General features: G+C 44.7%; 4 protein-coding genes and 2 long non-coding RNA genes across 12 annotated transcripts in view; 3 read left to right on the top strand and 3 right to left on the bottom strand.

The window, feature by feature from the left end:
- The first annotated feature begins 13,907 nt into the window (after positions 1-13,907).
- LOC118375636 (uncharacterized) lies at positions 13,908-17,350 on the top strand. Its single transcript, XM_035762219.2, has 3 exons — positions 13,908-14,911; positions 15,130-15,237; positions 15,333-17,350. Exons 1-3 carry the CDS (start codon positions 14,101-14,103, stop codon positions 15,455-15,457), a joined length of 1,044 nt encoding a protein of 347 aa, XP_035618112.1. The 5' UTR covers positions 13,908-14,100; the 3' UTR covers positions 15,458-17,350.
- Positions 17,351-45,145: 27,795 nt separating this feature from the next.
- On the top strand, positions 45,146-108,045 carry LOC118401571 (26S proteasome non-ATPase regulatory subunit 1). 2 transcript variants are annotated; one of them, XM_035799197.2, is made up of 25 exons: positions 45,146-45,326; positions 46,209-46,252; positions 46,513-46,586; positions 46,963-47,132; positions 47,394-47,602; positions 47,851-47,994; positions 48,524-48,750; positions 48,926-48,986; positions 49,101-49,226; positions 49,354-49,442; positions 50,013-50,091; positions 50,205-50,378; positions 52,011-52,122; positions 53,139-53,335; positions 56,133-56,228; positions 56,657-56,721; positions 85,283-85,397; positions 90,332-90,448; positions 92,734-92,836; positions 99,184-99,353; positions 99,644-99,736; positions 100,102-100,194; positions 102,136-102,381; positions 106,467-106,632; positions 107,861-108,045. In XM_035799197.2, the coding sequence occupies exons 1-24, from the start codon at positions 45,311-45,313 to the stop codon at positions 106,611-106,613; spliced, it is 2,967 nt and encodes a 988-aa protein (XP_035655090.1). In that variant the 5' UTR covers positions 45,146-45,310; the 3' UTR covers positions 106,614-106,632; positions 107,861-108,045. The 2 variants fall into 2 exon arrangements, with proteins under 2 accessions (XP_035655090.1, XP_035655089.1); XM_035799196.2 differs by having other exon boundaries at positions 49,098-49,226.
- On the bottom strand, positions 61,545-78,238 carry LOC118401572 (5-hydroxytryptamine receptor 2B-like). The gene is made up of 4 exons (XM_035799198.2): positions 77,898-78,238; positions 76,401-77,023; positions 65,358-65,558; positions 61,545-63,589 (listed from the first exon to the last, which is right to left on the bottom strand). The coding sequence occupies exons 2-4, from the start codon at positions 76,660-76,662 to the stop codon at positions 62,667-62,669; spliced, it is 1,386 nt and encodes a 461-aa protein (XP_035655091.1). The 5' UTR covers positions 76,663-77,023; positions 77,898-78,238; the 3' UTR covers positions 61,545-62,666.
- Positions 78,886-79,716, top strand: LOC127910685 (uncharacterized). Its single transcript, XR_008075738.1, has 3 exons — positions 78,886-79,061; positions 79,180-79,271; positions 79,358-79,716. It is a non-coding gene; the product is annotated as an uncharacterized LOC127910685 (long non-coding RNA).
- Positions 102,393-103,247, bottom strand: LOC127910686 (uncharacterized). 3 transcript variants are annotated; one of them, XR_008075740.1, is made up of 4 exons: positions 103,156-103,234; positions 103,074-103,114; positions 102,951-103,032; positions 102,393-102,860 (listed from the first exon to the last, which is right to left on the bottom strand). It is a non-coding gene; the product is annotated as an uncharacterized LOC127910686 (long non-coding RNA). The 3 variants fall into 3 exon arrangements; XR_008075739.1 differs by having other exon boundaries at positions 103,074-103,247; XR_008075741.1 differs by having other exon boundaries at positions 102,393-102,819; positions 103,074-103,247.
- An 11,453-nt stretch (positions 108,046-119,498) lies between the features above and the next one.
- Positions 119,499-144,179, bottom strand: part of LOC118400692 (arf-GAP with coiled-coil, ANK repeat and PH domain-containing protein 2-like) — a 76,152-nt gene continuing 51,471 nt past the window's right edge. The window contains exons 10-24 of one of the 4 annotated variants that reach the window (XM_052475354.1): positions 142,494-142,606; positions 141,087-141,138; positions 140,231-140,331; positions 137,803-137,908; positions 137,256-137,464; positions 135,578-135,647; positions 135,244-135,338; positions 130,808-131,010; positions 129,904-130,005; positions 129,502-129,582; positions 129,058-129,293; positions 128,826-128,935; positions 127,942-128,052; positions 125,737-125,798; positions 119,499-121,567 (exon numbers count right to left, since the gene is read on the bottom strand). In XM_052475354.1, the coding sequence (XP_052331314.1) occupies positions 121,461-121,567; positions 125,737-125,798; positions 127,942-128,052; positions 128,826-128,935; positions 129,058-129,293; positions 129,502-129,582; positions 129,904-130,005; positions 130,808-131,010; positions 135,244-135,338; positions 135,578-135,647; positions 137,256-137,464; positions 137,803-137,908; positions 140,231-140,331; positions 141,087-141,138; positions 142,494-142,606 (1,758 nt within the window). In that variant the 3' untranslated portion in view covers positions 119,499-121,460. The remainder of the gene's footprint in view (positions 121,568-125,736; positions 125,799-127,941; positions 128,053-128,825; positions 128,936-129,057; positions 129,294-129,501; positions 129,583-129,903; positions 130,006-130,807; positions 131,011-135,243; positions 135,339-135,577; positions 135,648-137,255; positions 137,465-137,802; positions 137,909-140,230; positions 140,332-141,086; positions 141,139-142,493; positions 142,607-144,179) is intronic. The other 3 variants (XM_052475355.1, XM_052475356.1, XM_052475357.1) reach the window with 3 other exon arrangements.

The following is a 144,179-nucleotide window of genomic DNA, read 5'->3' as shown; positions in this document are numbered from 1 at the left end:
TTGTACCTAACCACTGTTCACTCTAAAAGGAATGTAGTCTGCACTGTCAGACTACAGACACCAAATAAACTGTAGGCACACTAATGTATGGCACGTTCAATTGTAAAGCCCCAATCTACCACTCTAAACTTCTCAAGTCAGTCTATAGTACTAACGTCATCGTCCTTTGTTGTCCTCACATCCCAATCAAACTATGTTTTCAAAAGCATTCAGGTGGCGCAACTTTCACTGGGGACAGAGGGGACACGTCGGGTAGGCTGTTTGGAGTTTGCCGCCCCTGAAAGCATTTATACACTCAGCTGCTACAGAGCGGATCATACATCAACATGACTTAAAGCTCAATCAGTTTGTCTCTTTACCCCAGTTTATCAACAGTGCGAATAAACCCATGACACCGATTGGATGCTGGAAAACATCGGACACAAGCTTGACACCAAGGCAGTTTGGATGCAGAAAGGGAAGGTCTACCACAGATTCCTTGGTCAGCCTGCTAGACATGAAGTCCACTGATGCAAGCAAGACCATCTGCGCTATAATAACAACAGATTGCCAACGCCTTCAACAAAACTGATCATACAGTGGTAACAAAGTGCATGATTCAGCTATGAGTCAAAGAGTCCATTATCCCGAGTCTGTCGCTTCATCTCCAACAGGAAGCAGAGGATGAGGTATTAAGGTACCCTCTCATCGTGGCAAGTTGCAACAGCTGACCTGTTGAGACGCTTCTTAAGCCGTTTTCACATTGGCAATTTGAAGCGACTAAATTATTTTTTAAATGCATACGCAATTCGTATCTGTTCTTTTTACGGCAGTCTGAATATACAAAAAGAACATGGAATCTGATGTTTTGGGCCACATTTCAAAACACCTTCTCAGGGGGTTTTAAATTATACAAATCTGATTACTGGCCATGTGAACAGTGTCTGAAGGTTCAAATCTGATTGATTTGCCCTCAAGTGGTTTTTAGAGTTATTTGACATATCTTGTTGCCAGTTTGTGAAGAACATGTGGTAGCTAACTAGCTTGTTAATTAATTAGTGAATGTTCCAGGAAACTAAACAGCTACCTAGGTATTTTCTTAAAACGGCATTGTTGGTTAAGGGCTTGTACGTAAACATTTCACTGTAATGTCTATTGTCTACTGTCTATTCGGCGCATGTGACAAATAAAATTCGATTTGATTTGAGATAGTTGACTACTGTGGCTAGCCAAAAAAAAGGACTTGTTTTGGAAGTTGGATTATTTTATCATTTAAAGCATTAAAAATGTTCTAACACTATGATGTTGAACATTCAGAGCAACTGGGAAACGTCCGTGGCAGACATTGTTGTCACCTTAGAAGTCATGTGGCAAGCCGAGTAATATATATTGGCATCGAACATGTCACCCTCCCTCGGAGAGGGGGTGACCTTGATAATTTATTGTTAAAACGAGAGGCTGCCTGGATCTTTAATTTAAAGACCCGTGCGCCCTTCGGTCTCAACGTAGACTTTGATCTGAAGCCATTCTTGTGATTATTGTGACTTTGCCATTGTAATTGTGTGTAAACTTGTACAGTCAAATGAATCTATGATCGTATGCTATCCATTTGTTTGTATGCTGTTCTTTGTATGACATTTTAATATTTGATTATTAACAAATGATATTAGGCCACTCCTGGCCATGATTACAGACACCTGTGTCTTTTGACACTATATAAACGAGTCATCCCGCAGTGTTTGTGATTATACCCTGATGAAGACAGCTTGGCTGTCGAAACGTTGGTATTACATTTTTGCATCTGAGCTCCAAGAGTGTGCGGCTCTCTTTTATTTTTAAAATCATTTTTTAACCTTTCTAATCGTATATTATCACAGATTGTTAGCTAAAGATGAAAACCTTTCCTACCAGTATTATTATATTATTTATTGACTGACTATGACTTTCCACATCGCCCAACACTGCTATTTGTAGGGTCAATTTTAAGTGCATGTTGTGATTTTTTTAACCATTCCTGAACCTGTGACCAGAAACAAACTATATAGGGGCAATACCAGAATAAATTATCTATTGATTCTTTCTCTTCGCAGCAAAATCTACAGAGCTGAGATTGTTGTATGCCCCATATACAGTATATGTACCATTCTGTTGGTGGCAAGAATGTTATATAATCATTTAAATTGAAAAAGTCTTAAGTGTTGAATCAAGTGTAGATTTTTGTTCCAGTTCATAAACCATGTGCCATGGAATCGGTACATCGAAACTGTCTTCCCAGCTTTGTATGGCTCATTTAAGAAAGGGCGATACTATAAACAAAATGTAATTTTCAATTAGTTGGAAATGAGATATTGTAATCTGTATAAAGGCCATTTCTGAACAACATATGAGCCTTTCTTAATAATCTACTGGAGAACCATTTTGGGTTTAAGTATAACTTATGTATGAGTGAAGCTTTTAATGAGAGGTTTAAAGCTTTAATATTTAATCATTTTAGCCCCCTAAACTCATGTTCATTATATAAATTGGCACGTTTAATTTTGTCTGGCTTAGAATTCCAAAGAAAATTTAATATTTTTTTTGCTCATATGATTTTAAAAATGAGTCATCTGGAGTAGCAGGTGCCATTAGTAAGTAAATCAACTGTGATTGGACCAAATAGTTAATCAATGTGATTTTTTCCATACATAGATTAGTATTTACCTCTCCATGGTTTCAGAATCTTATCTATTTTTGCTAACTTTCTATTGAAATGAATTGTGGTAAATTCATTTATATTTTTTGAGATGTAAATACCAAGTGTGTCTACTTCACCATCCACCCGTTTTATTGGTAACCTACAAGGTGGTGTAAACACTGTCCTTTTTAACGATCCAATACGTAATATGGTACGCTTGTCATAATTAGAGTTTAATACAGAGAGGATAGACGTGAGCTGGGCGTGATCCCAATGCTGCCACCAGTGTAGCGGAAGAAAGTGAAAGCTGCAACAAGGACTCTAACAGCCATTGCCATGAAAAGCCTACTAGGCCTCTGGGCAGTAGGCCTATAATACCGTGTTACAATAGCTTAAGTATATAACATGATTGACACAACTGTAAAAATCATAAAGAAATGGCCTTGGAAGTGCCGTAAGTGTAATTTAGAAGAGCGTATATGTCTCTTTTAAGTGCCAAGTCATAAAATATACAAGCGCCACAACAATAGTTGACACTTTCACAGTAAATAAATGATAAATCTGAGTGACTGACTAAAGCTAACATAAACTGCTCAGTCATTGAACTTTAGACTTGCTGATTAGTTGTTGACAGGAGGCAGTTTCACTTTGTTTGAGTTTTATACTGTTGACATTCATATTATCATCATTGGGAAGTTTTGGGATATTTTACATTTACCATTATTGTTATTAACATTATTTTATTTTATCAGTGTGATTGCAATAAGTTTGATAATTTCTGTAAACAGAACTAACCTCTTTGTATAGGGCAAGAAGTAACTCAGGGGCAATAAATTATCTTGGACAAAAGAGTGCCACATGCACACCTAAACGGACTGAAACATGTTTTATTTCAAAAGTGTATTAGAAAATGAACACAGTATGAATTCAGCTATATTGGCCATAGTGTGGAGACGGTCTGGTCAAGGTTAATCGCTATACAACATATTTCCACAGAATAACACAAACTCTGTCACAAACTCATTCATTATTCAAAGTAAACAGCAGATATGAAAAGTCAGCACTACCTGAAATCAAATCAAATTGTATTTGTCACATACACATGGTTAGCAGATGTTAATGCGAGTGTAGCGAAATGCTTGTGCTTCTAGTTCCGACAATGCAGTAATAACCAACAAGTAATCTAACTAACAATTCCAAAGCTACTGTCTTATACACAGTGTAAGGGGATAAAGAATATGTACATAAAGATATATGAATGAATGATGGTACAGAGCAGCATAGGCAAGACACAGTAGATGGTATCGAGTACATATGAGATGAGTATGTAAACAAAGTGGCATAGTTAAAGTGGCTAGTGATACATGTATTACATAAGGATGCAGTAGATGATATAGAGTACAGTATATACGTATGCATATGAGATGAATAATGTAGGGTATGTAACATTATATAAGGTAGCATTGTTTAAAGTGGCTAGTGATATATTTTACATCATTTCCCATCAATTCCCATTATTAAAGTGGCTGGAGTTGAGTCAGTGTCAGTGTCAGTGTCAGTGTCAGTGCAGTTGGCAGCAGCCACTCAATGTTAGTGGTGGCTGTTTAACAGTCTGATGGCCTTGAGATAGAAGCTGTTTTTCAGTCTCTCGGTCCCAGCTTTGATGCACCTGTACTGACCTCGCCTTCTGGATGATAGTGGGGTGAACAGGCAGTGGCTCGGGTGGTTGTTGTCCTTGATGATCTTTATGGCCTTCCTGTAACATCGGGTGGTGTAGGTGTCCTGGAGGGCAGGTAGTTTGCCCCCGGTGATGCGTTGTGCAGACCTCACTACCCTCTGGAGAGCCTTACGGTTGTGGGCGGAGCAGTTGCCGTACCAGACGGTGATACAGCCCGCCAGGATGCTCTCGATTGTGCATCTGCAGAAGTTTGTGAGTGCTATTGGTGACAAGCCAAATTTCTTCAGCCTCCTGAGGTTGAAGAGGCGCTGCTGCGCCTTCTTCACAATGCTGTCTGTGTGAGTGGACCAATTCAGTTTGTCTGTGATGTGTATGCCGAGGAACTTAAAACTTGCTACCCTCTCCACTACTGTTCCATCGATGTGGATAGGGGGGTGTTCCCTCTGCTGTTTCCTGAAGTCCACAATCATCTCCTTAGTTTTGTTGACTTGATTGTGAGGTTATTTTCCTGACACCACACTCCGAGGGCCCTCACCTCCTCCCTGTAGGCCGTCTCGTCGTTGTTGGTAATCAAGCCTACCACTGTTGTGTCGTCCGCAAACTTGATGATTGAGTTGGAGGCGTGCGTGGCCACGCAGTCGTGGGTGAACAGGGAGTACAGGAGAGGGCTCAGAACGCACCCTTGTGGGGCCCCAGTGTTGAGGATCAGCGGGGTGGAGATGTTGTTGCCTACCCTCACCACCTGGGGGCGGCCCGTCAGGAAGTCCAGTACCCAGTTGCACAGGGCGGGGTCGAGACCCAGGGTCTCGAGCTTGATGACGAGCTTGGAGGGTACTATGGTGTTGAATGCCGAGCTGTAGTCGATGAACAGCATTCTCACATAGGTATTCCTCTTGTCCAGATGGGTTAGGGCAGTGTGCAGTGTGGTTGAGATTGCATCGTCTGTGGACCTATTTGGGCTGTAAGTAAATTGGAGTGGGTCTAGGGTGTCAGGTAGGGTGGAGGTGATATGGGCCTTGACTCGTCTCTCAAAGCACTTCATGATGACGGAAGTGAGTGCTACGGGGCGGTGATGTTTCTCTTTGACCCTGGATCCTTTTGACTGGCAAAGTTAGTTGTTGGACCACAGTCTAGGTTTGGGAGGACAGAAACTTCTGAAGGCCTAGACACAGAGTTGTTTCCCTCACGTGCGACATATCTCTCTTCAGTTGTCCATTCTGCAGACAAGCCTGTTGGATAGCAGGGTAATATGTACATGTAGGTCGAGGTAAAGTGACTATGCATAGATAATAACCAGAGAGCAGCAGCAGCATACAAAAGGGAGTCAATGCAAACAATACATTAACCTGTTTAACTGCATTGATATGGCTTAGTTTGTTTATTTGTTTGTTTGGCCTAAAAAAACTATTTTGTCAAACTAGTCATCTTCGTATTAGTCCCACCACTATTTCAAAAAGGAATCCAGCCCTTTAAGGATTTGCTCCTCTTTTGGGTTGCAGACAAAAGGTAGCTGAAATTACACCCTTTGCAAAAAAGCTCTGGCCCTTCAGGTATTGTATTTGAACTCTATACTCACAATGCCACATCACATTGTGACTGTAGTCTCTCAATTGCTACAATTACAATTCTGCTCACCAACATGAGCAGAGAGCAGGCCAATTGGGCCTTTAACAATAGACTCCAGGCCGTTTTTGTTGTTGGTCAACTACTTTCCCTTCTACTCTTCAGGACCTATTCTGTGGCAGCAGTAGGTAAGGAATTCAGAGAATTGTGTTGATTTGTATTCAAGCTACAATTGAGACTAATATTGTGATTAATAACAGTTGTAAATAGACAAACTTCCATTGGTTGCCATTAATACATTTATGATAAAATTACCTAACTATGCATGACAGACCACTGTTAAGTATTTTGAAATTGGATTCCCACTGGTCTAATGTCATTGAGCTGTGCATAATGCCGTCCTATCAGTCCTTTCATAACAGCGAATATTTTTTAATATATTTTTTAAAGAGAGTATGTTGTACTGGACATATAACTTAATCAGTATAATGATGATTTGATAAGATTTGGTTTAGAACAAATTCACTTCTCCATCTCAGAAACCACTCCAGTTCACCAATTTCTGAACAAAGGATCAACATTACAGGTCGTAATAGTTTCTTTTCAGACAATATTCATGAAAGAAAAGAACATGAATAGCCACCATCTCAATGTTACATTGAACAATGACAACAGGGTAAGAGACCTTGTCTGCTTTAGAAATTATATCCGGTCAAACTACTCCAAACAAATGTTCCTGATACTGCTGATAGACCCTGCTAGCTCACAGGACTAGCCTGATACTACTGATAGACCCTGCTAGCTCACAGGACTAGCCTGATACTACTGATAGACCCTGCTAGCTCACATGACTAGCCTGATACTACTGATAGACCCTGCTAGCTCACAGGACTAACCTGATACTACTGATAGACCCTGCTAGCTCACAGGACTAGCCTGATACTACTGATAGACCTGCTAGCTCACATGACTAGCCTGATACTACTGATAGACCCTGCTAGCTCACAGGACTAGCCTGATACTACTGATAGACCTGCTAGCTCACAGGACTAGCCTGATACTACTGATAGACCTGCTAGCTCACATGACTAGCCTGATACTACTGATAGACCTGCTAGCTCACAGGACTAGCCTGATACTACTGATAGACCTGCTAGCTCACATGACTAGCCTGATACTACTGATAGACCTGCTAGCTCACAGGACTAGCCTGATACTACTGATAGACCCTGCTAGCTCACGGGACTAGCCTGATACGACTGATAGACCCTGCTAGCTCACAGGACTAGCCTGATACTACTGATAGACCTGCTAGCTCACAGGACTAGCCTGATACTACTGATAGACCCTGCTAGCTCACAGGACTAGCCTGATACTGCTGATGGACCCTGCTAGCTCACGGGACTAGCCTGATACTACTGATAGACCCTGCTAGCTCACAGGACTAACCTGATACTACTGATAGACCCTGCTAGCTCACAGGACTAGCCTGATACTGCTGATAGACCCTGCTAGCTCACAGGACTGTCCTGATACTACTGATAGACCCTGCTAGCTCACAAGACTAGCCTGATACTACTGATAGACCCTGCTAGTGTAACAGATAGCGGCTAGCTTAGTTAGCGGTGCGCACTAAATAGCGTTTCAATCGGTTACGTCACTTGCTCTGAGACCTTGAAGTAGTAGTTCCCCTTGCTCTGCAAGGGCCGCGGCTTTTGTGGAGCGATGGGTAACGATGCTTCGAGGGTGACTGTTGTCGATGTGTGCAGAGGGTCCCTGGTTCGCGCCCGGGTATGGGCGAGGGGACGGACGTAAAGTCATTCTGTTACACTAGCTCACATGACTAGCCTGATACTACTGATAGACCTGCTAGCTCACAGGACTAGCCTGATACTACTGATAGACCCTGCTAGCTCACGGGACTAGCCTGATACGACTGATAGACCCTGCTAGCTCACAGGACTAGCCTGATACTACTGATAGACCCTGCTAGTGTAACAGATGTGAAACGGCTAGCTTAGTTAGCGGTGCGCACTAAATAGCGTTTCAATCGGTTACGTCACTTGCTCTGAGACCTTGAAGTAGTAGTTCCCCTTGCTCTGCAAGGGCCGCGGCTTTTGTGGAGCGATGGGTAACGATGCTTCGAGGGTGACTGTTGTCGATGTGTGCAGAGGGTCCCTGGTTCGCGCCCGGGTATGGGCGAGGGGACGGACGTAAAGTCATTCTGTTACACTAGCTCACAGGACTAGCCTGATACTGCTGATAGACCCTGCTAGCTCACAGGACTAGCCTGATACTGCTGATGGACCCTGATAGAGCACAGGACTGGCCTGATACTACTGATAGACCCTGCTAGCTCACAGGACTAGCCTGATACTACTGATAGACCCTGCTAGCTCACATGACTAGCCTGATACTACTGATAGACCCTGCTAGCTCACAGGACTAACCTGATACTACTGATAGACCCTGCTAGCTCACAGGACTAGCCTGATACTACTGATAGACCTGCAGCTCACATGACTAGCCTGATACTACTGATAGACCCTGCTAGCTCACAGGACTAGCCTGATACTACTGATAGACCTGCTAGCTCACAGGACTAGCCTGATACTACTGATAGACCTGCTAGCTCACATGACTAGCCTGATACTACTGATAGACCTGCTAGCTCACAGGACTAGCCTGATACTACTGATAGACCTGCTAGCTCACATGACTAGCCTGATACTACTGATAGACCTGCTAGCTCACAGGACTAGCCTGATACTACTGATAGACCCTGCTAGCTCACGGGACTAGCCTGATACGACTGATAGACCCTGCTAGCTCACAGGACTAGCCTGATACTACTGATAGACCTGCTAGCTCACATGACTAGCCTGATACTACTGATAGACCTGCTAGCTCACATGACTAGCCTGATACTACTGATAGACCGTGCTAGCTCACAGGACTAGCCTGATACTACTGATAGACCCTGCTAGCTCACAGGACTAGCCTGATACTGCTGATGGACCCTGCTAGTGTAACAGATGTGAAACGGCTAGCTTAGTTAGCGGTGCGCACTAAATAGCGTTTCAATCGGTTACGTCACTTGCTCTGAGACCTTGAAGTAGTAGTTCCCCTTGCTCTGCAAGGGCCGCGGCTTTTGTGGAGCGATGGGTAACGATGCTTCGAGGGTGACTGTTGTCGATGTGTGCAGAGGGTCCCTGGTTCGCGCCCGGGTATGGGCGAGGGGACGGACGTAAAGTCATTCTGTTACACTAGCTCACAGGACTAGCCTGATACTGCTGATAGACCCTGCTAGCTCACAGGACTAGCCTGATACTACTGATAGACCCTGCTAGCTCACAGGACTAGCCTGATACTACTGATAGACCTGCTAGCTCACAGGACTAGCCTGATACTACTGATAGACCCTGCTAGTGTAACAGATGTGAAACGGCTAGCTTAGTTAGCGGTGCGCACTAAATAGCGTTTCAATCGGTTACGTCACTTGCTCTGAGACCTTGAAGTAGTAGTTCCCCTTGCTCTGCAAGGGCCGCGGCTTTTGTGGAGCGATGGGTAACGATGCTTCGAGGGTGACTGTTGTCGATGTGTGCAGAGGGTCCCTGGTTCGCGCCCGGGTATGGGCGAGGGGACGGACGTAAAGTCATTCTGTTACACTAGCTCACAGGACTAGCCTACGGCTGATAGACCCTGCTAGCTCACAGGACTAGCCCGATACTGCTGATGGACCCTGATAGAGCACAGGACTGGCCTGATACTACTGATAGACCTGCTAGCTCACATGACTAGCCTGATACTACTGATAGACCTGCTAGCTCACATGACTAGCCTGATACTACTGATAGACCGTGCTAGCTCACAGGACTAGCCTGATACTACTGATAGACCCTGCTAGCTCACAGGACTAGCCTGATACTGCTGATGGACCCTGCTAGCTCACGGGACTAGCCTGATACTACTGATAGACCCTGCTAGCTCACAGGACTAACCTGATACTACTGATAGACCCTGCTAGCTCACAGGACTAGCCTGATACTGCTGATAGACCCTGCTAGCTCACAGGACTGTCCTGATACTACTGATAGACCCTGCTAGCTCACAGGACTAGCCTGATACTACTGATAGACCCTGCTAGTGTAACAGATGTGAAACGGCTAGCTTAGTTAGCGGTGCGCACTAAATAGCGTTTCAATCGGTTACGTCACTTGCTCTGAGACCTTGAAGTAGTAGTTCCCCTTGCTCTGCAAGGGCCGCGGCTTTTGTGGAGCGATGGGTAACGATGCTTCGAGGGTGACTGTTGTCGATGTGTGCAGAGGGTCCCTGGTTCGCGCCCGGGTATGGGCGAGGGGACGGACGTAAAGTCATTCTGTTACACTAGCTCACAGGACTAGCCTGATACTGCTGATAGACCCTGCTAGCTCACAGGACTAGCCTGATACTACTGATAGACCCTGCTAGCTCACAGGACTAGCCTGATACTACTGATAGACCTGCTAGCTCACAGGACTAGCCTGACACTACTGATAGACCCTGCTAGTGTAACAGATGTGAAACGGCTAGCTTAGTTAGCGGTGCGCACTAAATAGCGTTTCAATCGGTTACGTCACTTGCTCTGAGACCTTGACCTTGCAAGGGCCGCGGCTTTTGTGGAGCGATGGGTAACGATGCTTCGAGGGTGACTGTTGTCGATGTGTGCAGAGGGTCCCTGGTTCGCGCCCGGGTATGGGCGAGGGACGGACGTAAAGTCATTCTGTTACACTAGCTCACAGGACTAGCCTGATACTGCTGATAGACCCTGCTAGCTCACAGGACTAGCCTGATACTGCTGATGGACCCTGATAGAGCACAGGACTGGCCTGATACTACTGATAGACCCTGCTAGCTCACAGGACTAGTCTGATACTACTGATAGACCCTGCTAGCTCACAGGACTAGCCTGATACTACTGATAGACCCTGCTAGCTCACAGGACTAGTCTGATACTACTGATAGACCCTGCTAGCTCACATGACTAGCCTGATACTACTGATAGACCCTGCTAGCTCACATGACTAGCCTGATACTGCTGATGGACCCTGATAGAGCACAGGACTGGCCTGATACTACTGATAGACCCTGCTAGCTCACAGGACTAGTCTGATACTACTGATAGACCCTGCTAGCTCACAGGACTAGCCTGATACTACTGATAGACCCTGCTAGCTCACAGGACTAGTCTGATACTACTGATAGACCCTGCTAGCTCACATGACTAGCCTGATACTACTGATAGACCCTGCTAGCTCACATGACTAGCCTGATACTGCTGATGGACCCTGATAGAGCACAGGACTGGCCTGATACTACTGATAGACCCTGCTAGCTCACAGGACTAGTCTGATACTACTGATAGACCCTGCTAGCTCACATGACTAGCCTGATACTACTGATAGACCCTGCTAGCTCACATGACTAGCCTGATACTACTGATAGACCCGGCTAGCTCACATGACTAGCCTGATACTGCTGATGGACCCTGCTAGCTCACATGACTAGCCTGATACTGCTGATGGACCTGCTAGCTCACAGGACTAGCCTGATACTGCTGATGGACCCTGCTAGCTCACAGGACTAGCCTGATACTACTGATAGACCCCTTGCTCACAGGACTAGCCTGATACTGCTGATGGACCTGCTAGCTCACATGACTAGCCTGATACTGCTGATGGACCTGCTAGCTCACAGGACTAGCCTGATACTGCTGATGGACCCTGCTAGCTCACAGGACTAGCCTGATACTACTGATAGACCCTGCTAGCTCACAGGACTAGCCTGATACTGCTGATGGACCCTGCTAGCTCACGGGACTAGCCTGATACTACTGATAGACCCTGCTAGCTCACAGGACTAACCTGATACTACTGATAGACCCTGCTAGCTCACAGGACTAACCTGATACTACTGATAGACCCTGCTAGCTCACAGGACTAACCTGATACTGCTGATAGACCCTGCTAGCTCACAGGACTGTCCTGGGTGAAGGAGCACAGGCAGAGGGTCAACTGAGGGGCAAAAACTCACATTGGAACCATCAATGTCAACAGGTTACCATTTCACCTGCTCACTGGGACAGATTTACATATTATAAATACTAAGTACACTTGTTATTTGTCAGAGGAAGTGAATCATGAAATGTAAAACAAAAGTTCAAATGAAGAGGTACAATATTACGGATCGTCTCATGATTTTTTTTGTGTGTTTTATTCTTTTTGCAAACTCCCTGGTAATTAGTATAGTTTCTGGCAACATTGAAGCCATATGAAGCTACACCATTTATTGGCCCAGCGTCGTCTGAGTTTGGCCGGGGTATGACGTCATTGTAAATAAGAATGTATTCTTAACTGACTTGCCTAGTTAAATAAAGGTTAAATAAAATAAACAGTTAATCAAATGGCTTCCCGGACTATTTGCCCGGACCCCTTTTGTATGCTGCTGCTGCTCTCTGGTTATTATCTATGCATAGTCACTTTACCTCGACCTACATGTACATATTACCCTGCTATCCAACAGGCTTGTCTGCAGAATGGACAACTGAAGAGAGATATGTCGCACGTGTGGGAAACAACTCCGTGTCTAGGCCTTCTGAAGTTTCTGTCCTCCCAAACCTAGACTCTGGTCCACCAACTAACTTTGCCAGTCAAAAGGATCCAGGGTCAAAGAGAAACATTACAGGTAGTGCTAACTTTTCATATCTGCTGTTTACTTTTTAATAATGAATGAGTTTGTGACAGTTTTTTTGTTATTCTGTGGAAATATGTTGTAAGGCGATTAACCTTGACCAGACCGTCTCCACACTATGGCCAAAATAGCTGAATTCATACTGTGTCCATTTTCTAATACACTTTTGAAATAAAAACATGTTTCAGCCCGTTTAGGTGTGCATGTGGCACTCTTTGGTCCAAGAGAATTTATTGTCCCCGAGTTACTTCTTGCCCTATACAAAGAGGTTAGTTCTGTTTACACAAATGACCAAACTTTATGCGATCATACTGATACTGATGCTGTAAAACAAAAAATTGTTAATAACAATAATGGTAAATGTAAAATACCCCAAAACATCCCAATGATGATAATCTGAATGTCAACAGTATAAATCTCAAACAAAGTGAAACTGCCTCCTGTCAACCATTAATCAGCAAGTCTAAAGGTCAATGATGGAGCAGTTTATGTTAGCTTTGGGCAGTCACTCAGATTTATCATTCATTTACTGTAAAAGATTCAACTATTGTGGCGCTTGTATATTTTATGGCTTGACACTTAAAAGAGCCATACAAGCTCTTGTAAAGAAAGCCATAATCAATAAATTACTCATGCTATCAGAGATTGTGGCTAGTTACAAGGTTTAGGATTCAGTTAGGGTTATTCACACTGAAAAGGCACACAATAGATTAAGAAACACAATGTAGCAAGCAAGCAAAAAAACACTAATACTCAAAGTGCATTAAAAACAAAGTAACAGCAGGACACACTATGGATTAACTAGGGATTAATGATACTGTAATAACATAGGCATAGCCAACTGTGTTTGTATACTCAAATTGTGTTCATAAGTAACTTCATGATCTCTCTCTTCTTTTTGAGAAGCCAGTTCTCTACAGTCTTGGAGAGAACAGAGGGGTGCTTTCCCTGCGAATACTGAGAATAAGAAAGAGTGACCTCTGACCACTGTGATTGCATCACATCATGGACTCTTCTGTACCTCTCCACCTGATGATGCAGACCTCCTTCAATTCTTTATTCTCTGTTGTCTTCTTGTTTATTTCTAGTTTATTTCTGTAGTGCTGTCAATATTACTCTCAAATTGGTTTATTTGCCTGTTATATCAGATGTATTAAAAATGAACTTCATTATGATGAAACATTTTACGGTATATTTGTTGGCTCAAAAAACAAGACAACCCCGCCCATAAGACTGGCTAACCAATAGCAATAGGCATAGAGTATTTAATCCCACCCTTTCTTCCGGTGCCTCTTTCCTTAAGCGCTTTGGAAGTTTCTTATGTACACATGTTATGTTTGTGCATGGAGCTCCTAAGTACAATAGTCCGTGTAAATAAAACGTATCTTTTGACGTTTTTTAAACTCTCTGGAGCGTGGTCTGAGCGGTGTGCGTTGTCTTGTAGCTAAATACTAAAGAGCAAAGAGGGCAATTTACTATGGCTTGTCCGATATATCCAAAGGACACACCGCAGCCCACAGAGGACATCGAATTTCAGCAAGTACTGCGTCAAATTGGAGGTAAAGAAAATATATACTTAGTAAGTGATACCGTCAAATCGGATGAGGAGGACGAAGCCAGTGGGATATTAAAGGAGTTCATTCAGGACATGTTTCATAGCGGGCGTACTGAAAACCTTGGCACGAGCCATACCAACAACAACACTAACGGTCAGATTTATTCCTCTCCAAATAGTCAAGGGGATACTACAAGCGAAAATAATGGGACATGCGAAACAGTAAACAACTGCAAGATTTTGCCTCAAGCCCAGGGGAACGAAATACCTCTGTCAACGAGGCCAAAGGATTTAGTATTGAGTGCCAAGTCTATGGGAGAGGATAAAGGACCACCGAGGCTCAATGGGAACGTCCAAAAGACCAAAACCTCAAGCATGAACAGTTGTAGAGGAAAGCGAGTAATAGACCATCCTATTATAATATTCATATTTAGACAGGAGTTTTTCAGTGGCAGTGCAAACGCAATTTGCCTGAAAGAAATTCTGAAGGATGTTAGGTCACGTGCGAAACGTGGCGGTGTCCGCCCAGCACTAGTCGGGTTAATACGCTCAACAGGTGAGAGCAACGAGACGCGTGAATCAGTGGGATTTCTGGAGGGCCTGCTTCGTTCAGTGTTTCGGAAACATCCACCAGAAGCCATCTGGGCAGGGCATTTCATTCCCAAGACAGAGGATAGGATGCTGGCCATCAAGAAATACGCCTGCAAAGCCATCTATTCGGCCCAATCCTCAGGTGAAATACACATTTTCAGATGTTTGTGGTTTGTAAACCATGGGCAGTTATTTTATAGCCTATTTAGGTCAGTTCATGACACATATAAGACTGGGGACATTTTTCATGCATTCGATATTCTCACAGGCTAGCTGACTTTAGAACAATATAAACATTCATTAAGCAATCTGCCCCATAGATTTGCTGACGAATGTTCATGCTCATTATTGCCTTTGCAGATAATTCTGAGGAAAGAGGGAACATGTTTTTAAGGCAATTCCAATGTTTGCCTTGGCCTAGAAGACACAACAGCCAGGCCAACAACACTTCAGCAAACAGGCAAAGAGGTATAACAGACGTTGTCTCTCTTCCCGTTCCACTTTCCATGTACGTCCTTGGTGGTAAGTAGGGTAGATAACAGTTCAATGTTGTTGTTTTTCAGGTGATGCTGCAAGTGCAGACGAAGGGATCCCTCTGAAGACTGGTGTTTTGTCCGCTGGACCCCAGGCAGAGTCCGACTGTGGTGTAACCAAAAAGGACAGTCATGATGACACTCATGGGTCATGATTTCCCCATGTCCAACTGTGGACAATACTCAAACGTTGGTCTCAAGGAACATTGGTGTCTGTACAAGTCTGCAGTTAAGTTACATGTCTGGCACATTGGCCTTACAATCAGAGAAGAGTTGATACATTAGCCTGTGATTATGAACAATTTGAATTTTGCGATAACTCAAGTTATGCAACTTAATACATTTAGTGTACATGCGTATCTGTTACATAACCATCCATGTATGTTGTCACTTTAAATAATTGTCATGTAATATCTGCTTTTGTTGTTACAAAGAGCTCATCTTGAATTGTAAAACAACAATGAAAAAATGTGTGACCAACAAACACTATGACCATTTACTTCATTCTGTTCGGTAAGTGTGATGTGATGCTGTTTTCAAACGAAACACAATACCTTGCTCTTGTTAAAACCTGTTAATCCTACCACCTACTTTTTCGAACATTCTGTTAAAAATCGCGCAACATTTCAGCACCCTGCTACTCATGCCAGGAATATAGTATATGCATATGATTAGTATGTGTGGATAGAAAACACTCAGACGTTTCTAAAACTGGTTAAATCACGGCTGTGACTATAACAGAACGTGCGTTTCATCGAAAAGTGCAGGAAAATCTGATCACTGAAAATTGGAAAATATATCAATGCCCACTTGTATGTATTGTTGAATGGAAACCACATTACCTGGAGCCGAGATTGCAATTCCTACAGCTTCCACACGATGTCACCAGTCTTGTCAATTGCCTAGGCTTTGTTTCTTGGTCAAACGAAGAAGAGACAGCCCATTTCCTCCGGTCTCCGACAGGATGTTTTGGAGTAGAAATGTCTGAACATGATTTGAAGACGTCGAGCTATTGAATATACATCGCCCCGTGATCAATTTGATAGATTATTAACGTTTACTAATACCTAAAGTTGCATTACAAAAGTATTTCGAAGTGTTTTGTGAAAGTTTATCGTCAACTTTTTTAATTTAAAAAAATGACGTTGCGTTATAAAACGCAGTTTTTTTCCTTGATCACACAGTCTTCATAGATCGATATCTAGTATATATATGGACCGATTTGATCGGAAAAAATACCCAATAGTGATGTTTATGGGACCTCTAGGAGTGCCAACAAATAAGATTGTCAAAGGTAATGAAGTTTTATATTTTATTTCTGCGTTTTGTGTAGCACCGACTATGCTAATTATTTTGTTTACGTCCCCTGCGGGTCTTTTGGGGTGTTGCATGCCATCAGATAATAGCTTCTCGTGCTTTCGCCGAAAAGCATTTAAAAAATCTGACTTGTTGGCTGGATTCACAACGAGTGTAGCTTTAATTCAATACCCTGCATGTGTGTTTTCATGAACGTTTGAGTTTTAACGAGTGCTATTAGCATTTAGCATAGCGCATTTGCATTTCCAGATGTCTAGATGGGACGCATGCATCCCGGGTCGACCCAAGAGGTTAAAGCTTTTAGAATTTATTTGTTTATTTATTTTATTTTGCTCGACTTCAATTAACATTCAGCAACTAGTGTCACGCCTTGGTCTTAGTATTTTGTGTTTTCTTTATTATTTGGTCAGGCCAGGGTGTGACATGGGTTTATGTTGTTGTATTTCGTATTGGGGTTTTTGTATTATTGGGATTGCGGCTGAGTAGGGGTGTTGTATGGGCTTGGCTGCCTGAGGCGGTTCTCAATCAGAGTCAGCTGATTCTCGTTGTCTCTGATTGGGAACCGTATTTAGGTAGCCTGGTTTCGCTTTGTATTTCGTGGGTGATTGTTCCTATCTCTGTGTAGTTTCACCAGATAGGCTGTAATAGGTTTCTCGTTCCGTTTGTTGTTTTTGTATATGTAATAGTTATTTCATGTTACGCTCTTCATTCATTAACCTCATAGTCCGCCCCATCCCGCATGCGGTCAGCGTTACTCATTACAGCCTCAAGCTCATTACCATAACGACAACGTTAGCGATTTCTAAAAATCGCAAATGAAATGAAATAAATATGCCTGCTCTCAAGCTTATCCTTTTCTTAACAATCCTGTCGTCTCAGATTTTCAAAATATGCTTTAGAACCAAAGAAAATCAATAATTTGTGTAAGAGTGGTGATAGCTAGCTTAGCATTTAGCGTTAGCATTTAGCACGCAACATATTCACAAAAACCAGCAAAGGGATCAAATAAAATAATTTACCTTTGAAGAACTTCAGATGTTTCAATGAGGAGACTCTCAGTTACATAGCAGATGTCCAGTTTTTCCTGAAAGATTATTGTGTAGGACACAACGTTCCGTTTTGTTACTATGCATTTGGCTACCGAAACTAACCGAAAATTCAGTCACCTACACGTCAAACTTTTTTCCGAATTAACTCCATAATATCGACTGAAACATGGAAAACGTTGTTTGAATCAATCCTCAAGGTGTTTTGTCATATATCTCTTCATTGAAATGCCGTCCCTGGAAGCCTGCATTCTTCTCTGATTCGGATGGAAAAATACTGGTAGCTGACTTTTGCGCACCAATTTACATTTACATTTACATTTAAGTCATTTAGCAGACGCTCTTATCCAGAGCGACTTACAAATTGGTGCATTCACCTTATGACATCCAGTGGAACAGCCACTTTACAATAGTGCATCTAAATCTTTTAAGGGGGGTGAGAAGGATTACTTTATCCTATCCTAGGTATTCCTTAAAGAGGTGGGGTTTCAGGTGTCTCCGGAAGGTGGTGATTGACTCCGCTGTCCTGGCGTCGTGAGGGAGTTTGTTCCACCATTGGGGGCCAGAGCAGCGAACAGTTTTGACTGGGCTGAGCGGGAACTGTACTTCCTCAGTGGTAGGGAGGCGAGCAGGCCAGAGGTGGATGAACGCAGTGCCCTTGTTTGGGTGTAGGGCCTGATCAGAGCTTGGAGGTACTGAGGTGCCGTTCCCCTCACAGCTCCGTAGGCAAGCACCATGGTCTTGTAGCGGATGCGAGCTTCAACTGGAAGCCAGTGGAGAGAGCGGAGGAGCGGGGTGACGTGAGAGAACTTGGGAAGGTTGAACACCAGACGGGCTGCGGCGTTCTGGATGAGTTGTAGGGGTTTAATGGCACAGGCAGGGAGCCCAGCCAACAGCGAGTTGCAGTAGTCCAGACGGGAGATGACAAGTGCCTGGATTAGGACCTGCACCGCTTCCTGTGTGAGGCAGGGTCGTACTCTGCGGATGTTGTAGAGCATGAACCTACAGGAACGGGCCACCGCCTTGATGTTAGTTGAGAACGACAGGGTGTTGTCCAGGATCACGCCAAGGTTCTTAGCGCTCTGGGAGGAGGACACAATGGAGTTGTCAACCGTGATGGCGAGATCATGGAACGGGCAGTCCTTCCCCGGGAGGAAGAGCAGCTCAGTCTTGCCGAGGTTCAGCTTGAGGTGGTGATCCGTCATCCACACTGATATGTCTGCCAGACATGCAGAGATGCGATTCGCCACCTGGTCATCAGAAGGGGGAAAGGAGAAGATTAATTGTGTGTCGTCTGCATAGCAATGATAGGAGAGACCATGTGAGGTTATGACAGAGCCAAGTGACTTGGTGTATAGCGAGAATAGGAGAGGGCCTAGAACGGAGCCCTGGGGGACACCAGTGGTGAGAGCGCGTGGTGAGGAGACAGATTCTCGCCACGCCACCTGATAGGAACGACCTGTCAGGTAGGACGCAATCCAAGCGTGGATCTGATGGTTCACAGTATCGAAGGCAGCCGATAGATCTAGAAGGATGAGAGCAGAGGAGAGAGAGTTAGCTTTAGCAGTGCGGAGCGCCTCCGTGATACAGAGAAGAGCAGTCTCAGTTGAATGACTAGTCTTGAAACCTGACTGATTAGGATCAATAAGGTCATTCTGAGAGAGATAGCGGGAGAGCTGGCCAAGGACGGCACGTTCAAGAGTTTTGGAGAGAAAAGAAAGAAGGGATACTGGTCTGTAGTTGTTGACATCGGAGGGATCGAGTGTAGGTTTTTTCAGAAGGGGTGCAACTCTCGCTCTCTTGAAGACGGAAGGGACGTAGCCAGCGATGAGTTGATGAGCGAGGTGAGGTAAGGGAGAAGGTCTCCGGAAATGGTCTGGAGAAGAGAGGAGGGGATAGGGTCAAGCGGGCAGGTTGTTGGGCGGCCGGCCGTCACAAGACGCGAGATTTCATCTGGAGAGAGATGGGAGAAAGAGGTCAGAGCACAGGGTAGGGCAGTGTGAGCAGAACCAGCGGTGTCGTTTGACTTAGCAAACGAGGATCGGATGTCGTCGACCTTCTTTTCAAAATGGTTGACGAAGTCATCTGCAGAGAGGGAGGAGGAGGGGGGAGGATTCAGGAGGGAGGAGAAGGTGGCAAAGAGCTTCCTAGGGTTAGAGGCAGATGCTTGGAATTTAGAGTGGTAGAAAGTAGCTTTAGCAGTATCGACAGAGGAGGAAAATGTAGAGAGGAGGGAGTGAAAGGATGCCAGGTCCGCAGGGAGGCGATTTTTCCTCCATTTCCGCTCGGCTGCCCGGAGCCCTGCCCTGTTCCACGCAGACACCGTGCGGGACACTTGGCAATTGTAGTCTCTTATGGTCAATCTTCCAATGATATGCCTACAAATACGTCACAATGCTGCAGACACCTTGGGGAAACAATAGAAAGTGTCCGTTCATTCCTGTCGCATTCACAGCCATATAAGGCGATCATGGAAAACGTAGCTTCAGAAATCCTGTTCATTTCCTGGGCGCTCAAACATCTTGGTTTTGCCTGAAGCTTTTGTTCAACGGCACTCACAGTGAAAATCTTTGCAGTTCTGGAAACGTCAGGGTGTCTTCTTTCCAAAACTATCAATTCCAAGCATAGTCAAGCATCTTTTCGTGACAAAATATTGCGCTTAAAACGGGCACGCCTTTTTATCCAAAAATGAAATAATGCCCCTAGTGGACTAACAGGTTAAAGTCATGAGTAACTACCACGCTGCATTTCGGTCCGACTCTCTTTCCACAAACGAAGAACGCCGTTACAGAATCACCCACCACACACGGACCGAGCAGCGTGTTAACAGGCAGCGACAGCTTGAACAGCGAAGGGAGGACGTTATGGACAGCAGAGGCATGGAGTATACGACGTGGGAAGAAATCGACAGGTGGGCGGCCGACCCAGAGAGAGTGCAGGAGCCCGCCTGGGATTCGCTGGAGCAATGCGAAGAGGGCTATAGGCAAATGGAGTCAAAAAGAAATACACGGCGGCGCAGAGCAAAAACCGAAAGTAAACCCCAAATATTTATTGGGGGAGGGCTCAGAGAGAGAGTGGCTGAGTCAGGAGTCAGACCTGAGCCTACTCTCCCTGTTAATCGTGAAGAGCAGTTGCAGTGGGAGAGGCTGCACCACTTGGAGAATTGGACATTGGAGGAGGAACTGGACGGAAAAGGACCCTAGGCTCAGCCTGGTGAATATCGCCGCCCCAAGGAGGAAATAGAGGCGGCTAAAGCGGAGAGGCGCTGGTATGAGGAGGCAGCACGGCGACGCGGTTGGAAGCCCGAAAAGCAGCCCCAAAAAATTATTGGAGGGGGCTTAATGGGAGTATGGCTATGCCAGGTAGGAGACCTGCGCAAACTCCCTGTGCTTACCGGTGGGCTAGAGAGACCAGGCAGACACCGTGTTATGCTATGGAGCGCACAGTGTTTCCAGTGCGGGTGCATAGCCCGGTGCGGTTTATACCAGCCCTTCGTATTGGCTAGAGTGGGCATCGAGCCAGGTAAGCTTGGGCAGGCTCGGTGCTCAAGAGCTCCAGTGCGCCTGCACGGTCTGGTCTATCCTGAGCCACCTCCACACACCAGTCCCCCGGTAGCAGCTCCCCGCACCAGGTTTCCTGTGCGTGTCATCAATCCTGTAGCACCAGTTCCAGCACCACGCACCAGGCCTTCTGTGCGCCTCGCCTGTTCAGCACAGCCAGAGCCTTCCTTCCCTCCTGCGCTGTCGGAGTCTCCCGCCTGTTCAGCGCTATCAGAACCTTCCTCCTCTACAGCGCTGCCGGAGCCTCCTGATTGTTCGGACCAGCCCTGTGTAAAAACAACAACCCAGCCCTGTGTAAAACAACAACCCAGCCCTGTGCAAAAAAACAACAACCCAGCCTTGTGTAAAAAAACAACAACCCAGCCTTGTGTAAAAAAAACTAACAACAACAACAACAACCCAGCCCTGGATATAAAAAACAACAACCCAGCCCAGGGTAAAAAACAACACAGGGTAAAAAACAACAACCCAGCGCTGTGTAAATAATGGACAGAACAAAAGTTGAGTTATATTTGACCCAGCCAGTTGGTTAACTTAGTTGGGTTATTGAGCTATGATCCACCGGATCAGATCAGAAGACTGGAGATGTGGCTTAGTGGGGAAGTGGCTTTAAGATAGTTATTTTCGGCCACCTGTGAGAGTAATTCCGGTTAATCTGTTGTATTGTCAACGCATGATAAGGTTGAGTACTGACACTTCGGTAGCTTAATGATATTTACCCAAGTTGAGTTCCTCAAGTGCCTATGTGTATCCCAATGTTGGGATAGTTACCACTTTGTTATGATATTTAAATAATAATGTTATTAATTGTATATAAAAAATATGTAATGTGCAAAAATATTTAAGGCAAATTTATATTTGCAGTGTACAAACATCACGATGAACAGAAATGACGTTTACTTTCATGGCTGTCCAAAAATACTTATCTGAAAGCCACGGCCCCAATAACACCCATCTGATGGGTAAACCAAGCATAAAAGTGAATAAAAACCCAATAGATGGTTAAATTAATCGAAAAGTGTGGCCTATTGGGGGAATTATTTTGGGCCTTTTGTGAGAGTAAATGTCATTCATGTTCATAAAAAAAAAATGTTTTACCTTTTATTTAATTAGGCAAGTCGGTTTAAGAACAAATTCTTATTTAAAATGACAGCCTTTTAAATTTGTAATTTAACCTTTATTTAACCAGTTAGGCTAGTCGAGAACAAGTTCTCTTTTACAAATGCGTCCTGGCCAAGTTAAAGCAGAGCAGTATGACAAAAACAACAACACAAAGTTACACATGGGATAAACAAACATACAGTCAATAACACAATAGAAAATATGTATACAGTATGTGCAAATGAAGTAAGGCAATAAATAGGCCATAGTGGCAAAGTAATTACAATTTAGCAATTAACACTGGAGTGATTGATGTTCAGATGAGGATGTGCAAGTAGAAATACTGGTGTACAACCGGGGAACAGTGGGTTAACTGCCTTGTTCAGGGGCAGAACAACATGTTTTTTACCTTGTCAGCTCAGGGATTAGATCCAGCAACCTTTCGGTTACTGGCCCAACGCTCTAACCATTAGGCTACCTGCCGCCCCATTGACTTAAATGTTAAATGTTAAAATGTTAAGTTTGTACACTGCAAATTTAAATGTTCCTTAATATTTTTGCACATGACATGTTTTTATATTTAATGTATAACATTATTTAAATATAACAAAGTGGTAAATATCCCAACGTTGCGATATGCATAGGCACTTAAGAATACATTCTTATTTACAATGACGGCCTACCAAAAGGCCTCCTGCGGGGACGGGGGCTGGAATTAAATTAATCAAATAAAATAAAAAATAGGACAAATGACACATCACGACAAGAGAGACACCACAACACTACGTAAAGAGAGACCTATAACATAGCATGGCAACACAGCATGGCCGCAACACATGAAAACACAACATGGTAGCATCACAACATGACAACAACATGGTAGCAACACAACATAGTAGTACCACAAAACATGGTACAAACATTATTGGGCACAGACAACAGTACAAAGGGCAAGAAGGTAGAGACAACAATACAACACGCGAAGCAGCCACAACTGTCAGTAAGAGTGTCCATGATTGAGTCTTTGAATGAAGAGCTAAAACGGTCCAGTTTGAGTGTTTTTTGCAGATCCTTCCAGCCGCTAGCTGCAGCGAACTGAAAAGACAAGCGACCCAGAGATGTGTGTGCTATGGGGACCTTTAACAGAATGTGACTGGTGTTGTATGTGGAGGATGAGGGCTGCAGTAGATATCTCAGATAGGGGGGAGTGAGGCCTAAGAGGGTTAAGCAGTCTTACAGCTTGGCAGTAGAAGCTGTTCAGGAGCCTTTTTGACCGAGACTTGATGCGGTTAGCTGATACTTTAAATACCTATCCAGGCATTGTAAGAGCTGGCATGCGTCCCACCGCCTTGGCAGAGGAAAGCACCGGCTGTCTGCAGTCTACTTCTAGTTTCATGCAAAAAAAATGCACCAAACATCTTAGCTATATGTAAAATTGTGCGACTAAGAACTCCTTGGCAATAACGTCAAAAAATAATTACAGATTTCTTGATTATATTAGACAAATATTATGGATATACTGACAAGATACATTTATCTCTGCCCTAACAATGAGAGTCATTGTCCTCGAAAGAGGGAACAGAGGGCTGTCTAGCTCTTGCCTATCCTTTCTTTGGATTGGTGGATACATGTCAGTATTGTAATTATTTTTTGAATATTCAATTATAGATGTTGAGATCAACTGCCTGGTTTCAATGGAGAGAGATTCTATGCTGCTAGCTTCATACCATGAATATGCATAGCCAACTTGAGGCAACGCCGATATAAAGTGATTTTTCTCAAAGTTGCCAGGATGTAACGTGCCCTACTTATATCAATACACTAGTAACAACTTTATCATTGTGAAACTTCTATTCGATCAAATTAACCTCACGTAGCAAATAACATGCTGACCACACCGCTCGTGTCGCGTGCGTTGCAAAATAAATTTGCACATACATGTTATTCAATCATGGCACCCACACTGCTCGCGCGCACCAACGACTGTCCGCGTTGCCAGGCGCTAAAATAGAAGTTGCTTCTATTTGTGATGCAGAACACGATGCAAGTCCTGCCTCTCCCATCTCCTCATTGGGTTTTAGAAGCATATGCCCACGTGCCATCTCCTCATTGGTTATACCCACATGGGTGATTGAAAGATGAACTGAGTTTGTTGGCCGTTGTGTTAATACACCTTAGATGCCAGTCGCCATATGAAGTTGCAAGAAGAAAAGCCTGGAAGGAGGAGAGATGACTAGAAAGGATTTGGTTGACCATTTTATGTGTGGATTAATTGTCGGAGTAGAGGACCTTGTGCATTTCAGATAAAATAACAACTCAATGTTTATATCCCAGGACAAATTAGCTAGCAACAGCAAGCTAGCTAACTAAATAGGACAAATTAGCTAGCAACTGCAAGCTAGCTAGCTAAATTGTCATATATGTTTAATGCCTTTTGACCTGTCCCCAAATTAATATAATTGGTTCAGAGTTTGTTTTGATATTTCAACCAGCGTGTTGTGATTGCGTTTGGTGTGGGTGACAAAATAAATGTGCGCAAGATGGCGCACGCGGATGCACGTTTGTGTCCAGTATGGATGTCATGCGGAAATAGATTTTTGCAAGTGCGAGCAGTGTGGGTGCAATGATTGAATAACATGTATGTGTACATTTATTTTGCAACACTCGCCCACGTGACGGGAGCGGTGTGGTCAGCGTGTAAACCATTCATTTTTGTTGTTGATGAAATTCGACACTCTCTTTGACCTACATTCAAAAACTCCGCTTGGTGGGCGAAACAACAAAAACACACCACCTGCTTCTTCTTCAGTGGATTTTTTTATGACGATGGGCAACCAACTTTAAGCTGCCTTGTTGCCATGAACTGGACTGGAGTGTGAACCAGAGACAGGGAAGGTCTAAATCCTACCCAATATTCTTTTCTCTCTCTCTAAGGAAACTAAATACATAATTAAATACTACATCCCCTGAAGATTTCCCCAGCAGTTCACTTAGTGTTGGCTCTTCAACCCATTACTCCTCATATCTAATAACAAACACCAAATAAAAAGACTTGTGACTGACATTATAGGAATACTTTGCATTATTATTGACAATCATACACAGACGAGGTGTGCCCTCCCATATTTCTTCCTCTGTTTTAGATTAATTTAGATTATTTTGAGGAAGTGTTACTGGCTATGTTGTTGCTATGGTGGCTCAAAAGGGACAAACAACAGTAATATTGCAGATTTTTTTCCCTCGTTCTTCAAGCTAAGGTCTTTAAGGAGTATGCGAGCACAGACATTCGCGTCGCAAAGGAGCAAACTGAACCTATGTATGTGGACACCTTTACTCAATACAATGGAATCACTTGTGAGCGGTGCTCTTATCTCTAATTTCTTACCACATCCTCCACATTTTCATTCTCATGTTTAACTGCTATATGTATACCCTGTAATTACTCATGGGTCTATAATTAATAACTGATGTGAATTCACTGCCATTATTTCTGACTCTACTTTCTGACTATTCGGTGGGGTTTAGAGGCAGATTTCCTTCCAATGTTATGGTACATTACCGCCACCTATTGTACTGGAGTTTGTGACAGAGACAGATAAACTAAATCCTACCTGCCAGCCCTGTTTCTCTTAAAAAAGATAACACCATTTTTTTGAGACTGTATGTAATGACGTTCTACTCAATATACTCTTTAATCTAATTTCCTGTATCCCCTTCTCCCTCATACTTGATCTCAGCCTCTCTCTTTCCCTCTGATAATGCCCACACTGTGGCAATACATGCTCCACTGTCTCTGTTTCCTGGCAATAATCACACTTTCCTGTTGGATGCATTCCTATCACATTTAAAGTCTTATTCAACCGGTTGTGTCCCACTCTTAATCTACTGGCTGTGTCCCACTCTTAATCTACTGGCTGTGTCCCACCCTTAATCTACTGGCTGTGTCCCACCCTTAATCTACTGGCTGTGTCCCACCCTTAATCTACTGGCTGTGTCCCACCCTTAATCTACTGGCTGTGTCCCACCCTTAATCTACTGGCTGTGTCCCACCCTTAATCTACTGGCTGTGTCCCACCATTAATCTACTGGCTGTGTCCCACCCTTAATCTACTGGCTGTGTCCCACCCTTAATCTACTGGCTGTGTCCCACCCTTAATCTACTGGCTGTGTCCCACCCTTAATCTACTACCCGGATCAATGCAACATACATGGTCCTCAATGAGGAACGCCCAGCCCCCCACTTCTTCCCCATCAGACAGCACATCACATGTATCACCTTTTTACACTTTTCAGGTCAGTCTAGTGTTAAAGTACACCCCAAGGAACCTGAAGGCCCCCACCCTCTCCAGGTTTCTCCCATATACAGTTGAAGTCAGAAGTTTACATACACCTAGGTTGGAGTCATTAAAACTTGTTTTTCAACCACTCCACAAATTTCTTGTTAACAAACAATAGTTTCGGCAAGTCGGTTAGGACATCTACTTTGTGCATGACACAAGTCATTTTTCCAACAATTGTTTACAGACAGATTATTCCACTTATAATTCACTGTATCACAATTACAGTGGATCAGAAGTTTACATACACTAAGTTGACTGTGCCTTTAAACAGCTTGGAAAATTCCAGAAATTGATGTCATTGCTTTAAAGCTTCTGATGGGCTAATTGACATAATTTGAGTCAATTGGAGGTGTACCTGTGGATGTATTTTAAGGCCTACCTTCCAACTCAGTGCAGCTTTGCTTGACATCATGGAAAAATCAAAATAAATCAGCCAAGACAAATAGTAGACCTCCACACATCTGGTTCATCCTTGGGAGCAATTTCCAAACACCTGAAGATACCGCATTCATCTGTACAAACAATAGTACGCAAGTATAAACACAATGGGACTACGCAGCCGTCATATCGCTCAGGAAGGAGGCGCGTTCTGTCTACTAGGGATGAACGTACTTTGGTGCGAAAAGTGCAAATCAATCTCAGAACAACAGCAAAGGACCTTGTAAAGATGCTGGAGGAAACAGGTACAAAAGTATCTATATCCACAGTAAAACGAGTCCTAACCTGAAAGGCCGCTCAGCAAGGAAGAAGCCACTGCTCCAAAAACCGCCATAAAAAAGCCAGACTACGGTTTGCAACTGCACATGGGGACAAAGATTGTACTTTTTGGAGAAGTGTCCTCTGGAATGATATAGAACTGTTTACCCATAATAGAAAATAGAACTGTTTGCCCACAATGACCATCGTTATGTTTGGAGGAAAAAGGGGGAGGCTTGCAAGCCGAAGGACACCATCCCAACCATGAATCACAGGGGTGGCAGCATCATGTTGTGGGCGTGCTTTGCTGCAGGAGGGACTGGTGCACTTCACAAAAAAATAGATGACATCATGAGGGATGAAAATTAGGTGAATATATTGAAACAACATCTCAAGACATCAGTCAGGGAGTTAAAGCTTGGTCGCAAATGGGTCTTCCAAATGGACAATGACCGCAAGCATACTACTAAAATTATGGCAAAATGGCTTAAGGACAACAAAGTCAAAGTATTGGTCTGGCCATCACAAAGCCCTGACCTAATATCCCATAGACAATTTGTTGGCAGAACCGAAAAACCGTGTGCGAGCAAGGAGGCCTACAAACCTGACTCCGTTACACCAGCTCTGTCAGGAGGAATGGGGCAGAATTCACCTAACTTATTGTGGGAAGCTTGTGAAAGGCTACCCGAAACGTTTGACCAAAGTAAACCAGTTTAAAGGCAATGCTACCAAATACTAATTGAGTGCATGTAAACTTCTGACCCACTGGAAATGTGATGAAAGAAATAAAAGCTGAAATAAGCTGAAATAAATCATTCTCTCTACTATTATTCTGACGTTTCACATTCTTTATCCGGAGGCTGCATTCATTGTAGCTGGGGATTTTAACAAAGCTAATCTGAAAACAAGACTCCCTAAATTTTATCAGCATATCGATTGCGCAACCAGGGGTGGTAAAACCTTGGATCATTGTTACTCTAACTTCCGCGACGCATATAAGGCCCTGCCCCGCCCCCCTTTCGGAAAAGCTGACCACGACTCCATTTTGCTGATCCCTGCATACAGGCAGAAGCTAAAACAAGAGGCTCCCACGCTGAGGTCTGTCCAACGCTGGTCAGACCAAGCTGACTCCACACTCCAAGACTGCTTCCATCACGTGGACTGGGACATGTTTCGTATTGCGTCAGAAGGAAATATTGACGAATACGCTGATTCGGTGTGCGAGTTCATTAGAACGTGCGTCGAAGATGTCGTTCCCATAGCAACGATAAAAACATTCCCAAACCAGAAACCGTGGATTGATGGCAGCATTCGCGTGAAACTGAAAAGCACGAACCACTGCTTTTAATCAGGGCAAGGTGTCTGGTAACATGTCCGAATATAAACAATGCAGCTATTCCCTCCGCAAGGCTATTAAACAAGCTAAGCGTCAGTACAGAGACAAAGTAGAATCTCAATTCAATGGCTCAGACACAAGAGGCATGTGGCAGGGTCTACAGTCAATCACGGACTACAAGAAGAAACCCAGCCCAGTCACGGACCAGGATGTCTTGCTCCCAGGCAGACTAAATAACTTTTTGCCCGCTTTGAGGACAATACAGTGCCACTGACACGGCCTGCAACGAAAACATGTGGTCTCTCCTTCACTGCAGCCGAGGTGAGTAAGACATTTAAACGTGTTAACCCTCGCAAGGCTGCAGGCCCAGACGGCATCCCCAGCCGCACCCTCAGAGCATGCGCAGACCAGCTGGCCGGTGTGTTTACGGACATATTCAATCAATCCCTATACCAGTCTGCTGTTCCCACATGCTTCAAGAGGGCCACCATTGTTCCTGTTCCCAAGAAAGCTAAGGTAACTGAGCTAAACGACTACCGCCCGTAGCACTCACTTCCGTCATCATGAAGTGCTTTGAGAGACTAGTCAAGGACCATATCACCTCCACCCTACCTGACACCCTAGACCCACTCCAACACCGCCCAAATAGGTCCACAGACGATGCAATCTCAACCCACTGCATTTACATTTACATTTAAGTCATTTAGCAGACGCTCTTATCCAAACTTACAAATTGGTGCATACACCTTATGACATCCAGTGGAACATGCAAAGTGCTCTAAATCTTTGCACTATTGTAAAGATTTAAACACTGCACACTGCCCTAACCCACCTGGACAAGAGGAATACCTATGCGAGAATGCTGTTCATCGACTACAGCTCGGCATTCAACACCATAGTACCCTCCAAGCTCGTCATCAAGCTCGAGACCCTGGGTCTCGACCCCGCCCTGTGCAACTGGGTACTGGACTTCCTGACGGGCCGCCCCCAGGTGGTGAGGGTAGGCAACAACATCTCCTCCCGCTGATCCTCAACACGGGGGCCCCACAAGGGTGCGTTCTGAGCCCTCTCCTGTACTCCCTGTTCACCCACGACTGCGTGGCCACGCACGCCTCCAACTCAATCATCAAGTTTGCGGACGACACAACAGTGGTAGGCTTGATTACCAACAACGACGAGACGGCCTACAGGGAGGAGGTGAGGGCCCTCGGAGTGTGGTGTCAGGAAAATAACCTCACACTCAACGTCAACAAAACTAAGGAGATGATTGTGGACTTCAGGAAACAGCAGAGGGAACACCCCCTATCCACATCGATGGAACAGTAGTGGAGAGGGTAGCAAGTTTTAAGTTCCTCGGCATACACATCACAGACAAACTGAATTGGTCCACTCACACTGACAGCGTCGTGAAGAAGGCGCAGCAGCGCCTCTTCAACCTCAGGAGGCTGAAGAAATTCGGCTTGTCACCAAAAGCACTCACAAACTTCTACAGATGCACAATCGAAAGCATCCTGGCGGGCTGTATCACCGCCTGGTACGGCAACTGCTCCGCCCTCAACCGTAAGGCTCTCCAGAGGGTAGTGAGGTCTGCACAACGCATCACCGGGGGCAAACTACCTGCCCTCCAGGACACCTACACCACCCGATGTTACAGGAAGGCCATAAAGATCATCAAGGACATCAACCACCCGAACCACTGCCTGTTCACCCCGCTATCATCCAGAAGGTGAGGTCAGTACAGGTGCATCAAAGCTGGGACCGAGAGACTGAAAAACAGCTTCTATCTCAAGGCCATCAGACTGTTAAACAGCCACCACTAACAATGAGTGGCTGCTGCCAACACACTGTCATTGACACTGACCCAACTCCAGCCACTTTAATAATGGGAATTGATGGGAAATGATGTAAATATATCACTAGCCACTTTAAACAATGCTACCTTATATAATGTTACTTACCCTACATTATTCATCTCATATGCATACGTATATACTGTACTCTACATCATCGACTGCATCCTTATGTAATACATGTATCACTAGCCACTTTAACTATGCCACTTTGTTTACTTTGTCTACATACTCATCTCATATGTATATACTGTACTCGATACCATCTACTGTATGCTGCTCTGTACCATCACTCATTCATATATCCTTATGTACATATTCCTTATCCCCTTACACTGTGTATAAGACAGTAGTTTTGGAATTGTTAGTTAGAATACTTGTTGGTTATCACTGCATTGTCGGAACTAGAAGCACAAGCATTTCGCTACACTCGCATTAACATCTGCTAACCATGTGTATGTGACAAATAAAATTTGATTTGATTTGATTTTATTCTTTTGTTTCAAATATTTTTATTAAACACACACAAGAATGGTGTATAGGTGACATGACAGGTATACAATTCTTATCTAAACATAAAAGAGCATACAGGAACAACAAGACCCAGAGTTCTGGGTGCAGAACAAATAATTTTTTTATTTTTCTATTTCACCTTTATTTAACCAGGTAGGCAAGTTGAGAACAAGTTCTCATTTACAATTGCGACCTGGCCAAGATAAAGCAAAGCAGTTCAATAGATACAACAACACAGAGTTACACATGGAGTAAAACAAACATACAGTCAATAATACAGTATAAACAAGTCTATATACAATGTGAGCAAATGAGGTGAGAAGGGAGGTAAAGGCAAAAAAGGCCATGGTGGCAAAGTAAATACAATATAGCAAGTAAAACACTGGAATGGTAGTTTTGCAATGGAAGAATGTGCAAAGTAGAAATAAAAATAATGGGGTGCAAAGGAGCAAAATAAATAAATAAATTAAATACAGTTGGGAAAGAGGTAGTTGTTTGGGCTAAAGTATAGGTGGGACATGTACAGGTGCACTAATCTGTAATATGCTCTGACAGTTGGTGCTTAAAGATAGTGAGGGAGATAAGGGTTTCCAGTTTCAGAGATTTTTGTAGTTCGTTCCAGTCATTGGCAGCAGAGAACTGGAAGGAGAGGCGGCCAAAGAAAGAATTGGTTTTGGGGGTGACTAGAGAGATATACCTGCTGGAGCGTGTGCTACAGGTGGGAGATGCTATGTTGACCAGCGAGCTGAGATAAGGGGGGACTTTACCTAGCAGGGTCTTGTAGATGACATGGAGCCAGTGGGTTTGGCGACGAGTATGAAGCGAGGGCCAGCCAACGAGAGCGTACAGGTCGCAATGGTGGGTAGTATATGGGGCTTTGGTGACAAAACGGATTGCACTGTGATAGACTGCATCCAATTTGTTGAGTAGGGTATTGGAGGCTATTTTGTAAATGACATCGCCAAAGTCGAGGATTGGTAGGATGGTCAGTTTTACAAGGATATGTTTGGCAGCATGAGTGAAGGATGCTTTGTTGCGAAATAGGAAGCCAATTCTAGATTTAACTTTGGATTGGAGATGTTTGATATGGGTCTGGAAGGAGAGTTTACAGTCTAACCAGACACCTAAGTATTTGTAGTTGTCCACGTATTCTAAGTCAGAGCCGTCCAGAGTAGTGATGTTGGACAGGCGGGTAGGTGTAGGTAGCGATCGGTTGAAGAGCATGCATTTAGTTTTACTTGTATTTAAGAGAAATTGGAGGCCACGGAAGGAGAGTTGTATGGCATTGAAGCTTGCCTGGAGGGTTGTTAACACAGTGTCCAAAGAAGGGCCGGAAGTATACAGAATGGTGTCGTCTGCGTAGAGGTGGATCAGAGACTCACCAGCAGCAAGAGCGACCTCATTGATGTATACAGAGAAGAGAGTCGGTCCAAGAATTGAACCCTGTGGCACCCCCATAGAGACTGCCAGAGGTCCGGACAGCAGACCCTCCGATTTGACACACTGAAATCTATCAGAGAAGTAGTTGGTGAACCAGGCGAGGCAATCATTTGAGAAACCAAGGCTGTCGAGTCTGCCGATGAGGATGTGGTGATTGACAGAGTCGAAAGCCTTGGCCAGATCAATGAATACGGCTGCACAGTAATGTTTCTTATCGATGGCGGTTAAGATATCATTTAGGACCTTGAGCGTCGCTGAGGTGCACCCATGACCAGCTCTGAAACCAGATTGCATAGTAGAGAAGGTATGGTGAGATTCGAAATGGTCGGTAATCTGTTTGTTAACTTGGCTTTCGAAGACCTTAGAAAGGCATGGTAGGATAGATATAGGTCTGTAGCAGTTTGGGTCAAGAGTGTCCCCCTTTGAAGAGGGGATGACCGCAGCTGCTTTCCAATCTTTGGGAATCTCAGACGACACGAAAGAGAGGTTGAACAGGCTAGTAATAGGGGTGGCAACAATTTCGGCAGATAATTTTAGAAAGAAAGGGTCCAGATTGTCTGGCCCGGCTGATTTGTAGGGGTCCAGATTTTTCAGAACATCAGCTGAATGGATTTGGGAGAAGGAGAAATGGGGAAGGCTTGGGCGAGTTGCTGTTGGGGGTGCAGTGCTGTTGACCGGGGTAGGAGTAGCCAGGTGGAAAGCATGGCCAGCCGTAGAAAAATGCTTATTGAAACTCTCTGTTTATGGTGGATTTATCAGTGGTGACAGTGTTTCCTATCTTCAGTGCAGTGGGCAGCTGGGAGGAGGTGTTCTTATTCTCCATGGACTTTACAGTGTCCCAGAACTTTTTTGAGTTAGTGTTGCAGGAAGCAAATTTCTGCTTGAAAAAGCTAGCCTTGGCTTTTCTAACTGCCTGTGTATAACGGTTTCTAGCTTCCCTGAACAGCTGCATATCACGGGGGCTGTTCGATGCTAATGCAGAACGCCATAGGATGTTTTTGTGTTGGTTAAGGGCAGTCAGGTCTGGGGAGAACCAAGGGTATATCTGTTCCTGGTTCTAAATTTCTTGAATGGGGCATGTTTATTTAAGATGGTTAGGAAGGCATTTAAAAAAAATATCCAGGCATCCTCTACTGACGGGATGAGATCAATATCCTTCCGGGATACCCCGGCCAGGTCGATTAGAAAGGCCTGCTCGCTGAAGTGTTTCAGGGAGCGTTTTACAAGGGGTTAGAGTATTGGGTAACTAGTGATGAGTGGAGGTCGTTTGACCGCTGACCCATTACGGATGCAGGCAATGAGGCAGTGATCGCTGAGATCTTGGTTGAAGACAGCAGAGGTGTATTTAGATGGGAAGTTGGTTAGGATGATATCTATGAGGGTGCCCGTGTTTAAGGCTTTGGGGGTACCTGGTAGGTTCATTGATCATTTGTGTGAGATTGAGGGCATCAAGTTTAGATTGTAGGATGGCTGGGGTGTTAAGCATGTTCCAGTTTAGGTCGCCTAGCAGCACGAGCTCTGAAGATAGATGGGGGCAATCAGTTCACATATGGTGTCCAGAGCACAGCTGGGGGCAGAGGGTGGTCTATAGCAGGCGGCAACGGTGAGAGACTTGTTTTTAGAGAGGTGGATTTTTAAAAGTAGAAGTTCAAATTGTTTGGGTACAGACCTGGATAGTAGGACAGAACTCTGCAGGCTATCTTTGCAGTAGATTGCAACAACGCCCCCTTTGGCAGTTCTATCTTGTCTGAAAATGTTGTAGTTTGGAATTAACATTTCTGAATTTTTGGTGGTCTTCCTAAGCCAGGATTCAGACTTAGCAACTTAAACATATTGCGCATTTAAGCGTCATCCTGGGTCAATCCCAGAGATAAGCAAGATATAGCCTCAAGATTATATTGCTAAGCACTGCCGGTCAAAAAATAAACCATCCGCAACCGACATAGTCAGCCGTACCTTTACATACTGTGGGTCAGGAGATCGGAACAAGGATTTGTTAAATTAGACGTTCCCCCCCATAAAAAAAAGATGTTTAATAAAAAATAAATACAAATATATACCTTATATATATATACATATACATACACATATACATTTACACATACATACATACATACACACACACACATACATACATATACATATATATATATACACATACATACACACATACATATACACACACACACACACACACACACACACACACACACACACACACACACACACACACACACACACACACACACACACACACACACACACACACACACACACACACACACACACACACACACACACATATATACACACATACACATACCTATATATACATACACACACACACACACACACATACATACATATACATACATATACATACATGTATGTATACATACCCACACAAAAAAATCATATATATATTTAAAGAATATGTATATACATCCATATGCACACATACACATACAAACATTCATACCCCAGAATAACAATCTACACTGATTTAAAATATACACATACATAATCCTAAAATGCTAAGTGAAAATAGTAATAAAGTACAAATAGTAATTATATGTACGCACACCTACACATACATAAGCACTACAGAGGGCTGGTGGGACTCTAGTCGGGAGAGAGGCCCACAGCCAGATAAAGGCAGAACGGCACAAAACATCAACTTGCTAACCAGGCGTCTGCCCCCTCCCAACCATCACCCCCAGTCCCCTGCAAGCAATAAATAAATGGTATGGTAGTAAGAGTGATGTAAGGATTGTAAAATAAATAACGAAACAAAACAAAAGTGGGGGAATATAAGTATATCCATCCGAAGGTGTCAGTGATCAAACCTGGAAGTAAAAAATATGCATCGCTGTGCACAGCCGGGATGAAAGTGAATTTAACGTTAAATGAGAGTCTTACATGCTCGGTAGCCCTTGTTGAGCCCGTTTAATACGTTTTCACCCAATATGGTAGAGTATGGATTCGAGTCCATGAGCAGACCCTAACACGCAACAACAAGGCACTCTAACCTGTACTCCAAAACCGAGGAGAGACAAATCTTCTCACCGGAAGGCGGGGTAATTCTTAGTCTTGCAGGGAAGAGTAAGGCTGGGCGAAGATGGAGTTTGTAGAGTTTGGTCATGACATCTCTGTAGTCGGCGCGATGCTTTGCCACATCGGGCGCATAATCCTCATAGACACGGAATGGATGCCCTTTATGTGACAGGTTGCCCCTCATTCGAGCTTCACGGAGGATAAGATCCTTGGTCTTGAAACTGTGACAACAGATTATTACTGGGCGAGGACGTTGGCCCGGTCCAGGCACTGGGACAAGGGAGCGATGTGCGCGGTCCAGCTGGGGATCCGAATCCAAAACATCCGATCCCATTGCATCCTTCAATAGCTTGGCGAAGAAGTCGGTAGGGCGAGAGCCCGCCTCTATCCCCTCTGCCAGACCAACAACGCAAAGGTTATTACGTCTGGATCGGCCCTCCAGGTCCACCACTTTCACAGAAAGCCTCTGCACAGTATCCTGCAATATCCTTCAACCAGCGTTGAATTCAGAAGCTTTCTCAAGGTCCACAATACTCTGGCCATGCAAAGCAACCGTTCGAATGACGCTCTCGATTTTGGTGTCCAGCTCAGCAATAGTGGCCTTCAGCTATAGCAACACGTAGCTCCCCCAGAGCCCGGGTAAGTTCTGTAAGTGTCACGTTGTTGCATGTGCCTCCCACCATGTCTGTCTCGTTGTTTAGTGGGGAGTAGGCCTCTGCTGTGGATTTATTGTCCTTTGGTCGCTTATTACTCGGCATTTTCATATAAAAAGTTACAATCTTGTATTAGAAACACTTGTTATAAAAAGTGCCATAAAGTAGGTTAATAAATTAGATTATTACGCAAAAAAGTTGCAGGAGCCTCTCACGCACAGCCGTTCACTCCAACATGCTAGCTCCGCCCCCCGACGTTTCACATTCTTAAAATATAGTGGTGATCCTAACTGACCTAAGACGCAATCAGGGACATGTTGAAAATATCAGTGAAGACACCTGCCAGTTGGTCAGCACATGCCTGGAGCACACGTCCTGGTAATCCGTCTGGCCCCGCAGCCTTGTGAATGTTGACCTGTTTAAAGGTCTTACTCACGTTGGCTACGAAGAGCATGATCACACAGTTGTCCGGAACAGCTGATGCTCTCATGCATGCCTCAGTGTTGCTTGCCTCGAAGCGAGCATAGAAGTGATTTAGCTCATCTGGTAGGCTCGTGTCACTGAGCAGCTCACGGCTGTGCTACCCTTTGTAGTCTGTAATAGTTTGCAAGCCCTGCCACATAAGACGAGCATCTGAGCCGGTGTAGTACTATTCAATCTTAGCCCTGTATTGACGCCTTGCCTGTTTGATGGTTCGCCTGAGGGCATAGCTGGATTTCTCATACGCATCCGGGCTAGAGTCCCGCACCTTGAAAGCGGTAACTCTACCCTTCAGCTCAGTGCGAATGTTGCCTGTAATCCATGGCTTCTGGTTGGGGTAGGTACGTACAGTCTCTGTGGGGACGACGTCCTCGATGCACTTATTGATAAAGCCAGTGACTGATGTGGTGTACTCCTCAATGCCATCGGAAGAATCCCAGAACATGTTCCAGTCTGTGCTAGCAAAACAGTCCTGTAGTTTAGCATCTGCTACATCTGACCACTTTTTTATAGACCGAGTCACTGGTGCTTCCTGCTTTAATTTTTGCTTGTGAGCAGGAATCAGGGGGATGTAATTGTGGTCGGATTTACCAAATGGAGGGCAAGGGAGAGCTTTGTAAATGTCTCTGTGTGTGGAGTACAGGTGGTTGCACATTTAACATGTTGATAGAAATGAGGTAGAACTGATTTAAGTTTCCCTGCATTAAAGTCTCCGGCCACTAAGAGTGCCGGAGCGGTTTTCTGTTTGCTTATTTCCTTATACAGCTGACTGAGTGTGGTCCTAGTGCCAGCATCTGTCTGTGGTGGTTAATTAACAGCCACGAAAAGTATGGCTGAAAACTCTCTAGGCAAGTAGTGTGGTCTGCAATTTATTACAAGACACTCTACCTCAGGCGAGCAAATATAGAGACTTCCTTAGATTTCGTGCACCAGCTGTTGTTTACAAATATGCACAGACCACCCCCCGTCTTCTTACCGTAGTGTGCTGTTCTATCCTGCCGATGCAGCATATATCCCGCTAGCTGAATATCCATGTCATCATCCAGCCACGATTCCGTGAAACATCAGATATTACAGTTTTTGATGTCCCATTGGTAGGATATTAGTGATCGTATCTCGTCTAATTTATTGTCCAATGATTGCAAGTTGGCGAGTAATATTGATGGTAACGGCAGCTTTCCAATCGCCTTCTGCGGATCCTAACGAGGCACCCCGCTCTGTGTCCTCTGTACCTGCGTCTCTTCCTCTTGCAAATAACTGGGATGTTGGCCTTGTCAGGTGTTCGGAGAATGTCCTGTGCATCCTGCTTGTTGAAGAAAAAATCTTTGTCTAATCCGAGGTGAGTGATCGCTGTCCTAATATCCAGAAGCTCTTCTTACATTCATGTGATGTTAAAGCTATTCGGCAATAGCCTCGCTGGGTCCTTCCCTGGCTTCTGGCTTGTTGGTCTCGCTGGGTCCTTTCCTGGCTTCTGGATTGTTGGCCTCGCTGGGTCCTTCCCTGGCTTCCGGCTTGATGGTCTCGCTGGATCCTTCCCTGGCTTCCGGATTGGTACCTTTACTGCCTCCTTTCAGCTGCCTGGTAGTTTCCACTCCTCCCACAATCTGTACAACATCAATACCTTATCCAGTGCCTCATCACTAAGATGGGCCAACATAACATTGCACACCGTGTCTTTCCCAGGTGAAGTTAACCCATCCTTACCTATTGCCCTTTTCATCTCTGCCAAATGTAAATGGTGCATTCAATGCATAATTTACATCCTTCCTCCTTTCCAGCACTCCAGGGTGCTCCTCTCTCATTCTCTCTCTCCCCATCCTCTGAAAAAGTTGCCAAGCTATGCACTTTGACAAATGCTTTGGCCATCATCTCTGCCTTCTCTTCATCTCTTCATCATCAACATTTTGCTAAATCTAAGCTTCCAAATACTCTCCTGCAACCCTCCTCACCCAATGTAGCTATTTTTCCTAAAGTATTTATATTTACTTCGGAACCGAAACCCCTCAACTGAAGCTAGCCAGCTAATCCACCAGCTATGCTAGTGGTCTTCAGCTAACTGGTCATCAGCTAACCTTTAGCCCGGAAAGCTCTCGCCAGTTCGAACAACGCAACTCTAACCAGAGCATAACGGACCTATTTATTTTTCATCCCCGGATTCCCACCGCAAACGGAACATTTTTCAGCTGGATCTTCACAACTAGCTATCTAGCTAAACTGCAACCCCGGATGATTACCCCTGGCTAGCGTTTCCACCCACTTAGCTTGAAGCTAGCCTGGCCAGAGCACCTGTAGCACACCCCTGCTACCCTGTCTAGCCCGGGCCTACGAACTGTTAGCTTGTTAGCACAGGCCTGCTAACCGTCTGAATCGCCGCGTCCCAAACACTCTCTGGACCCATATTTACTTTCTATCTCTTTTTGATTTTTAAATTGTTTATACCTTTCGGAAACCTGCCTCACCCATTGTGATATGGAATCGCTATTATTTGTAATTTTTTAGAACACACTCAAGAACCTCCAGACGCTAACCAGCTAACTAGCTACAAGCTATTTAGTCACTGTTAGTTTTTTTTAACCTGGATAACACTCGCCAGTCCAGCTTCCCTGCCCATCCACCGCTGCCCCCTGGACACTGATCTCTTGGCTACATAGCTGATGCACGCTGGACTGTCCATTAATCACGGTACTCCATTCTGCTTGTTTGTTTTATCTGTCGGCCCCGTTGCCTAGTCAACGCCATTTTACCTGCTGCTTGCTGTGCTAGCTGACTAGCTGTTGCTGTCTCACCTACTGTTTTAGCTAGCTTCCCCAATTCAACACCTGTGATTACTGTATGCCTCGCTGTATGTCTCTCTCAAATGTCAATATGCCTTGTATACTGTTGTTCAGGTCACTGATCATTGTTTTAGTTCACAATGGAGCCCCGAGTTCCACTCTTCATACCCCTGTTACCTCCTTTGTCCCACCTCCCACACATGCGGTGACCTCACCCATTACAACCAGCATGTCCAGAGATACAACCTCTCTCATCATCACCTAGTGCCTGGGCTTACCTCCGCTGTACCCGCACCCCACCATACCCCTGTCTGCGCATTATGCCCTGAATATATCCTACCATGCCCAGAAACCTGCTCCTCTTATTCTCTGTCCCCAACGCTCTAGGCGACCAGTTTTGATAGCCTTCAGCCGCACCCTCATACTACTCCTTCTCTGCTCCGCGGGTGATGTGGAGGTAAACCCAGGCCCTGCATGTCCCCAGGCACCCTCATTTGTTGACTTCTGTGATCGAAAAAGCCTTGGTTTCATGCATGTCAACATCAGAAGCCTCCTCCCTAAGTTTGTTTTACTCACTGCTTTAGCACACTCTGCTAACCCTGATGTCCTTGCCGTGTCTGAATCCTGGCTCAGGAAGGCCACCAAAAATTCAGAGATTTCCATACCCAACTATAACATCTTCCGTCAAGATAGAACTGCCAAAGGGGGAGGAGTTGCAGTCTACTGCAGAGATAGCCTGCAAAGTAATGTCATACTTTCCAGGTCCATACCCAAACAGTTCGAACTACTAATTTTGAAAATTACTCTCTCCAGAAATAAGTCTCTCACTGTTGCCGCCTGCTACCGACACCCTCAGCTCCCAGCTGTGCCCTGGACACCATTTGTGAATTGATCGCCCCCCATCTAGCTTCAGAGTTTGTTCTGTTAGGTGACCTAAACTGGGATATGCTTAACACCCCGGCAGTCCTACAATCTAAGCTAGATGCCCTCAATCTCACACAAATCATCAAGGAACCCACCAGGTACAACCCTAACTCCGTAAACAAGGGTACCCTCATAGACGTCACCCTGACCAACTGGCCCTCCAAATACACCTCCGCTGTCTTCAACCAGGATCTCAGCGATCACTGCCTCATTGCCTGTATCCGCCACGGAGCCGCAGTCAAACGACCACCCCTCATCACTGTCAAACGCTCCCTAAAACACTTCTGTGAGCAGGCCTTTCTAATCGACCTGGCCCGGGTATCCTGGAAGGACATTGACCTCATCCCGTCAGTTGAGGATGCCTGGTCATTCTTTAAAAGTGACTTCCTCACCATTTTAGATAAGCATGCTCCGTTCAAAAAAATGCAGAACCAAGAACAGATACAGCCCTTGGTTCACTCCAGACCTGACTGCCCTCGACCAGCACAAAAACATCCTGTGGCGGACTGCAATAGCATCGAATAGTCCCCGCGATATGCAACTGTTCAGGGAAGTCAGGAACCAATACACGCAGTCAGTCAGGAAAGCTAAGGCCAGCTACTTCAGGCAGAAGTTTGCATCCTGTAGCTCCAAAAAGTTCTGGGACACTGTAAAGTCCATGGAGAACAAGAGCACCTCCTCCCAGCTGCCCGCTGCACTGAGGCTAGGTAACACGGTCACCACCGATAAATCCATGATTATCGAAAACTTCAATAAGCATTTCTCAACGGCTGGCCATGCCTTCCGCCTGGCTACCCCAACCTCGGCCAACAGCTCCCCCCCCCCCCGCAGCTCCTCGCCCAAGCCTCTCCAGGTTCTCCTTTACCCAAATCCAGATAGCAGATGTTCTGAAAGAGCTGCAAAACCTGGACCCGTACAAATCAGCTGGGCTTGACAATCTGGACCCTCTATTTCTGAAACTATCCGCCGCCATTGTCGCAACCCCTATTACCAGCCTGTTCAACCTCTCTTTCATATCGTCTGAGATCCCCAAAGGTGTGGAAAGCTGCCGCAGTCATCCCCCTCTTCAAAGGGGGAGACACCCTGGACCTAAACTGTTACAGACCTATATCCATCCTGCCCTGCCTATCTAAGGTCTTCGAAAGCCAAGTCAACAAACAGGACACTGACCATCTCGAATCCCACCATACCTTCTCCGCTGTGCAATCTGGTTTCCGAGCCGGTCACGGGTGCACCTCAGCCACACTCAAGGTACTAAACGATATCATAACCGCCATCGATAAAAGACAGTACTGTGCAGCCGTCTTCATCGACCTTGCCAAGGCCTTCGACTCTGTCAATCACCATATTCTTATCGGCAGACTCAGTAGCCTCGGTTTTTCGGATGACTGCCTTGCCTGGTTCACCAATTACTTTGCAGACAGAGTTCAGTGTGTCAAATCGGAGGGCATGCTGTCCGGTCCTCTGGCAGTCTCTATGGGGGTGCCACAGGGTTCAATTCTCGGGCCGACTCTTTTCTTTGTATATATCAATGATGTTGCTCTTGCTGCGGGGCGATTCCCTGATCCACCTCTACGCAGACGACACCATTCTATATACTTTCGGCCCGTCATTGGACACTGTGCTATCTAATCTCCAAACGAGCTTCAATGCCATACAACACTCCTTCCGTGGCCTCCAACTGCTCTTAAACGCTAGTAAAACCAAATGCATGCTTTTCAACCGATCGCTGCCTGCACCCGCATGCCCGACTAGCATCACCACCCTGGATGGTTCCGACCTTGAATATGTGGACATCTATAATTACCTAGGTGTCTGGCTAGACTGCAAACTCTCCAGCCAAGACTCATATCATCTCCAATCGAAAATCAAATCAAGAGTCGGCTTTCTATTCCGCAACAAAGCCTCCTTCACTCACGCCGCCAAGCTTACCCTAGTAAAACTGACTATCCTACCGATCCTCGACTTCGGCGATGTCATCTACAAAATGGCTTCCAACACTCTACTCAGCAAACTGGATGCAGTCTATCACAGTGCCATCCGTTTTGTCACTAAAGCACCTTATACCACCCACCACTGCGACTTGTATGCTCTAGTCGGCTGGCCCTCGCTACATATTCGTCGCCAGACCCACTGGCTCCAGGTCATCTACAAGTCCATGCTAGGTAAAGCTCCGCCTTATCTCAGTTCACTGGTCACGATGGCAACACCCATCCGTAGCACGCGCTCCAGCAGGTGTATCTCACTGATCATCCCTAAAGCCAACACCTCATTTGGCCGCCTTTCGTTCCAGTACTCTGCTGCCTGTGACTGGAACGAACTGCAAAAATCGCTGAAGTTGGAGACTTTTATCTCCCTTACCAACTTCAAACATCAGCTATCTGAGCAGCGAACCGATCGCTGCAGTTGTACATAGTCTATTGGTAAATAGCCCACCCATTTTCACCTACCTCATTCCCATACTGTTTTTATACTGTTTTTATTTATTTACTTTCCTGCTCTTTTGCACACCAATATCTCTACATGTACATGACCATCTGATCATTTATCACTCCAGTGCTAATCTGCAAAATTTTAATTATTCGCCTACCTCATGCCTTTTGCACACATTGTATATAGACTCCCCCTTTTTTCTACTGTGTTATTGACTTGTTAATTGTTTACTCCATGTGTAACTCTGTGTTGTCTGTTCACACTGCTATGCTTTATCTTGGCCAGGTCGCAGTTGCAAATGAGAACTTGTTCTCAACTAGCCTACCTGGTTAAATAAAGGTGAAATAAAAAAACAAATTAAAAATCTGTTACTGCCATATCCTCCCCACTCGTCAACACTGGATAGTCCCACTCCCTTCTGACCCCACTCATCCTCTTCATCATCCACCACAACTTCCCCACAGGTGTCGCCCTTCCAAGAACCGATGCCAACATGACCTCTTTGCCTGACAGATGGTTCTCCTCACCAGAGCCTGCTTATACTGAATCAGATGTTGGAAATTACACATCCTTTTCAGTACTCTAAATGCCCCGTTCCTACTTCTCAGCATTGCCCCACACTCCTCCGTCCACCATGGGACTGCTTTCCTCCTCCTCCTCCCTGAACTCTTAGGTATCGCCTTCGTAGCTGCCCCCACTAAAGCTGTTCTCACCCAGTTATTCATACTATCCACATCCCTCCTCATATCCACCCGAGCCATCACCTGCTCACTCAGCTCCTGAAACTGATCCCACTTTCCTTTCCAAACACCCACCTGCCTACTCCATCCACTGACACCTCCTCCGCCCTCCAGCCTACTGTGCATACTATGGGGTAATGATCACTCCCTACTGTCGACTCCTCCCATACCTCCCACACACAGATTCCTGCCATCGCACTAGGTACCAGAGTGAGGTCCGAGGCAGACTCTTTCCCTGTGGCTAAATCAATCCTGGTCCCTCGTCCATCATTCAGACACACCAGATCCCTTGGCCATTTCCATCCATCCGTTTGTCCCCCAGAGAGTGTGGTGAGCATTAAAATCCCCACACCACATTACCTTACTTCTATCCTGGCCCTCCAACCTCTCCAGCACTTTTAGGTTCAATATCTGACAAGGATTATCTACTGAACAAAAATATAAGTGAAACACGCAACAATTTCAAAGACTTTATTGAGTTACAATTCATATAAGGAAATCAGTTAATTGAAATAAATAAATTAGGCCCTGATCTATGGATTTCACGTGACTGGGCAGGGGTGCAGTCATGGGTGGTCCTGGGAGGGCATAGGCCCGCCCACTGGGGAGCCAGGCTCAGCCAATCACATTGAGTTTTTCCCCACTAAAGGGCTTTATTACAGACATAAATACTCCTCAGTTTCAAGTTTACCTCTTTAGAGCTAACACTCACAGGCAATCCTGTTATCGACCCTTTAATCCACTGCTTGAATGGTGCAGACAGAGGGTTGCCTCGCTTCTAGTCCTTAGGAAACTTGCAGTATTTTGTTTTTATTGCTGCACTGCCGGAACTAGAAGCATACCCACAATAACATATGTTAAACACAAGTATGTGACCAATACAATTTGATTTAAAACTGTTGCTCTTCTCAAACTTCCTTTTCTACTTAATCCCCGCCGTCATAGACCTCTTGCTCCCATTCAAACCCCTGCTCAATTTCTCTACTGCTTTTGTTTTGTTTTCTCTTTCCTACTCCCTTCTCCATCACAATTGCCTACAATCTCTGACCCAGTCACAGCCGTGCCGACCCGCCGCCAGTTTGATTGTTTGCTTACTCCCTTTCAACCCGAAAGACTGATACGTAAAAGCAAAAGTGCTAGCGCCAGCACCGTACCAAGCGGATACTCCCTTCGTATAACCAAAGATCTCCAACCGACACAACTCCGATATTTATTATGTTATTTCTGTGTCCAAAATACCACAGTCGAATGCAGTTTCAAAGCTGTAATATTTTTTCTGTAAGGGGCGCTAGGGGGCAGAAAAACAACGTGTGTAGGACAGGTAAAATAACTGATTCATTCGAGACTGGCAGAATAGAAGCCGGTTTGTGGATAAAATTTAAAAAAATACTGAAATGATGTTTTAAATATTCTAGCTAAGAATACAAAATATACAGCCCATTACAATTATTTTATTCATCACTTTTCCTACCCCTATCCAAGAATCAGGATGAGATTAAATAATTGACAATGACGACGAGCTGTAATTTCATCAGGCACTATCTAGGTATACCTAACTATGGGTTTTTGGAAAGGGGGCTTTCATTATTGAACCAAATATATTTTTCAACAGACAAGTGTCCCGCTGTTGTGGACAACTGACACATCTACTGTACTTTCAAGGTGTTGATGTTTTATAATTTCATTGTCACTAACTGAAACGGTATAACCTGGGTTCGTGGAGTTAAGAGGGGGAGAATAAAGAACCAACCATGATAACGTCTGCCGGTAAGCAGTAACATACTAGCAAATGTCAGCGTTTTGTAAAAGATTGCTAACGGTAGCAAGCTAGCATCCATTGATTTAGCTGAGTCACATAGCTAACTGGCTAGCTAACTAGCTATCTACCCAGTTTACAGACTTTTAAAACTCACAGTTAGCTAATTTAGCTGCTGTACGTTAACACATGTTAGCTAATTACCTATGTGGCTGGATAACAACTTTGTTCCTATCATATTGTTTCATGTCTGTAGTCGCCATTAACGTTAGTCGTTGGACAATGACGTTAGCCAGATGGCTAGCTAACATTAGCTAGGAATTTACCGACCGCGTTGGTTAGCTGCTGACGTTACCTAGCTGTGCCCTGGCAAACTAACGTAGTTAGCTAGTTGATAATGTAATATTTTCATAGCCCGGTAAACGGGCGGCATGTAGACCAGCGGCTAGGATTTCTAGTCACTCCTGCTCCTAGTAGCAGTGTTGGGCCAGTAACCGAAAGGTAGCTGGGTCGAATCCCCGAGCCGACAACGTTTAAATCTGCCCCTGGTCAAACTCGGAAGGGAAAGGGGATACGGAGTCCAGTTATTAAATTGAAATGTGTCGATAAAGACATCTCTCTGATTTCCGAGGGGTTGGGTTAATTGCGGAAGACACATTTCAGTTGAATGTATTCAGTTATACAACTGACAAGATTTCCCCTTTTTCCCTTTCGAGTTTGACCTGTTTAAGCTTCACATTAAACTTTTCTATGTCAGTCATAAATGAGATTAACGTTTTCTGTCTAACCTAGCTAGCTAGCTACGTTACGTGCACTGAAGTGCATCAGGGTTTGCACACACATCAGGGTTTATCCATGATGTTGAAACTGACTACACATCATTTGATTTTTAGCTGGAATCATCTCACTGCTGGATGAGGAGGAGCCCCAACTCAAGGTATCATGAATTTAAGCTTGTTATCCAGTGAGAATACACCAGTGGTCACCAACCATGGACCTAGAGAAGACGAAAAGCCTTGTACAAGAACATTAAAGACCATAAGTAGCTAGTTAGTGGAAGCAGTCATTAGTGCTGGACAGTAGCTCTCCTGGACCATGTTTGGTGACCACTAACATTAATCATTGCCAAGTCAATAGGATTCTTGACTATTGTTTGCGTAAAGTGTCTTAACATTTGTAAAAAAAAATTGCTTGTAGGAGTTTGCTCTGCACAAGCTGAACTCCATTGTCAATGACTTCTGGGCTGAGATATCGGGATCTGTTGACAAAATGTAAGTTTTTAAACAAGGGGAAAAAGCCACATATTTTCATGGTTCAGTTTAAATTGGCAATATTTCACTTCTTGAGCAACCTGACCAAATTCACTTAACGTTCTGTTTTTGCTTATTTTAACTTTCGGTTTTGTACACCAGCTGCAAACAGCTGAAACAACAATATTTTTGGTTATGTAAAGTATTTTTCACAGCATTTTAGATGATACATTGATTCTCTACACTATAGCTAACTTAGTTTGTCACAAACTGAAATTAGGCAAACTATTTAGTTTAAGCAATCAGGAAATGGCGGCGCGATTTCTGCATAGTGCAACTTTAATTAGAATAAAGAAATTACTCAAGGGAGAGAAAAAAATGTGTTCTCTCCTCACAGCGAGGTCCTGTATGAAGATGAGACATTTCGGAGCAGGGCGTTTGCTGCCTTGGTGGCTTCCAAAGTGTTCTACCACCTCGGGGCGTTTGATGAGTCTTTGAACTACGCTCTGGGTGCAGGAGACCTTTTCAATGTCACAGACGACACTGAATATGTGGAGACCATTATCGGTGAGTGATGTCACAACTGCATGTTTTGGTATCCACAAGTACTCCATCTTAGTACTGACCTCAAGGGCTTGATGCTGATCCATAGGCTTACCTTTTTAGTTACATCACACATAGTCACCTCCAACAATGTTCAATTTATGTATACCTACTGTTGCTAATTTAGATATCAACACACTGATGCATGCCACTAATCATGGCAATTGATTATTCCACAGCGGTATACAGTAGTTCTTTGATGACCTCTGGTCTTTTTCCCCGTAGCCAAATGCATTGATCACTACACCAAGCAGCGGGTGGAGAACGCCGAGCTTCCTGAGGATGAGGAGAAGAAGAGCATCGACCCCCGGCTGGAGGGCATCGTCAACAAGATGTTCCTGCGTTGCCTGGGCGACCATAAGTACAAGCAGGCCATCGGCATTGCCTTGGAGACTCGACGCCTGGACATCTTCGAGAAGACTATCCTTGAATCGGTCAGTGGCTCCCGGGTCGTCTTCTGAACACACTCTGTTTTGGTTCCACAGATTGTTTAATTTGGCGCAACTTCTACTTAATGTAATAAATAAAAAATTAGCTTAATGAAAATCCACAGATCCACGACTTTTGGTTTCGCCTACATTTTACTTAAATGTTTTTGTTGTGGTTTAAAACAATAAAACATTCATTAACAACTTATATTTTATGTTGAGATCCTAACCCTCTTCCTTTTTGTCTTGTACAGAATGACGTTAGTGGCCTACTGGCCTACAGCCTGAAGGTCTGCATGTCACTAATGCAGAACAAGAAGTTCCGCAACGAGGTCCTCCGAGTGCTGGTCAAGCTCTACATGAATCTGGAGAAGCCTGACTTCATCAATGTTTGCCAGGTAACTGGGAGAAAGCACACTTCAAATTGGGCTCTGATTTTTAAAAATATCCATTCAGCTGCCTGCAGTTTGGTGGTGCGACGGTTATCTGATTTCACAATCTGAAACAGCACCATCCTGATCCAGTGGAATGACATAGTCATTCAATAGCGAATTTCTTAGAAAATAAACAGTCACGTGCACATGTTATTGTTAGGGGGGTGAGAAACTGCATAATGAAATGAAAAGATCCACTAAATATTGTTCACCTTAAATCTAATGATGCTTCTGTCTGAGGTGGATCTTTATCAGGTTGCATGTGCCCAAACCCACACGTGTTGCCAGCAGTCACTTTGATGAGGCTTGACTACAGACTATTTCTCTTCATTCCTCCTCACCCCACCTGAATATCTTTTCGATTACTGCAATTCAGCTTTTAGCTGCAAATATGTACAATATCAAATAAACCCATCTTACTAATACGAGGAAGGAACCACTTGACCACCATGCATCACACTCTGTCTCTCCTCCTTCTCTTTCTCCTCCACAGTGCCTGATCTTCCTGGACGACCCACAGGCGGTGAGCGACATCCTGGAGAAGCTGGTGAAGGAAGACAACCTGCTGATGGCCTACCAAATCTGCTTCGACCTGTATGAGAGTGCCAGCCAGCAGTTCCTCTCCTCCGTCATCCAGAACCTGCGCACCGTGGGCACGCCCATCCCCGCTGTGCCTGGCTCCACCAACACAGGCACTGTGCCCATCCCAGACAAAGACAGGTGCGTGAGGATGAGAGTGTAGTCACAGGGTGAGATGGGTAGGTTGGGGAAAGATGATGGGAAAATGTGAAGGAAATGTAGTAAGATCGGTGTAGGTGAATTATCTTGACACATCACAGGTAACCTGCTGTGATACAAAGTTGATTTAGCCTATATGTTTAAAAAAATGTCTCAGTGACGCTATGGAGACGGACGACAAGGCCAGCAGCTCCCCTGCAGGAAAAGCTGCAGACAGTGTGAGTAGCTCTACTTGGTGCTTCTTTATGGCCATGCAGAGAAGCTTTCAATTTTAAATAACTGTTCTTGTCACCCAAATTAATGGGTCTTCCCTTCCTCTGCTTGCATAGAAGGACGAGCCTAAGGACCAGAACGCGAAGATGATCAAAATTCTCAGTGGAGAAATGGCCATCGAATTTCATCTGCAGTTCCTCATCCGGAACAACAACACAGACTTAATGATTCTCAAGAACACAAAGGTAAAGGATGCCATTATGAGTATTAAACAGGCTATGTATTGCATGTTACATAGGCATATGACATGTACTGCATTATTAAAAAGGCTTTCACAATTATTTATGTTGTTGCTTTGTCTACCTAATCCAGGATGCAGTCCGAAATTCGGTGTGTCACACAGCCACGGTCATAGCCAACTCCTTCATGCATACGGGGACCACAAGTGACCAGTTCCTCAGGTATAGCCACTATACTATAACATCACCAGCTATAGCATAAACACATAGAGAATATCACTTTCTGTTTTGCCAGCACACTTCATAACATACCTTCCAGGAAGTCCTATTTATATATTAAAAAAATATCTATATTTATATTTCGTTGTGTTGGTGGTATTGTGGTACATTCTATTGGTGTGAGGCAGACCTGGCTTCTGAGTATTTTCAAATAATGTGGCTGAAATCAACTACTTCTACTGGAAGTATTTCAAATAATTCATATAAATAGCCTACTCTTATTTCCAAATGCATTATTTCAAATACTCCTAGGACCTGGGTTCAAATGCATCGGAGTACTTATTTGAATTTGTATATACTCTGTATTAAATAACATTTTCTAATAAATGCTTATACTTCCCAATTTTATTTCTAAATACATTCCAATATTCAACTGCTTATATTTTCTCCCCCAAATTTTTTAAATATTATTTAAATAATCAAAATAGTTTTTGGCTGAAGCCTGGTGTGGGTATATAAAGGGATAATGCTGTGTTTGGCTGTGTGATGAGATTTTATTCATTCTTTCAACAGAGAGAACTTGGAGTGGCTTGCAAGAGCCACCAACTGGGCCAAGTTCACAGCCACAGCCAGTCTTGGTGTCATTCACAAGGTAAACTTTATCTTAAACTATTTAAAACATAAAAGGATATATTTATTTATATATTTTTTATTTATTTATTTATTTAAAAAAAAAGTTTCACTGGATAATCTGGATATTTTCAGGGTCACGAGAAAGAGGCACTGCAGTTGATGGCCACTTATCTGCCCAAAGACACCTCACCCGGATCAGCCTACCAGGAGGGAGGTGGCCTGTATGCCCTCGGGCTAATCCACGCCAACCACGGGGGGGACATCATCGACTACCTGCTCAGTCAGCTCAAGAACGCCAGCAATGACGTGAGTGGCAACATGCAGACATGTCACATTTCCCTTAACCTGTTAGGCCGCCCCATCCCGGATCCGGGATTGTGACTACAGCCTCAAGCTCATTACCATAACGCAACATTAGCGATTTCTGAAAATGGCAAAATAAATGAAATAAATATGCCTGTCCTCAAGCTTATCCTTTTCTTAACAATCCTGTCGTCTCAGATTTTCAAAATATGCTTTAGAACCAGAGAAAATCAATAATTTGTGTAAGAGTGGTGATAGCTAGCGTAGCATTTAGCGTTAGCATTTAGCACGCAACATTCACAAAAACCAGCAAAGGGATCAAATAAAATAATTTACCTTTGAAGAACTTCAGATGTTTCAATGAGGAGACTCTCAGTTACATAGCAGATGTCCAGTTTTTCCTGAAAGATTCTTGTGTAGGACACAACGTTCCGTTTTGTTACTATGCATTTGGCTACCGAAACTAACCGAAAATTCAGTCACCTAAACGTCGAACTTTTTTCCGAATTAACTCCATAATATCGACTGAAACATGGAAAACGTTGTTTGAATCAATCCTCAAGGTGTTTTGTCATATATCTCTTCATTGAAATGCCAGTCCTAGAAGCGTGCATTCTTCTCTGATTCGGATGGAAAAATACTGGGACCTGACTTTTGCGCACCAATTTCCACGCAGACACCATGCGGGACACTTGGTAATTGTAGGCTCTTATGGCCAATCTTCCAATGATATGCCTACAAATACGTCACAATGCTGCAGACACCTGGGGAAACGATAGGAAGTGTCCGTTCATTCCTGTGGCATTCACAGCCATATAAGGAGATCATGGAAAACGTGCCTTCAGAAATCCTGTTGATTTCCTGGTCACTCAAACATCTTGGTTTTGCCTGTAGATATTGTTCTATGGCACTCACAGTGAAAATCTTTGCAGTTCTGGAAACGTCAGAGTGTCTTCTTTCCAAAACTATCAATTCCAAGCATAGTCGAGCATCTTTTCGTGACAAAATATTGCGCTAAAAACGGGCACGTCTTTTTATCCAAAAATGAAATACTGCCCCTAGAGTTCTAACAGGTTTTAATCAATTCCAAATCAACCCATATCCCACCCCTTTGGCTACTTAGATTTGATCGGATGTGTGTGTAAAGGCATCTGCATGATACCCAGCCGAAACAGTTCAGAAGAGTTTGTGCTTATATTATAAACAATTTGACACGTTTTAATTTTTTTACTTGAGAAATACTGAATCAAACATTTTTGATGTACAATTGCGCGACTAAGATCTCCTCTGCAAAAACATGAAAATTAATTTCTTGAATTGATTTCTTGTTCTCTTCGATGAATTCTGACTTATGAGGAAGTGTCTACTGGCTACAGCATCTCAAGATGGACAAACTGTACGATTGGCACTTTTTTCATGTTTTTCAAGCGAAGGTCTTTTTTAAGGGAGTAAGCAAACACGCTCGTTCGGTTCCGGCTAGGCACCAGTCAAACTGACGCATGCTGATGCATTAAGCAATACGGAAATAATTCCAACGAAGCCCATCAGGGGGATATCAGTTCACATTTGAGTTGAAATCAAAGTTATATTCGTGTCTGTGATGACTGTTTTGGTTTGCTTTGTTTCCTTCCGCAGATTGTCCGTCACGGGGGAGGTCTAGGCCTGGGATTGGCTGCTTTGGGTACAGCCAGGCAGGATGTGTACGATCTGCTCAAGTCTAACCTGTACCAGGACGACGCAGTCACAGGTACACAACCCTGAACAGACAGTGAGGCATTTGGTGCTAGTCGAGTTCAAATTTAGCCAACTATTATACACTGAACAAAAATATAAAAGCAACCATTTAAAAGGTTTTACTGAGTTATAGTTCCTATAAGGAAATCAGTAAATTGAAATAAATTTGGTAGGTCCTAATCTATGGATTTCACACGACTGGGAGTACGGATACGTAAAATAAAATGGTAGGGGTGTGGATCAGGAAACAGGTCGGGATCATGCCGTGCGACAAATCTCCTTTGCGTGTAGTTCATCAGGCTGATTTGTGGAATGTTGTCCCACTCCTCTTCAATGGCTGGGTGAAGTTTCTGGATATTGGTGGGAACTGGAACATGCTGTTGTACATGTTGATCCAGAGCATCCCAAACATGCTCAATGAGCGACATGTCTGAGTATGCAGGACATGGAAGAACTGGGACATATTCAGCTTCCAGGAATTGTGTACAGATCCTTTGCGACATGGGACTGTGCATTATCATGTTGAAACATGACGTGATGGTGGCAGATGAATGACATGACAATAGGTCATGGTATCGCTGTCCGCTCGAATTTCCATCGATAAAATGGAATTGTGTTTGTTGTCCTTAGATTATGCCGCCTGCCCATACCGTAACCCCACCGCCACCATTGGGGCACTCTGTTCACAACCGTGACCTCAGCAAACCGCTCGCCCACACGACACCATGCATATGGTCACGGTTGCATATGGAATATTTCTGTGATCTTTTATTTCAGCTCATGAAACATGGGATCAACACGTTTTATATTTTTGTTCATTATATCTCTGTAGCCCTTAGAGTTAATAAAAACATCTTGACATATCTGTTGATATACACTATGCTTGCAACAAACTGCATTGCTTGTGCAATTTACAAGAGATCAGTGATACTAGCAAAATCAACTCTGTGCTGCCAGTTGTTCAGATTTAGAAAGGACTTTTCTTTGGTGCCATTATGCGGTGCTCATGTTTTTACCCTCTGTTCACAGGCGAGGCAGCAGGACTGGCCCTGGGGCTCGTCATGCTGGGCTCCAAGTCTGCTCAGGCCATCGAGGACATGGTGGGCTACGCCCAGGAGACTCAGCACGAGAAGATCCTGCGCGGCCTGGCCGTGGGCATCGCCATGGTGATGTACGGACGCATGGAGGAGGCAGACACGCTCATCGAGAGCCTCTGCAGGGACAAGGTAACGATGGGACTTGGAAATGCATGTACTAGGACTGACCCCATTTATTTTGTTTGGTCGTTAGGCTGTTTGATCAATATTTCTTTAGTCAAGCAGTCTAGTTTTTTTTTCTTTTTCATTTGATTCACGCTGGTTTCAGTGGACTAATCCATTGTGGAGTCCACTGGGTCATCACTCTAAGATGTGAAATTGTATATGGTTATATTATGTAAAAATAATAGTGCATCACTACTACAGCTAATATACTGTGTAAATAATGCTCTTTATCCCGTGTTGGATATGGTCGCTGTCTGTGGTTCTGAAACATAATCTTCAGTGCGCCATAGAATTGGCATCTTTCCCTACGTTGCTATGTGCATAATGGCAAAATTTACCAGCATATTGCGAACAATTCCTTAAACCTATTCGACAAGGATTAGATTTACATTCATTCGTTCATGCCATTGCGCAGAATGAGACATGAAATGCAATCAAGCATTTTTTGTTTTAAAATGTAATGACAAAGGGAGCTTTGAATAATTAGCCTAAACAATAAACTGCAATTAATGAATGCATGCAATAGTCTGCTGTAATAAAGACTTAGATGTGTGTGTGGATAGATAGATAGATGTGTGTGTATATAGGTATGTGTGTATGTATATTATATATGTTTTTCCCCGGTAGAACAGTACATTTAATTAGTGTTTACACTGTTCCAAATGGTTAAAAAAAATTATATTCTCACCCAACGCTTGCACCTATACCCTCCTGAATCTCCAGTAGTTTCCACAACTAGGTCATATGTCTTCCACACATCTGACTTCCCCTTTCCCTCCTGAGCAACCAGTAAACATTCACCCTTTTTGAGTTTCTTTTTCACGTCCTCCGCATTCGTTTTGCAGTCAACATTACTGTGTTCGGAGTTTGTTATAACCAATTTATTGATGTGATTATGATAGGCTATAGGTCAGGCCCTATTGGTCACGTGCATGCTATGATTACATGTAGGGCTGGGCGATATGACGATATATATCGTGTGACGATAGAAAAACGTTTATCGTTTCATATTATGCTCTATCGTTTATTTAGTTGTCGCAAATCGCACTTTTTGCGGTAATGTTTTCCGTCAATTGGACGACGCTTTGCGTGAAATTTGCAACACAAACAAATGTGGAGGAGAGTGAACGTGACACGGAGCTCATACCTAAAAGAGGGGCTACTTCGGTTGCATGGTCTCTGTTTGGATATGAAAAGTCTGACACGGACCAGAAAACCGTCCTCTGCTAAATATTCCGCAGGCCGGCCCCGACAACAGGCTCAAACGCCACTAACCTCCTTTACCACCTACGCAAGAATCATGTGAAACATTTCGGAGAGAGTCTACGGATGAGAAGTACAGTTGAGTGCTCAAAACAAACCCTCGACTCAGACGTTGCAAGAGGCTTTTGGCCGCGGCACAGCATATGGCAAAGAACCACGAAGATGGAAGGAGATAACAGCTGCCGTTACAACTAACATCTGCAAAGGCGTGGCCCTAATTTACACGGTGGAGAAACGGGGGTTTCGTGAGTTGGTGCTAACACTCGACCCAAGGTACCAACCGAATGCAAATTGATATGTGACACGTATTAATGCCAAAATAACATGCAATACAGGCAAGCCCCCCCCCCCCACACAAAATATGTATATATTAGGCCTATATTTATTTTGTGCGCAACTATTTACCTTTTTTAGATTTTGTTAAATACTTAATTTAACATTTGCACAAAGGTTCTAAATAAAAGACAAATAATCAAATATGAGTAAGTACCTTTTTATTGTTGAGTTAGTTCAAAATGTAACAAGAAATAGGCCTTTACGTGTGGGCATTTTATGTAGACTGTTCATTGAATTTACAGAAAATGTGCTATCGTGATATGTATCGTTATCGTGATATGCATCGTTATCGGGATGTGAGATTTTGACCATATCGCCCAGCTCTAATGACATGTTTCACATAAAGAGAGCAAGAGGCAGTGCGATTAAACACTTACTGTGGTGCCTTTTCGCTGGAGTAGGGAGGAGAGACAACGTCTACCAGTCACACAGGCACTCGCTGTCACTTGTTTTAACACTTGAGTAATTTGTGTCTAACTATTTAATCAAACCAGATGCTTATGTAGACAAGCTCAGTGCGTATGTAGTTGATTTTATTCAACTACGTAATATGGGAAAAATATCTTTAAACATTTTGATCAATCGATTGGTTGAAAGAACAGGACAACTCTCGGGCGACCCAAAAAAAAAATTCGGGACCACCCTAACACACACACTAGTTCGCTATGCCTGCCGTGGGGATGGGTTCCGCTATGCGTTGTAGGGTGCGGAAACTCACCTCATCCCCTACTACCAATATATTGACCTTCATTCCTTTAATTCCTTGGCTATGCAACCATGACTGTTAACCTTGTTGCCTATTGTGGGTGTTTTTTATTTCTTCCAGACTGTAGTCATCCGTTTCAATTTACTGCGACAATGACTACCTGTCCTGAACCGTAGTATGAGTGATGCATGCAGTACCCATACTTAAATGTGTTATTTGTCAAATAAGAGTTATACCTTTTGTTGACCATCGTTTCCATGACTACCTACTAGGGTTGCAAAATCTGGGAACTTTCAATAAATTCCCTGGTTTTCCAGAAATCCCGATTTCCTGCTTATTCCCTCCTGATTACGGGAATTTTCCAACTGGGATTTCGGGAATACCAGAATGTTGCAACCTTACTGCTGCAGACTCTTCTCTTAGCTAAGCCTCTGTGTTCCACCACTGTGTTTGTAGGACCCCATCCTGCGCCGCTCAGGAATGTACACAGTGGGCATGGCCTACTGTGGCTCCGGGAACAACAAGGCCATCAGACGCCTGCTGCATGTGGCTGTAAGTATTCTCCTTCCTCACGCAAAACACGGACGACCAGGAATCAGAGTAGGGATAGTCCAGCTGTGAAGTATTGGAATTGGGAGTATGGTTATGACAGACCATAGTATACCTCACAGTAAATTAAAATGTGTTGGTATGTTAAACGCCATAATGAAATACATTCCTGGGTAGCCCTGGTGGATTCATTAATGTTACTGGGGCAGATGGTTGAGTTGGTATTCATACAGATGGCAGCCTGCACAAGCTAAAGATGTTGTGATACAAGAGCTTTTTATGAACAAGTATACACTTCCCCAAATCTTTGATATCTGGGCAGATTGGGAGTTTGGTGTTTGGGCAGGAAAATGGTTATTAGTAGCTGTTATCTCATTGCCCTACTGTATTTTTTTTCTTCTGCTATTAATACATTGTTCTCTACCTGTCAGGTAAGCGACGTGAACGATGATGTCAGAAGGGCAGCGGTGGAGTCCATTGGATTCATCATGTTCAGGTAAGGCCTTATTCAACCCTGTATCCCCTATGTAATCCCTTTTCCGCCCAGCAGAGGTCCCCCTACTTTCAGCCTCTTGGTCCACTGCTAGTCTCTTAGCCCAAGCTAACTGATCAATCAGCTCCTACATGTATACACAAAGACTGCATTCCTCTCATAGCCCGGGCATCATTTCCAAATGATTTTGGAGTATGTCCTCAGATGGGTGTTGTTGGCAGTTTATGTAGCCTCCCTCCCCTCATCCTGATCGTTAAAACAAACAGTGAGAGAGATTTCTTCCGCCTAGACCTTAGACAAATAGATGGGGCTTTTCCACTCCTGATTGCCACCGGGGCTGTTACCCATCTTTGGCCCTGAGGTTAACCCACATTTCTATGTTTTCCACATCAAGAATTTGGGTTTTCGCAAGTTCTCACCAAAGCCTGTGGAATTTTCACCCCTGAAGAATTTGTTGTCTGAACACTGTTTGGGGGTTTTAAGTAACCAAGGGCATACAGTAGGGTTAACCTTTACCCCAGATGGAGCTTTGGGCTAATTTGCGTTTTCTTATACACTGAATTGTTTATGTAAGCGCTAGTGCTGGGCGATATGGCCAAAATATCATATCATTGTATTTATTTATTTATTTTTAAAAAATAAGAAAATTATGTATGATGGTATTTGACACTATTTTTGTTTTTAAGTAAAGACATTTCTAAATGTGCTTTATAAATAGTGCATGACCTCAGGGTGGTAACGCATACATTCTAAGTGATTTCAACGGGTCTCCATTCTGATTTTTTGTTTTTTACTGTTCAATTCAACTTCAACCCAAACTATTTTGGGGGCATTTTCATAAATTTCTGCATTTTCTGCGTTCATTTGAGTATTTCCACACTGCCATGTGGGGCTGCACGACATGGGCAAACAATCTAAACCTTATTTTGAATCAAATGTTAATTGTTTCTAGGGGACCCTTTAATCTTTGGCTACATTGTCTGTTTTCTGCTTCATGTAGCTAGCATATATTAATGCCTCTTGTATTCCTCTTTGATGTGGACGGTACTGTTGCACAAACAACATGCTGATTTAGGTCTACACCACCACTGGTATTATCAGGCTGTATAATTAATTATGTTTGCTCTGACTCGGTACATTTATTAGCTAGCTCCCTAGTGATTAGCATTAGCGGCTAACAATATTTTGGCCCAACTGGATTTATATGAAGAAGCAAAGTGAAAACAGCGTTGTTGTCATCAACATTGTTGCATGTGCTGCATTGACCATGCAGAGAGAACGCGAGTGTCTCATTTTCTAGGAACAACAAATGCGCTCCTTGAGTGACGGGGGGCTAGGTCTGTGTGGAAGGGCAGCATGGAGAGAGATGACTCCAATAGCAAAGTAAACTATAAAAATGGACGTTTAACACCGCGTATCACATTTAACAAACCAAACAATAAAATACAGTTTTAGAAGGTAAAGTAAAAACCCAAACATGTCCGTGCATTAATACACGGTATAGCGCCCACCCCTAGTAAGCGCCAAGTTTGGGCTCAGAATGCCTCAGAAATTCAAAATTGTTGAATTGAAGTAATAAACAGGATGCATAATTGCTATTTGAATGAAAGGAAATAGAATAGAATTAATGGAAATTCAAATGCCTCTTCGATATTAGGAGTAGTCTATACAAATACACAGCTTGTACAGAACATCAACTATGTCGTTATTTATATGTATGTAAATACAATTTAAACAATTTTTTGATTTTCAAGAAACTCAATTCATGCTCAAGGAAAACAAAACCTATGTGCTAATATTCTAAGCTATTATATTTCATTATTCACTTAGACCTGCTCAGATACTTTGGAAAATAGTACGTTTTTGGGCTGGATGTGTCAGTTTGTAGTTCATACATGCATAATCTATAAGTACATTTACTGTCTTACCTCAATTAGCCACCAAATCCCTAGGTTAAAAATGACTGTTTTCTAGAAGCTGTGTGATGCCATTTTCCCTACCTTTACCCCCATGTGGGGGTTTGAGTGACAGCTAGCAAGACACAGTAGAGCGAGAGAGCAATGATGTGGTGCTCATATCTGCACATTTGTGACGTAGTATGCAATTTTCAGGGACTACCTTTTGGCTCGGGCACTACTTTCAAAAGTACCAGAGAATATCTGTAAAGGTCCAATGCAGTTGTTTCTATCTCAATATCAAATCATTTCTGGGTAACAATTAACTGCAATATGTAACTTTTTGGGTGACCTGACCAAATTTTCATAGAAAAGTGAGTTATAGATCTACTGCGTCTAAGACTTGCTTTCAGATCTGTTCTATGTGCACTATTTCTATGCTTCCCATTGTTTTTTTTTGTTGTTTTTTTTGCATTGAACAATCGGTTTAGTACACCAGCTTCAAACGGCTGAAAATACAATATTTTGGGTTGGGTATTTCACAGCGGTTTAGATGGTACAATGATTCTCTACGTTACATTTTCCTTGTTTTGTCACACGAACTGAAATTTTGCGAACTAAGAATTTTAGCAACCAGGAAATGGCGTAGCAATTTCTTCATGTGGCACCTTTTTTTTTGAGTACCTTACTGTGATTGTTTTTACGTTTTAAATGTTCACAAAATAGCTTCTTAGCAAAGACCAATTTTTCATTCAAGAATTTTAGGTCTGTCTGGGAGTGATCTGCGTGGGGATAGGAAAACGATCTGTTATTGCCAGAGGTTTGGAACTCTTTCTTATTGGTCTGTTAACTAATTAACACCTGGTGATGTCACTAGGCAGGCCAAAACTCCATCGCTCTGTAGTGTGATAGATGCGCGCTGCTGTGTGTGTGTTTACGCAATTCCACAGAGTGCCATAAGTCAGTTGGCAGCCACAGATCGATAAGCAGGATGTTTGCCACTTCCTCTGTCCTTTCAGACCTTATTTACTTTTCACAATGAAAGAATGTCTTTTCAAACAGCTCTTACGCCCTTTTAGTGTGTCATAATTTTCACAATTTCGGTGTTATTCCAACCTCATGGTATGGAAATATATATGAAACACAGGTAAATCTAGTTTTTGACTGCGCTGGGCCTTGTAAATTCTGTTCAAATTAGGGAAAATACCCTCAAGTTGACCCTGAGGCCTTCAAAAAATAAAGACAAACAAATTAAATGTTTTGATAGTGAGAGCAATTGTCCCATACTTTTTAAATGGGTTGTCTACATTTGTAAGCAGAGAAATAAAAGCCTACTATTTTTTTTGTGGGGGGTTATACACATCGGGCTGTTCTAAGCACATCGGGCTATACACTCTGAGTGATATTCTCCAGGAGTCAATAGGTTTACATTTATACCCCAAAAAGTACAATATCTTTGTACCAATCATGGATTGTGGCTTTAGAATATAATACACAATATATAAGGTAGGGTCTAATATAACTATTTGTTAAGAACATCTAATTGGCTATTCTAAGCACTAAGGTTCAAACAGAATGTTTCTGCAGAAAAGTGATATTCTTCGGTGTCTTGACATGTGTCACCTGTCATTCAATGAAACACATATTCAATGACTGAGTGGAATTTTTAATTGAATCAAATTAAATTCTACTTCCGGTGGTGGTGTAGACAATTTGAATTTCAAGTCAAGAGTTGAATGGGATTCTATTCTGAATTGAGCTCAACCCTGGTAAGTGCTGGGTATCATTTGTCGTTTGAAAAACCAACACAGTTAAATGTTTTGAAAGTGTGCTTAAGTTTCAGCAATGCGAGAATTTGTTTCATGTCAAAGTTAAATCTATGGAACATGAATAATCTTTGAACCACCCTTGTGGTCTGTGCAATGGTTTCAGTAGTCTCTTGTAATTTTTAAATGCAATTCATGATCAAAGATATGATGCTTTTGGAAGTGATTTTACTCTTCAGAAAGCATAGCCTAACCTACATTGATCAGCTGCAAACTATCCCTCACTTTCCTAGTGTTGGCACTCTTAAGTGATCCTGTGATTGGTTTGCATGCGGATTATCAACATAACCTAGTGATCAGCATCTCATCAAATGGATGACAGAATTTAGGTTAACTTTTAGCTGAGAGAATACAATTACTTCCTGGCTCCTTACAGGTAGTTCAGTGTCTGAGGACGTTGGCTCCATGTCATCCTCCCGAGCAACATTATTGTTTTTAGTGTGTTTACGGAGGCTTATCACTCATTCTCTGACGTGAATTTACCCATCAGGTATCACTGCAGCATTCAACAGCATCAGGCAGCACTGCAGCACTAAACGGCACTGAGCCAAGCAGAGGAAAATTGAGGGACTATTTTAAGCCCAAAAAAGGCTATGCGATATTAACATGATCAATTGGCTGTTAGATAAACCTAGTGTAAATCCTTCCTCTGTTTAGAGATCCTCCTGAGCGGCAACAATTCAGTTGAGCTCCCACTCCCCCCATGGCTTCCAGGCCCCCTTACAGTCTTGGGAAACCAGGACGTGGTGCTCAGAGCTGCTGTCTCTGAGTGGGTCAAAGGTCAGAGTGAACGCTGGTGTGCTGGCGTCTCTCACTCCCCAACTGCTTCGAAAGGGCATGGGTATATTCCTCCCCACCGTCTCATGATGGCAGAAATATGCATTGGAATTTGTAAATGAACCAAACATGGGCTCTCTCATTACATTTCTGGCCATGTGGTACATCCTTGGTACGTATAGATTTTATGCTGTGGAATAATTTAGTACACTCACCATAAAAATCTTATTTTTTTTATTTTTTAGGTTTATATGAAGTCAATTGTTTTTGAGTTGTTACGTCACTTAATTCACTGGTACGGAGAATGAATCAAAATGCCCTTTTTATTGCCCCTCATAAAGCGATCATGTCCCTACGCACTTGACGTTCAGGATTCAGCCTCCTCGTAGTCGTTGTTTGTGACGATGAACTCCGAGCACAGTGGTTTATGGTGTGTTTATTTTGGCTCTCGGGTCCAGTTAGCTTTGCTTTGCTTCATTACCACCCCATCAAGGAGACACTATATAAACTCTGATGAAAGTGAAACAGTAGATCGGCCGTTGCGGCTGCAAAACACATATTTTCAGAGATAAAGACGTGTTTAAAATAAGATGACTTGGTCGGTAGTTACATCTGCTTTCAAGATCCTCTGAAGAACTGTAAAAAAGGACACGGCTTTTCTTTAAGCCAAGCACAGTTTTTATACATTTCTGAACCATCACACATCCATTCGTAGGCTATACATTTTGTATTTGACAAGCTTCCCATTTGCAAAGGTTTTGTCTACGTTGAATATATATATATATATATATCCACTTGGATGTGTATATAACACTTTGGGGAAAATAGGTCTTGTGACTTTTCATAACATCTGTTCACAGTTTATAAAAACACTGCCGTTAAAATGGGTGGCATTTATAGTGTATTCCTTCAGAACTGTGTGATGTGGAGGCTGAATGTCTAGTTTATGTGGGAGGAGGAGTGTTTGTCCTCTCAATTGGTAAGCATGTCATCTCCTCCATGGAAATTGTCCATAGCAGACCACCAAATAGCCCAAGGTGGCATGGGAATACACATTGTATCCACTTGAGTGTTTCAAGACCGTCTGTCCTCATTCCTTATCTGTCTGGCAGCCTCCTTAAGGACAATCCGACCTGAGCGTTATAGGGTTAGTCTTTTATTGAAGGTAACTAACTACCTCGATGCACCTATTTGCCGTCTCATTTTACTCCTAATGTTCAGCAATCTCTTTATAGAATCGGAGGGCCTCTTCTTTCTCGCCAAAGTGTTTGACAGAGATCGGCATCTCCTTTAGTTTCGCCCTTGAGAGCACACTGTGTTTTCTTTTAATAGCACCGAATCCACAGAAGTGATGCTCAAGGAAGGTGTCTTGTCACCTGAACCCCTGGACAACTCGAGCCTGGGCTGTCTTTTTCACATGACTTTCTGGTTCCAATTATTTCCTTTTGCACTACACATAACTGACATGCTCTTTGAGTTTGCAATCCTCATTCTCTGTAAGGAGCAGAGTGTCCGGTAGAACGCTAGCAGAGGACTCCATGGGTGCTTGCCGTGGCCTCGGCGGGCTCTGATAGCACACCGGCCCGATGCCGTTCTTCACCCCCCGCTTCATGAACAGCTTGGAGTTTTCCGCCACAGATGAATGGAAGGCGATCCGTGTCAGATTCCTGCAGCCATGCTGTTCCCTAGTTTGCTTGGCTGGCATGTTAGTGGTGCTGCTGTAGTTACAGGTGATGTAGCGTGTGAAGGCCTGGCGGAAGGTCTTGTTGAAGAGGGTGTAGACCAGCGGGTTGATGCCTGATGACACGTAGCCCACCCACACGAAGATCTCCATCAGACGGCCGATCACATGGACGTCGCAGCTGGCGCACAGCACAGAGGTGATGTTGGTGATGAAGAATGGGCACCACATGACCACAAACAGAAGGAAGACGATGCCCAGCACCTTGGAGGCACGCTGTTCATTGGTCAGGTTCTGCATTGACTTCTTGCCTATGGTGGACATGCGACGGATGGGGATCTCGTCACCTATGATTGGGTTGGCGGGAGAAATGGATTTTCCTGGCAGTTTCTCAGTTGTGGGAGAAGCCACAGACTGCTCCCTCTGGAAGACTGAGGAGACGGTTGGGCGAGTGAAGCGTTGGGTCACCTTTGACCTGAGCAGAAAGGCTTTCTTGCGCAGCACCTGGATGGTGAGCAGGTAGATGACCATCATGATAGTCAAAGGGATGAAAAAAGCTGTCATGGAGCCAAACATGATGAATTCTCGGAAGCTGTCTGGTTTCAGTAGGCAGGTGTGGTTGCTGTTAAAGGTGACATTGTTGGGAAGATGGTAGTTTCTCAGCCCCTTGATGGGAATGGGAATTGCGATACCTGTGTGAGAGAGAAGTTTGGTCAGTCAAATCATCAATCCAAACTTTGTTGTCTCTATACAGTGTTAGATGGGAAGACTAACAACTTTGGTTGTTTGTGATTAAATGTGTTATGGGAGAGTAGAGAGTAGAGACAGGATCTTCTCACAGCCAGTGGACACTTTTTGCTGCTTTTCTTTTTGATTTTATTAGAGCACATGAAATCTTCACATCTGCTTTTGATGTTGCCAGAGTATAACTCTGTTTAAAGCTACAGGCTTTCACGACTGAGGACAGCAGAGGTAGCGCAAAGGGTCATTCAGGGACTTCTGGAAGTTCTCATTCTTTGCTTAAAAATCAAATAAACAAGTCAAATATTACCAGCTATAATACAGTGACCGTGAGCACTACACCCTGGACGAAGAGACCCTTCTACTGTCGTGGCGTCTAAGTGCTGCTCGCGTAACTCTTAAGCAATCGTCTGGTTTTGCTCACCGAAAGAAACCTTAAAAACTTAGCCCCGGGGTGAAAACTGAGAGCGTGCTGTTGTGAATGAGTCTGAACGCCCTATGAATTCCATTAACCTGCTAGTAAGCATGTCCGTTGGATGGTGTATACAATGTGTATCCTGTACATGTAACTAATAAAACTGGAAACTTGATTAATGCCAAGTCTTCACACCAGTCGCCTAAATGCTTCAGCCAGAGGAACCGTCATGGCTAACGGTGTTAACTAGAATAGGGGTGTTAAATTTAATTTCATACAGGAAAGCTTATATAATTTCAATGCAAACCAAGTTATTTACCACGGGTTCACTGGCCAGTCATTAACAATACAGTCTCTGTTACCAAGAAGTAATAAGAAGCCCAACAATCAGGAAAATAAAACCAATGTTTGTCTCAAACTGTCTTATTGGACTGTGTCAAATTACCAATTTTGAGTATAGACTTATGATTGGGCCAATTACGGGAAACCAGTTTGTCTGGCATTCCGTCGTATGAAACACGTTCTGTGTGAAGAGGATTCCAGTGGCTCAGCTGCTCCATCCTTAGCTTTATCCCTTACCCCTTATCCTCTTCAGTCCAAATGTCCTTTTGTCTCGTAACCTAATTTTACTGAAAATACCAGAGGCTCTTTAGTGTTGCTTTACTATTCAGTTTTGTAAAATTGCAGATTCTGATCTGTTCTGCAGTGCACATTTATACTTATTGTGAAGAGTCAAGTGGTTACTGGTCCAGGAGTCCTCAAATAAGGTTGCGGTTTGAATGCTTGGTTTTGTCTTGAATGTTAATTTGGCTTAAACTTTTCTGAAAAACAAATCTGTGATCCATAGCGTTGTAGCAACATTGAGCAGTACAACGGCTTTACAAAGATACAATTGCAAAAATAACGTGTGCAAATCCTTGTGGTGTTTCACTACGCTCATCACAAGGGCAGTGATGTGAAATTAATTTCCTTCCTGGGGGCATACTCGATCATTTAAACCTCCCTTTTTAATTTGATGCCGTTTTTGTGTAAATCTCTCCGGCTCATTAACTGTTAACCCACAGGTCCCCTTGACTGCTAACACTATGATAATGTGTTAGTCGGGGTTAAGTTTAAGGGAGGTACTGTATGTAAATGTTTTTATGCAGCTTTTATTACATCCTGCTTTTCTGAGGCATGTCACAGGCGCCCGGGGAATTGAACCGCAATGTCATAGCGTAAAGAAACTTGTTCAAACAACACATTGGAGAATGCTCCTGATATCAACACAGGACAACAACAAAAAAAGAAACCGAGCAGCTTACCAATAGATATGAACCACACCACTGCTATCTTGGCCATGGCTTTGGCCCTGGACTTATACTGGCTGTGCTGAATGGGCTTCTTGATGGCGATGTAGCGGTCCAGTGAGATGGCACACAGGTGCATGATGGACGCTGTGGAGAACAGGACGTCCAGGAAGAGCCAGATTGGACAGAGAAACTCCGGAAGAGGCCACCCGGAATCTGAGAAGGGAAGCATTGGATTATTAGCTGCTCTCGTAGGCCAATCCAGAACCATTTGATATGTAAACCATTGGATTATTAGCTGCTCTCGTAGGCCAATCCAGAACCATTTGATATGTAAACCATTGGATTATTAGCTGCTCTTGTAGGCCAATCCAGAACCATTTGATATGTAAACCATTGGATTATTAGCTGCTCTCGTAGGCCAATCCAGAACCATTTGATATGTAAACCATTGGATTATTAGCTGCTCTTGTAGGCCAATACAGAACCATTTGAAATGTAAACCATTGGATTATTAGCTGCTCTCGTAGGCCAATCCAGAACCATTTGATATGTAAACCATTGGATTATTAGCTGCTCTCGTAGGCCAATACAGAACCATTTGAAATGTAAACCATTGGATTATTAGCTGCTCTCGTAGGCCAATACAGAACCATTTTGAAATGTAAACCATTGGATTATTAGCTGCTCTTGTAGGCCAATACAGAACCATTTGAAATGTAAACCATGCCTTTCTAGACAAATTCTCAAACTTCATTACTATGGTGCTAAATCTTTTATTTTATTTTTTTTTTACCCTGAGAAGAGCCTATTTTTAGATTTTAGTTTCTAAGTCATTGTAAAAATCAACATAATAGCCATTCAAGTAATTTATTACCATCTGCACTGAACAAAAATATGGGACATGTGAAGTGTATGAGCTGAATTAGAGGAACCCAGAAATGTTCCATATGTGCAAAAAAGCTGATTTCTCTCAATTGTGTGCACAAATGTGATTATATCCATGTTGGTGAGCATTTATCCAGTGATGTGAAGTACTTACCCCCCCCCCCAAAAAAAACTTATGTTTAACTTTTACTCCACTAAATAATGTACTTTTACTCCATACGTTTTCCCTGACACCCAGAAGTACTTGTTATGTTTTGAATGCTTAGCCTTAGACCACATTTTTCTGTCCTGCTAACTGGCATTCTTATCAACAGAACCTCCCTGGTCATCCCTACTGCCTCTAAACTGGCAGACTCACTAGACGCGTGCTTCGTCAGAGCGTGCCCCTGGCTATCCCTAAATAAATAAACTTGAAAATGTGTCCATCTGCTTTGCTCAATATACGGAATTTGAACTGATTTATAGTTTTATTTTTTACTTTTGATACTTAAGTGCATATATAAAACAAAATACTTTTAGACTTTTAATCAAGTAGTATTTTACTGGGTGGGTGACATCTTTTTTAATAGAAAATTAATCATTACTTTTACTCAAGTATGACAATTGGGTAATTTTTCCACCACTGCATTTCTCCTTTGCCAAGATAATCCATCCACCTGATAAGTGTGGAATATCAATAAGCTGATTAAACAGTGTGATCATTACACAGGTGCACCCTGTGCTGGGTACAAAAAGCCATTCAAATTTGCAGTTCTGTCACACAACACGAATACCACAGATGTCTTAAGTTTTGAAGTAGTGTGCAATTGGCATGCTGACTGTAGGAATGTCCATCAGCGCTGTTGCCAGAGAATGTTAATTTCTCTACCGTAAGCCGCCTACAACGTCATTTTAGAGAATTTGGCAGTACGTCCGACCGGTCTCGCAACCGCAGACCACGTGTAACCGCGCCAGCCCAGGACCTCCACATCTGGCTTCTTCACCTGCGAGATCGTCTAAGACCAGTGACCCCGGACAACTGAGGGGTATTTCTGTCTGAAATAAAGCCCTTTTGTGGTGAAAAACTTTATTTTTTTAAAACTTCATTATTTTGGGGGTCTACTGCGCACCATTTCAGGGGCTTTGTTCAGCTCCCACGTCTACTGCTCACCATTTCAGGGGCTTTGTTCAGCTCCACGTCTACTGCTCACCATTTCAGGGGCTTTGTTCAGCTCCCACGTCTACTGCTCACCATTTCAGGGGCTTTGTTCAGCTCCCACGTCTACTGCGCACCATTTCAGGGGCTTTGTTCAGCTCCTCGTCTACTGCGCACCATTTCAGGGGCTTTGTTCAGCTCCACGTCTACTGCTCACCATTTCAGGGGCTTTGTTCAGCTCCTTGACTACTGCTCACCATTTCAGGGGCTTTGTTCAGCTCCACGTCTACTGCTCACCATTTCAGGGGCTTTGTTCAGCTCCACGTCTACTGCTCACCATTTCAGGGGCTTTGTTCAGCTCCTCGTCTACTGCGCACCATTTCAGGGGCTTTGTTCAGCTCCTCGTCTACTGCGCACCATTTCAGGGGCTTTGTTCAGCTCCTCGTCTACTGCGCACCATTTCAGGGGCTTTGTTCAGCTCCTCGTCTACTGCTCACCATTTCAGGGGCTTTGTTCAGCTCCACGTCTACTGCTCACCATTTCAGGGGCTTTGTTCAGCTCCTCGTCTACTGCGCACCATTTCAGGGGCTTTGTTCAGCTCCTCGTCTACTGCGCACCATTTCAGGGGCTTTGTTCAGCTCCTCGTCTACTGCGCACCATTTCAGGGGCTTTGTTCAGCTCCTCGTCTACTGCTCACCATTTCAGGGGCTTTGTTCAGCTCCCACGTCTACTGCTCACCATTTCAGGGGCGTTGTTCAGCTCCCACGTCTACTGCGCACCATTTCAGGGGCTTTGTTCAGCTCCTCGTCTACTGCGCACCATTTCAGGGGCTTTGTTCAGCTCCCACGTCTACTGCGTACCATTTCAGGGGCTTTGTTCAGCTCCTCGTCTACTGCTCACCATTTCAGGGGCTTTGTTCAGCTCCCACGTCTACTGCTCACCATTTCAGGGGCGTTGTTCAGCTCCCACGTCTACTGCGCACCATTTCAGGGGCTTTGTTCAGCTCCTCGTCTACTGCGCACCATTTCAGGGGCTTTGTTCAGCTCCTCGTCTACTGCTCACCATTTCAGGGGCTTTGTTCAGCTCCACGCACCACTTGCCTTTTCTCCTTTTTTCATTTAGAAATATTTTCTGTGGGATATTTATACTTTGATAGGTAGGCTACTTTCTAAGAGTATATATTTTTTTGTGGGCCCCTTCGATGGGAATAATACTCAACAAATTCTACATGTGAGGATATTGTGTGCTTATACCAGATTTTAAAAATCTGTTTGCTGGTAAAGTTTCTGATTATATAAGTGTTTCCAAGGCTACAGAGGTGTCCATCCAAGGCCACATTTCTAATACAAACGTGTGAAGTAATTGCAGTACACCAGCTTCAAGAGCGAGAAAGAGAATTCTATGAAAACAGAGCTTCCAACCTCTAGGGTGAGGTCACCATTCCAGAGTTGTGGAAAAAGCCGAGTTGGACTCAAAATAAAAACTACGCTGAGATCGCTGTCTTGGTGAAGTGCTGTGTCTGAGTAGTATTATTGCCATTATGTAAATCATGATTATTGCTTATTTTTAGAAAATGTCCCCTTTCCAACAAATACCGGGGTGTAAACGATCTGACCTGAGTCATTGATGTTTGTCAGGCTCTGATTATACACGCCATGCCCACAGTTCTTAAGGGCCTCCATACTTTATATGATAATCCTTGTTTCCTTCTGTAAGGAAGAACTCATCCTTAATCTGGTAAAAGCTGATCTAGACATCACAATTGTTTTATAGTCTCTATGTATGATATATATACAGTGCCTTCGGAAAGTATTCAGACCCCTTGTCGTTGTCCACATTCTGTTACGTTACAGCCGTATACTAAAATTGATGAAGGGGAAAGTAACACTTTAAATCAATCTACACACAATACCCCAAAGGCAAAACCACAGGTTTTTAGAAATGTTTGCTAACTTATTAAAAATAAAACTGCTATCACATTTACATAAGTATTCAAACGCTTTCCTCAGTACTTTGTAGAAGCAGCGATGACAGCCTCAAGTCTTCTTGGGTTTGACGCTACAAGCTTGGCACACCTGTATTTGGAGTTTCTCCCATTCTTCTCTGCAGATCCTCTCAAGCTCTGCCAGGTTGGATGGGGAGCGTTGCTGCAAAGCTATTTTCAGGTCTCTCCAGATATGTTTGATAGGGTTCAAGTCCGGGCTCTGGCTGGACCTCAAGGACATTGAGACTTGTCCCGAAGCCACTCTTGCGTTGTCTTTGCTGTGTGCTTAGGGTTGTTGTCCTGTTGGAAGGTGAACCGTCACCCCAGTCTGAGGTCCTGAGCGCTCTGGAGCAGGTTTTCATCAAGGATCTCTACATTGCTCCGTTCATCTTTCCCTCTCCTGACTTGTCTCCCTGCCGCTGAAAAACATCCCCACAGTATGATGCTACCACCACCATGCTTCACTGTAGGGATGGTGTCAGGTTTCTTCCAGACGAGACGCTTGGCATTCAGGCCAAAGAGTTCAATCTTGGTTTCATCAGACCAGAGAATCATGTTTCTCATGGTCTGAGAGTCTTTAGGGGCCTTTTGGCAAACTCCAAGTGGGCTGTCATGTGCCTTTTACTGAGGAGTGGCTTCCACCTGGCCACTCTACAATAAAGGCCTGATTGGTGGAGTGCTGCAGAGATGGTTGTCCTTCTGGAAGGTTCTCCCATCTCCACAGAGTAACTCTGGAGCTCTGTCAGTGACCATCAGGTTCTTGGTCACCTCCCTGACTAAGGCCCTTCTCCCCCGATTGCTCAGTTTGGCCGGGTGGCCAGCTTAAGGAAGAGTCTTGGTGGTTCCAAACTTCTTCCATTTAAGAATGATGGAGGCCACTGTGTTCTTGGACCTTCAATGCTGCAGAAATATGTTGGTACCCTTTCCTAGATCTTTGCCTCATCACAACCCTGCCTCTGAGTTCTACGGACAATTCCTTTGACCTCATGGCTTGGTTTTTGCTCTGACATGCAGTCAACTGTGGGACCTTATATAGACTGGTGTGTGCCTTTCCAAATCATGTCCAATCAATTGAATTTACCACAGGTGGACTCCAAGTTGTAGAAAAGTGTCAAGGATGATCAATGGAAACAGGAAGCACATGAGCTCAATTTTGAGTCTCATAGCAAAGTGTCTAAATACTTAGGTAAATAAGCTATTTCTGTTTTATTTTTAATAAATTGGACAACATTTCTACAACTGTTTTTGCTCTGTCATTATGGAGTATTGTGTGGGTTACTGAGGATTTGTATTTTTTATTTGATACATTTTAGAATAAGGCTGCAACGTAACTGTGGAAAACCCGGACACTCGGCACTCCGTGGAATTTGATTGACAATCGATGTCCCACAGATAAATTATTATTATTTTGAAGGATTTAACAGCCCTTCTAGAGTTTTCTATTCTGCACCGATGTCCTTCAATGCAAGATTAATTCATACGTTGTATTTTTCTCGTTATAAAGCTCTCTGCCAGAGCACTAAATGGATCGCTTGGAGGTTTAGTTTACATTTTTAAATGAGGCATGTTTTTGACTTAAATGACATTCCGGGGTTCTCAAAATGAATTATGGTGAAGTTTAGGTTAAAAGACAGCGCTGGTTGAAACGTAGATTTAAACCTAGGCCCTACCAGGTGTGTGTGTGTGTGTGTGTGTGTGGGGAGCCTGGGTGAGTCTGGGGTCGAAGCTTGTCTTGCAAAAGAGTGACCTCTCCCTGAAACAGTCTTAAGCTCATTAGTGAAGAAGGGTAAGAATGTTCCGTCGTCATCCTCTTATGGCCTGGTGGGCGATTTTCGTGAAATCTTAATTCTACTCTTCATTCTGATTATAGAACAATGAACATGTCTTATGCCACGGCCCAAATATATTGAGGTAAACATTTATCTGTCCACCATGTAAACACTTCTAATGGTGCTTCCTCGTAAATATGACGCTATGGTTAGTGCATCCCCCTTCCCCTCCCGAATCCTTCAAATAGCTTTTCTTAATTGTTCTCTCTCGCCACCCAAGCCTCAGTCAGCTGTATGTTTTTAGTTTAGCACTGTAGTCAGTCTACAATGCAGCCGTTAAACATTTGGAACCATGTCATTTTTCAAGGTGTTGACTGTAAAAGCCTTACATTCATCTGCTGGGCAGATGTGGAAGGGGCCCTCAGGACTTCTTTTACAGCTCTTAACGAAAGCAGTTGCACACTAGACATGTCCTCCTCCAGTAAAATGTTTAATTTTGGAAGAAGGTCTAATTATGATTGGGCTCACTAACTCATTAATATTGGATGTTTGCGGCGATGATGGGAAGTTTTTTTTAGTGACTGATCTTTTCAACTCCGTTCACTCCAAAATAATCTTAGTTCATTAGTTTCAGTAAGGACTACACTACTGATGAACTAAACTCTGAAACTAAAAAGAATCATGATTCTACAAGCCGCACGTTCACCATAGGGGGGGGGCTTATTGGATCTGTAATTTGTCACTGAGATATATAAAAGTGTGACTCAATGTCCATTTTTGTGATTGCTAGGCATACAAATACAATTGTTCTGGACTTGAGGTCTAGTTGTCTCCCGCAACCGAAATGTATTGTGAACGACTCTTGGCGGGAAGCAGTTGCTTGACTGCTGAGAGATTAGCACGATATCGTTTGTGAACTGCAGACATTTTTTTTTCTGGATCAAGAAGGGACTTAGGTGGTGGGCGTGGCTGGGGTCTTTCAGATGGCGTGGCAACATTTTAGACGTCCCAATTTGGTTGGTGTAGAGTTTTTTTATTATTATTTTTTATATATATATTTAAGCCGATTTCCTGCAATTCTACACATTTCTGACTTTTTTTTCCCTTTGCTGTTTTTAAAGCTAGTTTCCTGCCATACTATGCAGTTTGCCATGGCCAACGCTGTTATTTTGCTCAACCTAACAATTAATACTGCATTGTTTGTCAAGCTGTCTAGCTTTTATTCTGGTTAGTTATAAAAGATTATATTATGTACAAATATGTAGGTCCATTTATCTTTTGTACATATTTTATCTGGTTTTAGTTAAGTTTACACTGAAAGCATTTTTCCATTTAATAAAATAAACCGATAGCTAGCTATCTTTTTTTAGAATTATTATGGCAGAAACATCCCTGTTGTCCTTCGATAGCGGTCAATAATTAATTAATTGCGTTTATTTGTGCACCTTGCAATCAGTAGTTCTAAACACATGTATTTTTCTTCTCTATGCTACAGTACAATCTAGAGTAGCGCGTATTAATGCTGCTCTTTTCATTTTGGCCAGCGGGGCAAACATACAACAAAATAAATGTTCAAGTTACTCGGTGGGGAACTCTTTGGTCGGTAAGAGTCAACTGCACGTCACTAGTTTGAGGCAATAGATACTCCCGGTTAGTCTGAAACTTCTCCCGCAGCCAGGGTTTGGGATGGAGAGGAGATCCACCCAGGCAGACACACAAAGTGTATAAATGGTCAAACTGGAGTCGCTATTACTTTCTGTTTATTTTAAGCAAGTAGTTGTTGTGGTTTATTGGGAATTTAGAGAGTCTAGTGTTTAGTGGAGGTGATATAATAGTGGTGACAATAGTGTAGCTACAGCATCTTGTCTCTGTCCTCTGGTAAATTTCAGGTGGTATTTGGAAGTTTGCACTGATTCCCTCTCTCGACGTTTGCCTGCACACACTGTTCTTAGAGCTGCAGGCCTTAACTGCCGAGTGGCTCTAAAGGGGCCCCCCTTGCTGTGTGCTCTGTCTCCAGCCAGTAGAGAAATGACAGCTGCCCCTGCACAAACGTACCTTACGTCCATTCAGACATGGAACTCTGTGCGAACTTACATGTGCGCACACGTACACACACGCAGCCCCCCTCCCACTGAACATGGGCTACTACTTCTCGGAAGCCTCTGGCTCTTATTTATGTGATCACATGGCCTTGACTTTGATCCCCTCCGTCTCGGCCTGATCCTCTCCTTCCCCTCCGTCTCGGCCTGATCCTCTCCTTCCCCTCCGTCTCGGCCTGATCCTCTCCTTCCCCTCCGTCTCGGCCTGATCCTCTCCTTCCCCTCCGTCTCGGCCTGATCCTCTCCTTCCCCTCCGTCTCGGCCTGATCCTCTCCTTCCCCTCCGTCTCGGCCTGATCCTCTCCTTCCCCTCCGTCTCGGCCTGATCCTCTCCTTCCCCTCCGTCTCGGCCTGATCCTCCCCTTCCCCTCCGTCTCGGCCTGATCCTCTCCTTTCCCTCCGTCTAGGCCTGATCCTCTCCATTCCCCTCCGATGGCCTGATCCTCTCCTTCCCCTCCGTACAGTTAGCCTTCCCCTCCGTCCGGCACTGTTTGCTTCCCCTCCATATGGTTCTTATACAAAGATGGTGCCTGTTTTCTGAAAGCATGACTTGAAATCAGATTCCTGCCCCTCAGTCGAGATCCTCTCCTTCCCCTGGGTGATGTGTCCCCTCCGGGCTGTTTACCCCCAGCAGAATGAATGAGGAGTAGTGGCTCGCCTATAAATTCTCCGTCTAGGCCTGTCAGTAGAAAGAGGACCCCACTAGAGAGGGAGGGGAGGGGCCCACTTTTAATTTTTCACTTTGAAACACAGCTGCATTTGTGGGGCGGCAGGTAGCCATATGGTTCTTATACAAAGATGGTGCCTGTTTTCTGAAAGCATGACTAGTGGAAATCAGATTCCTGCCAAGTGGTTAGAGGGAGATGGGTGTGTGGTTAGAGGGGGGGCTGTTTACTCCAGCAGAATGAATGAGGAGTAGTGGCTCGACTATAAATTCTGTGTCAGTAGAAAGAGGACTCTGCTAGAGAGGGAGGGGAGGGTGTTTTTAATTTTTCACTTTGAAACACAGCTGCATTTGTGGGGCGGCAGGTAGCCTAGTGGTTAGAGGGGGGCGGCAGGTAGCCTAGTGGTTAGAGGGGGGCGGCAGGTAGCCTAGTGGTTAGAGGGGGGGCGGCAGGTAGCCTAGTGGTTAGAGGGGGCGGCGGCAGGTAGCCTAGTGGTTAGAGGGGCGGCGGCAGGTAGCCTAGTGGTTAGAGGGGGGGCGGCAGGTAGCCTAGTGGTTAGAGGGGGCGGCAGGTAGCCAGGTAGAGCCTAGTGGTTAGAGGGGGCGGCGGCAGGTAGCCTAGTGGTTAGAGGGGGGGCGGCGGCCAGCAGGTAGCCTAGTGGTTAGAGGGGGGGGGCCTAGTGGTTAGAGGGGCGGCAGGTAGCCTAGTGGTTAGAGGGGGGGGCGGCAGGTTAGAGGGGGCGGCGGCAGGTAGCCTAGTGGTTAGAGGGGGGGCGGCAGGTAGCCTAGTGGTTAGAGGGGGGGCAGGGCAGGTAGCCTAGTGGTTAGAGGGGGCGGCAGGTAGCCTAGTGGTTAGAGGGGGCGGCAGGTAGCCTAGTGGTTAGTGTTGGGCCAGTAACCGAAAGGTTGCTGGATCGAATCCCTGAGTTGACAAGGTTCAGGGGCAGAACGACTGTTCCCCAGTAGGTTGTCATTGTAAATAACAATTTGTTCTTGCCTAGTTAAACAAAGGTTAAATAAATCATTTGTAAAGCTACGTCACTTAATGGAATCGAATTCAAATCTTTTCAGTTCGCTCTTATATCTGTATTTTCCCCTGGCTAAGTGAGTGTGCGAGCCGAGGGAGAGTGATTGGAAAGTCGTTTTGTATAAGTCACGCAGAAATTGGGTCATCGTGATCATTGCCACCTGATGTGAATGTGCCTCTGCTGTGATTACACAGCCAAAGGATGTACCTTGTTTATTGTCCACTATCTTGTTTTTGCCATCTGCTATTAATTTGTTTATACTGTAGCTGGCGGAGATTCAGCAGCATCTCCCGTGGTGTCCGAACTCTGCTGTTCTTGAATTATTATATTATGAATATGCATATTCATTTTTTGCTCGGTTGTTCAGTTAACAAAAGAAGGTGGCAATTCTTGTCATCGAATGCTAGATCTGCTAGATTAAATTAAAATGTTGTGGCTTACCTACTGAGGTGGATATCTGCTTTGCAATGCACATTTACAGGTGTTTCTCTGGTCTCAACTGACAGCAGCTTTATAATTGCGGCTCCATGGGAACTGGGGTGACCCAAGTGAAATTTAGACCTGATCGATGGGAGCCAAGCTAAACACGAGTAAGAGGCCAGCCTTTGTGCTTGAATCAGCTGCTGTGTTGGGGCCAAAAAAAGAATCATTCAAATTGATGTTGAGGAAATCATGGTGTTGCAGTTCTATGAACTGTTCAGACTTGTAGGATCAGTACCTTTTAGTATCAGCTGTGGTTGGGTTGTATACAGATGATCATACCTACATCCTGTACCATCCTGGGGTATACAGTATTATCATCAGTGCAAACTAGTGGAGATTTATTTAAAAATGTAACAATAAATACATTTTATGCTTTAAAAACCAAAATGCGCGCAAACGTAAACCAATTGCGAAGACAGACCCCACCCCCAGCTCATGAAGTTGTACAGTTAACTCAGAGGTTTTTCTGCACACAGAAAACAAATATCAAACAACAAGAATGTTGATCCAGGAGAGGATTGATTGTCTCTGCTGTAACCAAGAAACTTGATCTTGACATCTAGACACTTGGTTCGTAAACCAAATGCATAGCTGGAGCCCTGAGCCGGAGAGAATTTATTTGGCGCGTCTTTAGATATTTAGCTGGAAACCATTAGTAGGATCCTCACAAAAGTTTCCATGTGCTCTTTGAGCCAGTCATGGTGTTTTATGTTGAATGGCTTCTTAATTTCTCCTTTTGCATATTTCTTTTTATTAAGAACGCCATCTGCTTTATCTATTGACAAGTTGACTGCAGGTATTTCTTTAAAAAGAACCCATTGAACATTTTTTGTGAGGTGTAAATCATACCGTGGGTATTTAAAAATAAATAAATACAAATCAGTATACAGTATTCCGCCCAACCCTAGTATCAGCAGGGTCGTGAGTTACAATTGATTGAATGAAGGTACCAATGAAGGGGTCCTTTCTGATGGCAAGGCAAGAGGTCAACCATGTTGAGGTGACTTACTGTAGAGCACAGTGATGAGGGCGATGGGCATCACCAGGAGTCCCACTAGCAGGTCGGCCACTGCAAGGGACATCAGGAAGTAGTTGGTGGCATTCTGCAGCTTCCTCTCCAGCGACACTGCCAGGATGACCAGGATGTTGCCCCCAATGGTGGGGATGATGACCATAATGATGAGCAATGCGGCCCAGCGTAGCTGAGCACCAGCCACCTCCCCGGACCCCGAACCGTTGACTGCCAGCAGGGGTGCCTCTGGCTGGGACATGCTGCTGTGGAGAGGACGGCTGGGTTGGGCGCGGGTCGGGGCTCTGCTCTGGCTGGTTCAGGGGGCTTGGTCAGCATGGTCACAGGGTCCCGCGAGCAGGGGTGGGGGGAGGGCAGCTTAGGTCCAGTACACAGGGCGGTGGCTCATACCCGGGTGCACCGTATAAACCAAAAGGCCCACTTTACAATCAAAAAAGCCCAGCAGCTCCAAAACTTAACATGTCGCCTCAAAACGTGTTCAAGGCAGTAATCTAAGCACAGAATGTACCTCCACAGGAAAAAGGGGTGTTAGGTCGTCTGACTCGTAATCCAGGCGCCGTTATCTTCTGGTTTGTGTACGCTCTAGAACAGCCCAGTTTCTACTAAAAGTTTTAGAAGGAAACAAAAGTGACAATGTTAAACCCCTTGGACATTAGTTTCAGTGTGAAGACCTCTAATGATGAGTGACATTTATCATAACAAATGTCATGTGTTTTTCCTCCACAGTCATTAGTATTGTTTCTAGACCAAGGAAACAGCTATCGGCTAATCACTGCTTGCTTGCGCGCTTAACTCTGGCATGTTTTTCTACATGTTTTTTTGTGTGTGTAAAATAATAATGATAATGACCTGCGTATGTGGTCGTTCTGGGCCTCTGTGTAGTGGTTTGAACATTTTATTGTCAAACAAAATTGTTAACACGTAAGGTTAAACGATTGCATGTCAAAAAAACATTGCTAGAATTATTTCTTGAACTAATGTTAAATTATGCATGGTTCAGTTTTGAACATACCATTTTAATAAAGCTTTTGCATTTCACTTTTGAAAGCAATTTTATTTGTAAAAAATAATTTCCTTAATTTTCTATTCTATTGGTTTGTAGTGTAAATAGTTACTTGTAACACATCTAGCTTATTCACTGCATATCATAGTGGTTTAAGTCTGGCACTAATTAATAATTATGATTTCCCCCTCCATTTTTATAGAACGAAGTTATGCAAACGCAAGCATATTTGGTCATTATTTATATTACACTCAATATGGTCACAATCTCTAAATCGCTTATACATGTTATTTCCATGCCATCATTAATTATAACTCATACATTTTTTTAAATCTTCCTTTAAAGTTAACCGTCTGACGTTAAAATCAAGCACAGCTCAGGAGTTCTGACTTTTTGATCAAAAACATTAACCATTTCCTGTAGATTTGACTGATTTTTATTTTAGAATGATTAACAAATAGTTTCTTTCTTACCTTCATCAAAGGCAACAGCCCTTGTGTTCTCCTTTTTGGTTTGTCCTGTACATTTGTATCGCCTTCTGAGCTGCTATAATCCACTTTTTTTTTTTCAATCGTGCAAAACCAGTGCTGTTCATCACCAAACAACTCGATCCTCAAACTCCTTCAATGACTGCTTTTTTTCCTTCTTGTCCCCGATCATGTTTTTATAACTTAGAACTCCTCCAAAATCTAAAAATGTCACAGGCAGCCCTCCCCTTGTGAAAATATTTGCCTAATATTATCTCACTTTGGTGCATTCCATCCGTAGGAAATTCCTTTGTCCCGTTTGTTGGATGAGCCCCCGGTTTCGATTCGCATCATCTACTGCGATCACAGGTTGAAAACTTTCAGATGTCCTGTCTCCCCCCCCTTCTCGCACTCCGTCTCTCACTCCCCCATACTGCTTCTCCATCCCCCTCGCCCCCTCCTATCTCTCTCTCTCGCTCTCTCTTACCACCTCACTTATCCATGAGTCAGGCTAGGGAGAAGACAGATGAATGTCTCAGAGCTGGCCGAATGCCGATGTTTCTGGGAGGCAATTTCCTTCAACACAGCCGACTTACTGTTTATGTTTGTCTCTTTCTGTTCTCTCCTCCAGTAGGGGCTGGGGATGGTGGTTGGAGAAGGGGAGAGTTTTTAGTTGTGTAGGTGAAATGTTGCTTCACGTGTCCTGTTGAAACAGCATTATCACGTCCTCAAATTAATTTTTTTAGATAAAAACTAAAAACGCATTTTCCGGATGATGGTTATATAAGAAATTGCAGAGCCAAGTTTTTTTGTCTCCCTTTCCATGCCTGTATAGAGGGTTATGTTTGACATCTCAAATCTCGCTTATCTTGACACCACCCCCGGCCAAGTCGGAGCAATTGTCTTTTGATTAGAACAAAAGCCAAAGGTCACCCCCCTCCTCGCCTGATTCCCATGTGAATCACTTGGATACTCCTGATCCTCTGATGTGCTCTCTATAGGGCTCTGGTCAAAAGTAGTGCTCTCTATAGGGCTCTGGTCAAAAGTAGTGCTCTCTATAGGGCTCTGGTCAAAAGTAGTGCTCTCTATAGGGCTCTGGTCAAAAGTATAGTGCTCTCTATAGGGCTCTGGTCAAAAGTAGTGCTCTCTATAGGGCTCTGGTCAAAAGTAGTGCTCTCTATAGGGCTCTGGTCAAAAGTAGTGCTCTCTATAGGGCTCTGGTCAAAAGTAGTGCTCTCTATAGGGCTCTGGTCAAAAGTAGTGCTCTATATTGGGCTCTGGTCAAAAGTAGTGCTCTATATTGGGCTCTGGTCAAAAGTAGTGCTCTCTATAGGGCTCTGGTCAAAAGTAGTGCTCTCTATAGGGCTCTGGTCAAAAGTAGTGCTCTATATAGGGCTCTGGTCAAAAGTAGTGCTCTATATAGGGCTCTGGTCAAAAGTAGTGCTCTATATTGGGCTCTGGTCAAGTAGTGCTCTCTATAGGGCTCTGGTCAAAAGTAGTGCTCTATATTGGGCTCTGGTCAAAAGTAGTGCTCTATATAGTGCTCTGGTCAAAAGTAGTGCTCTCTATAGGGCTCTGGTCAAAAGTATAGTGCTCTATATTGGGCTCTGGTCAAAAGTAGTGCTCTATATAGGGCTCTGGTCAAAAGTAGTGCTCTATAGGGAATATGGTGCCATTTTGAGCCTGTGGGACGACGTGTTTTCTTATCCAGAAGACATGACGCCAGCGGAATGCAGGGTTCTATGTTCTTTACTTCCATTTTTCCTGCATTAAGTTATTGTTGTTAGTCACGATGTTAGACCAATGACTGAAGGAGAAATGTCATAAGGTGAATGTACCAATTTGTAAGTCGCTCTGGATAAGAGCATCTGCTAAATGACTTAAATGTAAATGTAAATGTTAGGAGTTGCCCAGGGGACTTCCTGCTAGCGCCTCACAAACATCTGTTTTCTACCTCTCTGCATTAACGGTGCAGAGGCTACTTTAAAAATTATTTAAATACAATTTGATTGAACATTCTGCTGACTTAGATTTTAGGACAATGACATGCCCAATTCTTTGTATCTTCCAGCTAGACAGGATAGCAATAGGCATGATTTCACTCATGTTTAAGTCTGTAGTCATTTCTAATTGGAGTGGGATTCATGGAGTACAGAGAAGTCCTGCAAAATGTTCTTATGTCTCTGTGTGGAAAGAAACGCTGCTTTTCATGACTAATTTGGATCGAGTGGAATGACGAAGTAAATCACATTGACTTTTTGTCAGTGTATGTATGAACTGATATTGGTTTGATTAGCCTTAGTGTTTCCCTGCTTCCTACGTGTGCCACTGTGCTGGGCATCTCTGGCGGCTGAGTGGAAGGGACAGGATGGATTGAGCTGGTGCTACTGTGCTTTTGAATTATTATTAAATTCAGCGTCAGACACCATCAGATGCACATAGCCTATATAGGGGTTACGTTAAATATGATCTGGTGCTTCAGTGTCATACACCATCAGATGCACATAGCCTATATAGGGGTTACGTTAAATATGATCTGGTGCTTCAGTGTCATACACCATCAGATGCACATAGCCTATATAGGGGTTACATTAAATATGATCTGGTGCTTCAGTGTCATACACCATCAGATGCACATAGCCTATATAGGGGTTACGTTAAATATGATCTGGTGCTTCAGTGTCATACACCATCAGATGCACATAGCCTATATAGGGGTTACATTAAATATGATCTGGTGCTTCAGTGTCATACACCATCAGATGCACATAGCCTATATAAGGGGTTACGTTAAATATGGAAGACACGTTTCCGATTGAAAGACTTCAGTTGGACAATTGACTAGGTGTTTTTATTCTTTTAACTTTTATTTAACTAGGCAAGTCAAATTCTGATTTACAATGACGGCCTAGGAACAGTGGGTTAACTGCCTTGTTCAGAGACAGAGTTCTATTTTATTTTATATTTACCTTGTCAACTCGGGGATTCGATCCACCAACCTTTCGGTTGCTGGCCCAACGCTCTAACCACTAGGCTGTTTATCAACTCCAAATTTTAGCGAATCAAAGTTTATTGGTTGTGTACACAGATTTGCAGGTATTGCAGGTGCAGTTTTCCATAACCAAAAATGTAGTATTTTCAGCTGTTGGAAGCTGGTGTACAAATGTGAAAGATGTAAAAACTCAACTTTAAAATGGGAATCATAGAAAAGTGCACGTAGAATTGACCTACCACTCCTTAGACTTCCTTTCAATGAGAATGGCATATCTGTAACACATATTTCTATGAGAAATGTGCAGTTTGACACTACTAGTGTAAATTGGTTTTAAAATGAAGACGGCCTGTTTTTGGTTTGAAGGACTATGGTTTGAGCAGTCGCACAACCGTAATAACGTGTTCGGTGTCCGGCAAAAAGGGATCCATATTCCTCTGAGCTTTCTTAAGCCGCTTGATAATTATCACGTCCTCCTGGCCTCTTCACGCCATCAAACCGATGAGGTTTTCTCTGAGAAACAGAAAGGACCTCTTCAATTGCAGGGACGCGTCATATTTTCTGGTTGAGCTGCGCTATTTTTTTGTTTGTTTTTAGTGAGTTAGTGGCATGAGAGTCATGGAGAGGGATTTGCGACGTTGACGATTATGCTTGTTGTTTTGGAAAAGGCTGAGGGGTCTGTTTTTTTTATTATAGAGGATTGGTTTACCGCCTATCATTTTTCGGGTGAAGGACGATTAAAACCTAACTGACAGACTCTCAATGACCATTACGGAGAACGGAACCTTTCTGGGAAATCTGAAGGCATATGGTAATATCCTCATCGTTTTCACTGTCCCTGCCATGGCAGTGTTGGTCTATCCAACTGCCTTTTTACAGCATAGCAGGCTGGATAACACGCTCAATATAATGCTGCTAACCTCATCCCATAGTGGCTGTTTGCCTCTGTCTCGACAGATTCCCTAATTCAAGACATTACCATGGGCTATGCTGTAATACATTTCCAGTGTTGATAATGTAGCACACATTGTAGTGATTTGAGTAAGAAGTGAATGTGAAGTCACCACTACTTCTGATGAAATCCCTCTTTCTCAGGCGGTATTGTTCCTGACCAGTCGTAATTGCGTTCCCTTTTTTTTTTTGTGACCAAATATGAGTAATACATGTTTAATTTAGCTGACCGGTTTGGCAGGAATTTTCACTGAAAGACACACTGGAACACATTGCACGGGCTACAACAGGCGACTCATTTGCATTGCAGTAACACATTCTCATTTACAGCAACGACCTGGGGAATAGTTACGGGGGGCATGAATGAGCCAATTGGAAGCTGAGGATGATTAGGTGGATGGAACAAAGCCAGTATCACTTCCTCAAAATAGTCAGAATTAATCTAAGATACCTAAAGAAATCTGTAATGAATTAGGATTTTATTTTTGACGAGGATGTTTTAGTCGCTACATTTTTACATCTAGCTAAGGCCGCTGTTCCCAAACTAGGGGTCGTATGAAAATGGGGTTGCGGGAGATTTTCCCAAATAATGAACGTTTTTATATATCGTTGTATCTTAAAGTAATTGTAATGTGGTTCATCTTAATCTAAATGAGAAGTATTGAAATCTAAAAGATAAATTCAATCGGTTCCCTTAGATCGTGGGCAAAGGCCGTGACTGTGGCTCTTGAATCGGAATGATTCAAGTGCGGCCTTTCGAACTGTCATGTGACCGAGCGCTGCAGACAAAGCATTCGCAGGTGTTTTGGTTCCTGACTCGAAGGGAATAAATGCCCTGCAGTCTCACTCAGACCATTAAAACTCACAGTGCCCTTCGGCAGCTTATATCTGTGTGACGCTGGATTCATCAGTGCTCTCGTCTGCATTAAAACCAAATATCGATTTAGGTGGGATGTGACCGCAAGAGGTGAGGTGCACGCTGTTGACCCCATGCCCCCTCACTTTGAGAAGCTCTGACATGCATCAAACACACCCATCTCATCAGTGGTGGTGAGATGAGACGTTGTCAGACTCATTTGCAATTGACTGTCATAGCCCCACGTTAAAAGTATGTATCGTGACTTAAGACAATCAGAAATACTGTTAGAATGTTTTGTAATTGACTGCCATAGCCCTGGGGAAAATATATATATTATATAATTATATTATATATATATTAGAAGAATTTTCACATCAAAATGGGTTTGTGGACGACAAAAGTTTGGGAACCCCTGAGCTGAGGTGTTTTGATGCAGTGTTTCTCTCAAGTAAAACGAAAGACGGATCCTCTGGGTAGGTCTGTCTCACTGTATCCTGCAGTAGGATTGGAAAGAGCTCAGTCACCGACGCTGTGTATCCTGTGTTGGTGAACAGCCCTAAATCATGACGAACTCACTTACAAAACTCTGTTTTGGACCAGACTGAATTTATGACCAAAATTATCCTCTTTATACTTTGTAGTCAATTTTGATAGTAGAATAAATGTTTCTGATTTAATATCGATGCCACAGAGGCTGTTTTCTATCAGATGATAAGTTGTTTATTGACTTCAGTTGCTCTTTTAAAGAACCTACATTTCTTGTCCCAGAGCCACTTGCTCTCCGTTCCCACTTTACTCTTAGAATAGAGCCCATTTAAATTCACTTTAAATCTCAAGCGCCTAATGGCAAATGGCCCTTACCCTAACGGCACTTTGAGCCTTAAGTAAAGATGAGGTTAGGGTCCAAAATCTACATCCCACCCTGCTCTTACCTCTATTTTCTCACCTCATACTCCTGTTAGGGTGCTATTGAGGGGAGGAGGGTGGTTAACTATAATTACGTAGTGTAAATTGTTTAAAGAAACCATCTTGACACAGCTGCAGACCTGGGAGAGTTTGTATAAGGTCTCGGTTCAAAATGAACATGTGAGGAGTTTCCTCACAATGAGACGGTTGGACCTGTGGAAACCAGGGAAATGTGATGAGGGAAGAAACCCTGGCATTTACATGTAAAACACGATGGTCGAAGGTAGTGGATTAGGAGGGTTAGACCGAAATATTCACTTACACTGGCAGTGTTTAGACTTGAGGTAACATTCTGCCAAATTACACCGTAAGTTTCCATGGGGCACAGTTTTTTTTTCTGCCAACGTCCCATCACCTAAATGGTGTTCTTGATCATAATTATTTTAATATAAAAATCATTATTAACAGTGCCTGTTGGACGGGCATTGTGTTTGAGCGTGCCTGTTCTTTTTGTAAGACTAAAAAGGATTTTGACAAATGTAGTAGGCTAGTTCAGAGGACAGAGTCTCCTCTGCTGTATGTTTTAATTGTCTTGGCCCAGTCTTCGCTTCAGTCAGCAAAGAAATAACTATTTATGATAAGCAAGAGATAAAAAAAAGATGTTGCTCTAGACCTGTGCCGTTATACTTCAAGTCAGATTTCAATCTTGCAAAATGGTTAAGCACAAGGTTTTTCTCTTCATACAGCAGCAGCCCCGGATACAATTCATCAAGACTTGCGGAGGTGTCAGACTTATAAATCATTGCCCCTTTTCACACACCGTACACCCCCCCAAGTTCCCCCTCCCTCTATCACCGGTTCTGTAGCTGCAATCCCTTTGTTGTGCTGTAGCGTTGAGCCACCTGTCACCTGAACATTTATTCTGTGATGATATTAAAGCCTTGGACCAGGTCCAATTGGATTCATTCCTATGACCCGCAATGTTGACACAACCCCAGTCTCTTCAAAAATTTTCAAAAAAGTTAATAATGATTTATATTAGTTCTAGATGTTGTATTAACCATGTTTACATTGTATCTGTACACGAGGCAAGACTGTAGACTAACAATGAGTGTAAAAGAATAACCTATTGACTGTACGTTTGTTTGTGTAACTCTGTTGTTTTTGTCGCACTGCTTTGCTTTATCTTGGCCAGGCCGCAGTTGTAAATGAGAACTTGTTCTCAACTGGCCTACCTGGTTAAATAAAGGTGAAATAAATAAAATAACCGTCTGTCTCTCTCTCTCTCTCTGTGTCTCTCTCTCTCTGTGTCTCTCTCTCTCTGTGTCTCTCTCTCTCTGTGTCTCTCTCTCTCTGTGTCTCTCTCTCTCTGTGTCTCTCTCTCTCTGTGTCTCTCTCTCTCTCTGTGTCTCTCTCTCTCTCTGTGTCTGTCTCTCTCTCTCTCTGTGTCTGTCTCTCTCTGTGTCTCTCTCTCTCTCTCTGTGTCTCTCTCTCTCTCTGTGTCTCTCTCTCTCTCTCTGTGTCTCTCTCTCTCTCTGTCTCTCTCTCTCTCTCTGTGTCTCTCTCTCTCTCTGTGTCTCTCTCTCTCTCTGTGTCTCTCTCTCTCTCTGTCTCTCTCTCTCTCTGTGTCTCTGTCTCTCTCTGTGTCTCTCTCTCTCTCTGTGTCTCTCTGTGTCTCTATAGGACCCCAGAGCAATGCCCCAGTGTGGTGTCTCTCCTGTCAGAGAGCTACAACCCCCATGTGCGCTGCGGAGCAGCCATGGCCTTGGGCATCTGCTGTGCCGGGACAGGCAACAAGGTAAGTGCCCCTCTTTTCCTTATCCCACCCTCAGTTCTCTGTGAACAAGCTGCCAACTTCATTGTCCGGTCCAAAATAAACACTTCTTAATGCAGCCTCACGATTCTGAGATAATCAAAAGGGTCTATGCAATATTGGGAAAGCTCCTTCCGGCTCCGAGCCTGCCCCGACTGCTCCGAGCCTGCCCCGACGGCTCCGAGCCTGCCCCGACGGCTCCGAGCCTGCCACACCATGCGTGTAGCAAAACAAACAGATACCACTGTTTCCTACCTAGGAAACTGCCCCCCGGAGGAATTTCTAGCAGCTGTTAGTGTCTATCAGACTGAATAAAGTGTCAGGACTTTGCTAGAATGGGGGCCATGATCACTCCTGGCACACAGCGAGAATCACAGCTAGGATAGGATCTAGCGTGGCTCCTATGTGGACACTGGGCTTAGAGGGGCTTCAATCTGAACCAACCCTGTTGAAGCATTTAACATACATACACATATTTTGCAGATGTTATTGTGGGTGTGGTGAAAATGCTTGTGCACTTGGTTTTCACAGTGAGATCTGAGAACGTGCCTGTTTGACCAGTGGCTAGAGTCTCTATATTTGGAATGTTTGTTAAAGACATGCTTCACCAATTTTGATACCCTGGAAGGATGACGCCTGCCTATTCCCGCTGACCTCTGTTGGGTCATATAATGAAGACTTATATCTGGCCCACACAATATGCGGTGATGGCAATTTTCCTTTTTCCTCATCGCCATTTTGGTTCTTTGTCTGTCACCGATACTGATGTCCTATGCTGAGCACAGGGGTTAATTTGAAGTGAAAGGCCTTCAGTAGGGTTAACTACTAGTCCACGCTGCTAAAACAATGGCAAATTATATCCTGAATCACAAAATATAAACGCAACATTTTTAAAGAGTTTACTGAGTTACTATTCACACAGTATAAGGTCAGTCAGTCAATTGAAATACATTAATTCATCTGTTGATTTCAAATGTTGGTCACGGATTCTTTTAGTTTTTAGTGGCATGGATCAGAAAACCAGTCCGTATCAGGTGTGACCACCATTTGCTTCATGCAGCGCGACACACCTCCTCCTTCTCATAGTTGATCAGGCTGTTGATCGTGGCCTAAGGAATGTTGTCTCACTTCTCTTCAACGTCTGTGCGAAGTTGCTGGATTTCGGCGGGAGCTGAAACACGCTGTCGTACACGTCGATCCAGAGTGTAATAAATGAAATACAATGCCTGAGATACATTTGATATATTGTGCAGTTTGGTTTTTGTTTGGTTGGCATATTGCCACTGAGCTATACCCTGTCTGCCAGGCAAGGACATTGTGGTCAGGGATGGGGGGGAGAAGACGCTGCTGCCAGGCCCAGAACTGCTTAATGATGTGGACTGGTCACTCTCAGGTGCCCAAAGCCCAAACAGTCACAGCCCATTTCACTCTGGCCTTGGTGCCCAGAGGGGAGAACGTTCTAGGCCTACACTGGACTGGGCCAGACCAGGACTCCAGTCTTCACACAGCCAGTCCTCCAGTACGTTTAGTTCCGTCCTTTGGTGAGTGGAATGGTGTTGTGGCTGGAGAAGTGGGTCAGCTAGCTATTACATATGGAGCTAATACTCTCTGTCATCATTTATACATCCTGGGGGTTTGAATATTTATTTTATTGCCCTGTAATTTGGGGTTCTTGCTGACTGGTATTGGGTAAAAACATGTTGAGGAAAGCGAGTTGGATTGCAACCGATTTCACGCTCTCTATCTGTCAATACAGCCATTTCTGCTGATTGAACTTAACATTAAATACTCTCAATTGAAACCTCAACCGACTACGGTAGAGGTTGTTGGACCTGTTTTGAAATGGACCTGGTGCTTTCCCACCCGAACACGATATGCATAAATGATTGTTTAAAAAATATAGAGACCTGTTCCAAACAGACCCGAGGACAACTAGGCTGGTTCCGTATAGACCTGGTTGGATCCAGACTCGATTCAAGGTGAGGGAAGCAGTAGACAAGTACATTTGTAAGCTACTTTATTAACCAGAGCCGATGAAGCGCGAGAGGGAAACTCTAGCAGGCGGAGGAATGGCCTTGCGGTGTGTTTACTGTGAGCAAGTGGCACGGGGAGGGAGATTCAGAGAGACGTCAATCCACGCAAAAAAAAACAGAAGAAAATATCAAGCATACCAAGCCGACTAATTTCTAGCTGGTCATAGCTTGATTATTTATCATAAAATATGATTACGTTAATACCCGTCTTGACTGCTTCAAGCCGATTTTAGAAGCAAGTTAGCTAAACTAGGCTAATTGAGACTGCCTGCTTCCTCCTTGTCCTACAGTTCCAAATAACAACTCCATTCAGATTATTAAGTAGCAACCTACCTGTTGGCTCTAGTAGCAACCTACCCGTTGGCTCTAGTAGCAACCTACCCGTTGGCTCTAGTAGCAACCTACCCGTTGGCTCTAGTAGCAACCTACCCGTTGGCTCTAGTAGCAACCTACCCGTTGGCTCTAGTAGCAACCTACCCGTTGGCTCTAGTAGCAACCTACCCGTTGGCTCTAGTAGCAACCTACCCGTTGGCTCTAGTAGCAACCTACCCGTTGGCTCTAGTAGCAACCTACCCGTTGGCTCTAGTAGCAACCTACCCGTTGGCTCTAGTAGCAACCTACCCGTTGGCTCTAGTAGCAACCTACCCGTTGGCTCTAGTAGCAACCTACCCGTTGGCTCTAGTAGCAACCTACCCGTTGGCTCTAGTAGCAACCTACCCGTTGGCTCTAGTAGCAACCTACCCGTTGGCTCTAGTAGCAACCTACCCGTTGGCTCGAGTAGCAACCTACCCGTTGGCTCGAGTAGCAACCTACCCGTTGGCTCGAGTAGCAACCTACCCGTTGGCTCGAGTAGCAACCTACCCGTTGGCTCGAGTAGCAACCTACCCGTTGGCTCGAGTAGCAACCTACCCGTTGGCTCTTGGTTGTTGTAGCCTATCTTTCTCATTACGTTTTTTTATTCCATAGTTTTAATTCCGTTTTACGTTGATTATTTTGTAGTTGTATTTATTATGGATCCCCATTAGTTCCTGCCGAGGCAGCAGATACTCTTCCTGGGTTTTTTATGGATCCCCAATAGTTCCTGCCGAGGCAGCATCTACCCTTCATGGGGTTTATTATGGATCCCCATTAGTTCCTGCCAAGGCAGCAGCTACTCTTCCTGGGGTCCGGCAGAATTAAGGCAGTTATACAATTTTAAAAACGTTACAATAAGTTAAATACAGAATTCACAATACACTGTGTGCCCTCAGGCCCATACTCCACTACCACATATCTACAACATAAAATCCATGTGCATGTCTGTGTATAGTGCGTATGTTATCATGTGTGTATGCATGTGTCTGTGAATGAGTCATAGCTCTACGCAGTGCTGTGTAACACCCGCTCGCTTAACCTGTAAAGCCAGCTGCACCAATGTGTCGGATGAAACACCGTTTAACTGACGACCGAAGTCAGCCTGCAGGTGTCCGGCCCGCCACAAGGAGTCGCTATAGCGCTATGAGCCAAGGAAAGCCTCCCCTAACCTGGACGACGCTGGGCCAATTGTGCGCCGCCCTATGAGAGACTCCCGGTCACGGCTGTTTGTGACACAGCCTGGGATCGAACACGGGTTTGTAGTGACGCCACAAGCACTGGGATGCCCCCATACTGTTTATGTTTTATCCACAACTCTCTGTCCATTGCCGTGGTAATCTGGGAAGCCAAAACGTTCCCTACCACTCCCCACTGTACAGAACTAGTTTCCCCGCTGCACTTCACTAAAGGATCCTTTTGAAATGCGCCAGTAAAGATTTGAATTTAGATTAGAATGTGCTCACAGGCTCCAGTTGTTTATCCTGTAATCAGATCAGATTTACCCAGTAAGAGGCATACAACACAGTGTAGGTATAGCCTAAACAACTAGTGTTTTAAAATGTTTTTTAAAAATGATGTATTCATTTGGGTTCACAGTGCGGACCCAACCAAGGTCCCAGTACCGAACGATCTGGTACGAATACGTGTACCGCTACCGCTGACCAATCAGGAAGGGGAAGTGGTAGCCAGGGCTCTACCAGTGCCCCTCTTACGCCATCGCTCCCCGCACGCCACAGCTCTCCTCTCTCCTTGCCGTGGCAAAGATTCTAAAACCAAAGATTACAGATTCTGAGTTGTTAAAGCCTTTTGTTTGTCAGGGGGCGGCAGGGTAGCCTAGTGGTTAGTGTTGGACTAGTAACCGGAAGGTTGCAAGTTCAAAACCCCGAGCTGAAGAGGTACAAATCTGTCGTTCTGCCCGTGAACAGGCAGTTAACCCACCGTTCCTAGGTTGTTATTGAAAATAAGAATTTGTTCTTAACTGACTTGCCTAGTTAAATAAAGGTCAAATAAAAAAATAAAAGGGGTTGCTCACTCATCCTTTTATATGGTTTTAATATGCAGAGTGTAAATAAATAAATCATTTTAAGGACAATAAGTTTTCAGTCTATGAATCCGATAGAGATTTGTAGTGATTGTAGGCCTCATCATGGATCCTCACTGCTGAATGCTAAGGTTTTTCCTGGCACAGCTGAGCCCATCTCTGGTAAGATTTCCAAGCGGTTGAGCTAGCACCCTCTGCCAGCGCTTAACTCTTAATACCCAGAAGAGCGCTGGTCCAATCACTAGGCCAGAGGTTTCTGAGCCAGGCTGAGAGAGTTCATCGTTGACCTTCCCGAGCCTCTTCTCCCTTAAAGAGCTGGGGCTTATACTCTGGTAGTACTGCACTCGTACTTAGGGAATATCACCAAACTTCTATTTACTTACTCTAAGCGACTCAGCACGATAACCTCATCTTTAGGGTGATCTAGTTGTTAATTTAATAAGTGTATTTTATAGAAATTGACAAGTTCTATTTTGCTTTTCCCTTTTCAGGAGGCCATCAACCTGCTGGAACCTATGACCAACGACCCAGTGAACTACGTGAGACAGGGTGCCCTCATCTCCTCTGCCCTCATCATGATCCAGCAGACCGAGGTCACCTGTCCCAAGGTGGGTGTAGGAGAAACAGCCCATCTCATTCACAGACCACATTTACCAGAGAAACAGCCCATCTCATTCACAGCCCACATTTACCAGAGAAATTGGCCACCAGTAACTTTGTTATTCAGACTAAAATATCTTGAAGTTGATTGGCTAATGGAATCATCTGTTTTTAAATGTGATTCTAGCCTATAGAAAGGTTCTCTATTTTGAGTCCAGTCCTCTTCTTCTCTCCTGATGAATCCTAACCTCCGTGGAGGCTCTAGGTTCTAACCAAAAGCTGTCTGAAGTATTTTGAACTTTCAGCTGAGTGTTGATGTGCCTAATATGACCACAGCTTTATACCGAGTACAAGGAGGGAGTGAAAAAAGGTGGGGAGGCTTGCTAAAAAAGAGCTGTTCTCTCTCCATTTTGCACAACAAGCTCTGTCACAGCTGTTTTAAGAAATGCCAGACCCATTTTCAAGTATCATCTGGTCATGGCCTGTAAACGTTACAGCAACAGGCTTGGGGCAGTGTGAGAGATTGTTCAAGAGAGACTGGTTTTAAACTAGAAACAGCAGGAGGCACTACACTTGTTCAAGAGAGACTGGTTTTAAACTAGAAACAGCAGGAGACACTACACTTGTTCAAGAGAGACTGGTTTTAAACTAGAAACAGCAGGAGACACTACACTTGTTCAAGAGAGACTGGTTTTAAACTAGAAACAGCAGGAGACACTACACTTGTTCAAGAGAGACTGGTTTTAAACTAGAAACAGCAGGAGGCACTACACTTGTTCAAGAGAGACTGGTTTTAAACTAGAAACAGCAGGAGGCACTACACTTGTTCAAGAGAGAATGGTTTTAAACTAGAAACAGCAGGAGGGCACTACACTTGTTCAAGAGAGACTGGTTTTAAACTAGAAACAGCAGGAGGGCACTACATTTGTTCAAGAGAGACTGGTTTTAAACTAGAAACAGCAGGAGGCACTACACTTGTTCAAGAGAGACTGGTTTTAAACTAGAAACAGCAGGAGGCACTACACTTGTTCAAGAGAGACTGGTTTTAAACTAGAAACAGCAGGAGACACTACACTTGTTCAAGAGACTGGTTTTAAACTAGAAACAGCAGGAGGCACTACACTTGTTCAAGAGAGACTGGTTTTAAACTAGAAACAGCAGGAGACACTACACTTGTTCAAGAGAGACTGGTTTTAAACTAGAAACAGCAGGAGGCACTACACTTGTTCAAGAGAGACTGGTTTTAAACTAGAAACAGCAGGAGGCACTACACTTGTTCAAGAGAGAATGGTTTTAAACTAGAAACGGCAGGAGGCACTACACTTGTTCAAGAGAGAATGGTTTTAAACTAGAAACGGCAGGAGGCACTACACTTGTTCAAGAGAGAATGGTTTTAAACTAGAAACGGCAGGAGGCACTACACTTGTTCAAGAGAGACTGGTTTTAAACTAGAAACAGCAGGAGGCACTACACTTGTTCAAGAGAGAATGGTTTTAAACTAGAAACGGCAGGAGGCACTACACTTGTTCAAGAGAGAATGGTTTTAAACTAGAAACGGCAGGAGGCACTACACTTGTTCAAGAGAGACTGGTTTTAAACTAGAAACAGCAGGAGACACTACACTTGTTCAAGAGAGACTGGTTTTAAACTAGAAACAGCAGGAGGCACTACACTTGTTCAAGAGAGACTGGTTTTAAACTAGAAACAGCAGGAGGCACTACACTTGTTCAAGAGAGAATGGTTTTAAACTAGAAACGGCAGGAGGCACTACACTTGTTCAAGAGAGAATGGTTTTAAAGCTGCAGTATGTCACTTTTTTGTTGTTGTTGACCAAACTCATAGAAATGTGAGTTATAGAGCTGTCATTCTCATTGAAAGGAAGTCTAAGAAGCAGCAGATCTGTTCTATGTGCCCCGCAGGTGGATCACTTCCGTCACATTTTAATCTCCCTTTACGTATGTTACATTGTCACACACAGTGGTAGTGTTTTAGCCATATGACCTTTTGTTATTATAGATTGTATGTGCCGCTGTTCTCCAAATAGCTTCCACCAATAGTGGCTCTCATCAAAGGGTTTTAACCTGTTTTTAATATTATTAAAGGGGGTGTGTGTGTAAGGGCTTGTGGGCCCTGGCGTGCTCATTAACTTCGAATCAAAGCAACGTGGCAGAATAAATGTTTAACATATTTCATTTAATAAGAATGTTAGATTTGTAATGTGGAGACCCACTAAAAGAACTGAACAATGGGTTTGAGCCTTCGTGTTTTTATTTGTTGTTTTCCTGACACACAGGTGAACCAGTTCCGACAGCTCTACTCAAAGGTCATCAATGACAAGCACGATGACGTCATGGCCAAGTTCGGGGCCATCCTGGCCCAGGGCATCCTGGATGCAGGTCAGTGTGTGGTGACATGTGGAGTCACAGGGGTTGGATTTCTTTAGAAGACAAGTGGGTGTGTTCATCTGTTTCTGTCTGCTGTTAAGGGGAGGTGTATCTGCGTACGTGTGTGGTTTACAGGAAGTCCCAGCTCCCCCCAGGGCTTGACCCCGCCCCCCCTGTGATTTTTCCCAACTGTCTTCTCTGGAAGCGATCTGGTTACGATGTATTAGAAAGAGCCTGGCGGGTCAGCAATGTCAACAGCCACATGACTCTTGTGATTACTGTTTGTGTGTTTGTGTGTGTGTGTGTGTGTGTGTGTGTGTGGTACTTGCTCTTGTACTGTAGCAGTGTTTATTTTTGTTCCCATAATGCTTTCAGACAATCTTTTTCACTATAGCGACAGTCGAGACCAATCTGGGAGCCCTCGTTCTCCTGGCAAGATGAACTGCAGTCCCCACCCCCCTCCTCCCTGTTTTCCATCGTGTGAAACCGCCCAGACATAATCTTTAGTATGGGGTCATTGTAAGATAGCACACGGAGGCTCTCTCCTCTCCCTTTACTACCCTTAACTGTCAGGCCACTGCTACCTGATACACATCCATGTTTTGAGACGGCCTAGAAGGCAGGGTGTTGAGTAACGTCAGAATGGCAGCTTCCTCCCAAAGAACCTTCACTTCACTTTGATTTCAGATAAGGTGATGGGGAGTATTAGTCTGTAGTTATAAGTGGGGTTGTGATTTTGGGGGCAGTTGGATAATCGTGTGAAATGACAGGGTTCCGTTTCATGATCTCTGGTGTTCATTACCGAAGGTTTAGCGTTCAGAAACAGCTCTCGCAAACAACCACACGCCCAAGGGTTCTCTCTCTCTCTCGACGTTCCCCCTCGCGCTCTCTCTCGACATTCCCCCTCGCGCTCTCTCTCGACATTCCCCTCGCTCTCTCTCGACATTCCCCCTCTCTCTCGACGTTCCCTCTCTCTCTCGACGTTCCCCTCTCTCTCGACGTTCCCTCTCTCTCTCGACGTTCCCTCTCTCTCTCGACGTTCCCTCTCTCTCTCGACGTTCCCTCTCTCTCTCGACGTTCCCCCTCTCTCTCTCTCGACGTTCCCCCTTGCGCTCTCTCTCGACGTTCCCCCTCGCTCTCTCTCGACGTTCCCCCTCGCTCTCTCTCGACGTTCCCCCTCTCTCTCTCGACGTTCCCCCTCTCTCTCTCTCGCGTTCCCCCTCGCGCTCTCTCTCGACGTTCCCCCCGCTCTCTCTCGACGTTCCCCCTCGCGCTCTCTCTCGACGTTCCCCCTCGCGCTCTCTCTCGACGTTCCCTCTCTCTCTCTCGACGTTCCCCCTCGCGCTCTCTCTCTCGACGTTCCCCCTCTCTCTCTCGACGTTCCCCCTCGCGCTCTCTCTCGTTCCCCCTCGCGCTCTCTCTCGACGTTCCCCCCTCTCTCTCTCGACGTTCCCCCTCGCTCTCTCTCGACGTTCCCCCTCGCGCTCTCTCTCGCGTTCCCCCTCGCTCTCTCTCGACGTTCCCCTCGCGCTCTCTCTCGACGTTCCCCCTCGCGCTCTCTCTCGACGTTCCCCCTCGCTCTCTCTCGCGTTCCCCCCTCGCTCTCTCTCGACGTTCCCCCTCGCGCTCTCTCTCGACGTTCCCCCTCGCTCTCTCTCTCGACGTTCCCCCTCGCTCTCTCTCTCGACGTTCCCCCTCGCGCTCTCTCTCGACGTTCCCCTCGCGCTCTCTCTCGACGTTCCCCCTCGCGCTCTCTCTCTCGACGTTCCCCCTCGCTCTCTCTCGACGTTCCCCCTCGCGCTCTCTCTCGCGTTCCCCTCGCTCTCTCGACGTTCCCCCTCGCGCTCTCTCTCTCGCGTTCCCCTCGCGCTCTCTCTCTCGCGTTCCCCCTGCGCTCTCTCTCGACGTTCCCCCTCGCGCTCTCTCTCTCGACGTTCCCCCTCGCGCGCTCTCTCTCGACGTTCCCCCTCGCGCTCTCTCTCGACGTTCCCCCTCGCGCTCTCTCTCTCGACGTTCCCCCTCGCGCTCTCTCTCGACGTTCCCCCTCGCGCGCTCTCTCTCGACGTTCCCCCTCGCGCGCTCTCTCTCGACGTTCCCCCTCGCGCTCTCTCTCGACGTTCCCCCTCGCGCTCTCTCTCGACGTTCCCCCTCGCGCTCTCTCTCGACGTTCCCCTCGCGCTCTCTCTCTCGACGTTCCCCTCGCGCTCTCTCTCTCGACGTTCCCCTCGCGCTCTCTCTCGACGTTCCCCCTCGCTCTCTCTCTCGACGTTCCCCCTCGCTCTCTCTCTCGACGTTCCCCCTCGCGCTCTCTCGACGTTCCCCCTCGCTCTCTCTCGCCGTTCCCCCTCGCGCTCTCTCTCGACGTTCCCCCTCGCGCTCTCTCTCGACGTTCCCCCTCGCGCTCTCTCTCGACGTTCCCCCTCGCGCTCTCTCGACGTTCCCCCTCGCGCTCTCTCTCGACGTTCCCCCTCGCGCTCTCTCTCGACGTTCCCCCTCGCGCTCTCTCTCGCGTTCCCCTCGCGCTCTCTCTCGACGTTCCCCCTCGCGCTCTCTCTCGACGTTCCCCTCGCGTCCCCCTCGCGCTCTCTCTCGCGTCCCCCTCGCTCTCTCTCTCGACGTTCCCCCTCGCGTCCCCCTCGCTCTCTCTCTCGCGTCCCCCTCGACGTCCCCTCGCGCTCTCTCTCGCGTCCCCCTCGACATTCCCTCTCTCTCTCGCGTTCCCTCTCTCTCTCTCGACGTCCCCCTCGACGTTCCTCTCTCTCTCGACGTCCCCCTCGACGTTCCCTCTCTCTCTCGACGTTCCCTCTCTCTCTCGACGTTCCCTCTCTCTCTCGACGTTCCCTCTCTCTCTCGACGTTCCCTCTCTCTCTCGACGTTCCCTCTCTCTCTCGACGTTCCCCCTCGCGCTCTCTCTCTCGACGTTCCCCCTCGCGCGCTCTCTCTCGACGTTCCCCCTCGCGCGCTCTCTCTCGACGTTCCCCCTCGCGCTCTCTCTCGACGTTCCCCCTCGCGCGCTCTCTCTCGACGTTCCCCCTCTCGCGCTCTCTCTCGACGTTCCCCCTCGCGCTCTCTCTCGACGTTCCCCCTCGCGCTCTCTCTCGACGTTCCCCCTCGCGCGCTCTCTCTCGACGTTCCCCCTCGCGCGCTCTCTCTCGACGTTCCCCCTCGCGCTCTCTCTCGACGTTCCCCCTCGCGCTCTCTCTCGACGTTCCCCCTCGCGCTCTCTCTCGACGTTCCCCCTCGCGTCCCCCTCGCTCTCTCTCGACGTTCCCCCTCGACGTCCCCCCTCGCGCTCTCTCTCGACGTTCCCCCTCGACGTCCCCCTCGCGCTCTCTCTCTCGACGTCCCCCTCGACGTCCCCCTCGCGCTCTCTCTCTCGACGTTCCCCCTCGATGTCCCCCTCGCCGCTCTCTCTCTCGACGTCCCCCTCGACATTCCCTCTCTCTCTCGACGTTCCTCTCTCTCTCGCGTCCCCCTCGCGTTCCCTCTCTCTCTCGACGTCCCCCTCCGTTCCCTCTCTCTCTCGACGTTCCTCTCTCTCTCGCGTTTCCCTCTCTCTCTCGACGTTCCCTCTCTCTCTCGACGTTCCCTCTCTCTCTCGACGTTCCCCTCTCTCTCGACGTTCCCCCTCGCGCTCTCTCTCTCGCGTTCCCCTCGCTCTCTCTCTCGACGTTCCCCCTCGCGCTCTCTCTCTCGACGTTCCCCTCGCGCTCTCTCTCTCGACGTTCCCCCCTCGCGCTCTCTCTCGACGTTCCCCCTCGCTCTCTCTCAGCGTTTCCCCCTCGCTCTCTCTCGACGTTCCCCCTCGCGCTCTCTCTCGACGTTCCCCCTCGCGCTCTCTCTCGACGTTCCCCCTCGCTCTCTCTCGACGTTCCCCTCGCTCTCTCTCGACGTTCCCCCTCGCGCTCTCTCTCGACGTTCCCCCTCGCGCTCTCTCTCGACGTTCCCCCTCGCTCTCTCTCGACGTTCCCCCTCGCTCTCTCTCGACGTTCCCCCTCTCTCTCTCGACGTTCCCCTCGCTCTCTCTCGACGTTCCCCCTCGCGCTCTCTCTCGACGTTCCCCCTCGTTCCCTCTCGATGTTCCCCCTCGCGCTCTCTCTCGACGTTCCCCTCGACGTCCCCCTCGCTCTCTCTCTCGACGTTCCCCCTCCGTCCCCCTCGCGCTCTCTCTCGGCGTCCCCCTCGACGTTCCCTCTCTCTCTCGACGTTCCCTCTCTCTCTCGCGTCCCCCTCGACGTTCCCTCCTCTCTCGACGTCCCCCTCTCGACGTTCCCCTCTCTCTCTCGACGTTCCCTCTCTCTCTCGACGTTTCCTCTCTCTCTCGACGTTCCTCTCTCTCTCGACGTTCCCTCTCTCTCTCGACGTTCCCTCTCTCTCTCGACGTTCTCTCTCTCGACGTTCCCTCTCTCTCTCGACGTTCCTCTCTCTCTCGACGTTCCCTCTCTCTCTCGACGTTCCCTCTCTCTCTCGACGTTCCCTCTCTCTCTCGACGTTCCCTCTCTCTCTCGACGTTCCCTCTCTCTCGACGTTCCTCGCGCTCTCGCGTTCCTCGCGCTCTCGCGTTCCCTCGCTCTCGTTCCCTCGCTCTCGACGTTCCCTCGCGCTCTCGGCGTTCCCTCGCGCTCTCGACGTTCCCCCTCGCGCTCTCGACGTTCCCCCCTCGCGCTCTCGACGTTCCCCCTCGCGCTCTCGACGTTCCCCCTCGCGCTCTCGACGTTCCCCCTCGCGCTCTCGACGTTCCCCTCCCTCTCGCGCTCGACGTTCCCCCTCGCTCTCGACGTTCCCCCTCGCGCTCTCGCGTTCCCCCTCGCGCTCTCGACGTTCCCCCTCGCGCTCTCGACGTTCCCCCTCGCGCTCTCGACGTTCCCCCTCGCGCTCTCGACGTTCCCCTCGCGCTCTCCGTTCCCCGCGCGCTCTCGGGCGTTTTCCCCTCGCGCTCTCGCTCTCGCGCTCTCGACGTTCCCCCTCGCGCTCTCTCGTTCCCCCTCGCGCTCTCGGCGTTCCCCTCGCGCGCTCTCGACGTTCCCCCTCGCTCTCGACGTTCCCCCTCGCGCGCTCTCGACGCGTTCCCCCTCGCGCTCTCTCGCGCGCCCTCCGGACGTTCCCCTCTCTCTCTCCCCTCTTTCTCTCTCTCTGGACGTTCTCTCTCTCTGGACCTTAAAAAAAACACATTATCATTTAGCAGACATTCTAAAAAATACATATATTTTATAATTTAGACATTCTTATCAAGAGCAACAGAAATCCCTCAGCTCTGTTGTGCCGAAGGACCTTATGCCATCACGGAAAAATGCTAGTTGATCTCGGAATTACATAACTCCTTGGATTCTGGGAAAGGAAGTCCCCTTCCCCAGGAATAAAAATTAAACTGCCATAAAGTAGGTTTGACAAGGATACCCCCCCCCCCTCATTGTGGCGCAGCAACTAGAATCCGTGAGTCACTCTGGCAACCAGTAAATTAATTTGTTCGGGACATTAGGGGGCCATTTCAGCCGTCAAAATAAAGTTATCAAATCACCCAGAAGTCATCATTGTAATTACCAGTCAACTGGGCTGCGGGTAGGCCGGTTTAAATTAAAAACGGCCCGTGATTCAACCACCATTGTCTGATCTGATTTCACATTAGAAACATTTCCATCTGTCTCTGCTGTTATAATGTATTTTAATCAAAAGGTTCCTCCTTAGTAACTCTTGTTTTGAAGGGAGTTTTTACAATGTTTGTATGAGGATTAGGGAAGGACCTCCCAACTTGATTCCAATCCCCTTTTCATCTATCCTGTCACTCCTCTGCAACCCTCTTCCTCCCACTCCCTAGCTCCCTTCATCCTCTTCTCCCTAGCGGTCTCCCAGAGGGCAAAAGAGGTCTATTGTTCTACTTGTCTGCATCCTAGCCCTTGACCCCGTTTTGTACACTGGACAAGGCTTTACCTCACACTAGCCATGCCACATTGTTTTACCGCCATTTTGTTCTTTAAAAAAAAAAATGTAATCTTAAATTTAAAGGTCATAAATGATCTAAAGGAAATGAAAGTGGGGCCCTTGGCCTGGGATTAGGAGTAATCACCATTATTTAGTGAAATGGCTGGCTTTTGTCACTGTAGTATGTTAGTTAATTAACCCCTCATTATTCACTTCTTGTTTGTGGCTGCGTGCCCGACGGCACCCTATTCTCTTTATAGTGTATTTATTTTGGCCAAAGTACCCTTAGGGACGCATCCTTTATAAGCATGACAGTAGAGGAACCCACCATAACACCATATAAAGTGATAATATGAGATTTGAGCGTTATAATGCAAGCAATACATATCAAAGTGAAATGTCGAAACTCTCTACTTCCCTGTGCCGTTCTTTGTGTGCAGGTGGTCGTAACGTCACCATCTCCCTGCAGTCGAGGACGGGCCACACCCACATGCCGTCAGTGGTGGGCCTGCTGGTGTTCACCCAGTTCTGGTTCTGGTTCCCCCTCTCCCACTTCCTATCCCTGGCCTTCACCCCCACCGCCATCATCGGACTCAACAAGGACCTCAAGGTATACGTCCCACCCCACTGTGTCCATGTCATTCCCACCCCACTGTGTCCATGTCATTCCCACCCCACTGTGTCCATGTCATTCCCACCCCACTGTGTCCATGTCATTCCCACCCCACTGTGTCCATGTCATTCCCACCCCACTGTGTCCATGTCATTCCCACCCCACTGTGTCCATGTCATTCCCACCCCACTGTGTCCATGTCATTCCCACCCCACTGTGTCCATGTCATTCCCACCCCACTGTGTCCATGCCAGACTTTTCTCTCATCTGTTGTCTTCCCTGTCCAGATGCCCAAGGTGCAGTACCGCTCCAACTGCAAGCCTTCCACCTTCGCCTACCCTCCGGCCCTAGAGGTACCCAAGGAGAAAGAGAAGGAGAAGGTGAGAGTCCCTCAATAGTGACGTCACCCTGTTTTAATGGACTGAAGTCTCCTTCGCAGCTTCTCACGGTCATCCTGAATTGAAGTGTCCTCAGCCAAGATCCATTTATTGTTATTAGAGTCCCTTTTGAACTCTCATTTCCATTTTGTCAGTCTGAGACCATGTTATTTTGGCCACTCCGTCTTGGCTCATTATAGAACATGGGTACATTTTAATAACGTAATAAATTAAATAAAAACAGCGGATATTTTTAGTTCACTTGTGTCGTGTCTTTTGAGAGGTTTTGTCATTGCCCCTCAGTGCCTTGTTTATTTCTGTGCCAACACTCCCTTCATTTAGTGTCTCTCTCTCTTCCTCCATTATAGGTGTCTACTGCTGTTCTCTCCATCACAGCCAAAGCTAAGAAGAAGGAGAAAGAGAAGGAGAAGAAGGAGAAAGAGGAGGAGAAGATGGAAGTGGTGAGTGTATGAACACAATCATTTCATAGGACGGCCAGCCTGAGACCACTTTCTATTTTTTATTATTTAAAAAAAAAAAGTTTTCTTCAAATTAAGTCTTGCTTTCTATGTAGATGTTTTGAACTTTCCTCAAGCAGGAATCCTGTAACCCTTGTCCCAAACAACAGATTTTTGCTCATATTGACCAGCCTATTGAGGAATGATCTGTGTAATTGGTCGTGAGGAACTAATGGTTCAAAGACCTGAAAACAGTCTCCCTTAATGTCTCGTACCTCTGCAGTCTGCAACTTCCGCCATTAATATTTCACTCAGTATACCACAAAGCTTCTTATGTCTGATGTCCAGGCACACAGACAACTGCAGAGGAGACCATTTCAAAGGTAAGAAAACCATCAATGATGAAATGAGTCAAAAAGTAGCAGTTTCAAATAAAACATTTATTGTCACATGCGCCAAATACAACAACCTTTTACAGTGATATTCTTACTTACAAGCCCTTAACCAACCATGCAGAGAGAACAATTTTCTCAGGAAATCTTGAGTGAACTCTCGCTGAAATCTAATTAGCGTAATAATACAAAAAATGCCCATCAATCCATCAGTTTAAACTAGACTTTGCATGAGAATCGCGTTAAGTCCACCGTATCCGCCAATGCCGGCCTTCTGAGGTGAAAGGTGAATGGTGACCGAGCTACAGCGGTGTTGTCAGACCATGAGACATCCCGAAAATCAGTCTTCTCACGAAAACGTCTGTATTGTCCGAACGGTTTGGCCTAGAAACTAATATGACCACATGAAAATACGTCAAATAAAATAAAAGGATAACAAATGTTTAAAACAAACACTTCAGAACAAACTTCCTTTAGATGTACTTTTTTTGGGGGGGGGGGGACAATCTTTTGTTCCATGTAGAGAATCTGTTATTCCATGTGTTTATCGGCTAAAAGGTCAAAAATATATATATTTATTCAAATAACAACAAAAAATGTTTTTATACTTCAAGGGGTCTTAGAATTTCAAATCAGGAATCAAAGTGTCCCCCCAGGGCTTAGACTCTTATGGGTTAACGTAGCAGTTAACGTAGCAGTTCTCAAGAAATGTGAGTGAACTAGGCCTTTTAAAATATCAGTTCCCAGGAAATGAGTGAAGTATCCCTTTAAGGAGCAGCTATCTGCCAGACCCCCCCTCCACTGATGTGACCAAGTTATCCATGAAGCACACGGCTGGAATACATACCATTACTGACAGCCTCTGTCAACCCAGTGCCAGTATTGCTTTCAGTGGGATGTTGACTGCTGGGCGTAATTGCTACGTTTGATGGCGTCCACCATGCTAGATTTCACGTCCTCGTTGAGGGATGGCTCTGCGATCTCAGGCAAAGTTGGATCCGCTCATTTTGATTGATTGGACTTGGTGTCATCGAGGTTAACGAGAAGGGGGGAGTATTTTAACCCTCAGTTATATCAGTTTGTTCGTTTTAACCAAAGGCATTGGACAGTGGAGATGTTGTTTTATTCTCTCACACAAACACTGTGTGGAAGTGTTGTTTTTAGTTGACACACACACGTAGACAAACAGGACTGCTGATACAAGTCATTGCACACCTATGGTCCAGTTTTCAGCCTAGCGTCAGATAGTGCAGGGCCTTGTGGTAGCAGCAGGGAGAGGGACAGATAGGAGGCAGGGTGAGCATGACAAATCACTGGCCACCAAGTGCAAGACGACCAATAAGGAGTGTATCACCCATCTCCAGATTAACACGTCTTCCAGAGTGGTGGTGTCAGGAAACGTATGAAATGAAGACTCACTTTATTCCGAGGTGACCCTTACTGCCATCGTCATCTTTTTTATCATGCAATGCATTGCGGACTCACTGAGTCGTGGGTTTTCATCAGGAAAAGGGAGGGAAAACGCTTAACATTGCATTTGTTGAATTCTCAGGAGGTACAGGAGGCTGAGAAGGAGAAGAAAGATGAGGAGAAGGAGAAAGAGAAAGAGAAGGAGAAAGAGAAAGAGAAAGAGAAAGAGAAGGAGAAAGAGAAGGAGAAGGAGAAGGAGAAAGAGAAGGAGAAGAAGAAAGAACCCGAGCCCAACTTCCAGCTGATGGAGAACCCAGCCAGAGTGATGCCCGCCCAGCTCAAAGTGCTCAACATGCCTGAGACGTGCCGCTACCAGCCCTTCAAACCGGTACGTATGGTTGGTGTGTGAGTCTGTGAACACGTGACTTTTTTAAGTGCGTTTCTGGTAGAAATGACACATTTCTTTTTTTACAACTGGGGTTAAAAAAAATCATAAAATGGCGTGAATTCACAATTCAGATGTGGTCCTGTTTATGACCGCTAGGGGCAGTGTAGTTCAAGCTACTGCTGTCCTGGCTACCTACCAGACAGAGCAGTTCAAGCTACTGCAGTCCTGGCTACCTACCAGACAGAGCAGTTCAAGCTACTGCAGTCCTGGCTACCTACCAGACAGAGCAGTTCAATCTACTGCAGTCCTGGCTACCTACCAGACAGAGCAGTTCAAGCTACTGCTGTCCTGGCTACCTACCAGACAGAGCAGTTCAAGCTACTGCTGTCCTGGCTACCTACCAGACAGAGCAGTTCAAGCTACTGCAGTCCTGGCTACCTACCAGACAGAGCAGTTCAAGCTACTGCAGTCCTGGCTACCTACCAGACAATCTACTGCAGTCCTGCTACCTAGACAGACCAGCTACCTACTGCAGACAGAGCAGTTCAAGCTACTGCAGTCCTGGCTACCTAGTAGACAGAGCAGTTCAATCTACTGCTGTCCTGGCTACCTACCAGACAGAGCAGTTCAAGCTACTGCAGTCCTGGCTACCTACCAGACAGAGCAGTTCAATCTACTGCAGTCCTGGCTACCTAGTAGACAGAGCAGTTCAATCTACTGCAGTCCTGGCTACCTACCAGACAGAGCAGTTCAAGCTACTGCAGTCCTGGCTACCTAGTAGACAGAGCAGTTCAATCTACTGCTGTCCTGGCTACCTAGTAGACGGAGCAGTTCAATCTACTGCTGTCCTGGCTACCTAGTAGACGGAGCAGTTCACTGCTGTCCTGCTACACTTTACTGCAGTCCTGGCTACCTACCAGACAGAGCTACTGCAGTCCCCACCCACTCAGCAACGATGGTAGTTTATGCCATTTCAGGTTCTCTGCTGTGTTCTCCATGTTCTCCATGATCTCCATGTGCTCGGTTGTCAGTAGTACAGTGGACAGTTCATTTCTGTCCTGGCTACCTCAGTTCAATGTCCTGGATGACGGAGCAGTTCTCGTCCTGGCAGTAGACGGAGCAGTTCAATCTACTGCTGTCCTGGCTACCTAGTAGACGTGTGGCTACCATAGACAGTTCAATCTACCATCTGTAGACGGAGCAGTTATCTACTGCAGTCCTGGCTACCTAGAAGACAGCACATATGTTCAGTTGGTAGTTTATGCCATTTCAGGTTCTCTGCTGTGTTCTCCATGTTCTCCATGATCTCCATGTGCTCGGTTGTCAGTAGTACAGTGGACTTCATTTCCCACTTCTCATCAATGTGATGGCTCGTTGCAGTAACGTATGGCGACGTGTTCATAGACATTCGACCATCTATTGTTAACGCCACATATGTTGTTTGAGAACTCGAGCTTTATACTTGCATAGCGATCATTATACAATTTTTCATCCAGGGCTGTCACGGTTTTTTGACATGTCGTCTGGTTCTAGTCATGCCACCAGGGCAGTGAAGCCAACATACTCTACCATTGACAATGGCCGCATATCAACTGAAATAATTTCTTTCTTTTTTTAATTCTTCCAATTGGTTGTTAGTTAGTCTTGTCTCATCGCTGTAACTCCCGTACGTATTCGGGAGAGGCGAAGCTCGAGAGCCGTGCGTCCTCCGAAACACTACCCAGCCAAGCCGCACTGCTTCTTGACACAACGCCCACTTAACCCGGAAGCCAGCCGCAACAATGGGTCGGAGGAAACACTGTACACCTGGCGACCCTGTCAGCGTGCACTGCACCCTGGCCGCCACAGGAGTCGATGGTGCGCAATGGGACAAGGACATCACTGCAAAAACTGTTTGCAAATGTTTAAAAAAGACCAAACGGAAATATCACATTTACATAAGTATTCAGACCCTTTCCTCAGTACTTTGTTGAAGCGCCATTGGCAGCTATTACACTCATGGACATTCAGAGACTTATCCCGAAGTCACTCCTGTGTTATCTTGGCTGTGTGCTCCGTGTCGTTGTTCTGTTGGAAGGTGAACCGTCGCGCCAGTCTGAGAACCTGCTCTAGAGCGCTTAGGACTTCATCAAGGATCTCTCTGTACTTTGTTCATTTTTCCTTCGTTCCTGAATCTCCCAGTCCCTGCCACTGAAAAACATCCCCACAGCAAGATGCTGCCACCACCATGCTTCAACATAGGTATGGTGCCAGGTTTCCTCCAGACGTGACGCTTGACATTCAAGCCAAAGAGTTCAATCTTGGTTTCATCAGACCAGAGAATCTAGTTTCTCATGGTCTGAGATTCCTTTAGGGACCTTTTGGCAAACTCCAACCGGGCTGTCATGTGCCTTTTTACTGAGGAGTGGCTTCCGTCTGCCCACTCTACTACCATGAAGGCCTGATTTGGTGGAGTGCTGTAGAGATGGTTGTCCTTCTGGAATGTTCTCCTATCTCCACAGAGGAACTATTGCTCATTTTGGCTGGGCAGCCAGCTCTGGGGAAAAGTATTGGTGGTTATATACTTCTTCCATTTAAGAAGGATGGAGACCATCATGTTCTTGTGGACTTTCAATACTGCAGAATTGTTTTTGGTACCCTTCCCCAGATCTGTTCCTCGACACATCCCGTCTCGCAGCGCTACGGTCAAGTCCTTCGACCTCATGGCTTTGTTTATGCTCTGACATGCACTGTCAACTGTGGGATCTTATATAGACGGGTGTGTGCCTTTCCAAATCATGTCCAATCAATTGAATTTACCACAGATGGACTCCAAGTTGTAGAAACATCTCAAGGATGATCAATGAATACAGGATGCACCTGAGCTCAAGGTCTGAATACTTATGTAAATAATGAATGTGCAAACGTTTTGAAAATCCAGTTTCTGCTTTGTCATTATGGGCTATTGTGTGTAGAGTGAGGATTTTATTTAATCCATTTTAGAATGAGGCTGTAATGTAATGAAATGTGGACACAGTCAAGGGGGTCTGAATACTTCCCGAATGCACTGTATCCGTGGCAAATTATTTGAAAGATGTTTATCCTTCTATTAACAATTGTTGCATTACGCATGTTTTATTTATTTTAGCCTTGATGATGATCCAGACCGGTTGGTGGTAGTTTTGTGATAACTGCAATGCCATTTAAATTTGTTCAAAAATAAAGATTTTCGGTCCGTTTTTTTTGCTTTTGTTTTTTTTTGCTTTTGGATCCAGCGTTGGAGCTGTCATCAGTCATCTTTTTTTCGTCTTTCCAACCAAGCCCCGGTTATATCCACGGTGTCTTACAGTAGCCTGAGAATAAACCACTCTGGCCCTGCGCAAAATGTTGACAGCTTTCCACAGTAAATAACATGAGATATGCAGTCACCCACACACTTATCCTAATCCCACTCCTATAAAGAGGACTATCGTTTGGTTACATGTCAAATCAACACTCATTGAGCTGAGAGCAATGCATCATGGGTCATATCATATGACACTTGAGTGTTTTTTTGTTTTGTTCGTTTTTTGTTTTTTTTGAAGGCGGTGTTTTAACACAAAGTGAATCATTGTTGTGGGGCCAGGGTATGCCTCCCACCTCCCCTTCTATATTGTGATGATTCCATTTCACCTATTCCGTAGAAGGCAATCCGAGCACACAGCAACTGTTCCAAAGGTCTTGTTGTGTGGTCTGTGTGTAAATTAGTGTTACTTAGCTGCCCAGAGATAATGTAGGAGGAAAAATCTAGTCTGGGCAGTACTCACCATACCTGATGCTTTAGTCTGGACCTGACCATACCTCTAAATGATTTACATTGATAACCAAGCTGCATGGTGTACTGTACAACCACTACAAGGGCAATTTGCTCACAGAGTATGACGAGACAACCAACTCATTTGGGGAGGTAGACGAGGTGTTGTGTAATACGACACCCGCACCACCCCCAGAAAATTAAAACACTTTTTTTTTTAAAGACGCCCAACATTGGTCGAACAGTTTAGTCCCTCATGTCCGTGTCCCTCATGTCCGTGTCCCTCATGTCCGTGTCCCTTATCTGTCTCCAGCTGCACACCGGCGGCATTATCATCATGAAGGACACCAGCGAGGAAGAGGAGGAGCTGGTGGAGCCTGTCTCTGCCCACGGCCCCAAGATCGAGGAGGAGGAACAGGAGCCCGAGGCCCCCGAGTCCTTCGAGTACGTTGACGAATGAACGCTGTCCAAGCAAAAAGGTATGTGTCCTGCACCAGTGTTTACCACATGATGGATCTGGCTACAATTGATGGTTTGCGGATTTTTTAAAAATTGAATGGGTTCACTCTGAAAGTGAGGGTTTTTGCTTAGAAACAAGTCTTGTTTCAGCAAATGCTGTAGATAGTGCTGAACATGTTGTATCCTCAGCCTAGGGGTAAATATAGCGACCATTTCCTCCTGCTTTTGTGCGAGAACTCAAACTTTCAGGATCAAGCAACGTGAATATTCAGCATTGCCTTGTAATTATACAGGCAACCGTCTCAGAGTAGCTATGTCACATTGATGGTTCAGAGAGAGGTAATGGTACAGTGTGCAGATCTTTGGGTTCTTGTTCCCATGCCTAACCTGGCTCTCGATCATCAGTGCCTATGGAATGTAAACCGTGCTGCCGTTGCCAACCCCCCGAGGGCAAACCCTCCATCTGTAATTGCACGGCATAGAGAGCCGAGCTAGACTGTGCTGATGGCCAAAAATGACAAAACAATGTAATGTTTGTCTTGGTCCTCATTTTATCTCCCAGGGTTGTACATACATTCAGATATTGTCATGCCCTTTGGGAACAGAAATGCTCCTGCTCTGCGAGTATGATGATTTCAAAAACACACCACAGTTGTCAATATATATATATTTTTAAAATCTCTTAAACTGTCCAATGTTTCCAGAGTTCTAGTTGAAATAGTTTTCCTTCCAAAAAAATGGTAATTGATTATGTTAAAAAGCAGCTTTTCTGTGTTGGAATGTTGTGGGCATAATATACCAGTAAATGAAAATATTAATGTGAGTAGACTGCTGATTGGCCAACTCATCCTCTGAGGAAATGACAGGCATTTTTTAAGTTCTGACATAGAAGTTTTAGTATTATTTTTTTGAAGTGTTTATTTTTCTACAATTTATGCTTTGGTCACACGAGTATATGACGAGTCGTCAACATTATTTGGGTACGAGTTAACAGAATATTAACTTTTAAAAGTACGATTTTTCGCTGCACAGTCACTTTAATGACAGTTCTTAAATTATGATCATTGAAAAGTTCATTGTCATTTAATAAACATTTGAATATAGATATGCCCAATAAACAAAACATTATATGCCCAATAAACAAAACATTCCTGTAAAAAATAAAGTTCTGAATTCTGGGTGTTTTGTGATCAAACACAGAGCCTGGTCAGGTGGTATCCTAACCGCTCTGTCCTTTTGCTTCCACAGGTGACGTTACCAGGCTTCTACAGGAAGAATCTTCACATCCCAGCATGCACCTCTTTGTCTACTCCCCCTTACTTATTTTACATGCTCCTTCCCTGTCATGGCCCCCTTTGTCAGACAGGGAATGTTTGACATTCTCTTGTTAAATGGTATCATTTTCTGTCAGTACAATAAAATGAAAAAGTGGAGCATGTGTGCTTATTTTTTTTCCTGCATGTGCCGTGTGTACATAGTGTAATCCCCCTAATCATACACGTTTAGGATGGTTTACATTCTCTCCAGTGTTTCATCACAGCCTGGCCACCAGCCTGCTATTATTCTGCCCAGACTAGTTTACACAAAACAGTGAACGGTCTCCCCATCACACTGCTGAAGTCTCCTTACCATACCCAGGGCTTGAACACACACTCACATTGAATGCACAAGGGCAATACACTCTTAGACTTACACGTCAGATTTAAACAAATAAATAAAAGATAAATGTAGACATCTCAACGGACGTTTTAGTCTTTGGCTGCGAAGTGCGAACTGTTAACGGAGAACTAGATGAGGAAGTTCCACATTGAGTTTAAGTGACACAGGGTGTTAGTTCGGTTGTTTATGAAAGCCTGTGGAATGCCAGTTGGGGTTATGGAGCGAACGTTTGAAAATGTAACATTAGAAGCAACTGTTCTTAATACTTTAAGGTCGTTAGTGTTTTAATATGTGCCCTCTTCATTCCATTACCATCTGGGGGAAAAGATGAGTTTACATGAAATGCTGCTGGGCGAGAATTAACAAAGCAAGTGGGGCGACGTGAAGCCACCATAGAATGTGTTGCATGTCGGAAAACAATTAACTTACTTGATTTTATGTCGCTACAAACGTTTGACCTATTTTGCTATTTTGGGAGAGAGAGAAGTGTGCTTCACTGCTTGAAAACAATCGATGGTTATTCCTCCTCACTATAGTCCTTTCTACCTCAGCTATTTAGTAACACTAACCCATGCAGCTGTGCTCTATCACCACAATTTCTAAAAACATCTTTTCACTTTGTTATTTTGGGTTATTGTGTGTAGATTGAGGATTTATTTAATCCATTTTAGAATAAGGCTGTAACAGAACAAAATGTGTAAAAAGTCAAGGGGCCTGAATACTCCAGGTCGCAGAACTTGTTCTCAACTGGCCTACCTGATTAAATAAAGGTGAAAAAATAAACAATGCTTTCCGAATGCATTGTACCCAAAAGCTCCAGTATCTGTGTTAGATGCGCCTCCACTTTCACACCCAGGAAGCTAAGATTCAAACTCCCATTAGACTGCTCTGCAAGCGTTATGTCAAAATATGTTAATTACTGACCAAATATGGAGTTTCGCCAAGTAGCTATCTTTTATTTACTCCCGTTACGGCCGGTATGTACTTACAAAAAAAAATGAAATATTTGTTTTTACAAGCAACCTATAAAATGTCTATTCAGCACCTCCAATGCAACAGCTCAATACGTTGGAGGTGCTGAAGAGACATTTTTTTCAGTTGCTTGTACATTTTTATTTAGACTTTTTGGAAGTACACACAGGAGTAAATGAAAATAGTTTCTCAGTGAAACTCCATATTTTGTGAGTAACAAACTTATTTTGGTATAACGCTTGCAGAGCTGTCTGAGAGTTTGAATCTGAGCTTCCTGGGTGTTGGAAAGGTGACACGTCACACTGGAACAACTGAATCTCAAACATGCCACAGGAAGTTGTAACAGCCTGTAGTCCCCAACTGACACGAGGAAATGTTTAGTCATACTCTGAGCCTCCCTTCTCCACCCTGTTTCCCAAAGCAGATGAGATGACCGCCAATGTTTCACTTCCCGTATGTCTGTTCTATGCGGGTGGGATATTGTAGATTTCTGGGGGGAAAAAGTGGAAAATCTAAATTCCTGGAAGAACCTTGTAAATCTGAAATAGTTCACATTGTCTTTGTTTATTTTGCCTCTGCTTTTCTCTTCTTCAACATGCCATCCTTGGCACTCACTTATCTGATCAAGTCATTTAACATAATGAGATGTTGGCACACACACCCTTTCCATCATCAGCAGCATTGGTTCTTTATGACCCCAGTACTGCTGCATGGAATAATTCTATAGGTAACCAACTTTAACCATGGCCTTATTCTGGGACCTGAACCTGTCATGTAACCTTAAATTCTAAAACACAAACTTGTCTTCATGAATCAATATCTGGCGCAACATCAGTTCTAAAATTGGTGAGCTGTGATGTAGTTGGTGTTAAGAAGCGAAACTCCTCGGCGTCATTTCCCAACGGGGACAATATGCCCAACACCATACAAGGCGAAAAGTTACTCCTGATGTGGCGTCCAGCCAGTCCGAGCCGTGAACTCTGGGGAGCAGTTCTGGCCAGGCGGTAGACTGGCGCCTCCAGTGCCCTTTCAGCATACTGATGAATGAGAGACGGAACGAGCATACCTTTGGCGTTCTCGCCCGTGGAGTCACCGTCTGTTGGAAACGTTGGTGAGTAAGTGTCGAGGAAATGATTGCAGCTCAACAGCTCTCATGTTGTTTAGGCAAACAAGCAGTCCCACCAGGTCAGGATGGGCCAATAGAATCGTCGGAGGGGATGGTTGTTAAATTGATTGTGTGACTATGGAGCTGAAGGCAGGGTTAAGGCCCCAGTGTGTTTGCTTGACTTATAGGCCAGCGAGTGACATGCAGGCGGTCCATGGGACTCTGGACAGGGCAGGCTGTTTTGACTCCTCAAAGAGACTTGAGATCTAACGGGTAGGATGTTGTGCATCTAGGCTGATGTCCAAAATCCTAGTATCTCTGAACTAAAAGGCATCAGTCAGACCTCCCATTGAGACAAGCATCATCTAGGAAAATATCTATTGGGTCGTGATGATATGATGAATATGCTGTGGTTTTGTTTGTTTGCCTCTGTCGAAATGTCTTCTGAAGTGCTTGACAAATGTTATTTTCAAATATACTAAAATGAGCTCCCCCCTGTTACAATCAACTAGTGCAGCTGAGTTCAGAACTCTTCCTTATTAATCCATTACATTGGAGAATGGAAGACATGTTTGGCTATATTAAAAATAAATATGTCCAATGTACAATTGCAGAGAAATACTGTACCAATGACATGAGTCTAGTTTGCATCACAAGAGTAGCTGCTCTTACGCGACCTAGCTTTCTCGTGTTTTACATGAATGGCTTACTGTATGTTTGATTCCAGTCACCCTCCGCAACAGGAGTCCTATTGCTTTTGCAGGTGGTTAAGTTCTGTTCAGGTTTTTGGAACATCAAAGCTTCTGCGACCGCTGATTTAAACACCTCAAATGTCCTCTTCTGTCAACCTCAGACATATTGGGTTTCAGCTCTCGGAGGGCTGACACAACCACCCAAGACCAGTGTGGAAGATGAGGCAGTCTAGGGGTATTTTATTAGGATCCTCATTAGCTATTGCGAAAGCAGCAGCTACTCTTCCTAACAAATCTCAAAGAAGTATGGAAGCCCTAATATCATATACTTCCAAGGTGTAATGGTAAAAGCTAATTGACCCAAAGGAGGGATGTCAGTATGGGTAGACTAGCCATTCTTCACTCTCTCCAGCTTTGAGAGGGGCGTTCTGTGGCCCTCTGAACAGCTGAAGGCCAGACCTGTGATGGTGAGGACTACATTTTCCTATACGGGTCGTCCCACTGGAAAGGCTGACCGCTGGCTGCTCACTGGGTGTGGAGGACAGGCATCCAGGGAGCACCCCCCCAATATAGTCTCCTCTAAAAGGGAAGGGGCTACAGAGCCAGCCCATTCTGGGAACCAGGGCTAGAGACATAAACAGCACAACTGCAGAATGAAGTAGCAAGTAAGAGGAGGGGTGGGAGGGTATAGTACCTGACACGTCATCCACTTTTACCCCCCCCCCTGGATGTGTGGAGGAGGATGGAGGATTTGCGGTGTGAAAGAATGCCTGTAACACTGTGCCTATTCATTCTGGCCATCCATTCATCATCAGCATTTAGAAAATACAGGAAGGACTGTTTGGGATTCTTTGCACAAGTAGTTCCAAAGTATGAAACCCAAGCCATTCTTTCAGAGTGAACTCATGAGCGGTCTACCTATTAGTGTTGTTAGCTCGTTGAGCTGTGGGACTGGACAGTTAGAGGGTGAGGGCAAAATGGGGGCTACCGCTAATGAGGTAGATACATCAAGGTCTGAGAGGGAGGAACCGTTGTATCCTGCCAAGCCATTGTCCATGTGGCCTCAGTCTCTGCCTCTTTGTCCAGTAGATTAAGTTATTACCTTGACATGTGACAGTTGCCATTCTCCTGCTGGCTTAGGAGCTTCCTTTTTTGCATGTTTTAAGAGCAAAAGTCAGTTTAGGCGTCGGCAATGTTGAATACGATTACAAGATCATTATGAAAACCCAAATGGCAACATAACTAGAGGACTGATCCTAAGGCCCCTCCAGCAACAACATCTACCCCCCTCCAGCAACAACATCTACCCCCCCTCCAGCAACAACATCTACCCCTCCCCCTCCAGCAACAACATCTACCCCCCTCCAGGAACCACATCTACCCCCTCCAGCAACAACATCTACGCCTCCCCCTCCAGGGACCACATCTACCCCCCTCCAGGAACCACATCTACCCCCCTCCAGGAACCACATCTACCCCCCTCCAGCAACAACATCTATCCCTCCCCCTCCAGGGACCACATCTACCCCCTCCAGCAACAACACCTACCCACCCCCTACTGGGACCACATCTACCCCTCCAGCAACAACATCTACCCCTCCCCTCCAGGGACCACATCTACCCCTCCAGCGCCAACATCTGCCCCCCTCCTTCCAGGGACAACATCTACCCCCTCCCTCCAGGGACCACATCTACCCCTCCCCCCCTCCAGGGACCACATCTACCCCCTCCAGGAACCACATCTACCCCCCTCCAGCATCAACATCTATCCCTCCCCCTCCAGGGACCACATCTACCCCCTCCAGCAACAACACCCACCCACCCCCTACTGGGACCACATCTACCCCCTCCAGCAACAACATCTACCCCCTCCCCCTCCAGGGACCACATCTACCCCCTCCAGCGCCAACATCTACCCCCCTTCCAGGGACAACATCTACCCCCTCCCTCCAGGGACCACATCTACCCCCCTCCAGCAACAACATCTATCCCTCCCCCTCCAGGGACCACATCTACCCCCTCCAGCAACAACACCTACCCACCCCCTACTGGGACCACATCTACCCCCTCCAGCAACATCTACCCCTCCAGCGCCAACATCTACCCCCCAGAGACAACATCTACCCCCCCCTCCCACTCCAGGGTAGATGTAGTCCTGGCAGTCTCAGTGTACCGAGACCCTTGGACGTTGCGGCTAGTGACATTAATGGAGCTTGGCCTCTTTGCGTTTGAGCACATTTCTCTTTTATAGAGGGGAAACGTCTCCAGCAACGGCACTCTGCCTCTCTGCAGGGGAGTCCACCACAGACTTCCCAGAAAAAAGGCCAGGATCCAGGCCCTGTGGCTGGGTACAGACTGGACAGTTGAGCCTTTACCACCACGACCAGTCTGGAGCTCGACAGGTACAGGCTGACTCCGCGTCTATAGGATCTTAAATAGCAGAGTCAGGCCTACACGGCAGATGTTTTCCATAGCCAATAGCAGTTACTGTATGTGACCAGGGTAGGAGTTTTGTGATGTGGCCCAGGACAATGCTTTGAAACAGACTAAACATGTCCGCTGTGAGGACCATAGCTCATGAAAGGACTAGAGGACTGGATGCCTTACATTTTTGCACCAGGAGAAATAAACAGTGTAATTATTGAGTGGGTGACACACCATCAGGGACGTATGTTCTATTTACAATATGAGCAGCTCTCTTAAGCCCTGGTTAGACTTGGTGCTAATGCTTTCTTAAGCCCTGGTTAGACTTGGTGCTAATGCTCTCTTAAGCCCTGGTTAGACTTGGTGCTAATGCTCTCTTAAGCCCTGGTTAGACTTGGTGCTAATGCTCTAAGGCCCTGTTTATACCTGGTTCTAATATGCATCTTTTGTCCTGATCTTGTCCACATTCTGATTGTGCCCACATTTTCAGACAGGTGTAGATGATTAAAAGACACATTGTGATCAGATCTTCCTGACCACCTCCTGAGGTAGTCATGCACGCAAGTGTCAATGGACCATTTTGATGCCATAAGTCAATGATGATTTAATGTGGCTTAAAATATATATTATTATGAAAGAATATCTTTCAAAAAGTTTACATACAGGGAGGGACAATAAAATCTGGTCACAATGCAGACACATTGGACAGATAACAGACTCATTTTAATACCATGTCTAGCATTGGGCTAGTAACCGAAAGGTCGTTCGTGGATTTTTAAAAACATTTTTAATCTGACGTTCTGCCCTTAAGGAAGGCAGTTAGCCCCCCGACAGACAATAACTGCTCCCCGATGACGTGAATGTTGATTAAGGCAGCCCCCCCGCACAGCTCTGATTGAGGGTTTGGGTTTGTGAAAGAAAATGTTTGCTTTTCTAATGACCAATTTCTGTGTTCATACAAGTGACTGTTTGAACAAATCTTCACCATCAGTATCTGCATTTTGGCAGTATGCACAGACCCTTATTTTGAGAATGAAAGATCTGTTTAAAATCAAATCAAATGTAGTGTTTCTAGCTCCAACAGTGCAGTAATATCTAATACACAAATATAAGTAAAGGAATTAGAGAGAAGAAGCGTTGTGAGGTGTTGGTCAGTCACATGAATGAACAATAAGCTATGAACGAACCAGTATTGGTCGGTGACATGAATGAACGATAAGCTATGAATTAACCAGTATTAGTGAATGATAAGCTATGAATTAACCAGTATTAGTGAACGATAAGCTATGAATGAACCAGTATTAGTCGGTCACATGAATGAACGATAAGCTATGTCTGAACCAGTATTAGTGAACGATAAGCTATGAATGAACCAGTATAGGTCAGTCACATCAATGAACCAGTGTTGGTCAGTCACATGAATGAACCAGTGTTGGTCAGTCACATGAGTGAACGATAAGCTATGAATGAACCAGTGTTGGTCGGTCACATGAATGAACGATAAGTTAAATCATGCAAATAAATATATATATATATATATATATATATATAACTAATCAGACCAGAAAAGCTCACTTCACACTGGTATTTTATGCATCTAAGTTTGACTGTGACGTCTCCAGCATGCTGTTAATACAGAATCATCTAAGTTTGACTGGGACCTCTACAGCATGTTAATGCAGAATCATCTAAGTTTGACTGTGACGTCTCCAGCATGCTGTTAATACAGAATCATCTAAGTTTGACTGTGACATCTCCAGCATGCTGTTAATACAGAATCATCTAAGTTTGACTGGGACCTCTACAGCATGTTAATACAGAATCATCTAAGTTTGACTGTGACGTCTCCAGCATGCTGTTAATACAGAATCATCTAAGTTTGACTGTGACATCTCCAGCATGCTGTTAATACAGAATCATCTAAGTTTGACTGGGACCTCTACAGCATGTTAATACAGAATCATCTAAGTTTGACTGTGACGTCTCCAGCATGCTGTTAATACAGAATCATCTAAGTTTGACTGTGACGTCTCCAGCATGCTGTTAATACAGAATCATCTAAGTTTGACTGGGACCTCTCCAGCATGTTAATACAGAATCATCTAAGTTTGACTGGGACCTCTCCAGCATGTTAATACAGAATCATCTAAGTTTGACTGGGACCTCTCCAGCATGTTAATACAGAATCATCTAAGTTTGACTGGGACCTCTCCAGCATGTTAATACAGAATCATCTAAGTTTGACTGGGACCTCTCCAGCATGTTAATACAGAATCATCTAAGTTTGACTGGGACCTCTCCAGCATGCTGTTAATACAGAATCATCTACGTTTGACTGGGACCTCTCCAGCATGTTAATACAGAATCATCTAAGTTTGACTGGGACCTCTCCAGCATGCTGTTACAGTTTTTCTCAGTCACTTTGGTGCATTTTTCACATCATCCCTAACATGTGCAAAATAACAAGTGCATTTCTCAGAACAATTTGTACAAACTGCAATATACAATAGATATGTTTCTAAAGCTAGTCAGTCACTAAAAATCATTAGTACATCTCTCAAAAGTAAATATTAATGCCAATGATCATGTCAGTGTCATCAGAATGATAAGTCATTGAGTCATTGTTCATGAACATGGTCGTCAAAATGTTTAGGCATGTTGTCAATGTAACTTTGTACTTTGACAGTATTACCTGATGTAAACTTAGGCTACAGTTTGGATGACAGTTACTGTATTGAAAATGCACAAGGCTGCACTTCTATGGCATATATCAATTTCAACAGTACTATTTACATATTACTGTATGTGGGTTATTGATTGAAAGAGACTAGACAACCCAAGGGGCACAATGGGAAAAAAAATAAAATTAGAAAGAAACACAGGAAACCACCCCTAAGGCACAACTTTGCCCACAGCACTGTTGTGCTGTCTCTACACATATCATCCACATCACACCGGATATTTTCCCTTCCAATGCAACGTGGAAAGAATCTTTTGGAATGCCTTATCCATCCTCTGCAGGCGTCTACTGTGATGTCCTCACATGCTGCATCCATTGCAGCCAGCAGGGTCATCTGTGTGTGTGGCTGACGATCGTACACCTTCCACCTCCATGTTGAAAATAACTACTCAATTGGGTTAAGGAATGGTGAATAAGGTGGGAGGAATTCTATGAGCATCCTCGGGTGGGTCACAAACCATTGCCTTATGATGTTTGATCGATGGAAACTCACATTATCACAAATGACCACATACTTTGGCAAATCCTCTCTAAACAGACCCCTCTCATCATCAGGGATGAGAGCCCTGTAGAGAGTCTCTACAAAGTTGAGTAGATGCTGGGTGTTGTATGGCCCTATAAGGTGGATATGGGTCAGGGCACCATGCTCCGAAATAGCAGCACACATGGTGATATTTCCTCCCCGTTGGCCTGGCAAATCCACAGTAGCTCTGTGACTGATGATATTCCGACCCCGCCTTCTGCATTTGGTCAGGTTGAAGCCAGCCTCACCCACGTATACAAAGTTGTGAGAGGGTTCACTTGATTCCAACTCCATTATACGCTATATTCCAGAACACACAGTTGAATTTGTTTTGGTAAGGAAGAGTGACATAAAATGTACATATATTGCATGTTCCTTCCACAGCAATGGAAATGTGTGCAGTTTATGCTTACTGTACTATGTATCACTATAAAATGTTGCTGTAAAGTAGTTACATAGATATGTTTTACCTGTACATACTGGTACCGTAGCTCCTTAACTCTGTCCTCATTCCTTTGGAATGGTACACGGTACAGCTGTTTCATACTCATCTGGTTTCTATGCAGCACCCTGTCGATGGTTGAGATGCTAACCGTATGGATGTTTTCAAAGACATCGTTGTCCTCTATAATGGTCCTTTGTATTTCCCTGAGTCTCATGGCATTGTTTGCTAGGACCATGGTCCAAATAGCCTCCTCCTGTTGAGGTGTGAAAAGGCGTCCTCTGCCACCGGTTTGAGGTAATCTTGCAGTCCTATGTGGGGAAATGCAGTGATGCATCGCACACTTTCACATCGACAAAAACTATGCGAACACACATTTTACTGTAAAACTTACAAGTGGGTGCATGTAAGGTGCAGTATGTATCTGTATAGAGTATATTTCTGTATGCTGTGAAATACAAGTGGACTACTGTAATATGAAGCATTATAGGAAGTATACAGTATACTGCTTATATACAGTAACAGTGCACTGTACATTGGTGGACATACCTGTTCTCTCTTCGAAACGTTTGAACTATTAAGGACACGGTTGATCTCCCAATATTCGGCTGCACCCTTCAACCCGCTTCAGCCATTGTAAGGCCATGATTGACAACATGGTCTACAATAGTGGCCCTTAATTATGTCATCAGATATCCGCCTATGTCCTCTTCTGCCTCTTCCTCTGTTTTGCCTTCCACCACGCATCCTTGCTCCTCTTGGCTGTTGACCCTGTTCGTATCCTGGTCCATCCATTATAGGAAAATTGCAACTCTGTGTTGTGGTCTGTCTATATATGCTTGCCAATTGATTATTCATGAGATGCAACTTATTTAGACAACTGGTTGGTTGAACTAACACTTTACATTCCTTCATGAGTAAGGGTCAATTTCACCTGCACAATTCATCAATTCATGTTTTTGTACAAAAGGTCTAATAGAAATGTGTAAAACTATGCTTGACAAGTTTATGACAAATAGTTCCAACAATTTTGCATGTAATGGCTTATGCAAGGAACTAATGCCTAGATGTTTTGAGGGGTAAGACAATTCAACAGAGAACCATCTACTATATTTTGATCAACATGACATGAGCAATTGATAATGTGGAAAAAAGCTGACACTTGTACATTATCAATAGCAATTTGTTCAAAAGGAATAAGAAATTGCTTTAATTATGTGCAAAAGTGACTAGATGATTTGGAATTTGTACAAGTAGTATCAAGAATTGCACTTTTGATCTAAGAAATGCACCAAAGCGACTGAGGAAAAACTGTGATACAGAATCATTTAAGTTTGACAGTGTCCCTTTGTAGAATTTCCACAACAGGTTAAATGCATTCGGTTGTGCAACTAATTAGGTATCTCTTCTCCCTTCCCGAAAATGTGGGCACAATCTGAATGTGGACAACGGATGGCATGTTAGCCCCAAGTACAAACGCAGCTGTGAGCACAGCGAAAGGATGGCTGGAGAGGCTCAGACACACATGCATTGTTTGTATACTGAACTTAAACACATGTAAAGTGTCCAACGGAGCTGTTGCCAGACAATTGAATGTTCATTTCTCTACCACAAGCCCCCGCCTCACAACTGCAGACCGTGTAACCACGCCAGCCCAGGCAGGACCTCCACATCCGGCTTCTTCGTCTGAGGGGTGCATTTCAGTCTGTCATAAAGCCCTTTTGTGGGGAAAAAAATGATTGATTGGGTGGGCCGGCCTATGCCCCTCCACCAGTTATGTGAAATCCGTAGATTAGGACCTAATGAATTTCAATTGACCGATTTCATTCTATGAACTGTAACTCAGTCAAATCTTCAAAATTGTTGCATGTTGCGTTTACATTTTTGTTCAGTATATTTGGCAGCCTTATATGAAGTAGAAACAGCAATCCTTCATGAGGTAAGCACTCTGCATGGAAGAGTGGACAACATTTCTCAGAAGGATCAGATAACATCTATGCGTCAGGGATAAAATGAGGACGCCAACTTCTGTGTATAAGAGTAAAGCCCTTAAAGGGATACTTCAAGATTTTGGGAGTGAAGCCCTTTGTCTACTTTCCCCAGAGTCAGATGAACTCTGCGTGCAGTTTAAAGTTGCTAACTAGGGTTAGCGCAATGACAATGTCTATGGTAACTGCTAGCATACTAGTAGATACAATAGACTAACAGTTATTGCGCTAGTTAGAGGTAGTCAATTCTAACTTCCTTCATACTGGATGCAGACAAAAATGGTATCATTGGCAAAATAGTGAAGTATCCCTTTAATTAATGTAATAAAACAGACAATCAGAACAGAAAATTGCTTTATAAAATCAATACAACAAAACAGTTCAACATTCAGCAAGAAATTCAGTCCATGATTTGCAGTAAATGTAATATAGTCCTTAATTATATCGATAATATGCATATCTGAGTGGTATAGGGAGACAATTTCATCTTGTAATTGTCTTTTATATTATCAGCATTTACAAGCGCTTATTTAATGATTCAAGTACCACTACTTTAGATTTAACTTATGCATATTCAAAAGCTGTACAAGATCTGTATCACATGTTGTATTTAAGAATAGCCCAGTTTATAACTGGTGCTAACAAAAAATGTAAAAAACACTGATCAGATCTTCCTGACCACCCACAGAAGTAGTTGGATGAAAGCTCAGTGGGCAGAGTTTACAAGTTAGAGTCCAATAAAAGTCAAGAAAGGAAAATCCCTAGTTACACATTTCATTTACATGTGATATAATTTTTATTTTACGTTATAGACCAATATTAATGCCTTCGGTACATGGTGGCCCATGTCAATGATGAGGGTGGATTTACAAAGACCTCCTCCAGAAGTGGTAAGGAGAATCTGATCACAATCAGTTGCTTTAATCATCTACACCCATCTAAAAATGTGGGCACAATCAGAATGTGGACCAGATCAGGACAAAAGGCAAATGATAGCACCAGGTATAAACAGGGCTTGAGAGCATTAGCACCAGGTATAAACAGGGCTTGAGAGCATTAGCACCAAGTATAACCAGGGCTTGAGAGCATTAGCACCAAGTATAACCAGGGCTTAAGAAAGCTCCTCATATTGTAAATGCAATGCCACAGTAGTACGTATCCAGGAAGGTGGTACATGCTCGTTAGTGTTTCTAATACACTAATAAACAAGGTATATTTTATATAAGTCGTTTTTTGCCATCCAATGAACAGGATGCTATAATACTGTTTAAAATAGTGAGACTTCAGGAAAAAGTGGATCCGACAATATGGGGCCCTAAATTCAAACATGCATGTACAGAAAGGGCCTAACATGTCATCTTTTCTCTTTTTAACAGTCATCGTTTCCGGTCTAAAACAAGATTGAATATGAAATGATACTTTAAAACATAAGGCTTGTCTTCCTCACACACAACAAAATAAACAGATTACCTTCCTTCAGATCTTTAAAAATCACAAAACAAAAAGTATTGCCTCATCAAAAAAAACTAAACAGCAAAATACCCACAATCAACATTTATGCATGAGCCTCATTAAGGGGTTTTTAACGGAAGAGTGAAAAACCTACACCTCAGCAACATGAGCACTTCACACCAAAGTTTCACCGTACTAAACAGTGTTGACGAGGAAAGTGGGCGTCCAGCCATTAACATTAACGTTCATTTTTAACATACAACAGATACATGCTGTGAAAACACACTATAGCCAAAATCACAAAAAGGTGCTGCTTATTTATAAACAAAAACACCACATTGAAATGGGACGATATTAGCAAATTGATAGCACAAATCAAATGTTTTTTTACATTTATATATATATATTTTTTAAAGTATCTACATGTAAAAAGCCTACTAAACCTCAAAAGACACGATGAGTGGTCTATTTGGTTTATATGAATTCAGAAACAACAATTACGACTCGATTTTTGTTTATGGTTATGTTTTGAACCAAACTGTCACATTATATATAAAGCATAATACTGTACCATTCAGGTTCAAATGTGAACTGTTTTACCAACTGGGCACCAGTCCAGAGTCTCATAAAACATTGTTTAGGTTCACAATCCTGAGCCAACCAGCCTCAATGAAATGTATACATTTTTAACTTTAAAATGACCCATTCGAACCAATTAAAAGTGACATACCACAGACACCTTCACCATTGAGGTTCAGGTGAAACAGACCCTCCAATACTCGTGCTGAGTACAGCACTGACCAGGAAAAAGCCCAGACGGCTTCCACAGACTTCCAGGTCGTCTCTCTCCCTCATGGCCTCTGCTGCGAGTCATACTGCTGGTAGCGGTTCAGCTTCTCCGGATCGTTTGAAGCCATCTGGGAAAAATCCTGGAAAATGTCTTGGTAGGTTTCATCTCCTGCAAGGACAAAGAAAACCATTACAGTGTAAGTACGACTCCGTAATACTAGGAGTAATACTATCAGACACTTAAAGAATAAAACTAGTTGGTAATGTAGAATAAAACTAGTTGGTATTTTAGAATAAAACTAGTTGGTATTGTAGAATAACATGCAAGCTTGCAAGAGGAAGATTTTCAAGAGCTCAGACTTTTGTCACAGACACACATAATACAGGTAAGATGGCTAGGTTTTTTTTTATTGCAAAAGGTTTGAAGGAGTGAAAGAAATAGAAGTGGCCATACCTTAAAGCGTCACTGTGAGGCAGTAGAGAGAAACAGCATTATGCAGAGGAAGATGTAACAATGAAAGAAGAAGCAGCCCAATGTTTGAGGAGTGTGCAGGCCTAAAGCAGTACTAAGGCAAGGAGCCCCTCTCTTTGCATTGAATTGTGATGTGGAAGAAAAAAAGATGTCCACAAGATTAGTTTTGTTACCAACTGTATTGTATTTAAAGTGCAGGATTTATGTACAAAAATACAGCTGTGTTGGACTCAGCATCCCAAAGAAACGAGAGAACAGAAGAAAGGCACAAACTCCGGGGAGAGAGAGAGAGAGAGAGAGAAAGAGTACCGGACAAAGTGATAGACAGAGAGAGAGAAGAAATGAGAGAGAGACACCGAGACAAGCAATGAGAGAATAAGAATGCAACAAGTAACTGAGCAGACAGCATCGTTCCATTGGATCCCTTCCCTACAACACATTCATACACTTCAGGTTTGTACACTAACAAAATGTAAAACATTGTCTTTGTAGAAAACACTACTGTATCCCCAACTACTACAACTGTCTGTTGTTGACTTCAAGGTAATAACAGGCAAATATAACTCGCATTGGATTTAAATCATGACAGAAAACGGTACATGAACAGCCATATTAAAATCAACTATTCTTCTCGTTACAGGTCCAAGAATCTATGGGTCATTGACTGAATCTACACCGAGTAGACAAAATCATGCTCTTTCCATGACACTGACCAGGTGAAAGCTATGATCCCTTATTGACGTGACTTGTTAAATCCATTTCAAATCAGTGTAGATGAAAAGGGAGGAGACTGGTTAAAGAAGGATTTTTAAGCCTTGAGACATGGATTGTGTGTGTGCCATTCAGAGGGCGAATGTGCAAGACAAAATATTTATGTGCCTTTGAACGGGGGGGGTATGATAGTAGGTGCCAGGCAAGCTGCTGGTTTGTTCACGCTCAACAGTTTCCCGTGTGTATCAAGAATGGTTCACCACCAAAGGTCATACAGCCAACTTGACAACTGTGCATTGGAGTCAACATGGGCCAGCATCCCTGTGGAACGCTTTCGACACCTTGCAGAGTCTATGCCCTGACGAATTGAGGCTGTTCTCAGGGGAAAGGGGGTGCAACTGAATATTAGGAAGGTGGAAGGTGTTCCAAAAGTTTGGAATACTCAATGACCAAACACTTTTGAAGTGGAGGAACTATATCCAGTAGAACTACATTAAGTCCAAAGAACAGCATGCTGGGTCACCTCCCTGTCAAACTCTACATTTATATTCCACTCACTCAGAGTGAAGTGGGGGATTTCTAAATGGAGCACTCCCTCTAGTGGCCACACGAGGTAATTCGACCAGTTGTTTCCTCACTGTGTCAGACCCACTACAAACTAGTTGTTTACTCACCCTGTCAGACCAGCTACAAACTAGTTGTTTCCTCACCCTGTCAGACCCACTACAAACTAGTTGTTTACTCACCCTGTCAGACCAGCTACAAACTAGTTGTTTCCTCACCTTGTCAGACCAGCTACAAACTAGTTGTTTCCTCACCTTGTCAGACCAGCTACAAACTAGTTGTTTCCTCACTGTGTCAGACCAGCTACAAACTAGTTGTTTCCTCACTGTGTCAGACCAGCTACAAACTAGTTGCTTCCTCACCTTGTCAGACCAGCTACAAACTAGTTGCTTCCTCACTGTGTCAGACCAGCTACAAACTAGTTGTTTCCTCACCTTGTCAGACCAGCTACAAACTAGCTGTTTACTCACCCTGTCAGACCAGCTACAAACTAGCCTTAGACTAGACTTTTCAGGAACAGCACTATTGGGCAATCATTAAAATCGCTATATTTAAACTGATATTCAAATCTCCTCGGTGCATCACAACTGGCTGGTGTCAGAGCAAGACTCCATGGTGCATGAGACCACCATTGACATAATGAAACGCGTCTTTCCTCCGAAATGTCCAACTGGCTCAACATACAATAAGATGGCTGACGAGAGACATTGAGTCTCTGGCCCAATCCCACCCCTAAATCCTATGTTTAACATGTAACACCAATAAAATCCTCTCAGATCTTCACTTGTTCTTAGGGCTTGGATTTGGGATTGGGCCAGCGTGTTCTCTTTCAGCTTATATCCATCCTCTTTGGCCACAGAGCCTGGATCATGGAACACTGATACTCAGTAAGCACTAGGGGGAATATTGGCTTGTACAAACTTCAGTTTGGATACGTCAGGAACTATGAGGCTGATAAAAGTGCTTTTTGTGCCAATTTAAAAATTACCCATCAGGCCCAGGTACATTGCCAGGTGGCAAAGACTGCGTGATGGGGAAGACGAAAGGATGACATTTAAAAAGGGGAACATTTCATTCATTATTTACCAACAATACTGGAGAGGGCTTCACACTGTCCTATATTAAACATTTTTGTGAACGTCTCTTTGTTATCCAATAAGTTAAGTTAATTATGTAACTATTATGCGGTAAAATGCTGTACATGGGTAAACATGGATACTTTTCTAGACTATTGCCCTTCCTTTTTGGTACACTACCACCTTGATATCTTGTCTAAACTTAAATTCACACCCTTACCAGTGTCAGCTAACATTAATAGGATACTTCTAATGCTAGCAGATAACCATAGACTTCCAGTCATTGCGCTAATGCTAGTTAGCATTGGCTTGCAAAACTACCTAAAACATCCTTCATACTGGACACAGAGACATAAAAATGGTACCCACAAGTTCCTCAGACCCTGGGGAAGTAGTAGACGCTGCTAAAATCCCAAAGTATCCCTTTAAGGATTGTATAATTCATGTCAAATGTCAGAAAGAACAGGATTGCCGGGGGGGGTTCTATGTTCTATGTTCTAGCTAGACCAACAATCAATGAAATCATAGTCTTAAAACAGGTGTAGAAAATACAAACAAAAAAACCACACAAAAACAAGGATGCAAGCACATTCGACTTACAGTACTCACCCTTGTTCATAATGTGTTGTCTTTCTGACATTACCGCTTCCGAGAATCTCGCTCAACTTTACTTCCTATTCTGCTTATACTGTATATGATATAGAAATGTATGTATATTTATGTACAATACATCATATCATTATATGGTTCCAATTGTTATAAAATAAAATAAAAAGTTGTTTTCCCCCACAAAAGTAAAATGCATAAATAAAATGTGCCAAAATTGATACTTCATCATTGTAACAAACAGTTCAAACAACTGAAGAAGAAAAAGTATTTTAAAAAGGGGGAGGTTAAGACTCACTGTGGGAACTAACACACTGGGATATTGCATAAGCATACCAGGAATGTGAATAAATATTCCCTCAGGTAAATCACTAATAATCACACCTGGTGCATGGCAACACACTGCTAGCCACTCAACAGCCTGATGGTCAAAACCGCCATTCAAAAGTCGGGATTACTGCCTGCTAGTCAAGACCGACGTTGCTGTTCGAAAGTAATGACAACCTCTGTTGCACCGTGCTCTTCGACATCACAACTAATAAAGACGTGGCGGTTTGAAAGTTGGGACGCAACAGACGACTTAAAAAAAAACAAAAAAAAAGGACTGTTATGTCACCGCTGTTCAGTAGTCAAAACAATGGCTCTGGAGCTAATGGCTTCGACCCCGGTTGGAAATAAAAAGCTGAGCACCTCTGTCTAAATTACAAGGTGCAGCTTCGCTCACCACCTGGCTGGTATTGAACACAGGACATCACAGGGCCCAATGTCTGCTTAATAAAAGTACGTTGCTTCTTCTCGTCTTTGTATTGGGGCTCTATGAGCTCTAAGGCTCAGCCAGCTGCAGGCAAATGAACTCCTGCATACATTTCCTGTATTGCATCTCTGTGGGGCTGTTGGTGGAATATTGACCTGACTGCATGTAGGGCCCCTCCGCCTCCCGCATCTCCTCGTTCATCTTGGCCAATCGCAGTCTGGGGAAAGGAGAGCGAGGGGAGGACAGTCATTCATTTTGTCATCTTTATCCAACCCACCTTTAGACTTATAAAAGCAATCAATATGAATTGGGACAGTGTAAAGTCAAATAAAATGTTGCCTCAATCTCAAATTCAAAATGGAGTACTAAGTGACAAATAAGGCTAATTGCTTTTCCATAAAAAAATAAATGCACTTTATCTAATATTTATGTATACTGAACAAAAATATAAACCAACATGCAACCATTTCAAAGACTTTTCTGAGTTTTAGTTTATATAATTTATTAGGCACTAATCTATGGATTTCACATGACTGGGAATACAGATATCCATCGGTTGGTCACAGATATCTTTTTTTTTTTTTTTAATGTGGGGTGTGGATCAGAAAACCAGTCCGTATCTGGTGTGGCCAACATTTGCCTCATGCAGCGCGACATCTCCTTCGCATAGAGTTGATCAGGCTGTTGATTGTGGCCTGTGGAATGTTGTACCCACTCCTCTACAATGGGTGTGACTGGATATTAGTGGGAACTGGAAAATGCTGTCAAACACATCCCAAACAGGCTCAGTGGGTGACATGTCTGGTGAGTGTGCAGGCCATGGCAGAACTGGGACATTTTCAGCATCAGGGAATTGTGAACTGATCCTTGTGACATGGGGCCGTGCATTATCATCAAATCAAATGTTGGTCACATACACATATTTAGTAGATGTTATGGCGAGTGTAGCGAAATGCTTCGGTTCCTAACTCCAACAGTGCAGTGGTATAATGGGCCAATAATGGGCCAATAATGGGCCTCAGGATCTCGTCACAGTGTCTCTGTGCATTCAAATTACCATTGATAAAATGGTATTGTTTTAGTTGTCTGTAGCTCATGATTGCCCCATACCATAAACCCACCTCCACCATGGGGCGCTCTGTTCACAACGTTGGCATAAGCAAACCGCTCGCCCACACGACACCAAAAACGTGGTCTGCGGTTGTGAGGCCGGTTGGACGTACTGACAAATTCTCTAAAACAACGTTGGAGGCGGCTTGTGGTTGAAAATTAACATGAAATTATCTGGCAACAGCTCTGGTGGACATTGCAGTCAGAATGCCAATTGTACGCTCCCTCAAAACTTGAGACATCTGTGGCATTGTGTTTGTGAGACAAAACTGCACATTTTAGAGTGGTCTTTTATTGCCCCCCAGCACAAGGTGCACCTGTGTAATGATCATGCTGTTTAAATCAGCTTCTTGATATGTCACACCTGTCAGGTGAATGGGTTACCTTGTCAAATATGTCTTCTGTGCCCATATGAATAACCTCTATGACGTAACTGGAATGATGAGAGAGATGTTCTTCTTCTATGTTTTTGATGAGAGAGATGTTCTTCTTCTATGTTTTTGATGAGAGAGATGTTCTTCTTCTATGTTTTTGATGAGAGAGATGTTCTTCTTCTATGTTTTTGATGAGAGAGATGTTCTTCTTCTATGTTTTTGATGAGAGAGATGTTCTTCTTCTATGTTTTTGATGAGAGAGATGTTCTTCTTCTATGTTTTTGATGAGAGAGATGTTCTTCTTCTATGTTTTTGATGAGAGAGATGTTCTTCTTCTATGTTTTTGATGAGAGAGATGTTCTTCTTCTATGTTTTTGATGAGAGAGATGTTCTTCTTCTATGTTTTTGATGAGAGAGATGTTCTTCTTCTGTTTTTGATGAGAGAGATGTTCTTCTTCTGTTTTTGATGAGATGGATGTTCTATGTTTTTGATGAGATGGATGTTCTTCTATGTTTTTGATGAGAGAGATGTTCTTCTATGTTTTTGATGAGAGAGATGTTCTTCTTCTATGTTTTTGATGAGAGAGATGTTCTTCTCTATTTTTGTTTTATTGTTTCACTGCCATACTGTGTTTAACTGTGTTGGATCTTGTCCAGCCATCTTGTCTCAAGAGGACCACAATTCTCACTAACAGGGATGTGAACAAACATGTGCACAAAAAGTGACATGTTTTATGTGCGTATGGAACATTTCTGGGATCTTTTCATTTCAGCTCATGAAACATGGGACCAACACTTTACATGTTGCGTTTATATTTTTGTTCAATGTGTGTGTGTGTATATATATATATAAAGACCAAAAGACTTGGTACTCACAATGTGACGATGTCTGCATTGGCAGCGTCCACTGCCATGGATAGGGGCGTTTTCGCTTCAATGTCTGCCGCATTTTGATTGGCTCCTCTTTTCAGGAACAAACACACTTGACTGGATTGGAGAATAACATTTAAAAAAGGGAAAATAATCAGTTGTAATACCCCAACATGAACTAAGACTGAGTTCCCCCTTTTCACCACAATTAACCTCAACCCCCACTGATTAACCTCAACCCCCACAAATTAACCTCAACCCCCACAAATTAACCTCAACCCACTACCCTCGTCTATTACAAATCAAATATAACATACAAAAAGGCTTCGCCGAGGCTTGCCATAAAGGCTTTAATCTAAACCAGAACACATGAACAAAAGGAACAGTCTGTCGTGTATTACTATGCCAGGTGAGATCTAGAAATAACAGACCTCCAATGCTGTGGGGCGGCAGGTAGACTAGTGGTTAGAGAGTTGGACCAGTAAAGGTTGCTGGATTGAATCCCTGAGCTGACCAGGTATAAATATGGCAGTTCCCCTGTAGGCCATCATTGAACATTTTTAATTACATTTTTAATTTGACCTTTATTTAACTAGGCAAGTCAGTTAAGAACAAATTCTTATTTTTTAACTGCCTTGTTCAGGTGCAGAACTACAGATTTGTACCTTGTCAGCTCGGGGATTCGATCTTGCAACCTTTCAGTTACAAGTCCAATGCTCTAACCACTAGGCCACCTGCCGTCCCTCTTAACTGACTTGCCTAGTTAAATAAATAAATACATGTCTTCTCTAATATCTTCTCTATGGGAGCAGTCGTGGTCATGGGGTCTTTAACGTTCTGCTAACAGACAGATTGGATGGTGTGGTAAGTGGTAAGGGTTGGGAACGGACCCGGTGTGTCCCAGGATGGTGGCGTGGTGGAGGGGTCCTCGGCCCAGGGCGTCCTGCTGGTTCACGTTTCCTGCGTTCTGGAGCAGGAACTCACAGGTCACCAACGAGCCCTGGAAGAATAGAAAAGTACCAGTACATTTATCACGCATGAGCACACACACAGGGTCAGATCCACCCCCACGCCTGTCCACAACACTCCCCAAACCTGTCCACAACACTCAAGTATCCTCACCCCCTGCACAGCCATGATGAGCGGGGTCCTCTTGTCGTCGTCGGTGTTGACCCAGTTGACCTCCGCTCCGTGGGCCAGGGCCTCGGCCATGTCGGGCAGGCTGCGGGCACACGAGGCCCAGTACAGCTGCAGCCCCGAGGAGTACTCCTTGGGCTCCGAGAACACCACCAGCTCCTTACAGGGCGATGGAGGGGGCAGGGTGGCAGGCATGGCCATGGGGGGCGCCTCGGCAGCTTCTGAGTGGAGAGAAAGGTGGAGAGAGAGAGAGAGGGAGTTAAGAGGTGTGGGGTCATTTCAGTGTGCGCTCGTGTGTGGGGTTATTGAACAGCTGTTTGAATATAAGCTGGATACGAGTGAGACTCATCGGGCGTGTGTGTGTGTGTGTGTGTGTGCGTGTGTGCGTGTGTGCGTGCGTGCGTGTGATGGAGAGAGAGAGCGCATCACCTGCTTCAGCCAGGCTGTTGGTGGCCAGCATCTCCCTACTTCCTTCTGCACTGTTCTGGATGCCACTGTCTGCACTTCTTACTGCAAGGGATCAAGCAGTCAATCACTACACACCAGCACACACACACATAACCAAGTGGTTAGAGAATGCAGTGCATTTTGGTCACCACAGCCAGTGAGAATTTCCCAGCTGACCCCCACAGCCACAATAAGACAAATGAGACAAATGAGACTCAGACACTGACCACAACGACACGTGACGGCACGGCTCATTAAGGGAGCAAGACGAGGGAACGTGGAATGGGAATTAGTCTACAGCCAGAGCAGTGAGTACAGATGGATGGCTGGAGGGAAGGATGTAAGGAAGGAGGGAAGGAGGGTGAAACACAGAGCTATACTTACTGCTCCTGAGCTTGGCAGAGGTGTCAAAGTAGGAGAAGAGCGAGTCAAGCTCGTCTGGACAGAAGAGAGAGTCGCGGCGCGCCTTCAAGCCTTTGGCAGCAGCTAGGCAAGGGCAGTGGATGAGGTCAGAGAGAAAAGGGCACAAGGTGGAGGGGTAGGAAGATAGAAATAACAAGCAGCAAGGGGAAAGGGGTTAGTCCAGAAGCACAGAGCAGCCGGAGGAGGGTGGAGAAGAGGAGGGGGAGGGTGGAGAAGAGGAGGAGGAGGGTGGAGAAGAGGAGGAGGAGGGTGGAGAAGAGGAGGAGGAGGGTGGAAAAGAGGGGGAGGAGGGTGGAGAAGAGGGGGGAGGGTGGAGAAGAGGGGAGGGTGGAGAAGAGGGGGAGGGTGGAGAAGAGTGGGAGACTGGAGAAGAGGAGGAGGGTGGAGAAGAGGGGGAGGGTGGAGAAGAGGGGGAGGGTGGAGAAGAGGGGGATTGAGAGGAGAGGAGGAGGATAGAAGCACAGGCAGTTAGACTACAACGAAAAGAGAGAACGCGAGAGAGAAGATGGGAGGGTGCCTTCCGTTGTGTGTCCTGAGCATGACATCGTTCTATTAGCGCAATTCTGTTGCTGATCCTTTAAAAAAAGGCACACTCCGTAGCTTGTACTGTATTCCTGGGTCAACAGTAACAGGCCCTACGGCTTGATTGTTTTAAAGGACTGAGCGGGAGGAAGTGTAAAATCAAAACGGAACAGGCGCTATCGATGGGCATTTTTGGTGAATTTGCATGGTTAGAACCATGTTTATGTGTTTATGTACAGTTAGCGTACACAGTATACATGAATTCGCAATACTACCAAACCGAGGAGGAAGAGCTCCAGAGTGCACCTTTAAGAGACCGGACCTGGGACGGGTTGACACCTACCTGACTGACCTGAGGCATTGGAGGAGGGCCGGAGTTTGGGCGTGGGCGGGGGCGGCCGGGGGGGCAGGTGCTCCGTGCTGCCGCTCAGCTTCTTCTCCCGTTTGGTCAGGGACACCACCTTGGCGCGTAACTCTTCATTGGACGGGCGCTGCACGAAACGCCGGTCCACGTACTTGGCCTTGATGTAGGCTTCGATCTCCTGCCTGGGGAAAGACACCGAGAGAGGGGAAGACTGAATTCAACAACCTGAACAAATGAGGCAAAGATAGCCAGCAACATTTTTATCTAATTCAACAAATTGAACCAATCTGGCAACCCACGCAAAGATGGCAATGCTGTAGTACGACACCTCCGACTTGTTATGGGACTACCCTTTATTTGCTTCATAGAAAAAAAAATTAAAAGCTATAAAACATGGTGGTGGCTAAAATCAAATCACATTTTATTGGTCACATACACATGGTTAGCAGATGTTAAATGTGAGTGTAGTGAAATGCTTGTGCTTCTAGTTCCGACAATGCAGTAGTATATAACAAGTAATCTAACAGTTCCCCAACAACTACCTAATACACACAAATCTAAAAGGGGTGAATGAGAATATGCACAGATGAGCGATGGCCGAGAGGCATAGGCAACGTGCAATAGCTGGTATGAGGTACAGTATATACATATGAGTAATGGAAGAAATGTTAACATTATTATAGTGGAATTATTTAAAGTGACTGGTGATCCATTTATTAAAGTGGCCAGTGATTTGAGTCTATGTAGGCAGCAGCCTCTCTGAGTTAGTGATCGCTGTTTAGCAGTCTGATGGCCTTGAGATAGAAGCTGTTTTTTCAATCTCTCGGTCCCAGCTTTGATGCACCTGTACTGACCTCGCCTTCTGGATGGTAGCGAGGTGAACAGGCAGTGGCTCAGGTGGTTGTTGTCCTTGATCTTATTGGCCTTCCTGTGGCATCGGGTGCTATAGGTATCCTGGAGGGCAGGTAGTTTGCACCCGGTGATGCGTTGTGCAGACCGCACTACCCTCTGGAGAGCCTTGCGGTTGGGGGCGGTGCAGTTGCCGTACCAGGCAGTGATACAGCCTGACAGGATACTCTTGATTGTGCATCTGTAAAAGTTTGTCAGGCCTTAGGTGACAGGCCAAATCTCTTCAGCCTCTCTTCAGCCTCCTTTGTTTTGTTGACGTTGAGCGAGAGGTTGTTTTCCTGACACTTCACTCCGAGGACCCTCAGCTCCTCCCTGTAGGCTGTCTCGTCATTGTTGGTAATCAAGCCCACTACTGTTGTGTCTGCAAACTTGATGATTGAGTTGGAGGCGTGCATGGCCACGCAGTCATGGGTGAACAGGGAGTACAGGAGGGGGCTGAGCACACACCCTTGTGGGGCCCCTGTGTTGAGGGTAGGCGAAGTAGAGATGTTGTTTCCTACCTTCACCACCCGGGGGCAGCAAGTCAGAAAGTCCAGGACCCAATTGCACAGGGTGGGGTTGAGACCTAGGGCCTTCAGCTTTAATGATGAGCTTGGAGGGTAATATGGTGTTGAATGCTGAGCTGTAGTCAATGAACAGCAATCTTACATAAGAATTCCTCTTGTCCAGATGGGATAGGGCAGTGTGATTGCATCGTCTGTGGACCTGTTGGGTCGGTATGCAAATTGAAGTGGGTCTAGGGTGGCAGGTAAAGTGGAGGTGATATGATCCTTGACTCGTCTCTCAAAGCACATCATGATGACAGAAGTGAGTGCTATCGGGCGGTAGTCATTTAGTTCAGTTATCTTTGCCTTCTTGGGTAAAGGAACAATGTTGGCCATTTTGAAGCATGTGGGGACAGCAGACTGGGATAAGGAGCGATTGAATATGTCCATAAACACACCAGAAAGCTGGTCTGCGCATGCTGAGGACGGGGCTAGGGATGCCAGCAACCTTGCTAGGGTTTACACGTCTTACTCAGGTCAACCACGGAGAAGGGGCCGCAGTCTTTTTTTAATGGGCCGCAACTGTGGTACTGTATTATCCTTTAGTTTGTCTGGGAGCGAGACGGTGTCCGTTATGTGGCATGTTTTCTTTTTGTAGTCCGTGATTTCCTGTAGACCCTGCCTCAGACGTCTCGTGTCTGAGCCGTTGAACTCCGACTCCACTTTGTCCCTATACCGACATTTTGTTTGTTTGATTGCCTTGCGGAGGGAATAACTACATTGTTTATATTCGGCCGTATTCCCAGTCCTCTTTCCATGATTAAATGTGGTGGTTCGTGCTTTCAGTTTTGCGCGAATGCCGCCATCCATCCACGGTTTCTGGTTATGGTAGGTTTTAATAGTCACAGTGGGTACAACATCTCCAATGCCTTTCCTTATAAACTCACTCACAGAGTCAGCGTATAGATCGACGTTCTCTGAGACTGCCCGGCACATTTCCCAGTCAGCATGATCAAAACAATCTTGAAATGGGGTCTTGTATGCATCGAGGAAGTTAGAGTAGCAGTGATCGAGTGTATTGCCCACGCTACTGCTGCAATCAATATGCTGATAGAATTTAGGTAACCCTTGTTCTCAAATTTGCATTGTGAGTCCAGTGAAGTTCCTTGAGGGCCATCGTGGTGTCTACTTGAGGGGGTATATACACAGCTGTATAGAGATAACTGACGAGAATTCTCTTGGGAGATAATATGGCCGGCATTTGATTTGAAGGAATTCTAGGTCGGGTGAGCAGAAGGACTTGAGTTCCTGTATGTTTACACCATGAGTCGTTAATCATGAAGCATACACCCCCGCCCTTCTTCCCAGAGAGGTGTTTATTTCGGTCGGCATGACACATGAAGAAGCCCGGTGGCTGAACCGACTCTGACAATGTATCCCGAGAGAGATACAATCTCTGATGTCTCTCTGGAAGGCAACCCTTGCTCTAATTTAGTCTAAATTGTTGTCAAGAGACTGGACATTGGCGAGTAGTATACTCGGAAGCGGTGGGCGATGTGCCCGCCTACGGAGCCTGACCAGGAGGCCGCTCAGTCTGCCTCTACTGCGGCGACGTTGTTTTGGGTCATCTTCTGGGATTAGATCCACTGTCCTGGGTGGTGGTCCGAACAAAGGATCCGCTTCGGGAAAGTCGTATTCCTGGTGGTTGTTGGTAAATTGACGTCGCACTTACATCCAATACTTCTTTCTGGTTGTATGTAATAATACATACGATTTTCTGGGCTAGCAATGTAAGAAATAATACAGAAATAATCCTAAGGACTCGAAGAGACGTGACCATCTCTGTCGGCGCCATCTTGCAATGAATGGTAGCTATAGAACAACACAGCTGTAGCTACAGAACAACACAGCGGTAGCTATAGAACAACACAGCGGTAGCTATAGAACAACACAGCTGTAGATATAGAACAACACAGCGGTAGCTACAGAACAACACAGCGGTAGCTACAGAACAACACAGCTGTAGCTACAGAACAACACAGCTGTAGCTACAGAACAACACAGCTGTAGCTATAGAACAACACAGAGGTAGCTATAGAACAACACAGCGGTAGCTACAGAACAACACAGCGGTAGCTACAGAACAACACAGCTGTAGATATAGAACAAAACACAGAGGTAGCTATAGAACAACACAGCGGTAGCTACAGAACAACACAGCGGTAGCTACAGAACAACACAGCGGTAGCTATAGAACAACACAGCTGTAGATATAGAACAACACAGCGGTAGCTACAGAACAACACAGCGGTAGCTACAGAACAACACAGCGGTAGCTACAGAACAACACAGCGGTAGCTACAGAACAACACAGCGGTAGCTACAGAACAACACAGCGGTAGCTATAGAACAACACAGCGGTAGCTATAGAACAACACAGCTGTAGATATAGAACAACACAGCTGTAGATATAGAACAACACAGCGGTAGCTACAGAACAACACAGCGGTAGCTACAGAACAACACAGCGGTAGCTATAGAACAACACAGCGGTAGCTACAGAACAACACAGCGGTAGCTACAGAACAACACAGCGGTAGCTACAGAACAACACAGCGGTAGCTATAGAACAACACAGCTGTAGATATAGAACAACACAGTGGTAGCTATAGAACAACACAGCTGTAGCTACAGAACAACACAGCGGTAGCTACAGAACAACACAGCTGTAGCTACAGAACAACACAGCGGTAGCTACAGAACAACACAGCTGTAGATATAGAACAACACAGCGGTAGCTACAGAACAACACAGCGGTAGCTACAGAACAACACAGCGGTAGCTATAGAACAACACAGCGGTAGCTACAGAACAACACAGCGGTAGCTACAGAACAACACAGCGGTAGCTATAGAACAACACAGCGGTAGCTATAGAACAACACAGCGGTAGCTATAGAACAACACAGCGGTAGCTACAGAACAACACAGCTGTAGCTATAGAACAACACAGCGGTAATACCTGGGATCTGTCGGCTTTGGCTTCATGGCTCCCAGCTCCTCTCTCCCAGCCTCGTAGATCTGGTTGATGACCCCGTTACCCAGCTCACACATCAGCTGTGTTCAACACACCACACACAATTATGTTACTATGACAAAATTAACCAGCACATTCCGAGGACAGCATGTCATTCATGCAAATTCATGACATGTAAAAGACAGTGATCTGTAACCATTACATTTTAGCATTGATCTGTCACTAGCGAATCCAAGAGAGGGAGTATGTGAGTGTGAAAAACTCCTGCCTCTCTCTTTGTGCCCCTCCATCTCTCACCCTCCCCAGATTCTTTTTTCACCTTGAGTAGTTCCGGTTCCCATGAGTCCAGGGTGAGCGAGCGCACTTTGGAGAAATGGACCCCCAGACTCCTGCAGATGGTGAGAGTCTGTTATTAACTCATGCATCAAAGAGACTGTCTAAAAATAACTGAGTCCACACAGCTTCATCACAGGAACATGCTGTTCAATTGAGGGTGTAGTTTGTACTGTGGCCACAAGGTGGGAGTATGCAGTTAGTAAGAGAGTCTACAGTCTAAAATGCACATGGGGACAGATTTACTGTGCTTTTGATTGTTTTATACCCCATCTAGTAAAAAAAAAAGGTGAACCTTTCTACTGTTGTACAGAACCAGTCTACAGTTCGGTATGTTGTCGTACAGCACCAGTCTACAGTTCGGTATGTTGTTGTACAGCACCAATCTACAGTCTAAAATGCAGTCCATTTTTTCTACATTGGAGAATTTGGGATTTTTCAAACAGCTGAAACAGATTTTTCCTGAAATCTAGAGTAACCACCATTATGCTTAATTAAATGTAAAAAAAATAATAGATAGATAGATATATATCTATCTATCTAAGCACACTTCTCGAGCGGTCTGTATCCTCAGAACTGGTGGTTCTTATTGAAGAGGAACTGAATATGCTTCTCTACTAACATCTGGGTAAACGATTCAAAGGAATGCGAGTCTTATTCAGTACATTTAGTTATTGCTTTTCGAAAAAGTCTACCAATCATGCCAGCAGACATGTCTGCTAAGATAGTTGGACAAGCTAGCGACTCTAACTTGATTGACAGCCTAGTTATGAGGATGGGAACCTGTCTGGGCTAGCTAAAACCATCTTCATAACATTGCTAACTGGCTAGTATAATAAATCAAATTAAAAATCAATAGAAATCAAACACTTCCTCCGGTGCCCCCTATGTGCCTACGAATACATATGAAGTTAGTAGTACCGTGACGTGTAGTATCTGCAGGGACAGGAATGTACTGTGTATCCTGGGTGACATATATACAGTCAACAAAAATATATGCAATATGCAACAATTTCAAAGATTTTACTGAGCTACAGTTCATATAAAAAGGAAATCAGTCCATTTAAATAAATCCATTAGGTCCTTAATGTATTTCACATGACTGGGCAGGGGTGCAGCCATGGGTGGGCCTGGGAGGGTATAGACCCACCCACTGGGGAGCCAGGCCCAACCAATCAGATTAAGCTCACCCCCCACAAAAGGGCTTTATGACTGACAGACAGAAATACTGCCCCCCCCCTCAGACAATCCCACAGGTGAAGAAGCTGGATGTGGAGGTTCGGGGCAGGCGAAGTTACACGTGGTCTGCGGGTGTAATTCTCTAAAAATACATTAGAGCTTACATTAAATTCTGAGCCAACAGCTCTGGTGGACATTCCTGCGGTCAGCATGTCAATTTGCACGCTCCCTCAACTTGAGACATCTGTGTCATTCTGTTGTGTGACAAAACCGCACATTTTAAAGTGGCCTTTCATTGGCTCACTAACAGGGATGTAAACATATTTGTGCACAACGTTTTAGAGAAATAAGCTTCTTGTGTGTACGGAACATTTCTGGGATTTTTTTATTTATTGCAGCTCATGAAACACGGGACCAACACTTTACATGTTGCGTTTATATTTTTGTTCAGTGTATTACTACATACAGAAGTACTGATAGTATACCTGTGTATCCCAGAGCACTGGATACAGAGGGTGATGCCCAGGTTGATGCTGGCCCAGCGTGGGTCAGGTTGACCACAGTCACAGCAGCAGGCGTTGCCCCCAATGACCATGACCCTCTGGAGGGCGCTCTCCCCTTTCAGTGACCTCTCTTTGGGCTCGCCGCCTGAGTCCAGGCTGCCGGTGGACGTGGAAGACTTCCGGTCCAGCTTCTGGAGGGTCATGAACACGACGTTATACACAACATATAACACTAGAAGAACGTTACTTCATTGTCTATGACACACACACACACACACACACACACACACACACACACACACACACACACACACACACACACACACACACACACACACACACACACACACACACACACACACACACACACACACACACACACACACACGGGAAATCCTTTACTTTTGTTCACACGAGGAACGTCTGATCATTTTCATCCTGACATGTACTAAACGAAAACAAATGGCAAATAGATAACATGGAGAAATGTCATGGAGGTGATTAGTTCTGGCAGCGCGCGATGACTCACCTCAGCATCCTCTCCCTGCTCCCGGAAGGCAGTGGCGATGCTGTTCTGGACAGCTTTGATCCAAGCCTGCCTCAGCTTCTCAGAGTCAGCCTGCATAATACAACTCCTGGAGGGGGAGGGACACTGGGACATCAGCCTGGTTCCTGGCCTGATAGACCTCTACACACTAGATTTCAATTTGTTACTGAGCAGCACCAGACTGTGTGTGGGTGTGACAATATTGGGGTGTCTAGGTACTCCGTGTGCACTTGTATCTGTAAGTGTATATACACTACATGACCAAAAGTATGTGGATACCTGCTTTCTGTAACATGACTTCTGGTCTTCTTCGTGTTACTTCCTGATGGCGTGTTTAAAAACAGCACACAAGCGTACACGCCGTGTATTTATTTAACTGATTAGTGTTTCAAACTTTAAACCACCCCTCGTGGCTAGACGGTATACAACATGTTCTATTCCAAATTCAGGGGCATTAATATAGAGTTGGTTCCCCCCTTGCTGCCATAACAGCCTCCACTTGAAGGCTTTCCGCTAGATGTTGGAACATTGGAAGCAAGTCCTTGCAGCGTTCAGCCACAAGAGCATTAGTGAGGTTGGGCACTGAAGTTGGGCGATTAGGCCTGGCTCGCAGTCGGCGTTCCAATTCATCCCAAAGGTGTTCGATGGGGTTGAGGTCAGGGCTCTGTGCAGGCCAGTGAAGTTCTTCCACACTGATCTCAACAAACCATTTCTGTATGGACCTCGCTTTGTAATGGTAGCATAGTCATGTTGTAACAGAAAAGGGCCTTCCCTAAGCTATTGCTACAAAGTTGGAAGCACAGAATAGTCTAGAATATATGCTGTAGGAGGGGGAAAAAGAGGTGTTCTCTTGTTCATCAGCTTAGTGTTCAGGCTCTTTGTTAGGCCTGCAAATGATGACATAGTACTCTAATCAACTGGGCTAACTGTCAAGTTGAATCACCGCTATTATTAAGAGTCCTATCAAATAAAGTAAAAATGTAATACACAGTTTAGCAAATGGTATGGCGGGTGCAGAGAAATGCGTATGTTCCTATCAATCAATTCAGTAAATGTCCAACAAGCAAGCACACTAATGAAACATTTTTAAATGTTAAAAATGTTGTACAGCAGTAGATATGTAAATAGTATGTAATCATTATTAAAGTGACCAGTGTTCAATGACTATGTACGTAGGGCAACCGTCCCTGAGTAGCTGGCTAGTGACAGTGACTAAGGGACAGAGTTGGGTCCCCAGTCCACCTGGCTGTGCTGCTGCTCCAGTTTCAACTGTTCTGCCTGTGATTATTATTATTTGACCATGCTGGTCATTTATGAACATTTGAACATCTTGGCCATGTTCTGTTATAATCTCCACCCGGCACAGCCAGAAGAGGACTGGCCACCCCACATAGCCTGGTTCCTCTCTAGGTTTCTTCCTAGGTTTTGGTCTTTCTAGGGAGTTTTTCCTAGCCACCGTGCTTCTACATCTGCATTGCTTGCTGTTTGGGGTTTTAGGCTGGGTTTCTGTACAGCACTTTGAGATATCAGCTGATGTACGAAGGGCTATATAAATGAATTAGAAATTTGATTTACTGTAGCGTTAAGATTTCCCCTCACTGGAACTAAGGGGCCTGAACCATGAAAAACAGCCCCAGACCATTATTCCTCCTCCGCCAAACTTTACAGTTTGCACTATGCATTCGGGCAGGTTGCGTTCTCGTGGCATCCACCAAACCCAGATTTGTCCGTTGGACTGCCAGATGGTGAAGCGTGATTCAACACTCCAGAAAACACGTTCTTAGTGCTCCACAGTCCAATGGCGGCGAGCTTTACACCACTTCAGCCGACGCTTGGCATTGCACACGGTGATCTTAGTCTTGTGTGTGGCTGCTCAGTCACGGAAACCCCTCCCGACGAACAGTTCTAGCAGTTCTTGTGCTGACGTTGCTTCCAGATGCCGTTTGGAACTAGGTAGTGAATGTTGCAACCGAGGACAGAATTTTTATGCGCTACGTTCTTCAGCGATCCCATTCCGTGAGCTCTTGTGGCCTACCACTTCGCGGCTGAGCCGTTGTTGCTCCTAGGCATTTCCACTTAACAATAACAGCACTTACAGGTGACCGGGAAAGCTCTATCAGGGCAGAAATTTGACAAACTGACTTGTTGGTAAGGTGGCATCCTATGATGGTGCCACGTTGAAAGTCACTGAGCTCTACAGTATGGGCCATTGTTTGTCTATGAAGATTGCTTGGTGGTGAGCTCGATTGTATAAACCTGTCAGCAAGGGGTGTGACTGAACTAGCCGAATCCACTAATTTGAAGGCGTGTCCACATACTTTTGTAAATGTGTGTGTGTGTGTGTGTGTGTGTGTGTGTGTGTGTGTGTGTGTGTGTGTGTGTGTGTGTGTGTGTGTGTGTGTGTATTTACTTGGTGGGTGACACCACTTCGAAGCAGAAGCGGCGTTCGATATCTTCACAGTGTTTGACTGTACATAGCCGCAAGTCCTCCACCACCACTGTGGGATTATCCTGGGAAAGGAGAACACAGCCTCCGTAACACACACACACACACACAATGCAATATACACACTGATATATAATTGTACGGCGCAGCCTCAAGAGAGCACACACAGACACGCACGCAAATGTAATTTCTTCAGAGGTATACACAACACAGGTGTTAATTTAATTCCATATTGTAACCTGGTTACCTGCAGCAAAGTGAATTGTTTGTCCTCCCTATTCCACAAACTCATCTGTTTTGTGTTAACTGTGCTCCACATTCAACACTACCTCGTTGTATTACAAATGCAGGGGGAATTTGGGCTGGAAGTGTATATTTGATACAGGGCACTACCCATAGGGCTCTGGTCAAAAGTAGTGCACTATACAGGGCACTACCCATAGGGCTCTGGTCAAAAGTAGTGCACTATACAGGGCACTACCCATAGGGCTCTGGTCAAAAGTAGTGCACTATACAGGGCACTACCCATAGGGCTCTGGTCAAAAGTAGTGCACTATACAGGGCACTACCCATAGGGCTCTGGTCAAAAGTAGTGCACTATACAGGGCACTACCCATAGGGCTCTGGTCAAAAGTAGTGCACTATACAGGGCACTACCCATAGGGCTCTGGTCAAAAGTAGTGCACTATACAGGGCACTACCCATAGGGCTCTGGTCAAAAGTAGTGCACTATACAGGGCACTACCCATAGGGCTCTGGTCAAAAGTAGTGCACTATACAGGGAACCAATTTGGGACACGAATGGAATAATCCGACTTACCTTGAACTTCTTCTGGTAAACTAGCTGATTGTTTTGAATGGAGAACCAGCGCCTGAAAGGAGAGGAGCGTTCACATCACGGTCAACAGGTGAGACAATTTGAAGTATTTAATAGGCAATTAAAATTGATAGAGATTTAATGAAGGACAAATAAATGGACAAAATAATAATCTGATATTATGGTGATTAAATCCTATTCTGGAAGGGCTGGTAGAAAACTATACCGTTTGTCACGGTTTGATAGAAGGTCTGGAAAAAAACGCTTCCCTGCACTATAATATTGCAATTTTCAAACAGCATGGAGACCATCACCTACCTCCTCATGCCTTTTGCACACATTGTATATAGACTCTTTTTTTTCTACTGTGTTATTGACTTGTTAATTGTTTACTCCATGTGTAACTCTGTGTTGTCTGTTCACACTGCTATGCTTTATCTTGGCCAGGTCGCAGTTGCAAATGAGAACTTGTTCTCAACTAGCCTACCTGGTTAAATAAAGGTGTTCTCAACTAGCCTTACCTGGTTAAATAAAGGTGTTCTCAACTAGCCTTACCTGGTTAAATAAAGGTGAAATAAATAAATAAATAAAAAATCTCGCAGCACAGGGAATGTCTTTGGAGGCTACAGGACAATAAAAGGCTTGGTGTTCTCCTTGCTAACTCCATGCAGCTCAAGGAGCGCTGCGCCATTCAGCTGCGCTCTCCCGGGTGTCAGATGACCACGTCACTACCTCCCTCCCACCATTCTTCCCTCCTGACTGACTGCCCTGGATGAATGAATACTAAACAGTGACTTATCACCTACCAACCCAGCTAGTAACAAAAACCACCGTAAGGTTAGAGGACACAGAAAGATTACTGCTACCAGGAATGTTCTACCTACTGAACAACGGTGAAGTCATTACAGGGCACAGCTGGAGAGAGAAGGGGGAACAGGGGGAGAAGGAGGAGGAGAGAGAAGGGGGAACAGGGGGAGAAGGAGGAACAGGGGGAGAAGGGGGAACAGGGGGAGAAGGGGGAACAGGGGGAGAAGGAGAGAGAAGGGGGAACAGGGGGAGAAGGAGAGCGAAGGGGGAACAGGGGGAGAAGGAGAGAGAAGGGGGAACAGGGGGAGAAGGAGAGAGAAGGGGGAACAGGGGGAGAAGGAGAGCGAAGGGGGAACAGGGGAGAAGGAGAGAGAAGGGGGAACAGGGGGAGAAGGAGAGAGGAGGGGGAACAGGGGGAGAAGGAGAGAGAGAAGGGGGAACAGGGGGAGAAGGAGGAACAGGGGGAGAAGGAAAGAGAAGGGGGAACAGGGGGAGAAGGAGGAACAGGGGGAGAAGGAGAGAGAAGGGGGAACAGGGGGAGAAGGAGAGCGAAGGGGGAACAGGGGAGAAGGAGAGAGATTTGCATCATGTCCTCTAGCTAACCTGTTCCATGTTTTGAAGGCGTTGCTGGCCCTCTTAAACAGGTAGCCCTCCATCGCAATGCCATTGTCTGCATCCACATTGTACTCCAGCTTGGTGTCGTCATTCGAGAAGTCCTGAAAGAGAGAGCAGAGGTAGGAGAACACAGAGAGGGAGAGAGAGAGCAGAGGTAGGAGAACACAGAGGGAGAAAGGGAGGGAGAAAAATAGACATTTGAATGGACAATGGCATTTGGTGTTGGTAGCACTTGGTTTTACACAGAATACACAGCACACAAACAGGCTTATGGCGTACAGACACGTTCAGTTAGTAAAGCGGGCAAAACAGTCTGATTCCGATTCACTGTGAGCGTCCAGGTGAAGAGCGACTCAGCACCATTGAGCAACACATTTTGGGGTCATGTTCACTTGGCATGAAAAGGGAGAAAACCACAAAACTTGTCCAATAAGAAAAGCCTGCTTTCGTTTTCCGTTGCACAACGTTTTTCTACGGTGGGCATTAATGAACAACCCTGTTGACCTTACAAAAAAATGACAATTCAGTAGGTAACAAACACAAAAACAAAAGCAATGGGTTTCTATAAAAGTCATGGCTAATTATACCACTCACATTAAATGGTATTTCTATGGAGTTTGGAGAGGAAGAGCAGGGTACTTTGAAAAGATGTTGGTTCAATATTTGGGTTTTGATCAAAATTAAAACAGGGAGAATGCGTTTTCGTAAACGGGTGAGGTAGTCTCACACAAACTAGACATTTTCCTATTTAGTGCCTACTGAGCATGCCCGGTCCTTTGACATAGAAATGTTCTAGAGATCCAGGCCCAAGAGAGATCCAAGGCCCAAGAGAGATCCAAGGCCCAAGAGAGATCCAGGCCCAAGAGAGATCCAAGGCCCAAGAGAGATCCAAGGCCCAAGAGAGATCCAAGGCCCAAGAGAGATCCAGGCCCAAGAGAGATCCAAGGCCCAAGAGAGATCCAGGCCCAAGAGAGATCCAGGCCCAAGAGAGATCCCAGGCCCAAGAGAGATCCCAAGGCCCAAGAGAGATCCAAGGCCCAAGAGAGATCCAAGGCCCAAGAAAGATCCAAGGCCCAAGAGAGATCCAAGGCCCAAGAGAGATCCAAGGCCCAAGAGAGATCCAAGGCCCAAGAGAGATCCAAGGCCCAAGAGAGATCCAAGGCCCAAGAGAGATCCAGGCCCAAGAGAGATCCAGGCCCAAGAGAGATCCAAGGCCCAAGAGAGATCAAGGCCCAAGAGAGATCCAAGGCCCAAGAGAGATCCAAGGCCCAAGAGAGATCCAGGCGGACGTAGCAGTGACCATAGAAAGACTCTTAAAACAGCTGCCAATCCACCTATTATAGCGTCATTAAGGGTAGCCTAGTGGTTAGAGCGTTGGACTAGCAACCGAAAGGTTGCAGGTTCGAATCCCCAAGCTGACAAGGTACAAATCTGTCGTTCTGCCCCTGAACAGGCAGTTAACCCACTGTTCCTAGGCCGTCATTGTAAATAAGAATTTGTTCTTAACTGACTTGTCTAGTAAAATAAAGGTAAAAAAATATAAAAAATATAAAAAACTTGAATAGGGACGCCTATTCTACTCATTCTAGTTCATCCTCATCCTGTGACAGTAAGCTGACTCGATCCTTTAACACCTGTGGTCTGGGGCAGAGTTGCCTTCTCTCTGAAAGAGCC

The sequence above is a fragment of the Oncorhynchus keta genome, chromosome 22 (genome assembly GCF_023373465.1).
Source record: "Oncorhynchus keta strain PuntledgeMale-10-30-2019 chromosome 22, Oket_V2, whole genome shotgun sequence".
NCBI classification, from domain to species: Eukaryota; Metazoa; Chordata; class Actinopteri; order Salmoniformes; family Salmonidae; genus Oncorhynchus; species Oncorhynchus keta.
This window is presented reverse-complemented; position numbering and strand designations above follow the sequence as displayed.

What these genes read in the sequence shown, in the direction of transcription:
- LOC118401571 (XM_035799196.2), top strand. An exon ending in CCAGGACGACGCAGTCACAG is followed by an intron (nt 52,123 to 53,138) that starts GTACACAACCCT and finishes CTCTGTTCACAG; the next exon opens with GCGAGGCAGCAGGACTGGCC. An exon ending in GTGCCGGGACAGGCAACAAG is followed by an intron (nt 85,398 to 90,331) that starts GTAAGTGCCCCT and finishes TTCCCTTTTCAG; the next exon opens with GAGGCCATCAACCTGCTGGA.
- LOC118401572 (XM_035799198.2), bottom strand. Translation starts at nt 76,662, where the DNA reads ATGTCCCAGCCAGAGGCACCCCTGCTGGCAGTCAACGGTTCGGGGTCC. An exon ending in CCTCATCACTGTGCTCTACA is followed by an intron (nt 65,559 to 76,400) that starts GTAAGTCACCTC and finishes TTCCCTTCTCAG; the next exon opens with ATTCCGGGTGGCCTCTTCCG. An exon ending in GGTGTGGTTCATATCTATTG is followed by an intron (nt 63,590 to 65,357) that starts GTAAGCTGCTCG and finishes TCTCTCACACAG; the next exon opens with GTATCGCAATTCCCATTCCC.
- LOC118375636 (XM_035762219.2), top strand. Translation starts at nt 14,101, where the DNA reads ATGGCTTGTCCGATATATCCAAAGGACACACCGCAGCCCACAGAGGAC. An exon ending in CTATTCGGCCCAATCCTCAG is followed by an intron (nt 14,912 to 15,129) that starts GTGAAATACACA and finishes TTGCCTTTGCAG; the next exon opens with ATAATTCTGAGGAAAGAGGG. An exon ending in TTCAGCAAACAGGCAAAGAG is followed by an intron (nt 15,238 to 15,332) that starts GTATAACAGACG and finishes GTTGTTTTTCAG; the next exon opens with GTGATGCTGCAAGTGCAGAC.